The 123880-nt window shown below is 42.9% G+C and overlaps 3 protein-coding genes and 1 long non-coding RNA gene across 25 annotated transcripts; 1 reads left to right on the top strand and 3 right to left on the bottom strand.

The window, feature by feature from the left end:
- Positions 1 to 7660: 7660 nt before the first annotated feature.
- Positions 7661 to 52170, bottom strand: METTL24 (methyltransferase like 24). 2 transcript variants are annotated; one of them, XM_038132839.1, is made up of 5 exons: positions 51763 to 52170; positions 32040 to 32138; positions 28115 to 28254; positions 22319 to 22547; positions 7661 to 8093 (listed from the first exon to the last, which is right to left on the bottom strand). In XM_038132839.1, exons 1-5 carry the CDS (start codon positions 52072 to 52074, stop codon positions 7779 to 7781), a joined length of 1095 nt encoding a protein of 364 aa, XP_037988767.1. In that variant the 5' UTR covers positions 52075 to 52170; the 3' UTR covers positions 7661 to 7778. The 2 variants fall into 2 exon arrangements, with proteins under 2 accessions (XP_037988767.1, XP_037988768.1); XM_038132840.1 differs by lacking the exon at positions 51763 to 52170 and adding an exon at positions 51329 to 51468.
- On the top strand, positions 51541 to 68191 carry LOC119699411. 8 transcript variants are annotated; one of them, XR_005256408.1, is made up of 6 exons: positions 51541 to 51655; positions 53568 to 53770; positions 54192 to 56645; positions 56738 to 56856; positions 64035 to 65665; positions 66365 to 68191. It is a non-coding gene; the product is annotated as an uncharacterized LOC119699411 (long non-coding RNA). The 8 variants fall into 8 exon arrangements; XR_005256409.1 differs by having other exon boundaries at positions 66422 to 68191; XR_005256410.1 differs by having other exon boundaries at positions 67165 to 68191.
- A 52-nt stretch (positions 68192 to 68243) lies between these two features.
- DDO (D-aspartate oxidase) lies at positions 68244 to 83109 on the bottom strand. 11 transcript variants are annotated; one of them, XM_038131989.1, is made up of 7 exons: positions 78459 to 78953; positions 77202 to 77294; positions 75983 to 76084; positions 73945 to 74150; positions 73638 to 73746; positions 72649 to 72825; positions 68244 to 70148 (listed from the first exon to the last, which is right to left on the bottom strand). In XM_038131989.1, the coding sequence occupies exons 4-7, from the start codon at positions 74114 to 74116 to the stop codon at positions 69581 to 69583; spliced, it is 1026 nt and encodes a 341-aa protein (XP_037987917.1). In that variant the 5' UTR covers positions 74117 to 74150; positions 75983 to 76084; positions 77202 to 77294; positions 78459 to 78953; the 3' UTR covers positions 68244 to 69580. The 11 variants fall into 11 exon arrangements, with proteins under 11 accessions (XP_037987917.1, XP_037987914.1, XP_037987915.1 ...); XM_038131986.1 differs by having other exon boundaries at positions 75983 to 76089; XM_038131987.1 differs by having other exon boundaries at positions 78403 to 78953.
- Positions 83110 to 83260: 151 nt separating this feature from the next.
- SLC22A16 (solute carrier family 22 member 16) lies at positions 83261 to 117613 on the bottom strand. Of its 4 annotated transcripts, XM_038131983.1 has the most exons (9): positions 117144 to 117613; positions 99512 to 99988; positions 96841 to 96958; positions 94369 to 94918; positions 92372 to 92499; positions 91869 to 91978; positions 91267 to 91366; positions 89485 to 89570; positions 86089 to 86253 (listed from the first exon to the last, which is right to left on the bottom strand). In XM_038131983.1, exons 1-9 carry the CDS (start codon positions 117191 to 117193, stop codon positions 86226 to 86228), a joined length of 1647 nt encoding a protein of 548 aa, XP_037987911.1. In that variant the 5' UTR covers positions 117194 to 117613; the 3' UTR covers positions 86089 to 86225. The 4 variants fall into 4 exon arrangements, 3 of the variants coding, with proteins under 3 accessions (XP_037987910.1, XP_037987912.1, XP_037987911.1); XM_038131982.1 differs by lacking the exon at positions 89485 to 89570 and having other exon boundaries at positions 83261 to 86253; positions 117144 to 117604; XR_005256327.1 differs by lacking the exon at positions 92372 to 92499 and having other exon boundaries at positions 86230 to 86253; positions 117144 to 117610.
- Between the last annotated feature and the right edge of the window lie 6267 nt (positions 117614 to 123880).

Consider the following 123880-nt stretch of genomic DNA (forward strand, 5'->3'; position numbering starts at 1 on the left):
AGAAATAAGGAGGAGAAGAGGAATAGAACAGATAGAAAATCTTCCCACGGGAACACATACTGGCTTTCACATCAGAAACACCTTTCCCAAATGCTTTAAGCCATTTAAATCATAATACAGAAAATTCTTGGCTCTGTTGTTGGTACTGTGTTTTTCCATGTGTCACCTACCGTGCTGAAATTTGGATATATACTTGTAAAATAGTACAGGCAAAATATGAAAATAAGTGTATAAACTCTTGTATTCATATACTGGATATTGTCTTTGAAGGAAAAAAAACAAAAAGAAATGTTTCAATCAATTCTGCTGGAGTTGATGAATTGGGATTAAATGTTTGCAGCAAGCCCAGAATCAAAATTACCCTAGAAACTTTCAGATAAAATCCTTTGACCCTCAGAATTGGTCACTGCATTAATCTTTTGTGGAATTTCTCACATCTGCATTAAAGCCTGCAGGGGGAATTTTGATGAGGATAATTCCTTCTTGTTGCAAACTGCAAAGCTCACGTTGTCAGCTAGTTTGCTGCGCACAGCAATAGATGTGTGTGTGAGTGAGGTGCGAGTCCTGACTTGTTTTTCCAGCAGCCACCTGGGAGGAGATTCCTTTCTGGGCTAATCAACTCAAATCATGTCCTTCTCTTCCCAATTTCATGTTTGACCAGAAATTGGTCTGTTACAGGGGTTGGTCAGAGCAAATCTAGGCTGACACCTCTATGCTGAGCATGACCTGTGAGCAGACAGATTCAGGGAAAAGCCAGCATTGGGAGAAAAGGGAAGAGTGCATTTTGAGATCCCGGGTTAATTTTCCTTGAACATTAATGGAGAGTGCAGCTTAGTGATTCAAGCCGAACGGACATCTCGGGAGGGCTGGAAGTGAGTGTGTGGCACTGCCAGGAAGGAACACAGCAAAGCTGGACTGCAGGGCTGCCATCACAGCCTCGTTATTTGTTCCCTTGATCACGCACCTGCAGATTTCAGAAATGGCATGCCAGTATGATGCTGCTTTTATCAATACTGATTGCTTTTATAGCAGAAGTTTTGCAGATCAGTCAGCTATCTCCGTGGTTCTGTCTGGGAAAATTGATAGTTCCTCTGACCTTTTGCCAGCTTTTTCTTGGACTTTTTTTTCATATGCAAGAGGGGGAAATAGCCCACATATCCTCATGCATCTTGCTGGTAAGGAGGCTGGCTGTCTTGAAGCAGATGGTCTTGGCATCTGTCTTGCTCAGAGTTTATATTTGTCCCCAGTAAGATGGGGCTGCTCAGTCTTTGCCCTCATTACAAAGAACAAACATCAAAATTACTGTGCATTCAGAAAAGTCCAAGATTGTCTTGTAAAAATCCGATTTTTAGCAGCAGGCAGATGTTCAGTACGCTGTTTAACGCTGTGGTCTTTAACAGCTGATTTAAACAGGGAGCCTTGCAGCTCCAGCAGCCCAGTAACACGATGTACTTTCCTTCTTTCTACCAGCTGGTTATTACAAAATCCTGCTCCCATTTGCTAGCAGGACTCCATATGACAGGCAGCCTGCATGAGGGGGAACACGCCAAGAGCGGAGGAGGGAGGGGAGTTTTGCTTGGAAGACTTTATAAACAGTATAACCTATACACCAGAAAAAATCAGTTGTCAGGAAGGTTGTTCCTCTGGAGACTACTTAAGGGACTTGTTACTGTAGGTTGACTTAACTAGCATACACAGTCAAAGTTTTAAGCCTCGTATTTTGCAGGAAAATATGTCTTTGCTGTTAGGCTTGCTGATAAGCAAAACAGACACCACGGCTGTCTTGCAGCACTCAGAGAAAACTACTTGTGGCAGGGTTATGTTTACAGAAGCTGCTTGCAGAATTTAAAGCTTTCAGAAACAAGCTGCAATAACTTTCAGCGAGCCGTGGACCTGTAAATTCACCAGGCACACTGGAAGTTTGTCCTCAGACCTGTTTGTTATCTTCTGTGACAGAATATTTAAAATGTGTTAAATGCACTGAGCCTTTCTGAGCCTCCTTTTGCCCTGCCGTGCTTCACGCCACTGGGGGATTGCTCAAATGAAACATTGCTGCATTGGTCAACAGAGTAAGAGGTTCTCATTAGGCCTTGGTGGTTTTTTGGGTAATCTGGAAGATGTCAAGGCTAACTGAGCCTGCTTCTCTGGTTTGGGAAAGGAAGACAGCAACACAAATCCTCTGGGGAGTCATTTCAGTAATAGGGACTTTATGGAGCTTCAAGACCACTGACAGTTACCCAGATGCAGTTCTGGGAGCTGCAAATTTTTCCCATTCTCCCAGCGTAATTGCCCCACAGTTGGTGTCTTGCTCCTATTCCCCAGCTAAACTCTTTAATTGTGTAATAAGTCTTTCTCTTTTTTTGGTGGAGTTTAAACTCTTGCAAAACAATGTCAAGAGGAAAAAAAAAAAAAAAAAAAGGAAAATGCCCTGTCCTAGAAGAGTTGTAACGATTTCACCTCCCACCTTAGCTTGCTCCAGGCTGATTTCCCCAGGCACCCCCAGGCCTTTTCTCAGGGCCGTTGTTCATATTTTGCTTTGGCATCCCCACACACTCCTGCTCTTTCAGCTTTTCCTCACGTTCTCTCTCAAACAATAATCCCTTCCAATATTCCTTGGAGATAAAAAGGGAACTCAGACTCTGAAATCATTTGTCAGGCCAGACATCTACAGGAAAAAGAAGGAAGGCCCATTCCCTGGAGTTTCCAAAACCTTGCTGAGTTTTGTCAGAAGAGCTTCCCTGCTGCAAGCTCCTTTCTCTGCCCTGATGCTGATGATTTGGGAGTACCTTGGGGTACAGGACAAGTGGGTTTTGTTTGCTTTTAGTCATTATTCCTCCAATATTAAACAAGTGGAATAACATTATGGAATATTTCTTCAGATCTTGGATTCTCCTGATTTTCTTTCATAAAGAAGAAGTTGGAAGTCATTTCAGGGCCCCTCCTGCCTGGCAAGTCAGTTTGAGAGGTCAGCATGGGGTTGTCTGGTGAAGTCCTAGTCCCTTTGTCTTGGTTGCTCCTGGCTGGCAGCCAGTGCAGAGACACAGGTTCTCTTAGGGCACAGCTGCTACTGCTGCCTCAGAGGTCTGACACCAGTCAGGCAGCTGTCCCCTCCTCCCTGCAAGCGCAGTGGCACCCTCAGTAGTGGCTCCACTCTAGATATCTGCAGGTGGATGCAAGGGTGGTATTCATATTGTTTGTGATTGATTCAGAAATGGAATTTCTAATCTAGAGGTGGCCAAAATACCAGGTAAGACACTGAAGCATTTTCATCACTTGCAGAAGTTTTGTACTGTGTATACCACTGCACTTCCCTTCTGAAAACCGCTTAAACTCGAAGATCTATGTTGGTAATCCACCAAAAAGAGCAGGAACATGGCACTGGTGCTCACATTTGAGTCATCCCTTCTAGGCAGTGCACAGTGGGCTTCTGCTCTCCCTGTGCAAGGTGCTGCCTAAGGGATAAGGGATGTAAAATGGGCTGTCTTGGCAAAGGTCTCTTTCTGAAGCAGGTAAAACTCTTTCCATGAGGTCAAACTGCGTCGTGAACAGGGACTTTTCTTTAAGGGGAGAGATCCATTCATTACTGCAGGTGGTTCCCTTCAAGGGCCAAGCTTGCTCTGCAGATGCTGCCCCTGAAAGCCAGTGGCGGGGGGCAGGTATAAATATGTCTCTGAATGTAGGTCAGCTCTGAACTTCCACTGCCACGAAACCAGGTCTCTACTGACTGCAATTAAATGTCACATTATGTTAACAAGCAGGAAAAAATCAAGAGTGATTTCCTACTGAACAACCCTGAGTATCCTGTCAAGGACAAGGGAGCGGCTAATGAAGCTCGTGAAATCAAAGTTTTGTAATGAACCAGATGGTCTCAGCTGTTGAATTATTCACCAGAGAGAATGAGTGCCATTTCTTCAGGTGTGCTACTGGGTGATATGTCTTCTTGGCATCTGCCAAGAAAGGCCAGACATATGTTCCCTTTACGCTTTCTTTGTTCTTTCACACTTGAGAGGTGCTCGAAGAACAACCTTTCACAAGTCACAATGGCATCAAAGGCTGGGGCCAGAAGTACATGCAATAAATGACAGGTTTTGGAGTGCAGCAGGAGGTCAGACCTTTGCTTAGGCAAATTTTGGAACCTCCAAGGAAGCCAATGTGACATTCAGAAAGGGCCCAGTTTTCCTGGAGGAGTGTGTTAGTGTTCTAACAAATTCCCCTCTGTGCTTTGGAAAGCTCATTTGCAGTATCAGCTGGGATAGTTTGAGTGGCATCTGTTTCTTCTCTTCATTTTCACCAGGTTATGGACAGCACCTGTAAGTTCTGATTCACAAATGTGGTTTATAAATCACTGTGAGCCTGTCTGAAAGAGAAATGCCCTCAAACCCCCAAAAGGATTTGTGCAAGTAGAATTGCCTCTACCCCTGGGTCATCTCTGTGAGGATCCACTTTAGACCAACCTGAAACATCTCCTGGGGGAGTTGTCCAACTGATGCAATAATGGCTCCACGTCAGGAACAAGACCTGTCATCATGTCTTTGTCAGGTGGGGTTGGCACTGGCTGTGGCCACCATGAGTGGCCTGAGGGCTGGGCAGGAAGGAGGCTCCTGGGCTGGAAGCAGTGGACTGGCTGCTCTGGAGAGCTGACACACGTGCCTGCAGGAAGGGTGGAGAGATACCCAGTGCACCTGGGGACAGCAGGCCAGGAGACTGGGGGGACAGTAGAGCTGGGCAACACCTGTAATGGTGATGCTGAGCAGATCTGGGGCTGAGTCTGACTTCCTCCACGGCCACGCAGTTCCCAGCCTCCAGGCCATGTCTACAAGGGCAGAATGCCATGTCCACATTGGGTTTAATGGTGTTCTCTGTACCTAGTCCTTGGAGAAGGAGGAAGGTGTGGTGATTTCTGTGCAGGTGTGCAACACTGGCATGTGGTTACTGCATGGAGATGGATCTCTGGGCAGGTCAGGGGCAACTGTGCCTGGGTATGGCAGTGGGTAGACACAAACCCCACACAACATCCCTCAGCACCAGCCTGTCCGCTGCAACAGTCAGCCAGCACTGGCTTGAGTCCCTGGGCACGTACCCAGCAGCTCAGTCATTAGGAGACAGGAACTGAATTCATTTAAAGGTCTGTCCTTAAGGTAAAAGAGATCAATAAAAGAGAAGGGGTGAGGGCATAAAGCAAGACCTCAGAAAGGAAGGCTGTAACTCTGCTCTAAGAGATGTGAAGTAGAAAAGCACAGAGAGTGCATTAAATAAGCGCTGTTCATTTTCTCCAATAATATCACATAACTACCTCCAGAATGATAAATGGCTTTTATCTGCCCTGTATTAGAGATAAGGTTTTCTTTAAAATTACCATAGTTATTGGAATCTTTTTTGCCAAAGATGCATTTGCTGTAGCCTGAAGTGTTTCTGACACTACCTGGCAATCCCAAGCAAGAGATTACCTGAGGCTTTATTAAACTCCCTTACTAACCAAAGAACCAGGATGGACCTCTACTCCACTTCTGTAATTTGCATATCACCATATTACTTCAGGGAAATAAATGATGGAAGACGTGCTTCTGTTTTGAATTTTAACATCTGAGAGAGGTCATGTAATTTGTTTTTTAACCTCTATCTACTGGTTTCTTAAACAAATGATAATAAGTTACTAGGCTACTTAGTCTAAGACTAGTTAGGAGGAAAAACCTGCACAGTGCTAGAACCCATATTTTTATACTTCATTAATAAATCAGGACTTGCAGCTGGACTTTTGCCACCCAGTTATTTGAAAAATGGGAGTTGAGCCATTCTGTGGTGCAGTGAGCGTGGCCATTCCAACACACCAGATATTAGTTTAGGAAACCCTGGCAGCCTCCTGCATTCTGATGAATCTCCTCATGGCTCTGCATCGTTAAACAACTTCAGTACTTAACGTATGAGGGTTGTAGCAAGGCAGGCTGTCACAAAGAAGGCATTTCTGACTCGTTTTTCAGCAGTTGTGGATCTCTTGGATTGTACATTACCTGGTTCAGGGATGGCAATAGGCAGCTCAGCCCTGAGGAAAGTGCTTTGCCCAATGTCTTGGACATGCGGAATTCTACACATCTGCATCAGGTCATCTTGGTTTTGATGCAGACCCGAGGACATGGTAGGCACCCACAGTGCCCTTCCATGGGTGTCTGCAAAGCCCTGGTCCAGGTGGGATGTGCAGGAGCAGAAACAGGAGCTACTTTTATAGAATCATAGAATATCTCAAGTTGGAAGGGACCCAATAAGGATCATCAAGACCAACTCGATGCTCTTCACAGGACCTAAAACTAAACCAGGTTAGTAAGAGAGTCATGCAGAGATTGCCTGAACTCTGACAGGCTTGGTGCCATGACCACTTCCCTGGGAAGCCTGTTCCAGTGACTGACCACCTTCTGGGGTAAAGAACTTTTTCCTCATAACCCATCTGAACTTCCCCTGACACAGTTTCATTCCATTTTTTCATGTCCTGTCACTGGTCACTGGAGAGAGGAGATCAGCATCTTCCCCTCCACCACCTCCCTTGAGGAAGCTGTAGACTTGGAGGAGTCGGAAACCAAAGGCAGTTAAAAAGTCCACATACCAAAGGCATGAAAGTGGTGACATCTTGTATTTTAATGAAAAGTTTAATATCAAAATTCATCTAAAGATAAGAAAAAATCCAACCTGCTATATATATTTAGCTGCCCCCATTCCTTAGCTCTTTGGGGAATGTCAAAGGCTCGCAGGGGCACTGCAGACAACCCACATTCCAGCCTGCAGAACCCCAGCACAGCTGCAGTCCAGGGCACCTGCTTGGGCTGCCAGCATCAGTGCAGATCCAGGGTCTGGCCTCCTTACGCCAGGGATAGCAAGGTGGTGAGGCACAGCACTGGAAAAGGCACCAGTCCCCAAAACAAACAAAAAAGACCAGGTTGCACTTTTATCTCTTACATCTATCTCACTAGATCAAAACCCACTTGCTGCAGCCATTGCATGAGTAATTTCAATCAAGCTGTTCTTTGAGCAGATGAACTAGGGAAGCCCTGTCTTCTGTGGCTGAAGGCTCTTGTGGATGAGGAAGGGGAACACTGGCAGCAGCTTATCCAGCAGCTGAGTGTCTCTGTCCCACCATTTCCAGAAGTGCTGAAGTCACTTTCTGCAACCAGACTAGCTTCAAAAACCTAAGTCAGGGCATTCAGAATCTGCTCAAAGAAATAGGTAGGGACTTAGTTTGGTGGTGATTTCGGTCTTTGCCAAATTCAGCTGAAATTTGCCAGTGGGTTCAAGCACATACTGTTCTTGCCTAAAGTTTGTTTCATAGGAAACAAGGCCTAAAAAAGGTGCAAATCAAAGATGATCACTTTGCAGAGGAGTAATACTTGACACTTTCTTAAAAACACACCTCATCACAAGCACTCTCCTGCCCAAGGGCTGGTCCAGCTCAGCCAGCAGAGCTTCCCAGGGCAGCCCCAGAGGGATGCCCTCCTTGCAGGCATGTTCAGCCTGGAAAGGCCATGTTCTTGGCTCGCCCAGACAAACCTTTACAGAAACCGCTGTCCTCTGGGACAGTGTACCCACTGGCAAATACATTGCTATACAAATCTGCACCACGTGTCTTCTCCTATTGCCAGTTCTTTTGACAACATATAAATAAAAAAGCCAGTTCTTTTTGTTAGCAGTCATTGTGTGCATATTTAGCAACTTTAGCCAGTGTCACCAAAATCCTCTTTGATAACACTACAGGGCCAGATGGCTCGCAATCACACATCATAAATTCCTTTCTGCTATTTCCATCTTGTATTTACCCAGCTCAGTGTGTAACAGCTACTGGCGTTGAAGGCTTCCTTTTTCAGAAACATCTGTGGTTTTGATAAGTCTTTGTAGGTATGGAAAAGCCTGAAGTCCTTCAGCTCCAGTTCTCGGAGCAGACTGTACCAGTACCGCACCACGGTGCTGTCATTGCCACTGACCTCAAAGCCAGGCCAGTGGATGTGCACCTCAAAGACCAGCTGTCCTATCTGCTCAACAACATCTTCCAGGATCAGGTTTTCCAAAATTTTCCACTCGGCGCTCTCCACGTCTGCCTTGAGGACATCAATCTGCAACAAAAGCACCATTACTTATGTGAAAACGAGGAACTTTGCAGTTACAGTAACATCTGAGGCCAGGGTCGGCCATTTTTCAATACACAGATATTCATTTTGTATTAAAAAAATAAATCAAAAAGTCTTGGAGGAGTAACACAGCAGTAGATGGGGTTTCATGCTTGACTGTTCACAGCCCTTTCCCTCCTGCCTCGAACTCTGGGTCGAAAATCTGCGTATTCCGAACTCCTCCTATAACCAAAGCATGTTACTGGTTCCTTCACAATTCTTGGGTGGCATCACAGCTATGAAAAAAAGAAACAGAACCAAACAACAGACCCAAACCCACAAACAGGGATTTCCTGCACCATAGCTGAGTGGGGTGCTCGTGAGCCATATGCTACATGCATCACACAAGTGCAAGAGAAGTCCAAAGCGAAAAATGAACGCTGTGAGCAGCTCAGGTGATCAGCTGCCCTTGGCCAAGCTGCTGGCTGAAGCTTTTGCAGGCATCACTACAGATGCTGAGAGAAGAGGACCAAAACCAAGGATAACAATGCAGAGTCTTCAGGATTTTAAGGGCAGCTCCTCCAAAGAAAAAGGCACAGCAGAAAAAAAGGCATGAAGGTGTTTGAAAGGAGTAACAGATCTAACACAGAAGTGCTGCGTTCTAGTTTTAGACCATTATTTAATTTTGTAGTGAGATATTCAGCAATCCAACTTCCCACAGCCCAACACAACTTCTGGTTGACTTTGTTTGGAGATTAGCTGGGGAGGGCAGCTGATGCTTTAACATAAAAAGAACATTTCATCACCATTTCACACCTGGTAGAAAACAATGACCACAGTGCAGCAGTGGTCACAAGCTGCAGAGCTCAGCTTGTTTTCCAGAGCCCAGCAGGGGAAAGTCCTACACTGTGAGAGTAAGGTTTGCCCGTGCCAGTTCCACCTGAGCTGATGCTTCTGCCCATCTGCTCGCATTCAAGATGGGTTTGAAGGGAAAAACTGAAGACTTTATTTAGTCAAGAATTCCTAAAAAAAAAAAAAAAAAAAAAAAGACAAAACCCCCAAACCCAACAAAACTCCCAGATTCTAAGGCAACTGTTCTCCTAAGCTGCCCCATCCATCCCAGGGCAGCTGGCTGGTGTCATGCATGCCATGTCCCATCTGTGGGGGTACCAAACCCCTCTGTCCTGGGCACAGGGCAGGGGTTGTGCTGTGAGCACATCTCCAGTACAACCAGAGCTGTGCTTTGCATGGGCCACAGCCAAAAAACCACAGGGTCATGGCAAGGGGTGGCCACATCTACCTTCCCTTGTTCCATGGATGGCTGGCTGGGGATGCCAGGGGTGCAGACTGGAGGTGCTGGGGTGCAGAGCTCACAGCCACAGCAGCCCTCCTCAGGGGCTGTGCCCCAGCACTACGGATGGGCATGGCATGGCAGGAATCTGTAGGTGCTAGACACTTGCCCATTCTGGTCTCCATCTGTAAAACAAGGGTGGTAATCACTGAACAGGGGTTGAGCACATGAAGGGCTGCGAGACTTGCATGGAACAAGCTGTAAAACAGCTGGAAACAAAACATCACATTTTCAGAGCAGGACTTGAATGAGGCCCATGGTCACAGAGCGAATCCTAATAAGCCAAGCCACCGCTTGTCTGCTCATTAAGAAGGCATTGTGCCTCCTTCACTCTGTAGGAGGCAGGGGGCCAGTGGAAAATGACCGAAGGATTGTGGAATTAAAGCCCATATTGTGGTATGTGTGCATGGGGAGCAGAAAGGAAGGTTGCACAGACAACCTTAGTGCTGGTATTTCCTAACTTGCCTCTCTAACAAAGAGCCTGTCAGTCTTTCTGTCCGCGGGTCAGTGAAACAGTTGAACACAGCGCTCCTTTGGGTTCAAGGGGAGGCTGAATTTAAATGATGCAGCTCATGACATTTCAGCCGGTGGGTAAGCCCACTTGTTTTCCTTCCTACATTTAAATTGGTTATTTATTTTGCAAATACCAACTCATATCTCTACTTACAATGCAGTTTTGCAGGCGGTTGGTTCCACACGGGTGCAATTGCCACAGGACCACACTGCCACACTTAAGAAACCACAGATTTTTATCTCTGGCAGACTTATGTAACTTTGAAAGCAGACAAATTATTCAAACCCTTTTTTTTGGGGTGGGGGGGGAGGGGAGTGGGTGGATGGATAGGGGAAGAAATGTTTCTAGGCATTTGGTTTTGTTTTCCCATGATCTTACTTTATGGCATCAGTAGGACATCTTTTTCCCATGGTAATATTTCCAGTCCTTCAGGTTTGTTTGTTTTTCTCTTGTGACACTAACTGTTGCTCTGGCTGCTCAGCAGGCACTCTGCATGCTCTGTGCTGTATTTGCAAAACTGATCTGAAAAGTGGCTGGTAACCAGTGTTTCAGTAGGAGAAAATGAGTTACCACAATAACAGCTTGAACACATAATGAAATGACCAGAAAAGAAACACAAGGCTAGTGGAGATGTACTGCATACACAAACCAGAGGCTCTTTGTTGCTCTTAGTGCCCTGCACTGCTCAGAAACCTGAAGGGAGGAAGGTAGCAGTCTCAACCCCCCAAATTTCATGACTGCCTTGCAGGCAAGGTGTCCCTCTCTGCCCAGAGTCTCCAGTGCATGCCATGGATAGTGCAGAATGAATGGCAGAACAGCTCTGTTTAGGCATATCTGAGCAAATTACAAGCATTGTGCTCACACCAAATGCAAGTTTTGTGATGATTAGACAGCTCAGGAGATATTTACCATCGCTGATAAGCAGTGCAGTACCGATAAGAAATGCACTACCACCTTCCAGCTGCCTTGATCCAAAGTGCCAGTGAAAGGATTAGTGGACAAATCTATAAATTCAGAGCTCTAATTCACCCGGGAGCACAGCTGGAGTCTGCTGCTGTGAATAAATCCTGGAGGGCAAAGATCTACAGTGCCTGAAGGTAAAGTATGGCAGTGAGTTTCAAGCACTCACAAAGGCTGGTTCCTCTTATCTTCCACAAATCCTCTTATCCTCCATGAACTACCTAGGTTATCACAGAAAAGTTAAAAATGTGGATTTTAGAATGTTTTCTCAGTTTAGCTCCCTTGAAAAAGCACTGCAGCATTGTACCATTACACTTGGAGGGAAAAAAAAACCAAAAAAAGGGGGCCACGCTCATGCACAACCACGCATATAAAACAGCTGAAAAATTGTGTTTTACTTAGTGAAGGTCAACATATACTGTATGAAAGCTCATTTCTTCTTTATAGGGTAATGACTTGTTACAAGTGTGCATCACTTCCTAAAGCAGAGATCTGAGCTCTGTTCACCTTGACCGCTTTTGAAATACCAGGGTTAACGGGGATTTCAGGCTCCGTGCTGCCCCGTGGGCATCATTTAAAGCTCCCCATGGAGAAGAGTCAATTGAGAGCGAGTAGCTGGAGGATGCAATTTAGCTGTATTACTTCCAGCATGAGCTCAGCATGTGGAAGTGGAAGCCAGGAAAGGCAAAACCAGCAAATGCAGGTCAGGTACAGAGGATCCCTCCAGTTCTGTAGGAGCAGGTCTGCAGTGTAAGCTTGGGAGGAGGGAGAGGAGAGCTGGCTACAGCTTTCAGGCACAGGGACAGAGCTCAGAACCACCCCGGCCTTCTGAACTGCCGGGCTGCTCCCACAGTGCACAGTGTGAGAGAAAAATATTCCCCTGCTCCCTGGGATACCTGGTTACCATTCTGACATCAGCTGTACAGCAAGAAAAAGTCTGCTGGCTTGTGCATCAGTTTTTCCCCTCTGTCCCTAAGTACGACTCTCTGTTCTCAGACAACAAAACCCTAGAAAAAGTTGTTTAATTTACATTTTGATAGCATGTCTTTGCAGGTAACAGCAGGTGCTTGGGTGTGTTTTGTTTAACTGTAACTTCCCTCTCATCCTTTTCCCACATGCAGATTTTCAGCAGGATACTTCCCTCATTTTCTTTCCTCTCAAAATACATCCACAGCCTGTCCTCACCAGCAGGAGATGGCTTGTATGTAAAGTCTCTTTCATTCCCTTTTATTCTTAGTGAAGGCTGTAATTGATGGCAGCCAGGATGCCACACAGCCTAATAGCAAATTACGCTCCCAGCAGCTTGTGACTGTCTCTTCCCATGCTCCCTGTGAGCAGTGGGAGGGGGAAACATCCTGCCTCTCTCGGAGCCATCCGCAGGGGAGACCAGGACTGCTGGGGGCCTGGCCAGAGCCGCACGGTGCTGAAATCAGGGGAAAAGTCAATCACCACTGCGCAGTGATGTACAGCTCCAACCGGCAGCACTTCTCTTTCAAATTACTTCCCTTCCTTCCTGCTCACATTTACACCTCTCCTGGTGGTCTGTACAGCCAGTTTCAAATTGGCTCTGGAACAAATGTGTCATTTGAGATTATACACTCCCAGTGTGACAGATCGGGCACGTCTTCAAGAATCTGCTTAAGGCATCAAAGTCACAAAGCTGATTTGTGCAGTTGGGTGCTTACAGGGTCTTTGGTCTTTTTTTACAGTAAAGGGCAACTGTCCAGTTGAAGTTACTCATACAATATCCACATCACTGAAACAGAAAACCTGCAGCGAGTGCAGGCAAGCTTCATACCTCTGCTCTCACCACCAATTCTCTGCAGCCTCACAAGCGACAGTCTATTCTCCCAGCTCTGGTGATGTACTTCCATGAACCCATTACACAGCAGGAGCAGGATATTAAGTAATACTATGTTTACCACTTAAATCAGAGAAAATGTTTCAAAATACTATTTAAAAAACTTATTTCACTTTCTCACAGACAACTATCAATACAGCAACAGCTTGCCGGATGCAGTAATGGCCCCGGACAAATGCACCCATCCAGAAAGCCCACCCAACACATGCAGGAGGCATCAATCTCAGCTGCGTGCTCAGGAGCATTACGAGCACTTTGCCCTTGCCCATGCTCTCCCATGGGGGACTGTTCCTAGGAAAGATCCATGCTGGCACCCCAAGTGTTTCTTTTCCACAGCCTCAGAGCCCAGGTCTGGGGGCAACCTGGCATTTTAATTCCCCAGCTCTTCCCTTGGTCTCTGATGCCAAGATATTTCCCGTATACTCTGCATCTGGAAGCAATTTCTCTATGAGGACCCATTACAGAATAAAAGATACATAGACCCCATCCAGTTAACTGGACCAGTTAAGCAATGCCTTTTACTGCAGTGGACAGGCAGAGAAGAGACTTTTAGCAGGCAAAAGGCTCCTTTTAATGACACTTTACCAAAGGACAACATAATCTTTGGACAAACAACCACGGATGGTTTACAAGATCAGCATGGCCTGAAATCCTTTCTCCCTGGCTGCAATTGGTCAGAAGGTCACAGGTTTTCACCTGTAGCCTTCTGTCACCACAAACCTCATTCTTTGTCATGGGACCAGTTCTAGGCATCTTTCCTATTTTGTGCTGGGCACTGGACTAGTCAGAGACAGCAGGTCACTTTTTAATCATCTTCTGGTCCTACAATAATACAGGTAATAATAAGCCTGAATTGATTTTCAGACAGGTTTGATGAGTTTAGCCAGCTCTACACTATAATGATCTTAAAGCCAGACATCTTGTCTAGCTTGCTACCCAGCAAGACCAAGGTTCCTGTACAGTGACCCAGAGAATAGGTTCTACAAACCATGTGCATGAAGCAGGCACACACTGCACATGGACGTGGCTGCGGGAGGAGACCTTCCCCTCACAAGAAAAACTGAGCATCGAAGATCTTTGTTCCCCATTTCTTTAAACTGAGACTAGTCTCCAGAGCAGGCAACAGGAACCTCACTACTAGCTGAAGACTCAAAGTGGTGCTTCCTCAGAGGTAATGGTGAAAAGTCACCGTGAGGACATAAGCCCTCAAACAGTGACCTCCTCATCTGCTCTGAGTAGCAGCAGCTCACAAGTGTGCACCTCTGCTCAGACACACTGTGCTCCAGCTCCCATTTGCACCTGTTACCTTTTCCAGCTTGCATGGCTCTCCTGCTCTACACTAAAAGATAAAAACTACCTGGACCCCTTGCCCAGTCCTTCAATCCAATGTCTAGATTGCCCAAGTAGGAAAAATCCCACAAGGGGTTTCTGCAGAAACCCTGACTTTAAATAAATTAACAGCCTGATCAGCTGCAAAAGCTCTGCTTGCCAATGCCCATGCTGCAGACAGACATTTTAAATACTGCACGCACTCCTCCAGCAGCCAAGCTGGAAGTGCAGGCGCTCTGTGTGCAGCCCTGGCGGAGCGCAGGAGTTGCTTTGCAAAACGTGCATTCAGCCATCTAATCCTGCAGGAGATGTCCCGCTGCCCACTCCCCCCACAAAGAGGGGGAAACCCTTTCCTTTCTGCTCTTTTGATCTTCTCTGCCAGACACCGCTGGATGCCTGTGGGAACGGATATTTACTCAAAAGAATAAATGGTGTACGCTAGACCCTCAAGCCTCTTCACTAGAGGGGAACAAACATTTGCAGTCTGTTTGTGCCGTGTGGATGGTGGGGCATAGCTCCATGCTTGCATAAAGCCACATTATCTTGGTCTTGCTGAAAGTGAAAGCCAGCAGCAACAGGTCAAGCACATTGCAGCAGGACAGGGGAGCTGTCAGTGCATGAGGTTTGCAATAGAAGGCAAACAGTAAAGTAACAATTGATTCCAAAGCCCTGAGGAGCAAGACTGCAAGTGTGTGCGTGCAGTGCAAGGGACAGAGGGCTTAGGCTACCATAAAACAGTTGCTCAGAGTAAACAGCATTTTGGCTGCATTTTGGCCTTCTGAGGTTTATTAACACAGTGCCTCTGGGGGCCTTCAAAATGTAAGTAACTGAAGAAAGGAATCAGAGTCCCATCTTCAAAAAATGTCCACCACACCTTTAAGAACATCTCCTGCAGGATGAGAATCAGTAGCCCTGGTATGTCCAAGTAGTTCCAGATAAATCTGGTGGAGGACTTGGTTCCCATCTGCACTTGCCAGGGCAATAAAGTCCTTTGAGACTGCACCCCTCCATGGGGATCTATTTGTTTCATTCCATTTCTGGTCCAAGGTGCCAACCTGCTCCCTTCTATTTGCTTGCAACCATGACAGGAAGAAAGCTGCATGTACATTCCTGAAAACATGAATAAAAACCATCACAAAATGCTTGCACAACTCAGATTTCATCTGGGACGGGCATTCAGGAGGGGCAGGAAGAACTGCTAGATGGGCATTCAGGAGGGGCAGGAAGAACTGCTAAGCCTTTGACCTCTGGATTTCAAATTTTTGAGAACGGAACCTTTAACTGCTGTCCGATCAAAACAGAGACCAGAAAGGACACAGACACTGAGGTGAAAGTATTTAAAAAAGATATGGCCAATTTCAATGACAAGAACTTGTAAACTATGACAGGAGGAGGGACAAATGTGGGGAGAAAACAAAGTACATTTTTTTTGAAAGCTCCTAGAGGCTCTGAATAGGGCATTTATCTGAAGTGCTTGTTAATGTCAACACCACTGTGAAATTGTGAGAAAGGTGGGTAGTGGAGAAAAACCAGGATGCTCACAGAAAGGGGTTGCTCTCAATTCCCATTAAACCCGTGCCACACCATGGACCACCACCCTGATCAGATATTCAGTACCTCGGCCAAATTATAACTGTAAAATTCACATTACTGTGTTTAAGCCAGGGTTAGTGGTTTAAGGAGGAGCTGAGGAATGTGCATACAGGTCTGAGCTCAGCAAGTGAAGCAGGGCAGGCTCTCCAGGCTCCTACCAAGCTCCAGGTTTAGCAGGAGGAAGGGACAGGACCGACTGGTTTCCTACAGCAGCAGCACAGCTATGTGCACTGCTCCACAGTGCCTGCAGTGAGTGCCATGCTCCTCTGAATGCAACTCTTAGACACTGAAATAGTCAAATAGGAAGGTGGAATTGAGCACAGCTTGCACAGCCCCCTAGCAAAGCTGGGGGAAAGCGGATTTTTACTACCTGACTTTTTTCTGAAGGGTCTTAACAACCACCACAAAGGCAACAAAAAAAAAAAAGAAAATAAAACTCTAAAAAAATTGTCCTTCCCTTCTAATTTTTAGCAGACAATAATATGCTTTGAAAGTGCCTTTATTTCTTTTTTTGAAAGATGACCTGAATAAGTTCTGCTTCAACATTGCAATTCTTCAACGCTTTCATTGCAATTCAGGTGTTGCACTAGGCCTTTTCCTAGGGGAAGAAAAGGCTATGGATTGCACCATATTCAGCCAATGGTATCATTAAAAAGATCTTTCCTCCAGGCCTGACAATTGCATACTAAACAACACCTTCAGGTCGCTGTCTAGAAATACCAATATTCTTAACAATGTCTTGAGAAGTGCTCCTGGTGGAGAGAATTTAAATGAGGCAAAAGGAAACATAAGGGACCAAGAGAAAACCTGTAAAGGAAAGTGCATGAGGCACTTTGTGCACACAACACCAAAAGCAAGAGGTGGTGAGCAGTAAATCACAATCCAAAGATCTTTGCTTCCAGAAACATGAGGTTGTCAAGCCCATTTTTAGTTGCAGCCAAACTCTTCAATCTATCTACAATTAAAATACCTCAGGCAGCAGCAGCCCCATCTGATTAAGCAAATACAGACCTATCACCACCTTGATTTCATTATCCCTGAAATGAAAAAATACACACATGCAGGAAAGAAACATTGTGTGCCATGAGCTTGTGGATTACTCAGAGGCAACTATTACAAGGCGACAGAAGGCAGTATTTCCAACTACTGCAGGTAGAAACATCTGCACCAGCTTTACTGCCTCTGTTCAGCAAGGGGAGTAAGATTTGCCAGCTCTCTGAGAGACCCCCAAACAAAGGGTTCGCATGTGGCACCAGTTATTGCTCAAACTGCAGCAATGTCTGCCCTTGAATGAGACAAACTGCACCATAACAGTTTAGCTTGAGTCTATAAGGACCTCAACAGCTATCTCAAATGGAGAAATTTAAGTTAATGGAGGTGAGGTTTGTGCTCCTCCATCCTGTGGCAGGTCATTTATTTAGACTACAAGCTCTAAATGCTATGGTATTGCATCTGCCTAGGGCAAAAGGGTGCAGTACTAAAATGGGACTTCACTGAGCAGTTACTCCTTCTGCAAATAGGTCAAGACCAGCCATTTATACTATGAAAAAATTCAGTGCTCTGGGACAAAACTCTTTCTACAGTGCCATTCAGAAACTGATATAATAAGGAGACAGTCTGATGAGTCACAAAAAAGCAAACAAAATGATAAGCAGTAACTGCAGATACTTCCAGGGAAGGTCAGTCAGGACTTTTCCAGGAAGAAGGCAGTGACAGTCTGAGCCTTAGCAGAGACACCATTGGGACTTCTGAATAGTACTGATTGCTGATGCTCCAGCTGCAGGAGGGGCAGCACAACACAAATAAGATGTTATGGGAAATACAGGATCTCTCATGCTGGAGAAATCTTAGAAAGGCCAGTATGACAGCCCTGCAAAAGCAAAGGCTGTTCTTCACTGCTATATATAGATGGTAAATAACAGCTGCAGAAAAAGGGCCACTTAAGCTTAGAGACCATTGATTGCACAAGAAAAATTGGATGTAAAAATAATGAGGCTAAAAATCAGATGAAGGGTGGGTTTTTTCTTTCTAGAATTGAGATTTTGGAAAAGCCCCAAATAAGCATAAAAAGCAAAGAAAAAATTAAACCCTTTCAAGAATTCAGAATTCCAAACATTTACTTCAGGATTTATGATGCAACGATTCAAAAGACCTGGTCTCATTTGTTCTTTCTGACACTAAGCCACATGTAGCAGACCAGATCTGAACTTGAGCCTCCCACTCCAGCACAGTGACGGGAGCTGCTCCCCAGCAGCAGCAGCACCAGAGACAAGGACTCATGTCCCTACAAGAGCTCCTGGGCTTCTGGGCTCCTGGCTTCTCATCTTGAGCTCAGGATTCCACATCAGAACCAGTCTGCAGCTGCTCATCAGCTGGGGCTGAGGTCCTGCTGGGAGCTGAGATGAGCTGAGTGTGCAAACACTGGTGGCACCCACACACCAAGCTAAGGCACAGTGAACCTCAGTAAATGCAACTCATGCTAAGCAGCCCCCAGGCTCCCTGGGCAATACCAAAGGATAACCGAAGTTAAATGATTTTGTCTAGGCAGGGTCAAGAATTCAAAAGCTTGTTCTGGCTCCTACAGCCCTAAAGTATGCATAGTAAAGAGCAATTACACAGATTTCACTACTACAAAATTTGAACATGGGCATTTCCCAATGTGAAGAGTTTATTTTTTGTTTTGTTAATAAAATCACCAGGCACATCTAAGCTGTTACACGTTTTCTCTAGACTTTTATTTGACTTTTTATATTTATTTTTATTTGTGTGCTACCAACAGAGCTGATTTTAAGCAAAAATGGTTAATCCTTTCTTTAACACTTGTCCTTTCACATCAGCCTTCACAAAGCTGAAAGCAGCATAAAATAAATTCTATAGTATCTACTTGAGGAGAAGAGCAAGTGGTAAATTACTTGCCTGGGAGGAGATGATGTTATTAATCAAAATGACTTCAGGGTATAGTGTTTTGAAGTTGCGTTGAGTGTTAAATAACAGGTGAAAAGTTTTTTCCTTTTGAAATCCTAAATTGAAGCCTATTCAATAACATGAAGCAAAATTTTCTAAGTTGTTACAGAAAAAAAATCTTCATGAAGAGAGAGTGTAAATTAAAGCCTTCAAATCAAAATCAGGATGTAAAATTGATTTGCATATCTTTTCATAACAAACAATGACACAGTGTGGTCTCTTATACAATTTGGTTGAGATAACTTGAATGTCAGGAGTTGAACACAGCTCTGCTGTCCCCTGAAAGTTACAGCTATGAGCACTTCCTGATTAAATTAGGGTTTTACCCAGCATTCTCAGATTCTCCTTTGCAGATTGATTTGTTTTACAAGAAACAATTTCATCCACTGGTGAGCCATACTGCCAAGGAATGCAAACTCATAGCACTCACTGAGGGCACTACAAGAGACTTGTCCTGCAGAGCTCCAGAGGGAGGAAAACTACTACTGAAATAAGAATTTGCATGTGTGACCACTGTGCATTTGGGACAGAATAAACTCTTGCTTTTTTCTGCTCCTCAGGGTCTTTCTGTGGAAGGTTTTTAATTGTGCTTCACAGCAGAATCTTTGGAATACAGAATACACTTAGTAGCTTGGTTTTAATTGCTTGTTAAGGGTTAGCATGCATAGAAGCAGGACAAGAGCTAACAGACATGAAAGGAAATCAGGGATGTTCAGACTGGATATAAGAAGAAACATTTTCATGAAAAGAACAGTCCAGCATGACAACAGCTGACCCAGAGAAGCTGGAAAGTCTCTGCTCTGGAGAAAATTCAGTGTTTTTCAAGAACAGAGTAGATAAAGCCTTGAACAACCTGGTCTGACTTCACAGGCCTTGCTTTGAACAGAGGACTGAACCACGAGCCATTCAAGACCCCGTCTGACTTGAATTATCCAACAACTCTCTAGAAAGGAAGCTCTCCATACATCTATCACTAATCCATGGGAAACACCAGCACTGTAGCGTCCTCAGTCCTGTAGGTAGTTAGAGAATAGGAAAGTGAAAGCTTTCATGAAGTTGAACTCCGTTGCCATAAGAATCATGGCCCCCCAGTGGCTTTCTCCCTTTTTTCCCCACTGCTCATCAAGAGTGCTCTACAGAGTGTGCATGTTCAGCAAAAAAGTTGAGGGTGGGAGGGATGAGAAAGGAAGATGAGCAAGATCAATTTTTACATCTTTATGCTTTCCTGTGGCTGATAAAATATTGCTCTTCTCAGTAGATACACCAGTAAATTTTCAGTTTAGATCTGTATATCAGGAAATAAGGCTCCCATGACATCCTTTGGAGATTATTCCAGGGCTTAAGAGATTTCACACTCTAATGGTTCCCAAAAATACTCTGACTACGTTTCCTTTGTCAGCCACATCCTAATATATTACTAGATAAGTCCTCTGCCTCCAGGCTATTTACAATCCTCAGAGAACTGAGGGCTGTTTTGCCACATAGCCAGTTGGAAAGATCAAGTTCTTCTAATCTTTTCTCACATCTACTCTGACTCCAAAAAGTGTTTGTATTTCTTGCCAAAATATCAGAGTGGGTTTCCCTGGTGTGGATGATGTCCCACCTCATTATTGCCTGCAGAATAGCAGGTGTGCTCTCATCTGAGTCAGGGTGCAAATGAGCCCATCCAAGTTCTTTGATTCTCTTGCACACAAAACCCCCAAAATGCAAGTTTTCTTTTCAAGACTACAACAGCAAGAACTCCAGAAGATCTTGTCTGCGCAGTCTTCATCAGCCTGATTTTCTAACATTAGTGGAAGTAGTTTCAGTCACTTGTAGGGTCTTGGATCAAGTCCCAAATTGCAAAGAATAAAAGCATGGATAAAATGAGGCATTAACTTCAAATGCAGCTGCCTGGAATTCCTGCCTTGAAGTGGGAACGGAACAACGTTGAGGGTAGGCGGAAGGGTTTTTTAAATTAAAAATGGGATGAAGAGCATGTTTTAATTTTCTAATTGAAAAAAAGTGCTTCGGAAAATATTCTGTGAAACTGTTTTGAATTAACTTATTTATTCAGTCAAGGGAACATTCCACTCACATACACCAGAAGAATCGTCTCTCTACACAACATACAACTACTCAGGCTGCCTTCCTTCTAAGTTAAAGAAAACCTAAACAGAAAAATGTGAGGACAGTCAGCCCATTCAGGTATTTCACAAGTATAAAACACCAGAAAGTCTCAGAGTGTGTAACACCTTTATCCCCACTGGGAGAAGGTCAGCTCCTGATTTCACTAAGCCATAGCTTTGCACACGGGAGCTCCTCAAATGCAACCAGAGCAAGAGGCTTTATACGCTGTTCATAATGCACCAAAACACTTAACCAAATCCCGTGTCTAAGTACACAGCTAGAGGAAAGCCTGGTTGCATGTGTTATGTGTGCATTATGTTCCTTGGCTGCCATCCAGCCCACTGTTTCCAGAAAGTTACACACACAGAATTCACCCCTACATCCTTCTCTTTCACAGAAGGTGTTACAACCACTCTGTTCTACCATGATAACCTGACACTGACCTCAGCGGGTCTGGTATGTCATAAGACTTGTACACTTTTCTGGATCGGGTCATTAGTTTTTTGCTGTGTGACTCATTCTTCTAAAATTAAAACAATGCAAGGCACACATCAAAGAAAAGCCATCTCTGTCTCCCCAGATGTTTCACTAATGCACAGCTTAGTACAGTCACAGTTGGACTAGGAAGAAGGAAAAGGCTCCTTTTCTCTGCTCTTATCTTCAAAATGTTCCAATCAGTAGAGCTGAACTAAAAGAAAACATTTTAAAAAGGTAAAAAGTGAACCGAAAAGGACATCTTGCATTTTTAAATAACAAGCCAAACAAATGTTTCCCTGCTTGCTTTGTAAATCTTACAGAAGAGCACCTCCTTAGCCCAGGCTGCCTATTTCTTGAAAAACAAAAGCAAGCAGAACTAGCTGCAAGCAATGAAGTATATTAGCATTTGAATTCATGTTTGTATATCCTCTGAAGGAAAAACTCTCTTAAAAGCAACCTAAGAACTTCCTGAACTGTATTATGGCAACATTTATTTGAGATTTGAAGATTCCTGATGTCTTTATAGCCCCTTAAAAACAAACTTGGAAATGCTAAAAAAACACCCCACCGATTGCTGCCAATTTCAAAACAGGATGTTCTTGTTTTTGAGGACTGTAATTAGGAACAGTGACCTTGAAAATGTAAACAAACCATCCATTACCTCTTCTCTTCTAATTACTGTTGCAAATATTGTTTTCTCTTTATAAACTTGTCTGTGTGAGTAGTTTAGTTTTCATACTCAGGCAAAGACCAGAACTTCCACAGGACTAAATGTGCTAGCACCCAATGTCACCAGATAGTTCAAGGGAAAAGGAAGTGAGGAGGAGAGAGAAAGTATTTGCTATACAGCTAGGGATTTAAAATCATTGTGGCTGTTATCAGCACACAGAGAAAGCAAGAGAGAAAAGGCACCCCTTAAAGAAATGCATTACAAGTACTGCTGAAGAAAAATCCACTATCAGGAGAAGAGCTTGGAAAGTGCTTGTTCTCCTCAGGCAGCAAGAAGGGAGATCTGGAGCTTTCCCAACACCTAACCCTGCAGTCAGAAACCTGACACGCAAGCCCTTCCTTACCTTCTGATGTCCAAATTCATTCAATACTGTGCCCAGCTTCTTTGTGTTGCTGTGAAGTTTGTGAGCTGCAATGGCTGGGTTGGGATCCCTCCAGTCAATGGAGAGGCGATGGTGCCAGAGGTGCCGGCCCTCCTGAATGTGAGCTGACTTGATGCTGGGGTCGAAGCGATGCACCTCACATCCACTGTTGGCCATGCTGAGCTCAAACTGGTTGTCATCCTTGCCTAACCTATATTTAAAAAAAAAAAAGAAAGAAAAGTATTAGTGAGTAGGATGTTCTGAGGATGAATTAACTTAACTTGAAGAAAATTCCAACTCAATGCAATATTAGAACTTTCTAGGCAAGAACTGCACCACTTTTAGCCAGGCTGATAACTTTCCCAAAACACTTTTCCTTAACTCAGAAGTTGGAAAAATTTGTACAAAAGTAAATTAAATATTGGAATCTTTGTGCTGTCATTACTTATATTAGTATTTTATGTTTATATATATTTCTCTATTTTCAATTTGCTTTTTTCTTGAAAAGTTTACAATACTTTCCTTAGTCCCTGCTGCACAAACTTCCAATAACCAAGCCATAAGCAGAAGAGAAAATACATTTTAAATGGATGCAATACTACTTTGTAAAAATCTGGCATATTTCACACCACATCTGTCACCTGTTACAAACATGACCCACAGTGACCACCAGTATGGACAAGACACAAGAAACAAATGCGTCTCTTTCTCTGTGGACAGGAAGACACAGATTTAAAATAGCATATTTTAAAACAAGCACTTTACAACAGTAGCAGAGTTGTTCCATGAACTTGAGAGAAAGTTTGCTACTAATTTGGTGAAGACCCCAAAGAAGAAGAAAAATTAATAGCCTCCTTGTACAGCAGTATTGTCTCAGTCCCTGCCTCTGTGAGAAGGTGTGTTTTAAAAGGCTGTGCCATATTCCCACCTCCTACAGCCCACTGGTTCACACAGGGTGCACTAAAATGAAAAAAATCTGGTATTTACCATTGCAGTCACATGTCTGAACCATGGGCCTTCCCTACTCCATAAAACAGGATGTGCTCTTCATTCCTACTCCACCAAGCTTATTCCAAATGTGATTCAAATAATGCACTAAACATTAAACTTAAACAAAATTCAGCTGTTTGATATATACACGTGTTGCACTGAGAAGAGAATTAAGATTTTTTCAAATCAGTTGCACTGCAAATTGTACAGCTGAGATTATTCACTCTGTACTAAGAGCAGAGCATTTATCTGTTGTGCACAGACCATGACAGGGCAGTACTCTTAGACGTACTAGCAGAGCACCTGCTACAATACACCACAGGTATCCTAAGCAAAGATGTGGGTCTGAAATAATTTTGGCTATTTGCATCAATATGTGAAACGTGGCACATTTTAAATCACATCACACACTATGGTACAACGTTAGGCCAGCACTAAATGATCTACACAGATGACATACAGGTAAGATAAAATGAATTCAACTCATGAAACAATGTGTGGAAGAGCATTTGTTTTGGAAGCTACCAACACAGTATGACACTTGTAATCCTGGCCAAGCACGCTATAACAATACCCTAGGACACTGTCTTCTCCTCAACCATCTTCCCTTTGGGAAAACAGGAGGAGACAGGGTGTGCAAAAATAGTCCAGCATGCTTTTAAGAACAACCCTAATTCACAGGATTCCAGCCCATACAGCTGTGTGGGAGGAAAAGAGAGGAGTTTTCTTTTAATACATTCAACACACATTAGGAAAAAAGTTCAGAAGTTAACCTAGTGAATCGACATGTTTGTTTGCATGTGGCTTTCTACAGAAGGGACAGTGAGGGACAAAGAGCAGTGTAATCCCTCAGGAATGAGACACTGGCTGAAAATGAACAGCATGGGAATTGTTGAGGACAGTCACAGCATTAGTGATGAGCCCACCAGTGACTGATGGCCACATGTGTCCGTGACACACTTCTAACCATTGCAGCTGGTACAGCCCAGAGGGCCAGATGCTTTTGGTGCAGACAAACCTCAGGCTGCCTCCAAACAGATTGCTGCTCATGTGGACTGCAAAGGGAGCTTCACAGCGGTGGAAAACAGGAAAAAAAAAACAGATGAGGGTAAAGACAGGCATGATGTATCTTCTGGCAGTCTCGTTAACAGCTCAAATTTATGCCTGAAGAGACATCCAGCCAACAGCAAACACACAGGAGAGGAAATAAGGTCCTCTCCAAAGGAAATGGTTCAAAAAATGGCAGGCCCACATGAGATCATGCAAAGGGATAATGCAGCATGAAAAAGATAAAAAAATTAGGTCTCCTAACAAAGATTTAGTTACTTAAAGAAAGATGTGTTACTTAAAAAGGGATCATGAATTTAGAAGGACTGTGTGGAGGTCACGGAAGACTAGCGAGGCCTTTCCTCGTCCGTAGGTCACGGACGACTAGCGAGGCCTTTCCTTGCCCGTAGGTCACGGAAGACTAGCGAGGCCTTTCCTCGCCCGTCAGGAGAGAGCAGCTGCTGCCGCCATCAGCAGCAAAATAAACCCTGCCAAGAAACTGACCTATTTTCCCGTGAGGGAGAAGGGAGCAGGGTGACGGAGCGGTGGGGCAGAGGGGGCATTCCCGGCAGCAGCCCGGCGCAGTGTCTCCGGGCTGCGTGCGAGCGCAGGGAAGGCGCGCCGGCCCCGCTCCCCGCCGGCGGCAGGGCAGCGACGCTGACCCGGGACACAGCGCAGCACAGCGGGCAGCAGTGTCCCTTGGCTGTTCCCTGCTCCCAGGGTTCATAGAGGGTCGCGGGGCACAGAGCCTCGCACTCAGAACAGGCACCGGGCTGCAGCTTGCACTGGATGAAGCGTCACACCGGCCCCTGCATCACCCGAGTGGCACAAAAGCTGCTTTGTCCGCTCCGTCGCGGCTCTAGTGGACACCTGGAGCTGATCCAGCCTGAAAACTGCAGGTACTCCAGCTCGACCACAGGACACAGCTATAAACACATGCAAGTTAAGGTCCAGCTTTCCCTTTCTCTGTTCCCCCTCCCCCTCTCCTCTTTCAAAGGAAGATAACTGAGCTCAGCAGCTCAGGAAAAAACGACGGACCCCCTGCCTGAATCCTAAAGCTCCTACATACGCTTTAGGATGCACCTGAAATGGCATTTATGCTGTATTGCAGCGAGACTCTTTAAACCTCTGCTGGTAAATTTCTGAAATCCCATTCATTTTTGTTATCCCAGCTTGAGTGCTTGCCCGTGGTGTTTGTAACTGACTTAGTTTAATCTAAGCAGATTTAGCACTAATAACTAGAGCTCACTAATGCATATTGCAATTATGTATCACACTGGGAAATCCTGTCCCCCGAGCAAAACCATAGCTGCCTCCCAGTAGTGGAAGCAACTAATACCAATCTAAAAAGATCCCCAGATGTTCCAGGCACTGCTCGCTCCCATTCACAAGTAACTTCTTCTATGGCATTCAAGGAGGCAAAGCTTAAGCAGCACACTTTAGTCCAGTTTTAATGATATATGGATTTAATTCAGGATTCCTGGTAACGCTCCCACTGAACTTTCACATTTGTCCTCTATCCATCCATTTTCTCCGCAGTGAATGCTCTTCATTAGAAGCAGCTGCTCCCCACTTACTTCTTATGAAACATATGAGATAACCAAAATGTTTAAAGTGGATTTTTTGCCTTAGAACAAAATTACTTTTCTGTCTGTCATAAACTAAAGGAAGTGAGTCTGAGAGGAAGAATTATGTAGTAACGAGCTCCAAAGTTTCCAGAAGTAAACTGGTGGATTTTAGACTGCTTCTCCATAACCTCAAATATTTCCCTTTAATTTTTCAGGTGTTTGATGTGATGCATCCTGGTTGGTTACTTACTGCATGTGTGTATCTGTCGATTGATGGGAGAGCCAACATCAGTTTTGATCTTTGCTAAACCCTAGTGTTCCATCACTACAGAAAATCTGGCACTCGTGCCCCCAGACCATACACAGAACAGTGCCACATATAAAGCACTGGTATGCACACACTAGCTCAGTTTTGCCTAGTTTCTTTTGGGGTTTTATTTTTTCAAAACCATTAGCAAAATATCTCAGTGCTGGGCAGCTTTGTGCCTAATCTGCACTTCCTAGCACAGATTGAATCAACTCTGCGTTGTGCCTACTGGACAATTTAACAGAAATACCATTCACAATCCACATTTGATGCTTAACAACAGGGAAAATGGACATCAACAGAGGAGCTCAGGTCTAATATTAATGATCATGCAGCTTGAAGGGCAAGGTCTAGGTTAATTCCACTTAACTTTGCTAAGACATCTAAAATCAGCAGCCACCTTATCCCAGACTTCCACTATAATCAAAGAAAAGTTGTACCTGCCTCCAGAATGCTACTTAGCTTCCACCTGATTTTCCACCTGAAAGTGGTTGCCTCTCCTTACTGACTACTAGAAGGGCCCTCAGGCAATAACTCAGTAAGTGCTACAGTCAGACAGTAAGGTCTGGAACTGGGCATGCACAGCATCTCTTCTAAGTTTTATAGGAACATGAAAAGCTGAGAAGGAAAAAAAATCATATAAACCTCTATCTTGCATTAATGCCAGGTAAGTATAATTTGAAATATATTGCAAAGAACACTCAGAAAATAAAAAGCAGCAGTAGTCAAGAGAAATCTTCTCTCTGCGTATGTGATTTGTTGCTAAGGAGAATGTTCTTGTTCTGCCACAGAGCAATGCTGCTGAACAAAACATGAAAGCACCTCCCTCTCAAAGGATCTGGGTCTTTACAGCTCAAATAAACTCAGTCAAAATATAAACTCACCCAAATGAACCGAAACCACTCCCTTTGACTAGAGGGCACCCTGCCTCCCCTCCATGCTCACTGCAGGTGTTACCTGCCATGAGAAATGCCACCCCAGCATGCTATCCTTGCTATCCACCCTTTGTAAATCCACAGTAGCAAAATCACAGAAATAAACTGCACTGGTTCAAGGGAGATGAAACCTTTCAATACACCGCTAACCTAAAGCTGCCTCTCAGGACAGAAAGTACAGTTTTATTAGGCAGCTCTATGTGGTGATCTGTGTGAAATGAGCCCCAGATCCCAGCAACTGTTCTCCTAATGCATCTGTGTGCTGATGGCCTGATGCACTCTGAGGACTGACCTCCCTCATCCTCCGGGACAACAGAATGTTTTACTAGCAGGGAAACAGGCTGCATGTGGGGATTTGCTACCTGTAAAAGCACTTCTTCTGAGAAGAGTGAAAACTTCACTCTCAAGTGCTGTAAATATCATAAACACTGCAAACATTTCAAAGTAAAGCCACAGCTGCCTTTATCACTATCACTTTGGCACATGGCACCCCTGAGGTGTCGAGCAAACACCCTCTCATATGGAAATGTACTGTTTTGTCCCAGAGCTGGTTAATGAAGTTTTGTAAGCAATGCTGCTGAAATCCCTGGCAGTTGTGCAAGCCACCTCTGCTCAAGGCAGACGCTGTGGGCTTCTCAGCTTACCTCTTTGATTTTCATCTTCCTCTACGTGAACTACCCCTCACAACTCACCATCAAGCAATTTGTTTTCATACCAATATTAAAAAGGCAAAGGAAAATAAAGACCCTCATGGTGAAAGGATTTTTTCCTAAAAATGAAGTTTACAGAAGCACATCAACACATGATAAACACATCTGAACAAAGTTTGTATTTCAGAAGATAACTTTGCTGCAGCCTGTGTTGTATTTATAGGGCTTTTTGAAGCTACTTGCCATGAAACAATTTCCTTTCTTTTAATGAGATCACTTACCCAAGTGAATAGAGACGGCATTTCTTGCTTCTGATTCGATGGATGAGGCTAAACCTCTCATCAAGACAGACTGACCAGGGTTTTTTTGTGGTTTCAGAGTACCCTTTCAAGCTGCTCAGGTTCATGTGTTCACATGAAATCTGTTGAAATCAAAGGATATTTCATTTTAAGACATGACTTTTAACTTGTTTTTAATTTGCCTTCTGGGGGAGTAGTGGAAAAAAGAAAAATGTTCATTGGTTTAATTTAAGTCTTATTGTCAATCTGACACACGGCTACAAAGATCTGGTGATTTTTTTTCCTTGTTTGTCTGTTCCGCTTGGTGAAATTTAAGGCTTACATAATTCCCCAGAGAGCAATGCAGTTTGAAAAGCAAATAATTAAGCATTAGTACTATACCAAATTTTTTTTTTCATGAGGAAAAGATGTTTCAGCATTCAAATGTTTAATTTTTTTTTTCTTTTCAAACCTTGGAGTGGATTCTGCATCCTGAATAATGTTAAAATCAAGACTGTAATTACAAAGTTGCAGCATCTCTGCAATGAGCACCTTACCCAGAGTGCCCTGGATCTCAGCTCCAGAAGGGATTTAATCTTTACCCCAACTCATGCCGTCTCCAACAACAAAGGGATTTAAGCAAGTGCGTAACTAAACAGAGGAATCATAGCATGTGTGCCTATGCTGAGCTGGCTTGGACATCTAGAGACTAAAGCCAGGATAAAAGCCCTGCAAAAGAAGAGATAGAGACCCTGCAGGGAGGAACACTGTAAGTCAAAGCCCTTGTACAGACCAAGAAAGCAAAGACTGAAAATGCACTGGTTTCATCAGTGGATGTGTCAAAAATCACTGAGGGGTGAAGTCAGCTTTGCCAGCAGCTGAGCAGCAGCCTGGAACAGCCAAACTCACAGTGACTGAGCCAGCAAAGCCATGGCCCTGTGAGTGACACCCTACAGAGGAGCCCTGCCTGCAGCACCAGCTCTGCCTGTCCATCCAGTAGCTCAGGCCAGAATTTCACCCCCAGGCCACCACATTCCACTCCACCTTCTTCCTCCAAATCCACTCTGGAAAAGGCAGGCACAGCGCTGGAGAGTGCTGCACCTTTTGCAGAACGCAGGAGCCAGAGCACAGCAGTCGATGGAGAGCTGGTACAATTTGTATGGCTCTCCCGTAGCAGTGGCAAGGAGGCAAGGGGAAGCAGAAGGAAGCACCAAAGCTGTGGCTACTTCTGCCCAAAGCTGTGGCTAATTCTGCCCAGGAATGGCTGCATTGCTCTGCACTACCATCAGCATCCACAGTCTGTTCTTGAAGGGCTTCTCAAACCATGCAGCCCAGCCACCAGTCAAGGGTTGCAGGGCACAGGTTGCCACCTTGCAGAGAAGAAAGCAAAGACTGAGAAGAGCTGCAGGAACCCAGCTGGGCCATAGTGATGAAAAGTTGTTCTTTGGGCCCAGTACCAGCCCTGGCTGCAGGAATGGGAACTGGCACTGTCAGAAAGACAACAACTGAAATGGTGGAAAAGACAAAATCAGGCTAAATATCAGTCCTGAGCAGACTGTTCTCATCTTGCTCCTTTCCTTCTTCAACAGCAGACTGCAGAGGCTCAGTTCCCAGTCTTAGTCAAACTAAAAAGCACTGCTCTGGTCCCACCTGGAGCCACAGAAATGAAACAATTTTACACAGAGGTGAGAGCAAAACCTGGAACCCAGCCTTTAATGTGGCAGACACTCTCCACCACATACCTTATAATAAGTAAATAAAACTCTCATTCTGTATGCTCTGAAAGATCATTACCTGGAGCTTTACATTCAAAGAGCTCCACACTGTACCACCACCTCCCTGCTCCTGTTTGGCTCATAATTCCCATGGAAAATTCATAAAAGCAAATACAGCATCTCTTCATGCTGTTCCCAGGATTCACTAAGTTTTAAGCAATGATTTGCACTGCACCCCGCTACCCATTTCCCTTCGGTCACATAACAATCAAGGAATAAATGGCACTGCAATAATAAGCACTAATTTAAGACACAGAAGAATAATGTACTCTCTACAGAAAACTAAGATTCTGCAATGCTGCCACTTAATTGACTCATGGCATTATGAGCAATTACAACAGTCAGAGTTTGAAGCAATTTTAACAGCTCTTGCTATTGAATAGCTCTTGCTATTAAAAAAAACCAAACAAAACCCAACAACAACAAATTTTTTTTTAAAAAACCAAACAAAAATCATATCCTGAACCTGACTTTAGCACCATCATAAGTCTGTTGCATGATTTATTGATGCACTGAGCTCACATTCTGTTCTGGGCTTCTGCTCACTACTGTTGTACAAACAACAGCACAAGAAAGATGCTTCTCCTGATCATAAAATACCAGCACTGAAAATGCTTTTTCTGGCCACACCTTGACCCTGCTGACATGGCACCTTCCAGCACTTTGAGCCATTCCACACTAATGGCATGGGGCTGAACTTTGGCACAGTAATTAGTAGACACTTGCTCAGCAAACAAGGAAAATGACATCCCATGCTTATCTACATAAGTAGGATGCCATTTTCAGAAGTGCTCATACCAGTCATGGAGTTATCCCATCAGTTACTCATCTTGTAACATCTGCCAGGTCAGGAACATGGATTCCTCCCATTTTTTGTTTTCACTTATGCTTATTCCCCCAACCAGGGTCAGTTACTCTGGGAATGAAACTTCTTGCTGAGTGTGTCAAAAGCAATAAACTCTCTGTTAATTGAAGTCCTTGCAGGCTTTGACCCCACTAGTGGAATTTAGCAGCATCTGCCACTGTTTATTAAGTTGCGGAGATGAAGGATGTTTTCAAACTTAATACGTCTGCCACAGTCTAAACTTCTGTACAACAAAACAAGCAGTTCTACACACATCTCTGGCTGTCCCACATGCATCATCTTGCCTCCTGCCCTCTCAGGGCTGGCATGAGTGGCAGCAGAGATGTCATTTTATTGAGAATTTAGCCACGGGTACCCACAAGCTGGAGAACACATGAACACCCTGCTATCCTCTTTTCTAGAGGCTTTTCAAATTATCTCAGCCTCAAAAGCACTGCATTAACAAAGAATTTAATATGTGAATGACATTTCAGTGATGTTGGCACCTGGGGCTTTTTGCTGTTTTTCAGAGTAGGTAATGATGCTGTCAGCTCTGTATTCAAGGGTCAATTGCTGATAGACCTGGGTACCAAAAGCAGCTGCCCTGTTGGAATTGTGAGCATCCAGCACCTTTTCCATTTTTTTCTTACAGGAAATGCACACGCAGATGCTGTTGTGCATGTGATGACTCTGTTAAAACACGATGGCCCATGAATTTCCATATATGCTGAAGGCTGGAAGTATCTATCAGCACAATCTGGATTTGGAAATGCCCTATTTTAAAAAGTACATACACCCACCAATTTCCATGGCTGCTGTTTTTGTCCTGAAAATATAAATATTCTATTGGTATCGTTGAAACAACTTGTTCAAGTTAGGGTCTGATGCCTTGTTCTCATTTTACTGGGAACCTCAACTGCCTCCTTTTGAAGTAAAATGAGCCCGCTTATCATACTATTATTGAGAGGTGGAGAGGTTGAATACACTCTCTTGATACAGAGTGCTCTGTATTTTTCCATCTGAGAGGGAGAGGGGGAAGAGAGAGAAACATCACATCTAGAATTTCAGTCATACCATACTCCTGTCAGGACACAAACCCATTTGGAAATAAATAACATGGAAATAATGCATTCTTTCAAACCTGTGTTTTGACCTTTATATTCATGCTGACCATCAGTGCTAGGTTAAGCAACTTTAGAAATAAATCAGTTTCAAAAAGGTTTGGTGTGAGGTTAATTCCTTAGATATGAGGGAACAATCTCCACCAGGCAAAGTGTTTTCTAAATGGAGAGTGAAACAAAAAACCCACCTGAGAAGTGCTAATGTACTTTAGGAACCTTGAGGCCTCATAGTTGAGGGAAGGGGTTGGACTTGCCCATGGTTGTAGTTCAATGTGCCATCTTACAGTCTGTAAAACAAAGCAAAACAAAAAACACCTTAAAGGCAATGCAAGCATAAATTACATGGGCTAATAAACTAAGGAGATTTAATTTCAAACTAAAATCCTTTCCTGGGGGCTTGTCTACACATGAAAAAACATTTCAGAACAAAGCAGAGTTTCAACTACAGTGAAAAAGCATCTAACTATGATTCAAAATTATCAGCTTTGAAAGCAGATGTAGGTAATTCAGAAAGAAAGTGCTCCTCATTCAGGATACATGTGTTAACCCAATTATTCTAGGACACCCAAGTAAGCTGTGAGAAATGCATGAAGAAAACCAAGACTGAAATAACCAAATCCTACATCAAAACATCTGGAAACAGTAATATCATTTCAATTTCATATCTATCAGGTATCAATGTCCACTGGAAGAAGAACTTGGATTGCAAACACTAATCACCAAAGGAAACCTCTGCGAGCAACCTGTTCTCTTTCTTAAGATCTAGATTTTATTGAAATAACAAGCTCCTTGTGGGCTTTGAGAAAAGCCCTCTTCCTCTCCCACGCTTGTCTGACAGATATACCAGAATTCTTTGTTTCCCTGAAAAGATAAAAATGTGTCTGGCTGTAGCCCTACCACTCCTCATTTACATAGCCCCAAGGAAGTAGCTTTGGTGGGTGCTTCCTGCACTCGCTCAGCTCTGAACCTTGGGGATCCTGTCAGTTTTTCCAGAAACACTTTCCACATAGACAGAGTGGGACAGAAAAGGCCTTTCAGACACGTGCTTGCAGAGCAACAGGGCTCTGTGCTCCCATCTGCACCTCCTTCTCCAAATTCTGCCCGCTGTCATGCTGGGAAGTTTAGACTTGTCATCTCTTGCCCTCAAGTAGATAAAAATACAAGCAGGGTGTTAAGTTGTGCTAAATCAAGATTGATTCCTTGTGGCCTTTCATCTTCAGGCACCATAACTCACTTCTACGGTTGGGCAGGTACTATCAAGCTTCCCTTTAATCATCCTCAATTAACTGAGCTTCCATAATGGACAGGATGGGGTTTCTCTCTCAAAGGCTCATGCTGGCATTCAGTAAAATACAATCAGAAACCCCACTCGGGATTCCCACAGGACTGTATTTCAGATGAAGCCCTGGAAAACGTGTAGAAGAGAGCAATTAGCTGGAGAGGATGGAGGCAGACAGGTGAGTTGGGGCACTGAGCCCCCAGACAGGACTGGTCTGTGGCACCAGGAGAAGAGCCAGCACAGTGACAGCAGGGATCCTGTGATGCCAGAGAGGAATGAAGGAAAGAGAAGGTAAAATTAGAAAAGATTATTAGAGAGGACCACCAGACCAGATGGCGTTTGCCTTGAGCTGGTATCATCAATTGCTATTTTTGCAGCCTAAGTAAACATAGTTTACAGTGAATGTGAGCCAGGGGATCTGTATAAGGTTTGTTCCTTTAGGGGTTATTTTTCAGATTTGTTGTGGGTTTGGGGTTGTTTGGGGAGGAGGGAGGGGGAGGTTGAGTTTTTGGGGTTTTTTTTTCTTTTTTTTGTTTTGTTTTGTTGGGGTTTTTTTTTTTTTTTTGTTTTGTTGTTTTTTACCGTAAAGAGATGCTGAAAAGGATATTGAGATTTTTTTTCCCTACCCCGAAAGCAGAAAAAAGTAGCATTTCTCACCCTGAAACTTCCTGCCTGTAGCAAATTTGGACTCCTATACTCTCCACAGCATGAGCCTGGAGGCAAGCTAGCAAGCCAGCTCTGCAGCTGCATGACCTCTGCTTGCAGCAGGCAGCCTGCAAACAGCGAACAGCAGGAGGATAGGTGCACACCAGGGAGGGAAATTCGTGTAATCTTTCAGAATGAGTCACAGTTCACACGGCTGAATAACGTTTGCAATGACAGGAATGCTGCTGTTTCAACAGGCTTGAAAGCTGAAATGAAAATGAAGACTGACAATCGTTTTCAGAGGGAAAAAAAAAAAAAAGAAAAAATCAACCAACTAAACAAAAAAACCAACCAAACAACAACAAAAAAACAACCCAAACCAAATAAAACCACCAACCACCCAGATACCTACATCTGTGCCCAGTTTTTCTAAAATCTATTTGTGTGAGAAGTAGCTGAAGCAGCTCATTAAGTAGAGGAATTGCAGGGTGACCATTGTGGACTATTCAGCAAGAATTCCTTCTGCACAGAGTTGACAGGGAAGAAAAAAAAAATCCCTCTATAATGAACCACATGAATGAATTCTTTTTCAGCAGAGTGCAATGTCCAAGGGCCACTGCAGCTTACGCTCAGGTTCTTAAAACCTTCAAGACGATAAACTGCCTTCCACCGACTCCAAACTATTGATAAACACATGGAAATGAAATAAAAACCCCAGTGACTTTCTAATGCAGTTTCACTAAAAAGGTTGGGGGGGGGGGGGGGGAAGGAGGAAAAAACTGAAAGACATCAAGCTTTTATACAGTTCTTTAAATGTAGGAGCAATACATAAATGCTATTTTTGTGACAGAGATCAGACCCGAGGCTCCTGTTTGACGGCAACGCTTTTGCACGGCTTCTCAAACTTCACACTTGGTCCCTGGCTCCTTGGGAAGCAGCAGCCTACTTCCATTCACTAACGAGCACACAGGAGAGTCCTGTTCCTAGCGCCTCCTGACACCCCTACAGGGTGCCTCAATAGCTGCCTTACAATAAGAGTCACAGACAATGCATGGGGGGGAAAATCCAACACATCTCTGGGACCGGGTGAACCCTCCCCCCGAGGGTAACTCACAAATGTTGGTGGTGAGTTTTGGGTACATTCAGGAATACAAAATATCCCCCTGAAGGAGCTGTTCCATAGTACATTCGTAGCTTTTGTTTATAGTTTTCCAGGTAATTTCCAGCTTGGTTCACAGCGTTTCCATGTAAGCCTTCTCAAATAAATCTATAGATGCTTTGTGAAAATCAGGTTTATCCCTGATAAAAAACAATCCTTATTTGAGGAGTTTTCCCCCTCTCTTGACTTTGCAATTTTGTTTACTCAGAGCAAACCTTAGTGGGGCATCATGATTTGGATTTTCTCACCTGTATCATGGAAATCTCTGGAATGACTGAGAACAGGTCCCTGTGGCTGCTGAACAAACAGGCTGAGGAGCAGCTCCTTTCACAGTGGGCTTTACAGCAAGAGGAGCAGAGGAGCTATTACAGCCCAGATTATACAGCTCTGGATATGAAATTCAGACAGGCTGCCCAGGAGGAGCCAGAAAATGGGTGCAGACAATCTGCATTTTTGCCTATCACCATGGGTGTGCTCTCTTCCTAGGGTAAGGACTCATCCAACTAGACACCATGACTGTGTTTCCTAAACACCAACATATCCATACTCCACAATATAAAGACATGACAGTACCTGGAAAGTTACAATGCTACTTAAAAAAAAAATAAAAATTCATACTGAATATCTTAAAGTAACCCTCTGTATATAGCTTCACTTATAGACACATCAATTGAAATTAGCATTGTAAGAAAAATCAATCTTCAGCAGGACTTTATCACAAGCACTGGTCAGACACTGACTTCAGCTACTCCTGAAGGTAATGGATATCCAGAAACCGCTATTCAGAGTGGTGTCTAAATTTTCATCATGTGAGATAACCACAGAGAAAAGAAAATCCTAAAGTAATGCCGTTGCTTTGTTAGGAAAACTAAGATGCATTTAAAGGTCTGATTTTTCTTCCAGGTACTTCACACTTAAGGATAAGGACTGATGTTTCCTTCAAACCAATCTCACAGTAATCTGCAAAGACTTCTCTCTGGAGACCACTTTTTCCTAGAGTTTTTTTTTTCCCCCCTCATAGCCATCTGTGATAGTCATTTGATAATCCCCTAATAACCTGTAGTATATATGTGATATACTTTTAAACTGTTGTTTAAAATCTGTCCTAGAAATCTGAAATCGTAATATAAAATTTAAATCAAAATGTGCAAAGAGCTCACAAACCAGCAGGTCTAAAATTGTCTGCCAAATGTTTGGTTTTCCATCCTAAACTTGCACACAAATAATTAAATTCTTTCCAGACCAATCCTAGTTTTAGTGCACTAATTCAAAGAGCCCAACCCCTTCCTTCCCTTCTGCTTACATTTGAAAGGGAATTAGTATTAGTAAGTTTTTCATATTTCCATCTTTTTTAACTCAGTAGCTGTTTCTCCCCCCTTTTAATCTCCTTCCTTTTTAGTAGCCAATTAAAATACAGAAACATATTGGCCATTTTTGTAAACAAAAATTGGGGTATCCCATTGCCCTGCCAAGCAGTCTGTTGCTTACAAAGAAGAAACAAAAGACGTGTCAATATATACACAGATGCTTTAAGTAAATCCTCTGATTAAATCATGCAACAATTTATTTTTTTACATCTGAGGCAGAACCAAATGTGAGTGGAAATCATTTGTGGTAATAAATTCCATCAACAACCATAAATATTTGCCAGCCATAGAAACAAATGACATACACATCTTCATCTCCAATTATTCTGCCTGTAACCTGTGTGCTTCAGCAGAACAGAACCTGCTCGTGGGTGAAATTTTGCAGGGCTTTTGTCAGTTTGAAAGGCAATGCATGTGATTCAGATTCAGGCTGCAAAACTTCAGACATCCACATGGCAAATTTATTAGATTGCACTCCTTGAAGGCTTGCCCTTGCGAGAACAGATTGTCCCCAGATACGATTTACAGAGCTTGGACACAATTTTATTTGCGGTCCCTCTCAAGCACCTGTGGCCTCAAGCATATTAGTTTGTTGGGGTCTGATTGTTTGAGGCTTTTCCCTCAGTTCAAAAGCACCCTGAATAGTGAAAGCTGCATGCTGCAGCCCACGCAAGCCCTGGCTTTGCAGGACACGCCAACGCCCCGCGAGGGACACGCGACCAGCGCCGAGCCTGCTAAGGGGAGTGGGAGGGCTGCTGAGGGTGGAGGCAGCCAAACCTGGCACACTGCTCCTCTTGCTGACAGCACAGAGCAGCTCCAGCAGCAGAGAATCCCTCGTGAACACCCACGTTTAGCTTCAGAGGCAATTAGCTGGGTGACTCCCAGGGAGAGCCAGGGGGATAGAAACACTTGTGCATGCCGACAGCCGTCAACGAAGCTCCCACAGTGGGCTGGGGAGCTAAGTCATTTGACAGGACAGATGAGGCAGACAGGATCTTAAAGGGAATGATTCATCTCACTAGAGAATAGACATATAAAATATGTAAGGTGAGTCAAGCACTGGAAAAGTCCATGTCTCTCCATGACCTGCAAAGGAAGCCTGAAGGATGGGCTCAGGAACACTTACACCACAGACCCTCAACATCACAGAAGAGAAACCCTAGACCAGACATTCACACATCCCAAGATGCAGAAAAATATGCATTTTAGAGGGCTGAGCCTGTTCTTTAGCTGTAAGCCTAAAGCAACATCTAGCTGCACTTTATTCTTCAGCAGGGTTGAGTAATTCCTGTTTTATGTTTGGAGCAGCAGTATGTGGCACAAGTAAAACAAGCTCCACCTAAAAGAGGAGGTATCAGTAGGAAAGAACAAGTGTGCCTTCAGCCTTGGCACAGAACTCCTTGAGAAAGGTCAATTCATACAGCCCCCTTTAGTTAAATGTAACCAGCACCACCAGGGCTCACAAGACACACACTCGTAAAAACCTGCTACCTCACATCCTTACTGTAGGAGCAGCAGGGACACACAGGCTCAGTCAGCTGTAATTTAAAACACAGGCTTACAAAGTGACTGACTCATATTTAAAGCTCTGAGTGAATTAATTTCCAGCACAACTGGCTTCATAGATATTCCATCCCTACATGTCTGAACTGTTTCTTTCCTTTCTTTTCTCTTTCATATTACTATTGTTTTCTTTTTTTCTTTGCAATTTGTCTTTCTTAAACATACCAGGTTTTCTCTTAAGAAACCATAGTGCAAAACTCGCTAATACATTCCTCCTCTGCATGTGTGAGAAAAACAGTGGGTTCCCTCTGAGGCATCAGGCATTGAGGGAATCACAGGGAAAAGCAGCTGACATCTAGTCCTGCAGGCACATAAACTGAGTTTTCCCTCCAACAGTGAAACTTCCACGCATTGCACGAAGCCCATGATGAACTGAAGGAAAAAAAAATTAATACAGGAAATCTTTCTATTTCTCCATATTTCTACTTTTCTGAGTTTCTCTAAGGCAGAGACATCTCTGACACCACTGCACACACGCACACAGCCTTCTCCATACCCACTCAGCACCAGATCGCTCTGTCCTCTGCTGGCACCTCACTGGTGCAGTGCAACGAGCAGGCCACAAAGGGAGTCCCTCCTGCAGGCAAACTCCAGAGATAAAAAATCTGCAGTGTGTTACAGAATCACAGAATAATCTGGGTTGGAAAGGGCCTTTAAATATCCCCCAGTACAACCCACTTCCATGGGGCACACATTCCACTAGGTCAGGTTGCCCAAAATAAACAGTATTGCCCCCAGTACAGACCCTTGATGGGCACCACTCATTACTGGTTTGTCATTTAGACATTGAGCCACTGACTGCAACCAACCCCTCATCCATCTATCAGTCCATCCATCAAATCAATGTCTTCCAATTCAGATGTATCCATGTTGGCTGTGCCTAAACAACTCCCCGTCCCCAGCATGTTTTAACGTGTCTTCCAGGAGGATCCACTCCATGAGCTTATCGAAAGATCTGATGTTGGAACAACAGGCTGAGGAACAATAGCTTTGTGCCAAGATAAGCCAGCAACGTGTCACACATGCAGTCCAGCTTTCCCATGCAGGAAGGCTGCTCAGGAAAGTAAATCCTGCCTATGGAAAGCAGCCTCATGATAATAGTGCTTTCTGCATTAATGAGTGTGTGTCTTAAATTTAAATGGGTTTCCAACATGATCTGTATATAGAGACTTCTGTGTCTGGACATGTGTGTTTAATTTTGTGGAAGAGGGAATGTCTAGGATGCACTTAAGTCTCTCCTAGCTCCTCACTCTCTGTGCATAATTTTTTCCAAGTCTCTGCAGTGCAGCATACATTTGTCTGCCTGGGAGCAAGATGAGAGTGCTGCAAGAGTCAACTTAGGAAGCTCCAAACATCACCCAGAGGGCTCCATTTAAAAGCAGTTTATCAGCACTTGCTTCATAAGGCTGCAGTTTGCACCAGTAAGTAAAACTCTTAGGCTTAGCAGGGAAAAGGAAAAAAAGGCAAAGGTTTACATTGAAATGAAGAAAACTATTTTCTGACTTCAATTCTCATTAGAAAAGCTTTGAGTCACTGCATGGTAATTGAAACCAAGAGTCTTTACTCTTGTAGAGCAAATCAGTCTGAACATGAATACATAAAAACCCCTGAAAAGGCAGCAATCACCAAGCATCTCACCTCTGCTTTCCTTTTGTTAATATTGATGTTTATTTTCTGCTCCTTTTGCTTCTCATTTCCCACCTGAAGGTGTGAAATGGAGCCACATCCATACAAATTACTGCTCTGGGGGAACTGCTGCCCTTACCTGCAGACGAGCTGCACTAGCGACCCCATGCAAACAACTTCGATGCCCTGGGAGGTTCTGTGTTTCACATCAAAGCCCACACTCAAGCCCTCTCCAACTCTATTTTCAGGTTTGTGTCTTTTCCCCTAAACAAGTATCTCAAAAGAAAAGCATGCGCAGGAAAAAAAAAGGACACCCACCAGTGACTTTAAGGGACAGAATTTACATCATTTTAAGAATCAAGAATTGGATTTGGTGAAATAAAGAGCAGCTTCCAAAATTAATATGAGGAAGCCAGATCTGTAGAGGAATTTAGGTGACTAATGCTCCAATGAATTCAAATAGTAACCCTGTATTCCCCAGGAAAGGCACTGGGATATTGGGTATTGGGAACTCACTTGCCAGGTTTACTTTAGCCACTGTGGACACGCCTGTAAATTCACCATCACCCCAAGTGCAGGTTTGGGACTTACAGGAAGCAGCGTTTCAGAAAACGTGCCAAAATATTAATTTGCAAGTGCTTATGAATTCAGAAAGCATTGCATCTAATTCATAATTTACATAGCACAGCTACCACTCCTCCCTACCTCTGAGAAATAAATCCACTGCAGCCAAAGGATCTGGGGGCTGCAGGGGTAGGAAAGGGCAATGCTGCACTGGGGAACCTCTCCCCAGACATTCAAAGGTCACCAGAGACTAACAGCTCTGCCACTGGAAATCCCAGCAACATATGGGACAAATGCACATTTATTAAAAGAGAGATTGAATTTAAGAGACATAGAGCTTTGAGAATAGCCAAGTGAGATTTCTTTGCTATGGTTCTAAAATAAAATAAATAAATTGGGCAGCAGCATTGCTGCGCTATCCCGAGGCTGACAGCATGATAATGTATCTAATGGAGATAAAACCAGGAGCCAAAACAGATTGAAATTTATGGAAGTAAATTCTCAAAACTGCTTAAGCAGCTCAATCAGCTGAATTCCTTCCAGTGCCCGAATGCCTTTGCCTACACTTAAGGATAACAGCAAGAAACAGATACAGCAACTACTGGTCACTGCTTGTCAAATTCAGTTTCTTCTAAGCAGAGGCAGGACCGTGGTTTCAGCCTGTATTCATAACTGCTTTAGCTGAAGTGCACTGGCTGAGAAATATGGAGATGTCATAATCCATACAATAAAGGGAAAAAGCTATTTTCCTCTAGGTTGACTTCACTGCAAAATCTAAACCGTAGAATACTAAAAACAGAATTCATCAGTAAATACTCAGCTAGCCAGATAAGCTGAGTTTATTTTGTGCAAGTTCCAGCACTCTAACTGTGATTTACATATAGGGATGCCTCTGGCAGCCTATCCTCTGACTTCAGAGCCTCTGCCTGAGGCTAAGAACTGGGGAAAAAGAAGGTGCTTTAGAGTAAAACCAATGCTTTCACACAAATAAGAGCATTTCACACTTGTGCAGCCTTCTCTCTCATCCAAGTGGAATGCAAATGTCTAAACAGAAATGGTCCACCACACCTTCTAGACTAAAGGGAGATATGAAGCTTCAGAAAACCCCTTCCTCTTCACCTGCCCCTCCTGGGTAAGTACCAGGACAACCCTCTGTGCCCAGGGAGTGGGAGAGGGCAGTATTTGTCACTACACATCTATAATCTAATAAAACAAGTAAATATCAACTCTTATCCATGGGTAAGCCAAAACTTCTACAGGTATTTGGATTTCAGAGTGTAAAACCCTAGGGCAACATAGACAATATTTACAACAGGTACTGAGGGTACTGTTCCTTCAACTCACCATCAGTTCACTTGGTTGAACTGGGTTTTCCTGGACATCCAGGGAAGATTCAAAAAGCCAAAGTCCACTTTTTTATTCTTTAACACCTTATTTCATAAAAGCATTAGGTAATGGAGTTCCACAGAATGAAATGTATTCTAGCTTTAAACATATTCCCTTTCTTTTTAAAATATGGTTATGGATTAGTGCCCGTTGTCTAGAGCTGTGTAAAAGTCTTCCAAATAAAATAAAACTGTGTTGGGCAAGTAGTTCCCTCTGTCTAGAAAGGGAACAACAGTTGGCTTACAAATTGTTAGGATTTTAAGTACAAAATGATACATTTATTTTCCAGTCTATAAAGAAGAAAATCAAGCTCATTTCAAAGCACACAAATTTGAAATATTTTTTGTTCAAGACAAGTATAGAACCAAGCATCATAATCCCATGGAGGATGGGCTTGGGCAAACATGTACCATCCTCTTTAATCAAGGATATTTTCCAATGTTTTATCACTAATTCTGAGCATTATACAGACAAAGTACTGAAAAACTACATAGTTTGACCCTGAACTCATGATGCACCCATAATTCCCACAGATTTCATAATGAATAATAATTGCAAGATCAAACCATTAATCAAGACATCTAGTGAAGAAAAAACGCATCAGCTCAGCAGCAACCAATTGACACATAATTGCTTCTTGTTTAATTTTCTCAGAAGAGGGAGGGAAAAGGAACACAATGTTGTTGCTTTGCCCTATTCAAGATGAAAAAAGTTCACTTCTTTGAAAGTTTCAGTGATGCAGAACAACCACGAGGAAAGCCCAAAAAGAGACAGGGCACCAGTATTAAAAAATTGTGGGGTTTTTCAGACAGCTTACCCTGTGGTGTTTACCTGTTGGATAAATCTCATGCGTCCACTACTGCTGTCCACTCTGCAGGGAACAGGAAAGATTTGGAACTGATTCCTATCATTTTTAGGCTTCTAAGTGGCAGATATTTTTTAGCATTACATGCCATATCAATAGACATTGCCATCTGTTACCCCTAACATTTCAAACAGTGTCTCTTTGTAAAATATGAAAGAGGATACTAAAAAAAGGGCACTGACTTTGAAGCTCCCAGTCGATTATTCGACTTAGCTAGCTGCTAGGAGAGGAATGAGGAAGAGGGCTGGGGATGGATGAGGCCAAGAGGGGGAGGACAAAGCAGCAACAGCAACTCTGTGATGGTAATGTCTACTGGTTCTAACATCATTTTCAAATGCACAGCTTTCCCAACAAGGTCCAGCCTCTGGCACATCACTGATATTTGCTTCTCTGCAGTAATTTTGGCCAGCAGACCAACGTGCCACGGAAACACACACTCAAAAAGTTACCCTACCTCATCAAAACTAATAGCAAGAATGTATTTTTAGCAAGGTCCCTAAGACAAACAAGTTGCCTAGCAGGATCTTGTAGGTGTTTCTTTATAAACTCTCAAGGCCCACAGATTTGTCTTCCACAGGCCAAGGAGGGCAGAGGTTTCAATTCCTTCAGTTTGCAGAAGCCACAAGGTCAGTCCTGGAAAGAACCCAGAATTCTGTCTCTTCCAGAAGAACTCACACCGCTGCACCTGAAGCTGCATCTGAAACCTATCAGAAAGTGGAACCCAAAGTAAACTTCAGTGGGTCACTTGTTAAATGAACTGTTGGTTAGCCCTTTCTTCCACAAGCACGTAAACCCAGAGGTTCTCTAGACAAAATCTGAAGCAGCTGGCTTGACCTGGCTGTCCCAAGAGACTCCAAAAGCCAATGGCTCACTGCATAGTCCTCCTGGTCCTACATTGCCAGAGACAAGAGAAGCCCCCATTGCATGATGGGGAGAGGTGGAAGCAGGAATGATGTTTCTCACAAGTACCTCAGATTTGGGATTTACAAAGTCACAACAATTCTGTTCTGACTTCTGAAGAACTCTGCAAAGCCATTTTCTTCCAGTCTGCAAAGCAAATGGTGAAGGCTTTGATGAGAAGCAAGATTTCTGTCTTCTAACAGCTGCTGGAACCACCACGTTTATCATTACACAAAGACACAAGAAAAGGATTTTTTTTAGGTTTTTTTATACATGTGTCAGGGTGGACGTAAATTTCAGCAATAGCTTTTAAATGTTGCAAAAAAATCAATGAGAGAGTAAAATAATCACCAAGGTGTTCCCCCAGAACCACACCCAGGACTCGTGCTTTTCAAGGGTTAGCAACAACCCCATCCACCCATTCTCTGACAGTGCAGTTCATGAGCATTTTCAGCCAGAGCCTTTCCTCCTGGGGGCTCCTGAGCTTGATGGCACACTCAAAAACAACACTACTGACCACGGAAGAGAAGATCAGATGGGGAAACAACATGTCATTGAAAATCCAAGCCCTTCCACTTAGCATAAACATCTGGGTACCTTTCCTCCATCTCCTGCTGAAATTGACCCAGTTGTTGCCACCAGAGTGAGTTCAGAATCATGGCTTTCATCTGTTACCCCAGGCATCAGTCCATTTGTGCACATGGTTTCTATTACCCTGAGACTGGCTAACTCAAAACAGGGCAGCACATCACCCTGTCACTTTTGTAGGCAAAAACACTAAAAAACAGCATTAGGGTGAATGTATGCATACAGATTGCAAGATACATACGCTAAATACAATACAACTGAAAGGAAAATTAATCACACCTCTTTTTCCCTCTTTAAGTTGTTTAACTGAGCTGCAGGTCATTTGATCTTAGACTTACAAACACGGAAGGACTCTGGACAACATTTCATCATGCACAAAAGTATCTTGGAGCATATCTTCTAGCTACAAAAACACTCGAGTTGATTAAATGACTTACATCCACTGCACACAGCTCTCGAGCACTGAGCAGCCATCCAAGACAAACTCAGCTCTAAGTTAATATTAGAACAAGCGATAAGAGTGGGCTGTGTTGGGGATGCCATCAAAGATTAGTGGTGGTTCACACAAACTCTCTCACTTACGTGTCAAATCTTTTATCTAATCTGTGCCACGGGTGGCAGCCATCACTTGCAGGCTGCAGCACAGCCTGATCTACCACAACAAAACCAGACTGCCTGAGCAAAGGCTGGAGGTCCCTTCCTAATGCTACCTAAATCTCCAAATTCTACATCTGTTTTGTAAGAAGTGATGATGAACTCATCACGCTGTCTGCATGAATCTGTAAGGCAGCTGGGAGAGGGTTTTGTTCTTCACCACAGGATTTCAGTGCTGCACCCCTCGTCAGGGGCTGCTGGAGTTTTGCTCACACCAAAGATGCCCCAGCTGCACCTCAGTCTGAACTGTGGCCACAGCTCAGTGAAAGTGGCATGAGAGAGATATCTGGCATGCTGGCACCTACCATGCAGCCCCGAGCAGACACATGTCTGTTAACTGCCTGGCTGGCTGAGTAAATGTTGATGTGAACTGACTGAGCTAACTGGCATGAAAACCTTCCTAGCAATGAACTTAAACACTTGTCTCGAAAGAAGGCAGATAAAGGTTGGAGATGTAAAGCAAAAACCCTAGGGCTATTCAGCAGAATTTTTACCTGTCCAAATCTCTCTTTCTGGACTCTTCTCTCTCCACAGAAGGAAATTTTAGAAAAGAATGTAGAAAGATTGGCCACCTTGAGAGCTGCTTGAGCAAGGAAAGCTGTGTGTCCTCACAACTGTCCTCACTTCTTATTTCAAAACATGAAATGTGACAAAAGATCATTTTTGGCACTAATCATGCCACTGCTACTGGGCAGTTCAGGTCACTCGGCCCCCAGAGCAGTCCCATGAAACAGTTTGAGCTGAACACAGCAAACAGAAACACTTTTTTTTCTGATCTGCTGCAGCAGTTATAAAGGATTCACATTTTGTACAAGGCCTGTGAACTGTGTCTCTGGGTTCAAGGAAACGATGGCACAACTGTAATGGCCCCACAGAGCAAGGCATCCGCAGAATAAATTACCATCTCAGTCCTTGGGCCCCTTAGAAGAGAAGGCTTAAACACCTAGATTTATTTTCTTCTATGCCACAGTTACCTAGAAAAACTTCTCTTGTCTTTATATACCAAAAGAAAGCCTTAAGCTGGCATTTGAAAGATTTTTAAAGAAATCTATGCCTTTGGATATAAAGTCTCATAACACTGTAATGACTTTCTGAAGAATAATATTCCCCATCTGCTTCTCAAAAATTCATGAAGAAAGAACTATTTCAGGTAATAAAAAGTGTGTAAGAATCAAGGTTATTCTTAGTAATCATTTATCTCACAAGCTTGCAAGTGACATCATTGTCAGAAAAAACATTACCATTTCCTCTTTACGGTATACTATAAACACATTTCATCTGCAGTTAAAATACAATAAAAGCCCAGTATTGCTATTGCTTGACTACTTGGAGAAGGATTCCTGTGTTTGGGTACTTTCTGGTACCTCAGCTGCCCTTGTTTATGGGCAGAGCTGGCTGATGTTCCCCAGATTTGGTTATCAGCTGATGAAAACTGCTTTCAGTAAAAGTTTATTCTTTTCTTCCAGAGACAATAACCTCGCTCAGTCTGTGCTATTAGCCTGAATATTTGAGCAAAAACAGACCAAGGTTATTCCCCAGGTACTAAAAGATTGAAGATACAAGATCCTATCTTGTGTTAATCTTACCAGATAAGCAACTTTGGGTTGGTTTATATTTGCTAGGAGACGTTTAAGTGCTGGAGGGAAAAAAGTTGTCAACTAGTGTCCCTTCCTCTGGGGTCCACTAAGTCATCATACAGAACAATTATGGTGGGGTCTGGTCTCTCTAGTGAGGTATTAAGCCAGGGCAAAGATTGCTTATTATAGTCTTATAAGACTATAAGACTTAAAAGACCCCATTACCTCTTTTTATTCCACTGATGTTAGATCATTGTTCAGGCTAAATTCCAGTTTGGCTAATCACATTGTATCTGCCAGATTGCTTCTCTAATTGCAGAGCAGGTAAATGTAGCCGGAGGGATGTCAGGAGGTTGCCCTGAAGCACAAAGGAAAACATTCCTAGACCTTCCCTGTGTGGATACCCGCAGTTCACATTTTTCTAAGGAGTCTTTCCATTTCTTACCAGCTGCAGAGTTTAAAGATTTTCCTCATATCTTGCCTGAAAATGAAGCCAGTTACTTCTTGTCCTACTTCCAGTGGATCTGAGGAACAATCAGTCATTATGTCCTTCAAAAAATTATTTTTTTTAGTTTGAAGAGTCTTGGCACATTCCCTCAAAACCTACTTTTCCCTATTCAAAACAAATACTGGTACTTCAGCCTTCCCCTGCAGGCTGGCCTTCCTGCACCTCTTAACACCTTTTTTCCTCTGAATGAAACTCTTTTCAGTTTGTCTACCCGTTATTAAAGAAGGTGCCCAGAAGTAGCACACTCCAAGGAATAACCAATATCCAGCTCTTCAGCTCTGCACTCCTCTGCAGCAGCATCCCAAGTGCCACTCCCATCCATCAAAGCCAGCGTGCTATTCACTCCTCAACACAGCACTTAGGGAACAGCACTGCACCCTGTAAAGCTCATCAGGCTGGGACACAGGTGGAGAGGCTGGAATAATCTTTGGAGATCCAAGAGGCCGCTTTAACCCCTGTGGCTCCTCTGGTTTGGCTCAGCCAGGGCAAATCCGCCCCTGCAGACGCAGCCTGGTGGGACTCCCTGCACAGCTCCCAAAGCCCTGCCATGTCAAACTCTGCTCTAATATTAAATTGCTGCTCCAGGCACAATAAACTTATAAAAGTTAAATCCCAATCCAAAACAGACAAGCTATTACACCATGGGATGTGGAAAGACAGATGGATAAATTTAACTTCAGAAAGACAGACGGATCAATTTAACTTCAGAATAACCAAGTTTTCTCCAAGAATTTTGGCTCTTCCTCATGAAGAGTCAGAGTAACTTCTGATGAAAGCAGTACCCAAAACTTACTGTACTTTTAAAGATGTGAAGCCAGCTTGAAAACATTATGCATGCAATTAGGCAATGAAAACATGCAATAGTTTTTTTAAACCAAATTTCTAGAAGAATTAAAAAGGACTCTTAGCACAAACTCAACACATCTCTGACACCAATGTAAATGGCTTTGTCATTCTAAAGTTAAAACCCAAATGTAAATTTAAGTAAAATCTTAGCAATAGTGTAACACTAAATCAAATGAGGTTGTTATGAGCCTTCGGTATTACTAAGTGCCAAACATGTGTTATTCCACATAATTTCAAAGATATTGCTCCAAAATAATTTGCAGACAATTAAAGATGAAACTGTTATCAGTCATCACTGCAGAGGAGCAGTAACCTCTTAGAAATAGTTTCTATTTAAAGAAAACCACAACTTTCCATCCAACAGGAAACAGCAAAAGATAATTAGTCTGCATTTATAATGAACCAAAAGACAAATGTATACAAGTGTAAGGAACACCTAAAAAAAAATATAATCTCAAAAGAGTTTTTGGTTTTAGGCAATAATACATCGTGTTTCAAATTACATTATAATCCCAGGTAAAGCATACACGGGCCCAGCAGCAAACTCTTATTCTTTGCTTTAATCACTGAAGGTAAATACTTTTATATTCCTAGATATGACATGAAAGAGCATCCAAAATAACATCAGGTTAAGTTTGGCAGCATACCACACTCCCCACTTCCATGGAAATAAATCTGCCCAGAAGGCAAGGAATTCCAGCTTTTCTCAACCAGACTCTTGAAGAGGGCTCCTCCCAAATTCAGTGCGCAAGAGCCAACATAACCTTGTTATTGCAATTATTGTGACAGGAATTTGCTGTTACTTCAAATTCCAAATGCAATATTTTTTTTTCTTTTGCCATGGCACCCTAGAATAACCTTTTAAAACACACCTCACATGTCCTCCACAGCGCTCTGTGGGTGCACACCCTGCTAATACCTATTGCAGGAGCAGGTATACCCGGCAGAATCTGTGTGTTTCCAGGTAGGTGGAGTTTTTACCTGCTGCATATGTTACCAGCTCAGCGCTTAACACAACCAGATCTTAGCATCATAGTTTTAAAACATAATTTTATTAGCAACAATGCAGTTTTAAGTGGCATTATAAACTTCTGCCAAATATAAGTGGGACTATGAACTTCCATTTGCTTTACTCTCACAGTACAACAAAACTCTTCTGATTCTTTAGATGACCATCATATGCTGTCAATGCCAAATCTTGTTTGTTATTTGTCAGCAAGAGCAGCAGCATCTGCTCTTTGGTAGGCTCGACTGGGAGCAAAACAGCTGGGAGCAGCACAGCTCCCTTAAGCACCACAACGGGCGGCTCCAGCAGCTCCCAGAGATGCCAGATAGCTAAATTACTTTATTCCCTGCCCCTTTCAGTTAACATTTTTTATATATGCATCTTAAGGCACAAACAGATGCTCGGAACCTAGGTGGCCAAACCCTCCCACTGCTGCACAACCATGGTATCCACTGACAGAGCCTCACCAGTAGTCAGGAAAAGCACAGACAGTTTCCTGCAGACTTAGGGACCATTTATGGACAAGAGTCCATCTTTCCCATCCTGTGTCTTTTTTTTTTCCTCTTTTGGTGGTGTTGGTGTTGGTTGATGACTGCAGTTGTGCTTGGGAAATAAATAAAACAGCCCTGCGCAGGAAACTTTAAAGTGATTCAAAGCAGGCACCAAATAATTCCCTTGTGTGCTTTTGCAATTTATTTTTTTAATACAGCCACAAAGTAGGATATTCAACTTCATCTATGGAAACACTCTGTTCATCAGTCTTCTGCATTAATTCAGTGATGTAAGTGTGAGCAGAGCTATAACCGAGAGGCACTAGGAAAACAGAGCAAAGTCTGGCCTCACTGATTTTTCCTTGCTGCCATCCTGCTGGCTCACACATCCCAACATAGTCCAACACCATCCCCATAAACAGCAGGAGAGAAAAAGCTCCCGTACCTGAAAACCTCTGCAGGCTTAAGGAATGGACTGATAATAATTTATGGACAGACAGAAGAGACTAAAAACACATAAAAACCACAGCAAAAAGCAATCCCAACCCGATGTAGCACAGTTCTGTGCAAGGAGCCTGTCCCTCTCCTGCAGGCAGCATTTGCACTCAGTGGTACAGCACACTGGCAGCCATTGCACCCTGATGCCTTTCTCCAGAGCTGCTAGTAGAAGCCATGGACCATCAATTTAAGCAGCCTTTTTTGGCTGTCATCTTGTCATACAATAGTCTGATGTGAAATACCATGTTTCCCAATTTAAAAAAAAAAAAAAAATCACCCATTAAATTTTTTAGCTATTGTGATTCTTCTCATGTAAAAACGTCAGCGCACAGACCACTTCCACTTTATTTTACCATTGCTTTTTCCCCTATATTTTTATTTAACAACTCTATTCCATAGTTCAGTTCTGCTATCCCCCAAACCCTATCTTTAACTAGATTTTTCTTAGCCTGAAGCAACAGGTTCAAGTCAAATAGCTGAACACAGAAGGCACTTGATGGTCTCAAACCTAACCTGGCAACAACTCCACCCTCTATTATATATACTAATATTTTTCCTTTGACTTAACAAGAGGGATTCAAATGAGACCTCAGCAGCAACACGCCCAACACCACAAACCACAGCAGTGATGTTTCCTTCACACACTTCACCTGGAGGTGCACCAAAACACACTTGGGCTTTCCAGAGCCTCGAGCTCTCCAACACCGCAAGGTGCTGCCAGTTCTCAGGTAAAATCAGCAGCCTCTCCTCTACTTCCCTACTAGGATTTCCTCAAAAATCATTAACTAAATTAGGATGTGTTTTACTTTTGCCTCTTGTTTTTTGATGCCATTCTTAGCACATTTTCAAGAAACTCTCTGAATCCACAGGATTACAGGCTTTTTCCTCCATTAATGCTGAAATTCTTCCATGATTAGAATCACTTAAAAGCTGTGCTTTACGATAATGCCAAGTAACAGAGCATCAACAACAAAAGTCACAAAAACTGACACTGCAAGACCTAGCTACCTCAAACTGGTATCAATACCACAGCACAGAAGAACACCACATAGTTATTATTCTGAACAAATAGGAGGCACTGTTGTCCTCATCACTGACAGTGGCCAAGGAAGCGTGGTGAAGGATAATCTAATTTCTTCTAAACCTTTCAGGAAACCAGAGGCAGAAAGTAGCAGTTTATTTTTTACATCACAGTTTCCCACAGAAGATGAACCAAACCTAGATGTCATTCTATATATATGGAGTTCATTGTCCATCTCCTTGTGAAATAAAAAAAATAATTACTGGGGTGGAACAGGCAAGGAAAAGAAAGAAGATTTGCAGTTGACACCACATGCATGACCTGTGAGAGATCACTGGTCAGGTGGTGGTTTGGATCTTAGCAGGTAGTCTTTTCATCAAGGCAGTAAGGACAAGCTTTAACCATTCCACAGAAAACTGATTTTATTCTTGTTGGGACAAAGATCAGAAATAGTTTTTTACTTTGACCACAAAGGTGGTCTCATCTCTAGCAAAATCCCACATGCTCCTCCTCAAGATCATTCCAGTTTCCTTAAGAACCTTCACATCTTTGCATGGGCCATCACTACTGCACCCTGACAGCTGGACCCCAAAGTACATGACAAACTATTCCTTCACCATCCTCAAAGCTGGCTCTTCTCCCCCTGAAACACTGCAAAGAAAACTCCACAAAATCATTATCTGAATCTCTTAGCAGTTCCTGAGATCGCGGCATCTGCCAAAACCAAGGACGACACGGAGATCACTGAAGAAGGCAACATCCCGCTACTGGCCACACACGCAGCTCACTGGAGGGTGGAGGTAGCACAGGCACTCCTCACTCTTGCTGAACTCCAGATCCTAATGACTGTCCTCACTCCCCCAAAAGGCTTTACAGTCATTGCCGCCTAGGAACTTTGTCAATGGTTCATTTACTAGCTCGTTCACCAACTCACCAATTCTCAGGCAGACCAGGTCTTGGAACCATTTCTTGATGACCTTCTGCGAATGCAATGGCACTCGGATGCCAAGAACGCCAAGGGCCGTGGTCTTTGCCCAAGTTTGATCCTGTTGGGGACGGGTCAGTCTGCCAGCCCACCCTAACTCGGGGTCACTGTCACCTTCTCAGACCGAGCTCTCTCCTTGTCCAGCCCCGCTCCAGCACACTCGCGCTTCCCTGCAGCGGAGCAGCGCTGCTCAAAAAGTCGCTTGACCACTTTGCGAGTCGACATCTCGCCACACCATCTCGCTTCACCACCGCCCTCCCGGCCGCCTTTTCTCAGGTACTAACCCCATCTCCGCCCCGGGTGCCCGCTCGCCCTCAGCCCCTCGCAGGGAGCCGGGGTCGCCTGTCGCGACGCGGCGGCCGCTCCCCCCGAGCCCGCCCTACCTTCCTGCGGCGGCTGCCCGGGGGCTGCGGGGCGCAGCAGGCGGGCGCGGCGCTGCCCCGCCGGCCGCTCCGCACGTAGGTGACCCTCCGACGGCCACCCCCCGCCGCCGCCGCCGCCGCCGCCGCCGCCGCGCCCGGGCGCTGCTCCGCGCCGCGGGACGGGGCGGGCGCCCGCGCCGCCGCCGGGTCCCGGGACTTCTCCTCCGGACACCAGGATCGCCTCATGCCCAGCTGCAGGCAGAGGAAGAGCGCGGCGGAGAGCAGGCAGAGGCGGAAAGCGGCGCCCCGCCAGAGCGGCCGCTCCTTGGGCATGGCGTCGGGGGCTGCCCTGCCCGGCGCTGCCGCCCCCCCGCCCCGCCGCAGGGCTCATGCCGCCGGCGGGCCGGGCCCCGCGGCCCCCGCCGCCGAAACTTGGGAGTCCCCGCCCCGAGCGGGGCCGGCCGGGGAGGGGCCGGGATGCCCCTGTCCCGGCCCGGCGGGGGCTGCGGGACGCAGCGGTGCTCGCCCGCCGGCGGCCCGAGGGATGCTCCGCGCCTCGGCGGGGGCAGTGCTCGCTACGAACGTGGGGCCGCGCCGCTGTGTAGGCACAGGTGCGTGTCAGCGGGCCTGAGAGAGGACACAACCCCCCTCCATAACTATTGTATCAGCCCGTCTCTATAGAATGGAAGTGTGCTGACTTGTTAAGGTACGTGTTAGCTCAGATTATACCCTGTAATGTCACAAGGTAGTGAAATTTTACTGGAGTCTTAGGGATTGTTTATGTTGAAGTCAAACAAAAGGACAGTCCGGACCTGGAAGTAAGGACATTCCTTCTTGTAAGGTTAGAGCTGCCTGTGAAGGATAAAGGATTTTGGATAGCCAAGATAACACCAAAATCCTAGCTCCTCTGGCATGTCTTTGAAACCCTCCTTCTCCCCCCAGTTATCTCTGGCAGTACAGATAACTAACTCTAGCGAGGTTGACTCCAGGGACATCTGGATCAATAGACAAGCACCAAGAATGCTGCAAAAATAGACACGCTTTGGAAAGTTTTACTATGATTAGTAACCAGTGGTGTGGCTGTTAGTGACCTGTTAAATCATGATGGTCCTGGACTTTTGAAGGGTGTGAGAAACCTGCATGAAACATAAGTTGCAGTGCCCTAATTTGGCTGCAACACTTTGTGCTTATGAGTTACTCTTTTAAATTTATACTTCACCTCCTAGCCTCTCTCCTGGGCAGTCACACCATCCTGATGATGTTCATGACACATCCTTGGTTTCCTGTGTGAAGGAATGGATCTGCACGAGCTGAGAGGCAGTGCAGGGGACAGATCCTGCTCATCTCAGTGGGAGCACAGGAGGCCCTGCATTTGTTTTGCAATGGGGACATTATGAAGAATTGTGAAGTGCTCAGGAGGGCTTTGGTCCTAAAGCACAAGACTAACCCTTGGCTAAGGCATGAGCAGGGCGGGGTGGCTGGTGGGATTTTCTGAAGCAGGAGCACAGGTGGGGAGCAGGGTCAATGACAGGAGGCAAACTCTGCGGGAACAGGGACCGGGCAATGGCAACTAATTTGCAGCTCACTGAGTAATAAATATATTTCCAGGTGGGATATGCAGGGCTTGGATACGTGACTACTCCCTGTTTTTTTGACAATAGGGAAGAGGGGCTGTGACTCTTGTCTCCTGTTAGCAGTTCTGTGCTTCTAGTGTCCCTGCCTTGTCTGCTGGCAAGGGAGAGGCTTGCTGCACCCAGCTCCTTCTGTGTCCTCTCTTCAGCAGCAGGCTGCACTGCTCCTCTCTGACCTCTCCTGTCTCTTCACAGCCTGGAGCAGGGCAGAGCTGCCTGCTGCTGGGAGAGCAGGTCAGAGAGGAGTGCTGGCAGAAGTGGAGTGTGCCAGCAGCCGAGCAACCTGACCTGCTGGCAGCAAGATGGAGGAGCTGCATGCAGGAAGATAAGGGAGGGAGCAATGATCTGTCTGGAGAAGTGGGATTTCAGTGCGGCTCCAAGCACAGATGCACTGGCAGGTGAGGTGCATGATTCCTGCCATTTAAACATTGCTGTTCTCTATTTTTTAGGCAAACTGTCCTTCTGAATTAGGTTAAAGCAATTCCACGGTTATTTTAAAACACCACAAATGTAGGCCCCTCTCGGAAGGGTGTAAGTGTCAGTCCTACCTGGCTTTCCTGTGTCAGGAAAGGCTTCTTTGTCATCAACTAAGGATGACAGGGCCTTAGAAGGGGCCCGGCACAGATGAAAACTAACCCAAACCCCTATCTGGAGCAGTTTCCTAATAGACCTGGATACATTTGTTGATATCATCCCATCTTTTGATCAGCTTTCAGCCAACATAGGCCAGCCTCAGATGCTTGCCACAGGGAAGCCAGTTGGCTCTGGAAGTGGATCCTTCTGACAACCACACACTTTTCCTATTTCCACCCCACTTAGGTGGCTCATGAATGGATCAGACAAGTCCTGGTGCTCATGTGAGGAACGAACACATTCATGAGGGCAAAGGAAGAGTGCAACTGCACCATCATGACTGACATCAACTTAAGAGACATGTGCCTGGCTCCATTTGTGAGCATCACCTGGAGTTCATCAGCAGAACATCACCTGGGCTGTTACAGGTCTGCCTGTGCATCACTTTGCTCCTCTGTGAAATGGCAACACTCACATGGAGGACAAAAGTAATGTTGCTGTTCAGGGAAGAGAGATTTTGCCTCAGGAACATTAAATGCAGGGGTATTATGTCACAAAATTCTTAGCACAAATGTTGTTTTAAGCTATCAGCACCTAGTCAATAAATGAGGGTATGTGAAGGACCTATTAAAATATAAGTTTGTGTGTGTATGGTTATGGAGGAAGTTTTGAAGGCAGGCTGACTCCACAAGTATAAAGTGCAGAAATACATTTTAAAACTCTCTCTTGAAGTTTAATTCTTGAGAAATCAAAGCTTTCTTAAAAGCTTCAACAATGCATACTCAGATAAAAGAGGTCGACCTGAGCAGAATAGAAACTGCAAGGTCTTTCTTGGTTTTAGCGTCAGAGTTTCATTTGTTGTTCTTCTTTTTGTGTAGTTTCAGCAAAAAGCTCAAATATTTGAATCCAGCCACTCTTCTTGTCATCACTGAGCTGTAACTGTAAGTGCTGACCTTGTACAAAATATTCCCTTCCTTAGAAAGCTGATAAGCCCCAGTTTTGGGTATGCTAAGAGTGGTCCTGATAAAGAACAGTTCGCTAATTTAACTCAGCGTTTTCATTTTCCTTTTGTGTTTTAACAAATAGTTTTATTTCTTGTGCTTCCTCCCCATTCCCCTGCCCTGCAATTTCTTATGAATGTGAGTCTGCCTGTTAAAAACACAACAGAGGGTTTTTAAAGACAGAGAATAAAAGAACAATGGCAGAGAATGATCTCAGGAAATCTCAGGGACAATGAGAAATCTTATCAGGGTTGGCATGAGAATCAGTGAGAATTAAGAAAGTCCCTTAAACAGTCTCACTTCTTCATTTTAACAAGTGTATTATAAATCAATTTCTCCCCCAGGAATTGACTGCAAAGATATGTGTGTGAGCAAAGCCTGTTGAGAAGTAGAGCAAATTAAAATTTTAGCATAATGCATGAAACCTCAATCCAGCTGGAGGATGGGCCTTTTTGAGGTGATTGCTGGGAAATACAGCTTCTGCAAAGTTTCATATCTTTCGCAAAACATGCTCTCTCAGTGAGTCAGGCAGCAAATAACCTCCCCTGCTTGCTCTCCTAAAGCAAGATGGATGGTGTTAGAGGAACATTCATCAAGCTGGATCCAGCTGAGCACAAACTGCCGCAATGAAACGCAAGGAGTAACTGGAACAGTGACTCTGAATGTGAGCGTGCAATTTCTGCCGAGAACAGGGAGTTTCGTGCCCTGATAACTAAAATCAGACATTGGTCTTGCAGTCTCTATTTTTTTATGTAGGTACCACAGAGCTACAGCTCCCTCAGTTTCTCCTGGAAATGTCTTTAAACTGTTAAAATTTCTTTCTCATTTGCAAATTTGTCTGTAGTAAGAGCACAGTGCTAAACCTCTATAAGGAAAAAGTTTAACACAAATGAAATTTCATTGCTTCTGTGCTATCTTTGCTGCTTACAAATTACCTCTTGCCTGGGATATTGTTGGTAGTGAAATCTCTCCTTTGCAGCAGTTATTTAATGTTTCTCTCTCTTATGGCCATTTTCAGTTCAAACACCTTGCCTACCCCATTCATCTTCTGCCTCCACCCACGGTCAGGACTTTTGTTTATCTTCTGGTTAGTTAAAATGTCTGCCTCATTCCCTGAGCAAAATTAAACCCCAGGCAGGAAAAATGCTACTAGGATCCCCTAGGATTCTCCATGGGCAGTTAATACAAATCAAATCTTCCTCCTATAAAATGAGTAAATGAATAAAAACACTCTTTTTGACTCTGTGCTCTGGACTTGATATGAGCCACTTGCCAAAATCTACAGGACAGAGCAAAGGAAGGGGGTTTTTTCCCTCTCCTTCCAACTACACTCCTGACTAATGCTTCAAAAATCGGAGTGATGTTGTTCCATGCACTTGAAAACAGAGATGTTCTGTGTAGAAACTTCCACAAGCATGGTGTGTCCTTCCCACAGAAGACGTGTGTACCTCAGATCCTGAGTCTGCAGCTTGGTCCTGGCCCCGTTTACTGCCTTGTGCATTTATGTGCGAAAGCTCTGCCATAGCCCTGAGGAACGTGGAATTAAAAGTCTGTAGTTCCCTGGGTGACTTCTCAGTGATGGCTTTTGTGCAAGCCTGGTTTTAGTTCTGTTCCTTGAAATTGCAGCTCAAAATCCTGGAAGTTTTTCTTTATGCACCAAGTGACAGACCTCTATGGAGCCTGCACACAGCTCTGCCAGGTAGGTACAACGCTTATTCCTTCCTATGCCTTAAATCCCACTGAAAACTATGAAGTAATCTCTTTGTCTTATCTTTTAAATGTTAACAACAGAGAAGTAAATTGGCTGTATTGGTCTATTACCCACTTACCGCTGCTGAGAAATACGTGTCTGAACAGCTGTCAAGGCAAAGCTGTGTGAATCATTAAAACGGCTTTTCAGCTCGCCACTGGTAAGTTTGAAGATAACAACAAAAAAATATATGTTCATGCAGTCTCCCATTAGCTCTCATCAAGCTCGTGTGCAGTTTAGGCAGCTTAACACAAGATTGATCTTGCTGTTCAGCAGCACAGCACGAGGCACAGGCAGAAGCTGTCTTTCCCTCCAGCTACAGAGGGAATCGAACAGCACAGCCTTGCCTCGTGCTCCAAATTGACAGAAGAGATGGTTGATGATTACTGGCCTGGAGAGGGGATTATAGCTCAAGGTTTACCTGTGAGTCACACCCTTGTGTGGTTGCACCCATACATACCTGTACCTGTGCACACACATTTGCTGCAGGAAGGAGAAGAAGAGTAAGAATGAGATGGCCCTTTGGGAGGAGATCTGCAGCTCTCTGCTACTCCTGGGCTTCGACTTTATTTATTTAACCCTAATCCTTGGGGTATCTACAAAATACAACTCTTGCGTCCAGAAGCTGTGTTTCAGTCTGGGATAGGAATAACAGTGCTTTTACAGCCTGCCATTTACTAAATTGTCCAATCATTCTGAACAAGCAAAATTCTGTCTGCTTTTTAAAATAAGGGCTGCAAATTTTATTGAAGAGATATTAGTATAAAAAATCAAAAATGTATTGCCATTGTAAAAAAAAGACATTCCAGTTCACAGGAATTAAGTAGTGATGGCTCACATGCAGTTCACATACTGTTGCACAAAGATTTTTGTGATACCAGTTCATCATCTGTATTTCCCCTGCATCTATAATGTAATCCTAGGCAGATGTCCAGCTTTGCTTAGAAATTACCCTGCATTTCTATTAAAAATCCTATTTTCTGTACATTTTAAAGATTACCTCAGTGTTATTCTGACTTCAGCTCTCTGCCTTTTTTGGATGCAATAAATTTGACTTACATTTTTACACTTCTAAGCTCAAGGATGAATATCTTTCATTAAAAACTGCAATTTGGCATAGGGATTAATCTATAATTGTCCGAATTTGACAAAACACCACAGCTGGAGTAGTAATGATGGCTTTAAGAAATTATATAATCCTTTTTATTACATGTTTTTAATGGGCTTATATAGAACAGTACAAATGCCAAAGTATTTATATAGAGGATGGCAACAGCACTGGAACAATGGAGCAGATGTCACTGAGAGAAACCTTTCTTCATCTGCAAGCACTCAGGGAAAAGGGGTCTCCAACAGGGGATGAGGTGCAGACCAAAGCACTGGGACTGACAGGGAGAAGAACAAAATGTTTCAGGTAGAAGATTCACAAACAAATTAAGACCCCGCAATTAATGTATATTCACTTTTTCTGTGGTCTGTCTTTCAGTGTTGTTCAATACACTGGCATTTGTCCATACAAACATCATTTATGCATCATTAAAGGCAATAGGAAAAAATAAAAGCTGGGAGGGGCTGGCAGCATCCTTGAGACCTGATGGATGAAAAGCAGCTTTCCTAGGATAGGAGGCTTTCCAAAATGTTCAGGACCAGTATGCGGGCCAATTTAATAATATGCATCCACCTATAATAAAGGTCTCATCCACATGTCTGGAAAGCATCTCATTTTTTCAGGACGTTTTTAAATTCAGTCTTTATCTGTAACAAAAAGGTTGTTTTTCTGAGCTATTACCATGTGGTCAGCCAGTCCTCTCCTCCATCTGGTTGCATTTTAAAGTCTTAGATACCATCCTAACAAGGAGGAGAGAAATGGTCTGCCCTCAGCAGAAAAGATGCCACAGCTCCCCTGCAGCTGAGCAGCCTGTCTAGGAGCAGACGGTGAGGATAAAACTCAGTGTTCTTCCTGAAGGCTCTTTTCCAAGCAGTTTGCCCTCAATGTCATGTGGAGCAGCATCAATGATGTAGAGACACCGGCATTGATCCAAAGTGGAATAACCTCTTCAGCCAAGAGTTTGTATGTAGGTTAGGTGCTACCTTATCAGGGTTATCAGGGTTAGCATGAGAATCGGTGAGAATTAAGAAAGTCCCTTAAACAGTCTCACTTCTTCATTTTAACAAGTGTATTATAAATCAATTCCTCCCCCAGGAATTGGCTGCAAAGATAGGGAGGTTTTAATGAGCTACCACAGGGCTCATCCTTCCGGCACGTGCCTCCTTGCAGCATGTCTGCCTCCCTGCTCAGCTTTGGATGTGGGAAGCAAAGGCCAGTCGGATGTTTCGAAGATGCGCTGGGAAGGACAGAGTGAGTTTGTGACAACGCAGGCACCTCTACTGGCATTGCTTCCAGTGAGGAACGCTCAGCTGGGCTAATGCTTGTGGCTGTGCCCTAGCTCCTGGCTTGCTCACAGGCTCCTTGTTAGAAGGAGATCCCTTTGCCAGAATGTACTGAATTTCCTCAGGAACAGGGTTGTTTCTTTGTACTCTATCAGCAGATAAAGTACATGTTTCTGAAAGCATAAAGGCTTTTTTTGCAGGGCTCTCTTTGTGCCTCCTACTCTCCTGCGGGCAAGGCTGGAGGCAGAGCCACCAGCTACAGAGGAAAGCCTGCTCTGCTATCTCCCCATGGTCCACTCAGCACAGAGTGGGGAGGAGCGTCTCACAGGACACTTGTCTCTCCTGCAAGGCAAAAGTGAAGCCGTGGCTTCTCCTGAACTGTAGCTGGGTCAATGCCAGAAGCCAGGCAAGCAAAGGAACCTCCTAGCTGGAGCCCAGGACACCAAGACCTGCAGGGGAACACCCCAACCCGGTGACATGTAGAGCAGCAGCTAGAAGAGACAAATTTTCCCCTTAACTTCTCACTTCTCCCTCAGGCTTAACGTGAAGCAAAAAAGATGATCACTGATATATAGTGGCAGGAGCCTTTAGGAATCCAGGGCTTTTTACTCAATCTTTGTGCTGAAGTGCTCAGCCTTACACTGCAGAGAGAAACAGCAACAAGATTGCTCTCAGCAACCCAGACAAGAACATTTTAGTGCATAATTATGGATGAGATGCAAAAGGACGAAAAAGAGGGAAAACAGCTGTTCGCATAGAGTTTATTGCTGTTCACTTAAGAGGCCCATTAAATGCCAGAAAAAGCTATTTATCCTTCTGTTTGAGGCAATTATCCTGCTGCAAATCTCTGTGTCAATTCGTCCTGTGATTATTCCTGGAGTGCTGACACTGTGCAGATACACTCACCACACAGAAAAAAAGGTGCCCACCCAGGATTATGGAGGGATTTTCAGAAGCAGGGTAGCCAGTCTTCTCAGGGTCTTCACCTCTGTAGAGAAGTGAGTTGTTTCCTGGAGTCTTCCCCTGGAGTTCAGCTGCCTCTTCTTCTTTATTTCAAAAATATCCTTTGAACTTTTTTTTCATTGGAAGCTCACATTAAAGTGGGATTGCTCTTCTTGTAGTCTCAGCAACATGGGGTGTGAGAAGCCCAAATCCAGTTCTTCAAATGCTCAAAGGAGACCAGCTGTCCCACCGACCAAGAAATCATTTGACTCACCAGGCTGCAAGGTCTGTGCAGAGGAGAGGCTTCATCTCCTTGAAGCCAAACTATGTTCTTGTTTGGCAAGGAGGAAAGCAAATATGAGTGCATTGGTTCATCCTTCCCCCCCTCTCCTCTGGCCTGCTCAGGCCTTTCCACAAGAGATTGGTGGTGAAACATCTCTTGATCATACCGGGAACTCTTGGAAAGCGAAGGTGGGGGGCGGTACTGACCGTACCAGGAACTCCTGCTGCCTTATCAAGGTGGGAGATGACAGCAGGAATAATCAGTCACCCCTGACAGCCCTGGAATGTTCCTTATCTGAAAAGTAGCTCAATTGGAACAGTACCATCCTCACTGGAATTTCATAAATTCCAATAATAACTAACCCAGATTGCAGCCAGGATGAAAATATATCAATGGCTTAAGCCAACCATCTCATGGCCCTAAAAACAGTGGTCTTAAATCAGTGGTCTTAAATAAGAATATCATGCCTGGACGAGCTGTTTGGGTCCAATCCGGCTAGCTATGGACCCCAGCCCACAGGATCTTACATGGACAAAAGGCAAAAGACAAGAAGCACTCTGCTCCACGTGGGGACAAATATCTTAAGTTTCTTTCCAGGTGACCCCCCAGATGGAAAAGGGGATGTCGCCCCATGGCGGGAGACTTTATAACCCAGGGGAATGGGGGGCGGAATAAGAGGACCACAGCCAATGGGATACAAGTGAGGAGTGGGTGAGGGGAGGAGTAAACCTGGGACAAACCAGCACCACTGGGGTTTTTTGGGGGAAGGAAAGCCCATGTGATATAAAAGGGGAATCCCATGAGGATACAAACATACTATATTGTGCAATAATACAGAACCCAGTGCAAAACAACTAAATAACTATTTAGTGCAATACAACACCCTTTGAGCTCTTTCTGGACTGCAGTGGGCTACATCAGTATTTCCTTCTGTTTCCCTCTCAGAGTGGCCAAACTCTCAAGTTTGTGAAATTCAGAGAAGTGTCACCTGGCAACAGAACCTGGACTGATATCCCACTACTTGAGGCTCAACATCCCACCTCACCCCTGTTAAGAAATGCCAAAAAGGCATTAGATATGAGTGTTTCACTGATTCTCGAGAGAAATGTTTTAATACACATACTTTTGCACTTATACATTACATATCTGTGCCTGTGTGTGTATTGCCTTAGTACATTTGCATGCGCATATCTGTGGGTGTGTGTTCACTTGGACACCCGCTAGCAAATATAGTATGCCTGTTATTATCTTGAATCCTTAACTGCTATTACTGTTTGTAGTTGATCCTTGGTTAATCTAACATTTAAGTGCTTCTAGACCCTTCAAACATAAACAATTGACTCTCTGTGAGTCTAAGATCAGATCCAGCCATGTGTGCGCACCTCTCTGAGAAGCAGTCTAGCAAGCAAGGGAGTTCACTCTGAATCTCATGACCCACCAGAGAGTCTCCCTTAACCTTTCTCTCCATACCCCTTTTTACATCCCCGGCCTCCATATAAATCACTCTAAATTGATTCTAATTGATTATCCTTTATATGTATTATCTATGCAGTATTGGAATAAGCCTTTAATACTGCATGGATAATACATACAAAGGATACATATGTATTATATATCGGGCTTTGACTGACTTTTGCATTTGTATTGAAGTTTGTTTTTACTAATATATTTGATGGTGATCCTTGAAGCAATCTAAACCATTCATTTATGTGATAGAGAAGCTCCCTCTATGGCTCTTCTGTGTTCCCTGAGGGAAGGGTTGTTTTTCAGAACTTTGTTTTAGCCAGAATGCTGACTGAAGGCTCACACACAGGTGCTTCTGAAACACCGACATCTGGCTCAGTTGCTTAATTGTCTGATGACACAGAAAAGAAACAAACCTCCTCTCCTCTGTTTGGCTTGCAAATTGAAGGAAAGGCTAATGTCAGGCTTAGATATCCACTGGTTGACTGGGACTTTGGAGAAGTTGAATCAAAAAGCAGGAGATGCAACAACGGTGGGAGCACAGCACGTGATACACATGGTACATGCCTCTTACTGTGTGAGAAATATGGTGGGTAGTGGACATTAACAGGAGAAGAGGAAAGTGATGTGGGGCAGTGCTCCCCTAGTGCTGGCTGCTGTCAGTGGTGTAAGACAGTCTCAAAGGATGCAAGCAAAACACAGGAAAGATATTCCCTTGAAACTACTTTTACTTTTGGAAATACCATTTATATGAAGTTGTTCACTTTCAGAAAAGTTTCTTCCCCCCTTCTTTTCTCACCAGCACCTCTCTTCCTTAGTAAGCCTGGTTTTGACTCATGTCTGCTTCTCCTTCTCCAAAATATGTAATTTTTACTTCTTCAATGAGAAAAATAGACATGAGGGGGACATTCCCAGAAAGAAACCAGTCCATTTCAGATCTTGAAGCAGCAGTAATTTTTAATACCTGAGCACCCAGAATGGTGTCTGGGCTCACCAGGAGCCTGCTCAAGAGCCAGTGGACACATGGACCAGGGTGCAGCCCCATAGGGACTGCCCCACAGGATGTCCACCCCAGGCATAACTTGAGGGGCTGGGGGACCCCAAGAACCCAGAACATGAGGAACTGAGGACACTTGGCTATCCAAGACAATGGTTTTCTCTCCAGCCTTTTGGTGGGGGAAAAACCCTGGGACATGCTGCTATAGCAGCAGCTTTACCTAGGACTATTATTATTATTGGGGTTTTTTTTGTTTTTATTGGGGTTTTTTGTTAACCACTTCTGGTATGCTGCTACCTTCACATTTTATTGGACTTCTTTTAAGTGTTCTCCATAAATCCATAAAGGATCCACGATCATTTTTCAAAGCTCTACTGAAGCACCCAAATCCCCCAAGCCCTGTAGGTATGTAGGAGCCCAACAGGCACCCAGATTTCCACTGAATTAAGGATCACTCCATTTGCTCTTTGAGATGGTGTGAGGTTTTTTTCCAGCAACTGCTTGATCCAATATCTCCCTCTGGTGGAAAGTAGGGAATAGAGCAGGGTAGACTAGAGCAGCAGACAACATAACAATAGTCACTTGATTGCTGTGAAAACAATAAAAATCTCGGACCAAGCCATGATGTTATCTCTAATTGTTACATTTATTCCTAATGAATTTGCAGTTTATCTCAAATAGTCCTTGACTGGAAGAGAATGGTAATGAATGGTGAATGCCAATTTTCCTGTATTTTCCAGAAATTTGTTTTAAACAGAAGCAAAATGCCTGTATCAAGAAATATGACTTTATGGCATTGTTTCTGTGAGGAAAATCAACAAAATTCCCTGTTGCAGAAAACTATTATTTTGTGCTCAAGCTCTAAAATCCATCACACATCCCATCTGCTCTCCGGAATCGCAAGGATTTATAAAAATGTCTCAAAATATAATCGTTCTCTTTCTATACCACATTTACACCTTTGAAGTTCCATGTGAGTGTGACAGATTGGTTGCCATCTGCCAGGGGTGCCTCTTCAACATAGATCAGAAAGTGTGGATAAGGAGGAAATACTCAAGCACAGTTTGGATAACTTATGTCCAGACACGCATGGACTTAAGGAATAGCACAGGGATAAAATGCTTTGCCCAGGTGACAGCTAAGTCTTTCTTTCAGGACACCTTTTATCAGCACGGGCAGGTCAGGGAGGTTTAATGAACCTTCCACTGTTAATCCTCTCCCACGTGTGAGTGTTTCTCTGACACTTGTTCTGTGATTCCAGATGAAATCCACAGAGCTGATGCGGCAGCACAGAAAGATTTAAGATCAAAACAGAGTTTTGAAAATTCCTCAGCTGCTGGCTCAGCTTCAGCTGGTGCTGGGGAGGCAACAGAGGTCGCAACTTTGCTTCAGCTCCTGGAATGAGTCTTGGGTGAGGAGCAGAAACTCAGGGATGGCTGATGAGATATTACTGGAGACCGACACCTGGGGCTGGGCAGCTGAAGCAAGCCAGGACTCATCTCAACAAACTTCAACTGCCTGAAAGCAGTCAGTGTCAGTGAGCTGGCCTGAAGGCTCTGAAATAGTGAGATTCCCCTTTGTGGGCAGGTGTGCAGCTGGCACAGGGCAGCATGACAATGTATCTAGGATATATTTTAGATTGTTTAAATTTTCCATGCCCAAACAGAAGAATGTTCAATTATTATCAAAATATTAGGGCATATTATTGGCAAATTTAAAGCTTTTGGAACAAAAAGATGAGGTTTCTGAATAGAATGCCCAATCTTTTTGTGGCATGACTTTAACCAGGGAGAAAACGTCTGTGAGAAGGAGTAAGAATTTAAGAAGAATTTCAAGCTAGAAACTGGAGAAGTGAGGAGAAAGAGAGGAGCAGAGAATCATGATGACATTTGTTTAAAGGTGCCATTTTGACCTCTTTATAATCACAAGTCAGAAATATCAGACGTATTCCAGAAGGAAGATAATTACTGGGTCATTGTAATAGCATGATAAAAATTACATGGGAAAGAACCAAAATAGATCCCCTCCAAATTAGGAAAAGGACATGAACTCTGTCAAATTAAAAGCAGAAACGGAAAGGAAGACTAAAAAAATATTTTGAGGAAACTTGCTACTAGACAAAAAAGCCTCCTCTATCCCAGCAGGAGTAGGGAGCCTGCTGGAGGGTTCTGCAGGTGACCAGGGTGTGCAGTCAGCAGATGATCAAGGTGGCAAAGGAGTTTGAGAGGAAACACATCCTAACACAACAGCTAAACAGATTACTCGTGTCTGTGTTTAGTGCAGAAAAGCTTAGTGAAATTCCCATGGAAGAACCATTTGTTAAAGGGATAATGCAGGGAAGCTGCCTCAGATTGAAGGGTCGTTAGATGAGGCTTTAGAACAAATAAGTGCAAGGGATAGTTGCAAATTCATGAAAAGCAGATGTTACTCGCTTGTGGGTTTTTAAGGAATGCTAATGGAAATTATTGCACTATATGAGCCAGTGCATAAGCTTTTACTTAAAACAGCTGAAGAAAAGGGATGGCAATTAATACTGTTTTCTTTTAAGTGCTGAAAGGGATCTAGAGAAATGCAAGCCATTAAATCTGACACCTGTGGCAGGCAAACAGCAAAAGCCATAGTAACAGAATAGTTGCAAGGAGAGATATAGACTAAGAGGGGAGAATTGGCAGAGCTTTGCAGTGAGAGCCTATGAAGCTGTGCTCCACCACCCTCTGACAGCTTCAGAGGAAACTGTGAAGCTGCAGATGAGAGCAATCCGCTCACTGTGATCTGCTCAGCTTCTGGAAAGCCTTTAACAACATCTGTCACCAAGGACCCATTAAGAAGCTAATCTGGCACGGGGAAGATCCTCTCATGAGTCAGCAACTGCATACAGGATAGAGAGACAAGGTAAGGATAAATCATCCATTCTTCACAATGGAGAGAAGCTGCCAATTGCATCTTAGAAGGATCGTGGTAGGGTCAGTGTTCATCCGCAGACCCATGAGTCAGGCAAATGACTGATCTGCTGGTGGTACCAGTTTGTTCAAGGCAGTAAAATGCAAACTGCATAAAGGAGTTGCAAAAACCATCTCATGAGTTTGCACAAAGTAACGGCGGGTGAAAATCAGTGTAGCTAACAGCAGAGAAAAACACCTGGCTGAGCTGGGATGAAGACTGCCTCACTACCCAGCCACAGCCATGGCCTCTGAAACACCTGGTACTACTCAGGACAGGTATCTGGGTGCCACTCAAATGCTTATTAATTACTATAAAGCATTTTAATATATTATGAAGGGAAGAGGTGTCACAGAGTTATGGAATGGTTTGGGTTGAAAGGGACATTAAAGATCATCTAGTTCCACGCCTTGTCGTGGGCAGGCACACCTTCTATTAGACCAGGTTGCTTAAAGCCCCATTTAATTTGGCATTGGATCATTCCAGGTAAAAGGCACCCACATCTCTATACAACCTGTGCCAGGGCCTCACCACCCTCACAGTGAAGAATTTTTTCTAATCTAAATCCACCCTCTTTCATTTTAAAGCCGTTCCTCCTTGTCCTGTTACTACATGCCCTTGCAAAAAGTCTCTCTCCAACTCTCTTATAAGCCCCCTTTAGGTACTGGGAGGTGCTGTAAGGTCTCTCCAGAGCTGTCTCCTTTCCAGGCTGAACAACTCCAGCTCTCTCAGCCTACGTACAAAGGAGAGGTTCTCCAGCCCTCTGATCATCTTCAATTATCTCCTCTGAACTCCCTCCAGCAGGTGCATATTCTTTTTATGTTGGGGTCCCCAGAGCTGGATCCAGCACTTGAGGGGAGGTCTCACAAGAGCAGAGCAGAGGGGCAGAATCCCCCTCCTCAACCTGCTGGTCACTCTGCTTTGATGTAGACCAGGATACAGTTGGCTTCCTGGGCTGCGAGCACACATTGCCAGGTCATGTTGAGCTTCTCCTCAACCAACACCCCCAGGTCCTTCTCCTCAGGGCTGCTCTCAATCCATTCTCCACCCAACCTGTATTTGTGTTTGAGATTGCCCAATCCAGATGCAGGACCTCGCACTTGGCCTTGTTGAACACGACAAGGTTTGCACAGTCCCACCTCTCAAACCTGCTAGCGTCCCTCTGGATGACATCCCTTCCCTGCAGTGTGTCCACTGCACCACACAGCCTGGTGTTATTGGCAAACTTGATGAGGGTGCACTCAGTCCCACTGTCCATGTCACTGACTAAGATTTTTAACAGCACCAGCCCCAACACTGACCCCTGTGAAATATCTTCACTTGGGACACCAGCCCCTCCTTGTTGACAACACCAGGGTCCAGCATAGCACCTTGCCTTGTTGGCTGCTCTATCACTTGGAGAAGGAACCTCCTGGATTGCTTATGCTTTACTGTGCTGTCTTCTCCAACAGGTATGTCCCCATGAGGACCAGGGCTTGTGAAAGTGAGGCAATTATGTATTATGTAAACCAAGATTCTTCAAGGTGGGAAAGAAGAGTCTGAGAGAGAGTATGGTGGAGCTCTGTAAACTCAAATGGGCCATGGAGTCACTACCTCCCATAACATGCAAGAAAGGGGCATCAGATGATGTCTTTAGGTTCAAGACAAAGATGAAGGCAACAAGCTCTGCTCTTGGACAAAGAAGTTTGTCCCTTTACGAACCTGTTTTCACAGAATGTTGGGGAGTATAGAAGCACTGTAAATGGTTTTAGAAGCAAGTGAACAACTTTGTGGAAGATAAATCATCTGAAACACTAAGCTACCCCTCAGACGAGGAAGACCCTAGACAAGAAGTGGCTGTCCTCCCTTCTGGCCATGAGCAGAGTTAGGACACCAGATGGAAATGCTTTGCAGCCAAACCTGTTTTGACACTGTATCAACCAGACAATTTTTAGAAGTAGATTAGAAGAAACCCCCTCACCCTGCAGAAAAGAAGTGCACAAGCACAGCTTTGCTTTCTGATGGGACTATGATCACCCTATTAGCATTAGTAGCATTTCTTGCTCCAGGGTAAGTTACAGAGTTTGCTATTTTAAAGCTTAAAATAAAGATTAAGAAAAAGAGCCCATTCTTATATTCTTTTTCCATGTATTTTTTGTTTTGTGTTAGCTGAGGACAAGGCTGCAGTTTGACAAGCCCTACGCCAACACTGCTGCCAAAAGCAGCAGCTCTGCCCTCTCATACCACTGGAAAGGACAAATGGAGGGACAAAGGGGGGAGTGCAAAATTAGCTTTCAGAGCTGAGAAAATGAGGCTTCTCTTTTTCATTCTTCTTCAGCCCTGCTGAAGGCAGGGCTGGCTTAGGCTGGTCCCAGGCACTTATTGACCCATAATTTAATTTGGTGATGTTTCTTCTGACAGCTGTCCCTTGCAAATTATAACTGTCCTCATCCCCACGAGAACAGCAGGAGTTGGTAGCTGAATGTGGCCTTTCTTGGCCCTGTCAGGCCACCCCAAAATCCCTTGCTTAAGAAAGGAAACACTACAGAAGTGACCTTTGCTCCATTATTAGAACTTTATTTATCAGTTAATTTTAATCACTGGAATTATTGAAGGATTTTAATGGTTTTGTAATTCTATGGACAAAAAAACAAGACAAAAATGGATGATAACACTCTCAAGTGTGCCATTAAAGATTTAATGAGTCATTTAATCACTACGAGTCAGACCTGTACTTTGATGGTGAGATCCAGTTTTGGGGAGTGATTATCTTCAGACACATCAAAGGGCTTGAATTGCTGAGGGAAGTGTAAAGCCCAGCAGAGCCTCTGCCATGGAGTCAGCAGAGGACTCAGCTTTCTTACAGCAGAGGAGCTTGCTCATGTCCAGTTACAGACAAATTTTTTTCTTAGAGTGTTTATCTAGTCTTAAATGGCTCTTCTACAAAACCGATGCTGGTGTTAGAATCCTTGTTGGTTTGTCTCCAATTTATTCATATCAGCTGTTGCAAGGAAAGCAGACAGTGTTGTTGTGAAGTAGAAAAGGGATGCTGCATTCCCCAGCCCACTCTGAAAAATCCTCTTCAGTAGAACAAAGGCCATATCAATGTTGCTTTGTGGGGGAGGAGAGGAGGGCCTGGGGGGAAATCATTGGTGTCTGAGAGCAAAATCTGAGGGCCTTGAAGGAAAAAAACAGATTTGCAAACTAGCGTGAGAAAAGACGCACAAAACTGTAGCTCATGTGGGGCAATATTAGCAGAAACTTTGAGTTCCCTGAGGTGCAATATGAGCAAATGCAGTGATGGGTATCATAGACCTGCTCTTAAAATCACACTTGCCTGGTCACTGTGTGTGACACTGACCTAACGCTGCTTTCTATAGGAGCTGACCTGGAGCACTGTAATGCAGCACTGCATGGGGTTTTCTTTTCCTTTTAAATCATATAGACAATGATAAAATTTGTTAGCAAGGTGGCAGAAACAAAGGCAATTCTAGATTAGATTTGGTACAAGAGGAGACAACCTATTTTTACTGAATCTGAGCCTACTGCATCTGACACCCTTTAGATGCAGGGGCAGAAATGCTAAATTGGTGTTATTTGTATTATACTGCAGCAACATGATCCCTTTTATGTGAAGAGTATTTATGTATCTTGTCTTCTTCACATGAGACTAGGACAAATGCCTAGGGCAGATGGAGGAGATGATCAGCTGGGCTAATACATGGATCAACACATCATGCCTTTCCAAGGTGGTTAAAAATACCACTGAGTATGTACACTGGAACAAGATGTTGACTTAGTTCCCTTCTATACAGTAATGGACTTAAAGTCCAAGCTGCTGCTAGGAGATGCAGCACTAGCTGTAAATGGAAAAAGAGCCTCTGGGATTCAAAGTTTGGCCCTCGATGAGGAGTCTTGCAGAGCAGAAATGCACTCTTCCACCAAGTGAGCAGCCTCTTTGGCTGTGCCCCTGTGCACTGAAAAGCCACCTGCCCCATGCCCATAGTTGTGAACCACTGGGAGCTTAACTCCTCCTTGGCTCAAAACCTCTCTCTGCACTCTCACACACTGCCTGGATGGCCTCAGGCCCACCTTCACCTCAATATCCTGAGCTCCCTGCAGTGAGGGCTCAAGGGAGCAGCATCTGTCAAAGATGTCTCTAGTAGTGCCAGCATCAGGGGAGAGACTCCAGCTCCCCTTTTCCCTGGTTCCCCCCAGGGTCACCCTACGTATCCCTGGGTAGATGTAAGTTAAGCCATCTCCATCCCGGATGAATTGTGTCACCCAAGGAGCGTGAACCTTGAGTACTTGTCCCCTGACAGGGAAGAGCTGCTTGTCCCCCACCAGCTGGTGGGCTCCCATGCCTGTGCAGTTGACAACGATGTTGTATTCACTGTGCAGCTCCCACAAGTCTGCCACTTTCCTGGTGTACATCTGGGTGCCAGTTGCTTTCAACCTGCAAAAAGAAGTGAGGCAGAAAAGAAACCCCTAAACCCTTATGTAATTATTATGAACATTAAGTAAATGAGATAGATTGCCTTTGCCTTTACATACTGATCAAAACCAAACAATACCTAGGACAAAAAACAAAGAAAATGCCATGGAGGCTCTGTTTGTGATTTGTCTGATTTGATCAGAGGTATTTAGCCTGGTGGGGCTGGAAAAAGTACAGCAAGTTGAGCAGTTTTGGAGAAGGGTCTGGCATCAGACACTAGGCAAACAGTCAGGTCTTTGTGGTCCGAATAATTTCTGTAACAGTATCAAGATTTAACAGCCAAGCAAGCTGGGAAACAACAGATTTATTTACCAACTTGCTCATTCTAGTGGCAGAGCTATTGTCCTACACCCCTTTTAATAAGCCTGTTATATGCTGTCACATTCTTTCCCAACTCACGTCCTGAGCTACACAGCCATCTAGTGCCTTGTGCCAAGCCCTAAGATCTGCACTACGGCTGGGCAGATGTGGCACAGGACTCCCAGGGTGCCCATAACCTTCTGGAGCAACAGCCAGGAGTCACCCAGGATGGCACAGAGCACTATACATACATGTCTGCTCTTCAGTGAAAGTCACCTCTTCTTGAGATTCATTTTTGAGCTCAATTTCAAGCCAAATCCTTCCCTGAACTTGCCTGGATTTTGAAGCCCTTCCCTGTGGAAAATCACTGGTATGAATTGGAGTCCCTGCATGCTGTCAGCTGAATCCCATTGCAGGGGGTTTTTGGCATAAGCAAGTTAGGAGACAGGTCTGTGATGCACTAAGTGGAAAATCCCATCCTCTGCAACATCCTAACAGCTGGCAAAGTCATCAACTCTACTATGAAGGCAGTGGTTTCCCACAAAGCAGCGAGTGAGCCAAGAATCCAGGGCATAGTTGATGCTCTGGGGCCTGATGAAGCAGGACACTGAAGCTGTCTACGAAGAACAGGGGAGATCTCATGCAGCAGCTGTGGCTGGGCAACCTGCAAGAAGAGCTCCTGAGAGTTGTAACTGGGACCCTGTCACTAAGCCATAAAAAATACACCAATGAGAAAACCTGCTGAAAACTCCTGAATTCAGGCAAGTACGCAGGAAAAAATTCCTGAAGTCTATTTTTGGCCAAGCAAGGTGGGCATAACAGCAATTTTCCTTGTGGACTGCCAGGAGAATGGTCTATAAATACTGCTCAGGTCACCAGGGGCTTGAGAATTAGTTACATGTTTAATATTCTCTCACTTCTCATCACCAGGGAGAAGAGAAAAAAAAAGAGCTTGATCATCTCATTAGACTACATCCTTTGAGAAATAAGAAGACTACAGCAGGAATAAGGAGGGAGCAGAAATTACATGCAGATACTGAATGGGTTGTACAACTTAGCTGTCCTGCAGCAGAAATTTGCTTCAGTTAGGCAATGAAATGTGACAGATCATGTGTGCTGAGTAGATGGCACAGACCTCACATGGCACTGGTGCCATAGGAGAACTCCCAGCCCACTTGGCTGCTACAACAAGAAATGCTTTTTCACATTTTGCAGTGTGATGAAAGGCATCCAAGTAACCAGCTGAGCTGGCAATTTGTACCTTGGTGTCAGTACACATCTCTTTACTTAACCTCAAATCAGCTTGCAGCCTGTCTCTTTCTCCCAAGCCAATACAGCCATTTGCTCACTTTAGAGGTACTTTTTTGGATTAAATACTTATCCCAGTATGTCCCAGGGTGTCAAAGCTCTTTTAGGTCTGCATCCTGTCTCTCCTATGATTCTCCAAAATTGAGGCATGGGTGGGAAACTTAAAAATTTGGAAATTGTCAGATTTTCTAACTTTGATGTCAATCCAGACATGAACTCTGAAGCCACAACTACTCAGAGTGAGTGCATCACCCATCTTATGTAGGCAACATTTTTCAAGAAATTTGTTACAAGATGATGCTGTTTAACATTTTGGGGTTTTTTTTTCACCTAAATGGATTAAGAAATTACTCCAACCGTTGAACAAATTTTAGATTAATTGGTCCAGCTACTTCATCAGAGCAGTCTTCACAATAAGACAGCTTCCTAGATGTGTTTATTCTCACAGGGACTGGATGTATCTTCAAAAACAGAGGGATATTACTTGGGAAGTTCGGCAAATGTAGAGTGGCCAAATGTTTTCTCAGGACATGGCAGGTTCCTGATGTATCTTCAAGGTCTGGCTGGCCAAACATGGCCCCGGTGGTTATGCTGGCCCTATGCCCAGGGTCACTCACACCCCAAGCCCCACAGTACAGACACACTGGGAGAAATGAGGTCTTCCACATTTCAGAAAAGTTCTGTATTTATTTCCTGTGCTTCTCCCCAAGCAAGAGCTTGATGCATTTTCTGCAATGAGAAACAGCCTTTTCCCAGATTTGTTCAAACCTAAGGCTCTCAAGGAAACCCTGTCTTGCCTCCAGTCCCTCTGCCAGGGTGTTCCTCTGCATGTCCAACCTGCAGCAAACCCTACCTTTTCTCCAGCCACAGCAGGTAGGGTGGGCAGTCACATTTCAGGGTTGTAAAGGCCTGACCAAATCGGTGCTGAGGGAACTTTTGGAGTTCTGCTTCGGACATTGGTCGAAATCCCAGCACAATATCTGACCAGAAAGGTAACTCTTCCTTGGGAATGCTTTTAAAGATCTGCCAACTAAAAAGACAGAGAAAAATCTGGAAAACTTCACTGCTATTGCTCTGCCGTGTTATGTATCATGGCAATCTTAGAACAAACCCAGGAGCTCAGGAACCACTTTCCCCCCATGAGCATAGCTCTGCAAGGCTAACAGCAATGGGGAAAAATTGCTGCCTGTTCCTGCAAAACCTGCCTGGGCAAAAAGGCAGAAGGTCAGCACAGCTGACTGTGAGGGTGGCACGCCAGGGTAAATAAACTGCAGAGAGCCCTTCCAGTGATGGTGCATGTACAGAGTGCCCTCTCACAGTGTCCCCACCACAAATGCAGACACACCTGGCTGGACCTGGTGGGGCCACTTGCACACCTGTTCACCATTCCTTGGGTATCCATAAAGCTACAGAGTGCTCAGTCTCAATACTCCTAAGAGGCAAATTTCTCAGTACATAATAGGCAGCATAAAACACCCCCAACACACACATCCCCCAGTAGAATCCCTGTACCTAGTTGCTGAAGCTGGAGGATCCTGCAGTCCCATCCCTATGGAGATGATCCCTGATGCAAACAACTAGTGGGTGACAGTGTGGAAAACATCAGTTATTAAAAGATATTTGGTGCTGGTCAGACTTGAGTGGGTTTTCTGTGCACACCTGTTCCTAGATTTTACCTAAAAATTCATCATATGTGAACAGCTACACTGCAGTTTCTTGGGAATAAGACATAAAAGCTATTCCTTGAAGGGAATACCCCTGAATTCTAGCAAAGAAAACCTCTCTGCCTGCTCTAGAACACAGCACAAATGTACCAAAGGCTGCCCCAGGGGCTGTTCTTACCCAGAGACCAGGTGAATGCCAGCCTCTGATGCCTCAGCTGAGTTGCTGATGGCAAAAAGGTAAGTGAAGGTCTCTTGGAACCACTGCTTCTGCCTGTGGATCGGCACGTCTGTGTGTGAACAAAACCAAATGCACAGAGAGGAATAACGCAAAGAAGAGAAGCATTCAAATGAGTGTCAATGATATGGGACAGACAGGGAACACAGGTCAAGGCACTTTTTTTTTTTCTGAGCCACTATGCACTGCTGCACACCTGAACACAGCTGCATGAGGTGCCATGGGCAGTGCTGCCCTGAATTAAACAAACCTGGGTAGATGTGAGGGATGAGCATCCCAGCTGCCACATCACTCGTTGTGTTGGGGCTGAACTGGTCCGAAAGGACCGTCACAGAGCAGCTGGGACAAGTCTCTGTGATGCACAATGCTGTGGACAGGCCGATGACTCCCGCGCCCACCACTGCAACCTTGGGTGAGGCCATCTCCAGGATGCAGAGAGAGGAGAGAGGCTCCTACCTGCATTTGGAAACAACATATCACATGTCACTATCATCCAGGGCAAGTATCAGGCCATGAAATACCCTTGTGAGATGTAACATAATCCCTCCCCAACAACTAATTAATGGCTGCACACAACCAGGACTGTGGTTAGGATTTAAAAAATCAGCCATTGATATGACAAAAAAGTTTTGAAAAGTCTTTAAGCAGCCACTACCTCATCCTCAGCATAGGAGAGCGATCTGCATGTGCACCACTAGTGCTTGGGCTGGTTTGGGGAAGGTTTCCTCAATAAAATCTGAGGGAGTGAGGCACCCATCAAGTTTTCTGTCATGTCAGGTGCAAAAGGCACAGAGGTCTCGAGAAACTGGCTTTTTTAAAGCTTGTTAAGCCAAAAGGTTACTTGAGTATTGGGATCTCCGGCAGTGAGGGCTATCACTGCCTGGACAGCAGAAGCAAATCACACTGGAGGTCTCCAATCCATTCTTGGTCCTGGTACCTGCCAGCATGACTCACTACCTTGGACAGATTCATGGGCAGCCAAGGCTGCCATGCTCTCTCAGCAGCACATGGCGGTCCCCAGGTGCCAGCGAGTCCTGCTGCTCCAAGGGCCTGTATTTTTGCCTCTCTCTGCATTACTTTATAACCTGCTTTATGTCCTGGAGCGGCCCCACTTCACTCCTCATCTGCTGATTGCTGCTCCAGGAAGTGCAGTGTCTATTTTCCCCTGTCCTGGGCAAGTCTTGGAGCTGGCAGCCGTCCTGAGGAGTGGCACACAGCTCTTGGTAGACAGTCACCTGGTTGCCCATCCCAGTGAAGTGCCAGCCTGTGTTCCTGGCCATGGCCAGCTCAGGTCTCACACTGGTGAACGCACCAAGCAGAACTGAACCATGCAGCTCCGTGCACCCTGCAAACTCCCCGAAGCCAGGACTAAATGGGCCCAGAAGAGAGAGACTGGGCAACCTCAGAGGTGATAAATCCTTTAGCAGCTTTGAACAGGTGAGTAGGGGTGCTCCTGCTGGGTCAGGCACCTCTTCAATAGGTTACAGCCAAAATCTGACTAAGGATGTAGGGGGAGGATCCCTTCTGCCTATGACTAACTTTTTCCTGGAATAACCACCATATTCACTCTTGGAGAGGATGCTGAGCGAGACAGACCTTCAGTTGTGCGCCCTGATGGTTCTGGTTTCTCCTACAAGGCTTGCTTATCAGTGACTAGAAATTCAGCCTCAGTAATTGCTTTCTGAGAACTTTTACTGGAAACCAGTGCCTGCACTTACAACGACAGGCTGATTTACCACCTTCCTTTGGCTTTTGGCATCTTTGATGTAAATTTAGGCAAGACAAACAACCTGGAATTATGATAGGTCAGGTTTATTTATGAGATCCTTGTTCATAAATGTTCACACAGCTTCTCACTTACCCCTGAGGTTTTACTACTTAAAATTTGATGTGTCTGCTATGTAAGAAGGGAAAGAGCAGCAGGAGCTGTTGCCTGTCATTGCATTCCTTCTGCATCACAGCCAAGGGTTGTTACAACCCATCTTCTTCCTCTCTAGGCAACGCTTAAGTTTCTTTCTGTTAATTATCACATCTTCTTTTACAAGCTGATTACAGAAGTGCCTGCACAGCAGAGGACGCAGTATGGGGGGGAAAAATGGACCCTGGACCAGAACTGCTGGCCTGCATGGCTAACACCCAGAAACCCAGTCTGCAAAAATGCTGTGGGAAGGGAAAAGGAGAAGTAAGGAAGAATATTATCAACAAGAAATTGAGGGGCTGGGTAATAATTCTGTAATTACTGAGGAAAACTGGTTCTAAGATATCTAAATACATCTTTATGAACAAACCTTCTCACTCAGAACTGGCAGCTGTGGAAATGGCGTGTGGCTTTCAGAGAGCCCAGTGAGCCTCCCAGCAGTCCATGGACAAGCACAGCCCTGCTTTTTCAGCTGCCCTGGAAAATATGCAACGGGTACATCATCCACCTGCCAGAGATGTGCTTTCGGTTGTCCCTCACAACTCTCCTTCGCTGAAGCCCTTGGACCACGGGGGAGATTGAATTTCCTGACTGAACTCCCTGTCCCTGGGGAAGAAAGGGGAGCTGTGGCTTGGTGGAGATTCAGGTTTCACAAGTCTACCCAGTTCAGATGGGATTTTTGCAGATGAGCCAGTTCGATATCAACTGATCTCTATGCTGCAAAATCCAGCGAGGGCAGGAAGGGGCCGCTGACAGTGCTAGAGTCTGTGAGAGCAGCTCAGAAGACCATGACAAGCACCTGTTCAATGCACCACTTTTCCTGCACCTACTGCTGCAGTCCAGGAACACAACAAGCCTTCATGCCAAAAACTAACTGGGTGCAAAGCAGAGGCTACATACAGCTTGTGTGAGCAAGCACAGCTCGGGCTTTGCAGAGCTACTGACCCCGCTTTGAATGCAAGGTCCACCTGTGGCTCTGCCCTGGCAGCACGGCCTGCATCTTGCTGGGTGGAGGGCAGAGAAGAAGAAACTATTTTTAGCTGATGTGGCAGCCCAGCTTAGTCCCAGCAGGGGTGACACTTCTTATCCCCTCAGACAGGCCCAAGTGTTTTGCAAAAGTCAGCATTTAACAAGCAGATCAGTTGCAGTAGGTCTTGGGGAGGGAGGTGAATGGTGACAGGTATTGTTTAGCTCTCTGTCCCTTCATAGTGTTCGAAGAACACAGACAGAAGGACAGAAGGCAGAGAGAGTTACCTGGAGCTGTACTCCCCAGCAAGGAGGACACCAGTTCATGTCCCTGCCACCCTCATGCTTCTCCCAGGCCAGAATAAATTAGTTTTAAAAATACTGAGATACTTTGTGACGTGACTTCACCTCCCAAATCCCATAGCTCCCATAGAAGAGACAATGTCAGCCTCATGTGACACAAAGGGGTCTTTATTCTTTCTTGCCTCAAATAGCTGTATGTCACCACTAAGTGCCACTAACTTTCAGCTCTAACATCATTCTGGCAGGGGTAACATGGCCAGTATGGATAAATACACTGTTCCCCAGCACACACACACAAACACACACACACACACACTCACACAGAGGAACGTGCACATCCACTGCCAGCTGCAGCTGCAGCCCACAGTCACAGGAGGCTGGATGCTCTTAGCTTGTGTCGCAATCCGGCTGGCCTACCAAAATAAGCACATTTACACACCCAAATAAACAGTGGAAAAAGCCCAGCTGAACTGTTGACCAGAAAAGTTAGAACAGGAAGTAACTAAAGAAAACCAAAACCTGCTATATTTGAAGGGCTTAGTTTGTTGGTTTGTTGTTTTTTTTGTTTTTTTTTTTTAACTGACTCTCATCATAAGTGCTGAAAGAGTTTTGAATCATGTGAAGGCTCTGGTACTGGGGAGCAAAGGCTCGAGCTTTTCTGAGGGGCTCCTCATCCACCAGGGCAGCTGTACCCATGATCCCTGTCAGTGCATGCCATGGAATACTTTTTCCCTTCATTTTTTTTTTTCTGTTGATCACTTTTGTTTTATCACTTCCCCAGTTTACAAGCACCCTTGGTGTTACTTCCCTTCACATGACCCTAGAGAGGGGTTTTCTGGGCAAAGACTGATTCTTTCTTGAGTATTTGCTGCGGAGGAGCTCCTGATTTTGGCCTTTTGACTCTAGCCAGGTCCCCTTTCTGCTCTTTGGGCTGCCCTGTGAGATGTACATTTAGGAAGTGCTGCAGGACAAAGGCGAGGATGATCTTTCCTCACCGAACAAAGGACTCTAGAGGCTCCTCAGGATCCCCTCAGCCTTTCTGCACACACAGCACCGCTGCCAGAAAGCAGGATTCACAGGTGATCATAGAGAGCCAGGGGACCCCGGGGCTACCAGGAGGCCTCAGCTCATCCTTCGGGTGGATTGTTTGCAAGCATGGGACACACCTTCGAAGGGATGGCAGGTATACCCTTCCATCAGCCACCTGCAAGAGCACCTGGGCACCGAGCGATGCTCTTGTTTTCCTCCCAAACGGGAGAGGAAATCAATCCCCTCTGCGATCCTCGCTCCCCCAGGGCCGGCATGCCGCCGCTCAGGGCGGGGAAGAGGGGAACAGGGAGCAGCTGCGATCCCGGGCCTTGCCCCCAGCTGAGCCCTGCGGTTCACCCCTCCCGCCCCTGTGTGTGGGCTGAGCCTTCCCTGCCCTGGCTCCGGGAGATGGGATCTGCCCGCGGGAATTCCCCACGCAGCCACTGCGGGCGCTTCCCCGGCCCTCGGCAGCAAAAGGCCTCCAACGTTTACTTCTTCACCTAGAAGTACGGTCTGGAAACAACCCAAGCGGGGAGAGCAGGCGATACCTGGTGAGGAGGAGGCCCCCGGTCCCGCCTGGAAGAGCCGGCGTCCCGGGCGGCGCGGAGGCCGCCGCACCCCTGTCCCGGGGCGCTCCCGGGGCCCGGCTCCGCGCCCCGCTGGATGAAGGAGCTGTTTGTGCCCAGGCCCAGGCTCAGGCCGCCCCCGGCGCTGGCAGCGCTCCCGGAGAGCCCGGCGGCCTCTGCCAGGGCCGGACTCTCCGCCGCCTGCCAGAACTTTTCCCCCTGATATTCCCTCTGGGGGAGGCCCAGCGGGACCCGCTGTGCTGCAGGGAATACGTTGTCCTTTTCCGTCCCTCACGGGCAGTCATGTTCTGAGTGCTTTGGAGCTGCCTGAGGAGTGCCCCAGCGCTGGAGCACCCGCGCGAGCGGCCGGGAGGGGAACTCCAGCCACCGCAGGTCGGTGGGGAACGAGCGGGCTCCTGCCAGACCGCAAATCCCTAATGACCGCAGCCAGGCAGGGCTGTTTTCAGCAGGAAAACATGAGTTTGTCAAAAACAAACCTCTCTGCAGGAGCTCTAGGATGAAACTGCGTGTCGTACACCCCGGTGTATTGCCTCCGGGGCATTAGCCGTTGGCAGGATGTTTTGGCTAATATTTGACAGCCTGAGCATTCGTCCCTGAACACTCTCAGCTGGAGAATGTTTGCCGACCACTCCCCTCCAGCCCTGTCGAACAGCATTTGCAAAGGATCTTTCAAGCAGGTGCCTTTTCTCTGTAGCCATTTGAATTCAGACCAGCAGCCATGCAAAGGGTATCTGTATGAACAGCAACAGCATGAACCACACACGGTGGATTGTTCTTGCCTCCCAATCTAGCTGTGCTCTGAAAACTGAAGCCATGATACATTGCACTTCACTGATCTTTAAGATACATAATTTTTTAAAGGATTTTCCCTTCAACAGTGACAGGAATAAGGCATAATTCTCCCAAATTATAGTATGGTTTGATTTTTCTGAGTGTTCTGAAAATAGGGGATTAAGACAGGGAAGGCAGCAGAGGAGCAGAGGTTGGCTTTGCTTGTTTAGAAGTTAAATTTTTGATGGGCTTGCTGTATTGTAAAATGAACACTGGTCTTAAGTCATTGTAGGGTATCTGTAATAGGTTTGGAAAGGATCCTTCACATATGGAAATCTACAAATATAAACAGAGGTTGCAGTTCCAGCTAACATAAAAACTGCCTGCTACTTCTCCTCCTGAGATTCTACTGCTTATTGCTTAGAACTTGAATGATTTGAATGATTTGGATCAAAACATTCTGTGACAGATGTTTATGCAAGTCTGAATGTTTCAGGGAATTCTCAGTGTGTTTTTTCCTGAGAATAAGATGCAGGAAATTCAAGCTCATTTGGGATACCAATTCTAATAATAATGTTATTGAAAAGAATCTTCTATGGGCTAAAGTACTTTGCAAAGGTGAACAGACACATTGTGTTTGGTAAAGTGCAAGTCGTGATTTGTGTGTTTGGGAAGAAACTGCCAGCCTTCTGGCACAGAACAAACACAGCCTTGATTGTACTTGGAGCTCTTCCTGAACCACGACTGGTAGTGGCATCCCAGCACACCACCAACACAGCTTGAGCAGTGCTTAAGAAGTGTTTCCTTTTACCTTAGCATTCCCTTTGCTTGTGTGCTATCCTGAACAGAGCCATAACAATGGGCAGAAATGACCTCTCTGAACAACAGCAGTGCTGACCTATTTCAGATCTTGTGAATGGCATGCACCATTTATCTGCCACTTCGTTAACCAGTTCAAGTCAAGCATCAGTGTCCATGGCAAGTTACAATTTCAGCAAGGAGTTTCAGCTGTGCCTCATTTTGCTGTTGTCCCATGTTATTTACTTACGTCTGGGGGAATTCTCTCTCCGTGAGGAAGACCCCAGCAGCGATGACATTCCTATTGAAAAGCTTTGTGAAAATATTTACTGAGAGATAGCCCAACCATTTAGGATGGTTGTTTTGCCATGTTCCTGATTACCTCAGTCAAAACCACTTTTTAATCTCATCACTGGCAGTGAGACTGTGGAGACAATCTTTACAAGAATCACTCCTTGAAGCTGTTTTGTTCTTATTCCTATGCAAGTCTGTTCATCTCCATGTGGAAGATTATGAGGCAATGTTAATAACTAAATGTCTGTGAGCATTCCATAGCTGAATCCAACTTATCTGCAACAAATACCCCAGCAGTATCCATGGCTTGTATGTTAGCCAGGAATGCAGAGACAGAAGAGTGGGTTTGTCACTAAATGAGATATTCCCTATTACTTCTGATTATTTATAAATCTAGGCTAGTAATATTTTTGAAAGTGTTGTTTTGGCCAGAAACTGGAATCTGTAATCACTGTTTATATATCAGTCATACTAAAAAGGATATTTTCCCATATGAAGTATATACTTCTTAGGCTTGATTTTTCTCAGCTTGATTGAACTTAGTGCTCTTGAAATCAGTTTTTCAGGCTTGATTCAAATTTCTCAGCTTTTGCAGCAACTATTTGGAGCATTCACTCCAGTTACTCTCAGAGAGGAACGTACATCACCTGGCAAGTATGCATTAAGCCTTCAAAACGCAAATGATGAAGCAAAGCAATGAGTGTAACTTGATCAGAAAACACAAGATTAATAAAATACGCATGTAAAGTTGAATCATTTGCACTAATTAGAGATTTCAGGGAAGTGAAGAATAAATTGGTTCCCAATTCACTCTAAGGGGACAAATAACAATAGAGCTATGAATTGCTGCAATTCTTATTTTCCTTGCACTGTCAGCCCACTCCAGTTCCTGCATGGGGAAGCCATAGTTAGTCTTCACATGCACTGAACGCCACGTGCTTACAAGTACGTTGTTCTGTCATTCCTGTGGTCACCTACTTTCTCTTCTGGTAACTCATATCCATTCCTCAGTATCTGCAGCTACTTTTGTCACTACTGAACATGTCTGAGGGACTACTGCTACAGTCAGCTTACACAAACAAAGGCAAGAAAGAATCATGTTTTTCCTGCAACTGAAATGCAAAACACGTCACATTTTTAATGCACCCTTTGTCACAGTCAGCACTTAACACATTACCCAGATCTTGGTTTACACCTGCAAAGACAAACAGGGAAAAGACACACACATGATATTTGCCATCCTAAACCGTAGGATCTCCATGGAATGCCAAAACATCAGCCAGGCTTCTTTAAGGGAGTGTGAACCAAATGAAGAGTTGGTGATAGAAGTTCATTAAATCAGGTAAAGGTGTAAAGATTAAAAAATGTGTGTCTGACTTTATTCTTGCACATAATTGCAGATAATAAATACACATTTTAAAAAAACCCATTAAAATATATTGTATTAAATCCACAAATTCTGGGCAAACAAAATTTCCTATGAGTACATACTTCCCCCATGTAACCCAAAGATACACTTGATGTAGTACAGAATCTTGTACAAAATTATTGGGCTATCAGAACATAGATGTGTTTTAGTCTTTCTTCCTGTGAGAGGTAAGTAATTGTCAGCATTGACTAGAATTTTCCCTGATAGAATAAACTCAGTTTTTGTCAATGCACTATTTTCTTTTTAGTCCTTGTGTCTAATATATCCCTCAGAAATCTGTTCTAGGATTCAGACAGACATTTTTCAGATGTTTGTATAGGGTGTAGGATGAATCCAGAGCCTCCTTTTTGCAGTCACAAATGCCTTTCTGGACCAAGAGTCCATGGCACAAGTGAGCTCACCTTTTCCTAAGCCTTTCCAAAAGGCACTCACAGGCCATGCACACTGCTGAGCCCGATGCCAGAGAGGCTTCCTAAGTGACTGCACCTAAGGGGTTGGTAAAATAAACCAGTGGAAGACACAGGAGAATGCCAGTAAGTCTTTCACTCCATGCCAGAGCTGGGATGTCAGGCCATTTGTCTTTCCACAGAGCCACTACACAAAAGCCCTCAGCCTTCAGGGAGGCTTCACCCCTTGTTCAGACATTCAGGGTACCACCCAAAGCATATGACGACCCCACATGATTTGCATAGCATTTTTTTTCTACATAGTTGGTTAAATTACAGAATTTTGCACAGAGAAATTGAATGAAGCTGTTAAAGTAGAAAATACATCTTTTCATACAGCTTAAAAATACAATTTTGAAATACCAAACACATGTACTTACTATTTTTCCTTAGTTAGCATTAAACTAACAATAGTTGCTCTTATTGTTATATTTAACCCAGAAAGGTATGTTCTTAACAAATTGCAAGACTGTCTAATAAAACTGGATATCAAATTTCAGACAAAAACATTTGCCATCAGGCAATAGTGACCAGCAGTTAAGACAGATAAGGACTCTAATTCATTATCTCATAGAACCATTGTGTAACTCCAAAGACATTGACGAGCACAAAAAATTTGCACTAAGATAAGGATGACAAATACAAACATAAAAGGACTTGTGAACTGAAGTAAGAAACTATGAAAATTAATTCTTCTTATGAGCACTGAAATGAAAATATGCTCCATAGGAACAGAAGCATTTGCTCTCAAACTCAGTGCTCTCTTGCAAGAGGATTTTAAAAAACCTATGAATATTTAAGAGGAAGAAATCAACTCACCCTGATTTTCCTACATTTATAATGCATGACTAGTGTTAAACATATTTTTGCCCACAGAAAAAACAAGCAAATAGAAATGCTAGAGACATAGAGATACATGCTATTTCCTTTTTTTTTAAAGTAATATTCTTCCTCAGGTTAAAGAATAGGATACCCCAAGGCAATCTCTAAGCTATTGATGCATAAAATCACAAAAGATATACCTGTAAATCAACAAACATTTTATTTCCAAGGAAAAACAGTAACATCATTAGTTCAGGGAAATTCAGGGGTCATTGCAATTAAAGACCAAATACCAACTGACTTCAGTGACAGGAGGAAATAGCTTTTGGGGTTAAACCATCAAGCTACATTGTGGTCTAGACCCATAATTCAATTTTAGTTGTAAGCAGTATGAGTATCATTGTGTATTTAACTTTTTTTTTGTTGTTCTTTTCTTCACCTTATGTGTACTGATTACACATGACCAGATCCTGAATCCCTCAAGCCAAAGTAACACAGAATATGCTTTGGGTGTTCTTGGTGGGGTAAGACCAAAATCAGTTACTCAGCAGATAGGGAAGTAGAAAAATTAATTGTAAATATTCTTTAATACCTTGTTAGAAATAGACTGTACTGTTCCTAAAAGTTATGAGTAGTGAGTTTTAAGATAGATGGAGTTAGATGGAGTTTTGAGATATTAAAAGAGGGAGTATCAGTGTGAAAGAACCCCAAAATAAGGAAAGAATTTGGAGCTCTGTGTGTGGGGAGGGTGGTTGTAAGGCAAGACAGTACCAGTTTAATTCCTTGTTAGATGTATTGCATGATGGTGGTTTTTTAGCTTGATTAAACCCTTATTTAAGGCAGGGCAGGAAGAGTTTGGCAGTAGATCATGCAGATAAAGAGAGCTGCTCTGCTCTGCTCTGGGAAGTGGAGGGGGACCTGAAAGGAGTGGAAGAATACTGGGTTTGCTCTTCAGCAAAATAAAAACCACAGCATGTGAGTAATCTGATCTTCAGTCATCAAAGTATGTATTCAAGTCATTCTCAGAATAATGATGGGATTACTCACAGGGGGAAGGTTAAGTGCTTTTGCTGAACTCATATCTGGACAGAAGCCACAGTATTCTATGCAGGTCTTTCTGGAGGTTTTCCCTGCAAACACTGGAACACCCACAGAATTGTAAGAAGCATGAAGACTCCTTCCTGCTTTCTATGTAATTATCTCAGAGAAACTCTCTAAACTTAAATTTACTGATTTTTGCTTGCTTCAAAACATGTTAATCCTCATATAGAGCATTATTTTCTTCTAATACCAGGACCAAATTCTAGGACAGTGCAGTGGAGAATAAAATCTTTTATAAGGGGATATAAACCATTATTCTGGTTTCAGAAGTCATTGAAACGAATGAAACTGTGCAGATATAATTGAAAAATGTGGCCATTAATTTCTACAGCATATAGAATATCTACAGTAATATTGATATCTTTTGGGGTGGGTACATGGCAAAGATCAAGGAAGACTTGTTTTGATGAGACCATGCCATGAGAATAGGGGAAAACACTGATTGCAAACCAGGGAGGACTGAATTCACACAACCCAGGCAAGAGAGGGCTGTCTGAACCTCAACACACAGATGTTCCTGTGCTGCTCACCTCAAACCAAGGGTGGTCAAGAAAAGGAGATGCAGATCCTCAGACAAGAAAGAAACACCCAGGTCTAGAGATAGACGGAAAAAGTGGAGGTGGGAGAAAGCCATAAAAGAAGAATGATGCATTCCTATCTATCAGTTTTCTATTGTCCAGAGTCATAAGGCAGAACCACTGCACCAACAATAGGTGTTGATGCACACATGAGGTGTAGCAGCAGTGGGATGTTTTGACACCTTGACTAAAGCTGCTACTAGTAACTCGCCTATTGATCAGTGTCCTCCAGCTACCATCTTTTAAATTCTATTTTTCTAACTGGTTTTGTGTGATATAATAAGGAAAAAGTGAGTTACAGACAGCTGATCTATGAGAAAAATGGTGAGTAGAAACCGTTTCTACCAAAAATTAATAACTAAATCCACTTCTGTGCAGAGAGCCTGAATAAGAGCCATATGCCATTTATTCTTTTCCACTGAGGACTATGAAGACCTTGCTGGAGGCATTTGGCAATGTTGCTGGTCTAGCTCTTAGAAGTTATGAAAAATCTGATGCTAGATCTAATCGGAAATAAGTGAGAAAGGGTGCACTGAAATAATAGTCTGGAATGAATATGACTTTAAATGGGATCAGACAGTTTAGTTTTACCTAAACTAAAACAGCAGTGGATCCAGTGAACTTTTTTTTTTCCCTAAACCCCTAATAAAAATACATTTGCCATTCAACAGAATGAATATACAAACTATTTGCACATTTTGCAAACTTAGTATTATTTTTTCAGTCAGAAACTGTGCCATAAAATACTTTCCTTTTGTTAGCAATGGCACCATTTCTAGTAGAAAACTTGAAAGTAAAAGAAAAAGAATAAATTAGTTTAAAATTATTGATATGACCTGGTGTAATGATAAGGCTTCTCTCTTGAATTGTAACAGAGTTTACTGTGTTCTGAAGTCTCAAGCCAGTAACTGGCAGCTGCAACAGGAAGAGACCAGGCAGGGCACTTTGTTGTAGGTTTACAAATCTAACTGCAGAAAATGTGAAGCAAAGAATTGGCATATTTTTTTACATACATGTAATCAGGTAGGTTCCAGCATTTAGAGTAATCATTCCAGCTGGTCACAGCAAGTCAGACAGGTGTTTTAAAGTCTGGGTGAGCTTGATAAGTGATCTAGAAATCCTATCAAATTTTCTGCAGTAACTCAGTCACTTTGAAAAGGTTCCATACAATTGCTCTATTGAAAAGGGAAGACAGAATACAAAGTAAAAGGCACAGATGTTATAGAACAGTCACGTTTCTTGAATACAGAGATCATATAAATTAGATAGTGATTAAAATTGGGAGCCGCCATTTTGCTGCTGCTTTATTTGTCAGTGCTGACTCTTTCTTGACCAAACATCTCTATCTTTTCTAATGCTGCACCACTATGTGCTGGAGGAGTCTTTTCTGAACAGCTTTTCTTGTTTCTTCCCATTTCTGTAGCTTCCATCAAAGTATTAGTCAATGGTTTTCCCAGTGTTTCTGGAAGCATTATGGTTAAGATTCCACTCAGAAGAGCCATGATTCCAACAAGCAACTGGAAGAAATAAACAGTAGCTGTAAAGGTAAATAAGTCTTTCAAGCTAACCATAGTTTTTATCTTGCTTGGGAGTAAATCTAAAATAAAGTACAAGGAACTGAAAAGCAAAGATCATAAGTCTTAAATGTTGCCTGTATAAAAGATCTACCTTTTTTGTTGTATAAATAAAAAAATTATGCAGCAGAATTAATGAATGAGCAAGTGAAGTGTTTTATTCACAAGGGATCAATACAGTGCAAGCAGGAATAAATCTGTTTGAGTAAACAGCACATATTACCTTCATTCGGTATTTCAGTATCAGGAGTGTATTTAAGAAATGATTCTAGGATTGCATACTTTTTTTTTTACAGGCATGTTCACAGAGCTACAATTTCCTTGCCACCTGTAATCTCAATTCACACTCCAGCTCCTGTGTACCTGTGTTCCTTCTCTACACAGCCAGATTGGAATTTCTCAATATAGCTCAGTGGCCCAGAGCCACAGAAGTGCACATCTGTGCTCAGGAGAGCTCTTCAGCATCTGCTAGCTCTCAACAGGAATACTTTGCTAAACGCTGTTTCAAAGAACTGTCAGGAGTGCAGGCACCTACTGAATTTGCACTGGGACCACATTTTGGATTTGTCCATGGTGTACACAATTCCACAGCAACAGCATAAGTGGTGCAAGGATCAGGATAATGTGGGGTAAGTAGAGAAACACTCACTTGTTCCAGGAATATCTACTCTTTCCTGTCACATTCCCTTCACACAGACATTTCTATGTCTTGTTCAATGACACCGATTCCCACTTTGGTCCTCTGAGTATAGAACTGCATTAAACCCCTGACAGTCCTCCAACACCAGGTTATAGATGACCTAATTCTCCCCTGACAGAAAAGCTTTCACACAGAACATCATGCCTGGTCTCAGTGTTTTTCCATTCTGTGACTGTAAACTTTGATGCTCTATTATCCTTATCTTGCCCTGTGCTGATTCTGAAGTCTGTCCTTTGTTTAATGCATTCTTTCCAAGGGTGAGAGAGAACGTTTGGAATCACTGTACCTACGTCTCTCACACAGAGCTTGAGACCAGAGCTGCCCAGCTTCCATCTGCAGCTAAGCCAGACTGTAAGTCAGAAAGGTGCTTTAAAATCAGAATTCCCTACTGTGACCTTGAACAGTGCTATTTGCCTGCCCACGCACCATGCTGGTTTTTGCTTCTCTTCCCTTCCAAAAAAAAAAAAGAGGATAATTTGTTTCGTGCATTCTTTTGAGAAGCACAATGCACTGTTGCATACCCTCCTTTTTGCATTTGCAATAAATATAGAACCAGGCAAAAAAAAAAATCAAAATAATCAAAATACTGTTAAATACTACAAACTATAGCGAAAATAAAAGTCACAGTCTTACCATGAAAGTTAAAAAAAATCCTGGCAGTAACAGGACTAGAGGAAATGGCACAAACCGAGCGAGATCCTTTTAGACATGTATGTGGCAGGAGTGATACTTAAAAATATATTCCAAAATATTAAAATCTCATCTCTTGAGTTTCAAATTTCTTCTCTATTATTCAGACATGATTTTCTGCCATGGAAAGACAGGATAAATTGACACATGGCAGCTATTCCACAATATTTTCTTTTATGTACACTCTTTAGTCTGTCAGAAGTTTCTAACTGAGGATATTGGGGTCTGTAAAGGATATTGAATCTTAGGGACCCCCATAAATTTGGAGTGTATGAGAACTGGGTCACTAGTGATACTCAAAAGAACAAGCTTAAAGTAACACTGTGTGCTTTGAATATGTGTGTCTTTTTTCTTTATTCTTTTTAGACACTTGGCATTCTTCTCATGTTTTCCCTCCTCATGAACCTACCTCTCATTCCCCTGAGAACTCTCACTATTCTGTAAGTGTACACACCACCATCTTTCCTGCCTTTTCATCTCAGCTCTCATAACTCTATTTCATCCCATGTTAGTTCCCTTTCTTTTTTTCTCTATGTGAAAGCTGCTGCATGCTGAGTAATTCAGTTCATTTCCCTTCTCCCTGACCCTCAAACCCTTTTCCAGTATTTCCTACAACAGACAGAGTATGAAACAATTAAGTCACAGTGTATTAATTCAAGGACATCTACCTTTTCAAGGGCAGTAGCCACAGTTATCAATGAAGGGACTCACATTTAGTCAAAGCAACTCTTTTGCAGTCTTGGCACACTTCTTCATAAGGCATCTGACATAATTTAACCCTCGCTACAAATGTATACATTTTGTATGTATGTATTTACTATTTTAAATACACAGTTCAATATCAGAAAATGGTTTCCTGATATGGTCAAATCCTTATGTGTACAAATGAATTGTATTTATGTTATTGTACTGTTACTATTGTAAAGGTATTTAAGTATGTTTAAGTATGTTGAAGTTAATTTGACAGGCATACATGGTTAAATGCATTGTGTTTTCAGGGTGTTAATTGAAATCTGACTTTTTGCTTAGTTAAACTCTTAGAGTGTTCCCAACACTTCAGTACAACCAGCAACTTCTAACAGATACCACAGAAACCTTCAGAAAATATTTACCATAATTTTTCTTATGTCCTCTTCCCTTTCTGGAGCAACATTTTTAATGCTGCAGTGCTCTAAGACTAGGACTTGATATATATACTCCAGAACAAAAGGTAATTTGAATTAAATATCCCTACAAAATAATGCTTTTACTTCTGAGAACAAATTATTATTATAGTCTGCTATTTATATGTATATTTATGTTAACATCTGATGGCTCTGAACCAATCTAAAATGTGATCTTCTTGACAAAATCTCTACTTCAACAAAAAAGGTTATATTTCAACATGAAAAACCAATAGTATTTGACTGAGGGTTTGTATTCATTTATTAACACCAGTGTGGGCTTTTAAAAATTCTAATTTATGTTTTTTCTGTGAGAAAAATCAACCCTGTTAAAGAACTATTGCAACATAATTTTTTAAACAGCTGAGAAACAGAAATAGGTTATACAAGGAGCAGTTGTTTCACTGCACATTTTCTATAAAGTTGTCACATAAAAAACATTCTTGGCAAGTTACTCAATTTATAGACTTATTGAAGATTTATAGCCACTCAAGATGCTTGCAGTACTCGCAGGTGGCATAACTGTGCATGAGGCAGAGCGCCAAACAAACAGCAGTAGTAACTGTTCAACAGTGTGTGGTGTTTGCAATAGATCAGGGTGATGTGTATCAGTTTACTTACAAATGTAATCCATTTGATTTCACTTCCATTCCAAAACACTTACTTGACCTGAGACTTGGCACGCTATGCTCCAACTCAAGACAAGCCTATTTAATAAATTGACAAATGCTCTATAACAGGAGCTAATAATGGAAACGTGGTCACTGTGAACTACTACTCAACTCTACAAAAACTCTGGATAACTCTTGTACCCTGAGAGTTGTTCATAGCTGAAATAATTCCTGTGTTTATACTGCCATTTGCACTGCTCTCCAAAACATCTGAGCACTCCCTCATCTGTGGTTTAACTGCAGCACTTCTGCACAGATGAGTCCTATTTCAGACAGTAAAGGCAAAATGCTGACAAGAAGAAAAAAATAAGTGCTCTCCCATGACCACTCTGCTGTGCAAATGTTTCTTTGTCTTTTCTGGGATCACATCGTGGTTTGTGTAGAGACATTGTTAAGAAAGAAAACATTTTTAGGAACTTGAAGAAATAAAGTCATTTGTGGTCTCCTTCATCCTCTTAGTTTTCATCGAAAATAACCAAAAGTAATTAATTTAAATAATGAAATGAGCTCACAGGAATTCTCTGAAACAATCTATAATTGAAGATTCTTTAGTTGCCAAATCAAACGGACACAATGCCCTTGTTTAGGAAACTCCAATATGGTGGATAAAATTTGACTAAGAATCCAGGTTAAAGACACATCCCATTACACTTTGACTTTCTGACATGTATAATCTACATATAACAGCAGTGCCCTAGTCACAGTGAATTCTAAGGGGTTTTTGAAAGAATTTTAACTATTTGAAATCATTAATAAACATTTCTTTACTTAAAGCTTTAATACAAATTTTGTAATTCCATTTGGTTTTACATATATAAGCATAATTTATCCTTCAGGAGAAAAAAGGGATTGAATTGCTGCAGGATTTCTAAGCAGCAAATGCTTCATAACAGAAGTGCAATGAAGAAATGTGATTCATGTGTGAGCAGGGAGCACATAAAATATTTTGTAGTCGTGGATCTACTACATAATACCCAAAGTACACAAAAGAATGGGCCCACCTCTCTTTTCTGGGGCAACTGGTGGTAAAAGACAAAACCTAATGGTAACCTGACCTGCTTCTGTTGCTTGTCAAAGTCACCATGAAGCTGATCAATATACCATTTCCTTATCTTTTTCTAGCTCATGAAATGTTTTGTTCAGCTCTGGTGAAAAACACAGAACAGGATCTTTGGGACAGATGTGGAGACCAAATACAGTAAGCACAAAACCTTCTTGATCTTTGGGAGACTATTCCAAAGATGCAATGTCCCAAAGAAGCTGTGGAAAATATTAAGGAATAATGTAAGAAAATCCAGCTACCTATGGTGACTTCAGGAATGGAAGAACTAAATCAGGAGCATGGTCAAAAACTTCTGGGCCTGCAAAAAAGTCTGGACTACAACACTTCCTAAATGTTACATGGTAAGGGCAGAATATTTTAATCAATTTTATACTAGGATTCAGAGCATAAATATTTTTCTGTCTTCTGTCATAAAAACTTTTCTGAATATTTCAGTGTTTCAAAGTCTCTCTTTTGCTTTAGCAGCATATTTTTAACAATATGAGGCTACTAGAATTTGGGACTTGAAAATTTCAAGCTAGAATGGTTTACTCAATTTTCTTTTTGAAATAAATGTTCAGCTTTTGGTTCCTTTGTCACGGGAAAAACATACTTAGTAAGTTACTAAAGAGAAAAAAAGTGACACATACACCTTTTCAAAAAATATTCACCATTTAAATAAATACCTACCAGTGGCATGAAAATCCACACACTTCTCAGATATACACAGAAAGGAGCAACCACACTTCCTACACGGCACATCATGCTTCCACTTCCAACAGCAAGTGATCTACACAGAAAAGAATTTGAGTAAGAATTCTGGCAGTTAAAGGAAACAATTAGAAATGCACAGACACTTCAAACATCAGTAAGATTTGTGTCTTTAAGCAATTACACTAAGAAGCTGTTGCTATGCCAATGTAAATTTATATTGTAGTGAAATTCAGTTGCTTCTCTAATTAAGATTAAAAATATAATTATCATTCAGCACAGATCACGGGATTAATAACCAGGACTTACAAAAAGGCATGAAACATGTTTAAGAAAGTATTTTGTATTCTTCTAGTTCCCTAATGGAACCAATCAATGGACGTGGAATGCAAAATAAATAAAAAACTATAGTACAGCCAAACTCCAGACAGCTCTGAGGCAGCTGAGGAACTCATCCCATCCCAGGTCTTTCAGATCACCACCACTGATGCCAAGAGCTGCTGGATCTTGTGTAGAATAAAAAATTAATGAATAAAAATTAATTAATTAATGAAAAATACATAACTGGCAAAAGTTCTTACCTTACTATTGTTGGGTACAGTTCTGCTGTGTAGAGATATATAAGGCCAAATGCCACACCTATGGAAAATTTTCCAGCCATATTTGCTAAGATAATTAATATATTGAAATCCTATTGAAAGAGAGCACAAATAAATATATCACCAGAAAATTACACCCTTCCAAACATAATTTACATTCTTCAAAAGCTGTGACCCTTCTTTAAACAATAAGCAATACTCATTGCTTGCTTTTTAAAAATTGCTCAATAAATTACTAGTTTCCACATCACTTTTTACCAGTCCTGGTTCACTGAAGCCCTGGGAACGTTTTATGTGTGACTCCAGCAATGACATTGAAACTTGTGCCGAAAATACAGAAATCTATCTTAGACTGGCAGCTGCAACTTAAAACCAGCTTTTAATTAACTATTCTGTGATTTAAAAAGAGCAGCTGCATCTACCAACTTAAGAGCCTTTAAAATCAATTTCTGCTATAGGAACACTTCCAACCATACGTGACTAACCTGAGGTATGAACATAATTAAAACACAGATCAGTGCACTTAAAATAAGGAACGGAATGAGTGTGTTTCTCCTTCCCAGTTTGTCCATCGCAACGCAAGCAATGATATAGCAAGGCAACTCCACAGCACCTGTCAGTATGAAATTATCCCAGTTTAAGTCATGATTGCACATATTCATCTCATAACTGTAACTTCCTCTTTATGAGGAATTTATCTGATCTAGGGGCTAGTAAACAAGTAAAATCTAAAGATAACCAGTGCGTTGGGCTAGTTCATTTGGTTACAGAAAGTGTGACAGAAGGCAGAGAACAGCCTAAAATACGGAAGTGGGAGTGGAGAAGGACAAGAGAAACATGTTTCACAGCACAGAGCAGCTCCAGTTCTCTTTGGGGTGGAAAATTACAGAAGAGAGCAAGGCCACTGTTTCTATGACACTGACACTTCTGTCTGAAAGCTCTACATTTGCCGCTCTTCTCCTTCAGGTATTTTCACATTAGCAGCTCAAGCGTGCCCACGGGGAATATTGCTAGTGTCACACCAACACACCTCTCAGGATTTGCCAGCTTCCGCCTGAACAGGGAATGGTAGCCATAGGTGCCTCCCCCAGCATCAGCTCAAAATCATCTCAAAAGGCAAGAAAGTTCTGTCCACATCCAGTTTTCTGAGTAAGCCCCACTAATACAGAGTGCAGTTCCAGCTTTCTCCCTTCTCCATAAAAAAAGAGGGCTTACAATATCCCACTCTTCATACAGATCATCCTGTCCTAATGTTCCTTTCCAGAGAAAAACTTCTGCCGCTCTAAAGGTCCTGGCATTTGGCTAGACCTGTTTGCACTGTGTAAACATGATTTGCCCCTAGACAAATAATACTGAGCCAAAGCCAGTTTGGACATGTTTTAAGCCAATTTGCTCAGGAAGAATGCTACTATGTCCAATATAAAATCAAGGAAGAACATAAGATACAGCCCTGAACAGCCTGGATTCCTTTATTAAGTACATATAGCATGTCAATACACCTGTAATATCAGGAAACAATATTTTGGGGTCGTGTTGGAAAAAGCAGCTTGTAATTATTTGGTGTCTGTTAGTCTGCTAAAATATTTTTAGAAGAGGTGGATCCAGTGTACTCCACAATAGGAGTTTAGTTATCTGTGCAATACCAGCACCCGCTCTTCAACACATCAGCCTAACAATACACTGTAATACATGACAAAACAAACTGGAATAATGAGAGCCCCAGTCCTTCTGTGAGCCTGTGTACACAATCAGTCACATTCACTTCACTGAGAGTACTCAGCTGCACAAAGCAAAGCACATGATTTAATTCTTCACTGGCTCAGAGCTGCAAGTCTGATCTAGAGTCTTCTGAAGTCAGTGGAATATTTCCACTGATGTTAACAAACTTTGGATCAGGCCTTGAATGCACTGAGCTGCCTCTATAAACAACTTACATGCCAGAGAAAGATTACAGCCAGAATGATAAAATTAAAAGAGTATTACCACTTAATTAAAAATACACTTCTGAGAAAATGAAAATGACTCTTCCTTCTGACAATTATGACTATGTTTTCTACACAGACAAACTCAATATATCATGACAGTAAGTGATAAAAGGAATATTTTTTCTCCCATTTTCCTAGTTTGTGCCTTTAACAGAGCTGCGTAAATCTTGTGTTGTTTGTCTGTTTCCCCTGGTGTTTGTGTGGATCTGCTATAGACTTCCAAGGCAAAGAGAAGACAAGCCAGAATATGGTTTCACAAGACAGACAGAGAAGAATTCTGTGCACCAACAGATTCTAATTTTTTTTTCTCAGACACAGTGAAATTTGGAGTGAATGATACTGTGTTAGTCAACTTTATGAAAAGTTAGCAAGAAACTTTTCAAACAAGGTTCACAGTTGAATGAACAAAGTAAAAAATTGGCTGTCAAATCTATAGACATTCTTAAATGTTATGTTCCAGTTCTGTCATTAACAGAATAAGGTGCAAAAGTATTTACCTATGAGAAAGAGATTTAAATATTCATTGCCTCCTAGACTGACAGAACTGAGGGAGAAGACGTAGTACCCCAAGCTCCCAGTGAACCAGATCAGCCAGACTGTGATGGTCCTTCTTGCAATTTGCCAGTTACAAAACAGGTCTAAGATGTTGTGCTTCTTTGCTGAGGATGTATCATCATCACCCGTTCTGCCACTGGCTAGATCGTCTTGTTGGACTGAGCACAGTTCAGAAACTTTGCAGGGAGTGCTGACTTTATTCCATCTTGCCATTGTATCAATCACTTTTTGTGCATCTTCATATTTTTCCTCTGACAGCAGCCAAAAAGGTGTTTCTGGGAGCATCCAGCAGCACAAGACAAAGGGAAGAGTTGCTATGGAGAGAAATATCTGATAGACCCACCAGGTCCGAACCAAAAATCCCACGAGTGCCACAATCATAATTCCCATAGCAAAAAAAGCATGGACATGCATAGAAGCCCAGGTTCGTGCTTTAATGCCAACAAATTCAGTCACATAAACAAAAGCCACAACCAGATAGCCACTGGAAACCTGGGAGGGTGGGAGAGAGAAAAGAAAAAAAAACAGTGTCAGGTTTGTTTCTATTCTCCCTGCTGTGTACTGCTGTGCACCAGCAGTAAAAACAAACAGCTAACAATGTTCCACACCTGTGTATGCTAAATTGTCACCACGCTGGCCTGTCTCACACTGACAGAAAAAAAGGCAACCATGAAAATGAATCAGCTGGAGAAAAAATTCAAACCTTCCGACTGCGTGGACACTATTTAAAAATGTGAAGTGAATTAGGATGCTTCTCTGTAGTGGGGGACAGCCAGCAAGAGACACCTGTGAAGAAACTTAATTTGCTGATGTCATTAAGCCCGTCTCCTCCAAAAATCAGGTCCCTTAATGACATCACAAACTGGATGCTTGGGAAAGAGAGGTCCCCTGAAGTAATTGTCATTTCTGAAAATCTTGATCTCGGCTTTTAAGCAAACAATTAATACGCTGCATGTCAGAAAACTTCACAATTACAAACAATTACCTTCCACGCCCTTGTAAAATATCTCACTAAATCACAGTTTTTACAATATTGGAAGAGAATCTCATATATATACACAATTACAGGTTCTCATATGGCATCAAGTGAATGCAATTACTGGCATGTTCTGCATAATAGTATTTCTTCATTGAATATATATATATATATTATTAAATATATATATATATATTTCAATTTCTCAAATATCTCAACATCGAATTCCTGGTGTCTTAAAACATTGCAAACCACAATGACAATATAGAGAATATGGAGAATATAGAGTAGAAAATATTTCAGTATATTGTTTTGGTTAATCGATTTTCCTGTTAACAATATTCCAGTTAATAGTCTCCGATTCTGAACCCACTGATAGGAAAACTGCACTGACTGCAGTGGCACGGGGCTAGAGTTTAGGACTGCACCTTGCAAATCAGTCTCAGTGGCCAGATAAAACCTACAGCATCGGCCTGGTCAGAGCTTTTTGCTTTTCTAAACAACCACAGGAGCTGGCATCAACAGCCAAGGGAGTCAGCAGAGGGACTCCTGTAGATCTCACTGTTCAAGGCTGACGTGATGCAGTTTTTCCTGCTAGGAAATTCAGGCAAAGGGAGCTCCAGGTACAAGGTCCTGTCTTGACAAATGCACTGTCAGCAGAACAAAATAAATTATGGGAATATTTTCAAATATCTAACCCATGTTTAATAAGTCAGATGATTTTTTTTTTTGTGATGGCATTCTAATTTCTTTATGCATTATGTGGTGAAAAGCTCAAGAATGTACTTTGGGCTGTAAAATAGTTATTTAAAATTGGTTAATATGTATAAATATTGAATATGTGTCAGATATTGGATGTATACCACACACACATAAAACTGTATGTGTGGGTCTGCATAAACGCATATACTGAAATACCTCTAAGTACAGTATAAAACATCTAGGTGTTAAACATATCTGCCTATGTATTTAGTATTCCAGATACAGCTTAAAAGACCAAAGAGATGCATGGAAGAGAAAATGTGCATCTCTCCTCCATCACTCAAAATGGTAGAGATAAAAATAATACTTATTATAGATTTGCTAGTTTAAGAAAAAATAATATTCCATTTCTAACAATAAGGAGAAATGCAACAGCAGCTGCAATGCAGAATCCAGAGTTTGCTGCTCACACTTGGTATTTAATTACCAGTCCAGCAGAGGTTGGGATGGAGGAAGTACCAAACACTGCTTCATACAGACGCTTTCTATTAATTCAAAGAGGAAAACTGCTGTGGTCCAAGAACATTCAGACTCTCCCTGCTCTGCTGAAATAAGTGCAACAGACGGGGCTTTAGAATAATGAAGTAGGAGAGGAAATAATAACAAAAGGGAGGTTTTCCTGAGAAGGGGTAAGAAATGGCATGGAAAAGGGCCAAGGGTGAACGTCCTTTCTTACCATAGCGAGGAGAAAGCGCACAATCACGAAACTGTAGTAGTCAAATGTGAAGGCCACTGCAATGCCAAATACAAACTGACCGGCACTTGTGAACCATATAACACGCCGTCTTCCCAGTCTGCAAATCACAGCAGTAATAAAATCATCAATAACCACAAACATTCCATTAAAACACACCTGCAGCTCCAGAGAGCCTAGATGGAAGGTAATAACTCACCACAGATATTCTGGTTTAGTTACCTGTATTAATTTGTCAGTAATTCCTGCTTCCAAGAAAAAGGATGAATGGAACTTCCATTCCACAATTCTTGGCTGGAAGCAATGTGCAGTGAGCTTTACATATCTTCACCTCCAGTTTTAACTTCTACATAACTTGGTTGGTAATTTTACTCTTATTTATGAGGATATAAATCAGTTTTTCAGCTATTTTATATTAAGTAGCATCATGTTAATAATTTCTGACAAAAGTTAGCTGTGATAACATATGCCATCTTTTGTCAAAGTAACAACCAATTTTGATAGTAATGAAAGGTTCCTGTAACATACCTTTGTCCAGTTCTTTAAGACTGAATTCTCTAACAAATGACAATCACACAGTTCCCCATAATTTTCTAATTTCTGACAGCACATATGCATGCATATAAAAACACAGAAATGCAGGAAGAAAGTAAACTAATGGCAAAAAAATCATGTCAAACACTAGCTGCAGCAGTAGATGTACAAGACTCCATTGGGATTTCACTACATTCTATCTACAAATGCTCTGTAACACAAACTGCATGGAATTATTTTTCTTCCCCAATAATAATTCCTTGGTCTCTTATTACCTCCTCCATTGCAAACAGCTTTTCACAAATGGGGATATTACTTTTAGACAGAGAGTTTGAGGAGTTTTGACTGTGAGTATTTCATACTCCAGTAAAATTCCTCCTGTTTTTTCCCAGCCTTGACCTGAAGTCACGATTTGGTCTTTGATCCCTGCCAGGAAAGATCCCAAGAAGTCTTAGCTATCAGAGCTCTTCTGTTGGGAAATCTGTTAATTGGTAATGGGAGGGATATACAAGCTTATTTCCCATGAGCCAGGATGTGTCAGAAAATAATAACTTGCAGCTGTAAATTCTGCAGCTGTAAATCTGCAACTCAGAATGTGTGTATTATCTTAACTGGTTGTCCATGGGTTGAATTAATGGAAATGAGAACAATACAATCCTAACCTTATAAATCAAGTCCAAGTATTAATTAATAAAGTTATGAATTATTTAAAGGGACTCAAAACAGATGTTGGCATTAGATTCTGGTTTTGTATTAAATACAGTTTTACAAAGCCTGGGATTGGGAGGAAGATTGATTCCATGTGTTCGAAAAGCCAAATTAAAAAGTTCATCGTTGCTTTTGCATTCTCATGTTGTGACTGTCACACTGTAGTGTTGTGCTAATGAAGGAAAATCAGAAAACAACGCGCCTGATCTCCTTGTTCTGCTTACACTCTTAGATGCGGGATGAAACATCACTCTCCACCCAGCAGAACTGTCAGTCAACAACCTCCTTTATAGAAAGACATAAATAACTCTAAACCAGCCTTCAAAGCAAAGCACAGGTACAGAAAGTGCCCAAGACAAAGCTAAGTTCAACATAACTTGGATATTTGATTCTCATATGGACAGATGGGCATGGCTGGGTGCTCTCTGAGGCAGGAATATGCCTGTTTGCGTTGAGAGAGAAAACCAGCTGAGGCAGGAGGTCACAGATGTACACCCTGAGGCTCACTGTTGCTTCTGAGTCCAGCTCTGATGCTGGATTTCAGTGCATGGGCTGAGATAACACCCAGGGAGGAAGCGTTGGACGGGAATGAGCCTTGGAACTGTGAGCAAGAGGCCGCTCGGGTCGAGTCCCTCCAGGACTGATGCTCCTCATGCTCAAACAGAACTTTGTACATGCTGGTAAATGAGTGAAGCTACAGCACAGCTCACCCACACCCATTTTTCCTCTTATGTTCATGAGCTTTCAAGAGACTGAAGTTTAAGCTAATTTTTCAGGGAAAACCTATAATTGGACAGCAAGGAAAAGTAGTATATGGGTGTTTATTTTAAGAAGGTGGGCTTGATTAAACCCTCAAAGCCTTTGCATCAGCTCCATTGAACTGTACTCATGACAGAGATTAGGAAAGCTGACTTTCAAATACATTATATTTAACCTTCTAGTACCCCTTCAGCTGTTTGTCATATTACCAAAAAAAAAAATCTGCATTTCCATGAGTGACCTTTTCTCATGAAAAATGAGGTGAAAATCTACTCCCAGGTTTTACCATTTCTATCACAATGAGCTATTGCTATTCCTGTCAAGATAAGTAAACAAAAAAACAAATAAATAAAAATCTGAAGGCAAATACTAGCTGCACAGGGCAATTTCAGGGATTAAGGCCTAGAACAATGGATGAGAAAGTATGAAAAAGTTTTAAAAGTAAATTACTTGAGAATACATTTTAAAATTAGGACTTGTTATAGGAAAAAGAAACCAAGTTAAACAGACCTGTGAATAAAGCAATATCCAAACCTCCTGGATGTTGCATATGTAGTTATGAATATACAATGAACAGAAACAATAAAAACAGCTAGATACACATGGAGTTACTGTAGTCTAAAGCTACAATTTTCAGAGGATGGCACTTTACCTGTCAGCAATGTCACCAAAAATCACTGCTCCAATCAAGACTCCAAGCATGAATGTAGGCTGGATTAATTTTGCAAGCCATTCTCGGTCACAGACCAGATCCCACTGCGTAACAACAGTGCTCTTCCACTTTGTATCATCATAGAGAAATCCATCAGAACAAGGAAATACAGACTTGTTGCCTTTGTATTCGTATGCCAGATCCAAACTGACTTCTCTTCTGGACCTGCTGCATTGATCAAGTTCCCAAATTTCTCCATTTTCCAGCTGGACTACAATGTAGTTTTCTGTTGATGTCCATAGTGTCCAGATGTCCTCTATACTTGATGCAGAGGAGTTGTGGAAAAGAACACTACTCACATTTCCAGGGAACCCACATACAAAGTTAGGAGTAACAGCCATGAACACAGATGCTAAGTAATGGATGCCACATGACATAGCTTGAAAGACAGATGCAAAATAAACACATGCTTGAAATCTGTAAAGGGAAAGAAAACACTTTACTGAGGAAAAGCCCTCTATACATGGAAAAAATATTCAGCGTAATTGTTTGGGTAGATCAATAAATGGAGTTATCATTAACATGTCTAGTGTTTTGTTGTGTGGTGCTGCTTCAATATTAGCTAAGCTCTGCAAGAGACCAAAGATGAGAAAAAGATCCACAATTTGGAATCTATTGTTAAGAAATGAGTGCTGCTCTTAGTCATGCGTTCAGTCACAGGGAGAAGACAATTTAAAATGAAACAGTTCTGACCTTAAGCACTAATTTTGAAGCAGCCTTCCGCCTTCCAATTCTCTGCAGCACATCCCCTTAAAATAAGGCCTTAGATTACTTGCATGGTTAGAAAAAACAAAATGTTGCAACCTCAGGTTCTTAGGGATAGAGATATGTGCCTCAAATGAAACAAACCAAACACATTACGACCCTCATTCCACTTAATTGTATCTCTATAGCTGAATTCCATCTATTTTCCATCTCTCTTTACTGCAGCCAAAAGACAAAGAGAGAATACATGTAGACACACGTAGAAGATAGAATCTGAACAATGTGAAATGTTTTGTAGCAAAACAGAGCTCTGAACTGGGTTGGGTTTTGGCTTAAACAGGGTGTGCAGTTATCCATTAAAGATTGTATCATAAAGCAAACCTAGTAAGAGAATGTTTTATGCATAGCCTGAATTTTGGCATTTTAACAGCTTTTAAAATTTGCTCGAGATGCAAGTAAATCTTAGCAAAAAAATTGCACATGTGTTCAGAATTTCAAAAGACTTGCAATGAACTCTAGTGTCACTGTATGCAAATTCCAGACAGCTTCTGATAATTTAAGCATAAGGACTCGTTTTCTCAATTAAATGTTTAAATTATGCATCTAATTAGTACAACATCTGTTCAGAAAAAACAAAAAAGCTTTTGTTCTCCTCCGTTTTTTTATTTCTTGAAGGTCAATGAGTTGCAATAATTTGAAGAAGTGTTCAATGAGCTTCTATACATACATTCTTACTGCAGGATGCAGCAGGCCTTGGCAGCATGAAACAAAAAGCAGATTTTTTTTTACATGATCAGAGGCTATCTCTGCTGAAGTTACAGGAAATAATGTCTAAAACCAAATGCCTTGAAATGTCTTTTGGGAATAGTCAGAGCAATTTCAATCCCTGTAACAAATACAGACTCTAGATACTCCTCCAAAATGTATCTAATCTAGCCATGAATTCCCATAATATAGATCTCAACAGTGCATGCCCTAGGACTTTTTAATCTATTATCAAAATTTCTAAATAATTCTGAAACTATCTATAAGCAAAGTATTGAAGCAGAATTTACTGGCTACATTGCCTTAATACCCAATTAACCTTTCAAATAAAATAGTTCTCTTGTAAACCACACACCTCCATTCACCATCGTCATTCTGCGCTGCCTTTTATCTTGATTCTTATTCCATTCCTTGGTAAATGTAAACCCAGTGGCCTATCCTGTCCTTCCAAAGGCGTTTGACATTGCTGTTGTTCTGCTGCAGGGCTTTTTATCCCCCTTTCCCTTGACGAACAGCTCTATTGACTTTTCTACAGCAGTCTGAGGAGTGAGTTGAATTGCTAAACCCACCGTGGCAGCTCAAAATCTGGCACCACTTCCCTCTGGAGGATGCTGCAAGGCAATCCTCACACAGGTGCTGGGCTGCTCCTTCCCGAACAAAACCGAAAGATTCGGTCAGGAGAAACTGAACACAGCCACAGCAACCCTGCAAGTCCATCCATTCTCTCTCAAGAGAACAGCTTCTTGGGGATTAAGTATCTAGCCATAGATCAAAGCAAGGCTGAAACAGCTCTGAAAGGTGTTTGAGCTATCTTGGACCATAAAAAAAAGCAAAGGTTATTTTGAAATGTAACCCTTGGGACCTTATTGATGCAGACAAATATGGTCAACGATGTTTTTTTAGTTCCTCTTCTCCAGTTTCATTTTAAACTGTTCCCATCAAAAGACACAAATTCATTTTAAAAATAGCAGAGCACGACCAAATTCAACAACCTGGGCTACTGTTGCAGTATGTGGAACGCTAGAAAGAGATAATAGTAAATTAAACCCCTAGAAGCTGTCACTTACATCTTCTCCTAGCTAGTAAAAAGTGGCATGCTTGGAATCAGGGTCCCCAGTATTTGCAATTATCTGTCATTATGCATTAGAAAATTGCAATGTGTCAAATAATCCACTTGGTATTTCTGAGAGAGAGAGAATGAAATAATTTCAAACTCTCATACACACCTCTTGAGTTTCCTAATCAGTTCTTGCGATACAAGAAATATCAGGATATAAAAATATCATTTATCTTTATCTCAGTAAGAGTGAGTAGGAAAAATATATTTATGCCTTTTTTTTTGTCGGAGAGGGTTAAGGGAGATAACAACTTTTAAGGATGGAGTCTGAGAAGATGGCAGGAAACAATCCACTACACAAATTTTTACAAATTCAAAGCCCAACAGTATCACCAGGGCTATGAGCAGGTCTAGTTAATCTCTGCTCTCACTACTCACTTGAGAGTTTTATCTTATCTCTTCTTGAACATTTTTTGTGATCATACTTCAATGACCATTTTAACAGACTGCTCCACTGTCAAATCTTTCTGTGGGAAAGTTTCTCATTAAATCTAATATCCATGTCCCCTTTTCAAATATAAGACTATTATTAGCTTATAAAACACCCTGGTACAACCTTGAATAAATCTTCCTTTTCTTTTATCACTTCATTGTACAGAATTCTCAGTTCTCCTCCTGTTACTGCCGACAACCATACAAACTACAGTCTGTACCCTTTCCTCTTCTTTGTGCCCCTTCTTTCTTTCCACCTCTGTAAAAGGCAATAAAGGATTCATTTTAAAGAAATACCTGTCATACAACATTTCACCCATCTTTCAAGGGTTTAACCTACAATTAGATATAGCTTATTCTTGTAAAAACATCCTTCCATTTCCAATGTTATGAAAATCTTATGGAGTTTCAACAAAGAAATCCACTCTGTAGCATCATTATTTTTCTTACCTAATTTGCAGCATCAGTGCAAACACAAGAAGTCAGAATACCAGATATACATTAACAGACATAATTTATGCTGGAGATGAACTTCATTTAAGAATGGGAAAATGGGCTTTTACAGCAAAATTATCATGTTGATCAGAATTTTGCAGGCAGGATTGCACTGCAGTTTTTAACCTCTACCTGCTCAATAAAAGAGCCAAGGAGCAGGCAGGGGGAGCTGGGATAGGGAGGAAAAAGGCCTGAATGTGAAGTTAGAAAAGCATTTGGAAGCACCAGGGTCTGAAGGCACTCTGCACCACACTAACAGGCTGCTTCCCTGCCTGCAAAAACTATTTACTGCTCTCTCCAGTAAAATTCTACACTGGGCTGGCTGAGCCTCTCTCTGTATATACTTTGTATGTGCATATTTTTGTACATACAAAACACAGAAAAACTACCCTGAAAGCCCTGTTTTGCTGGGAAGGAAACCCACTGCTGACTACAGCAGTGTTTTAACAGCATTCCTACTGGTCCTAGATTGAAAAGCTCAACCTTCCAAGCTTCTGGCAATCTCCCGAGGGTAGGAAGAGCTTTTCTTCCAGAAAGACCAGTGGTGTAAACATCAGGAAATTCTTTAACCTGTATAGTTCCCAAAAAGGAATGAATCCAACCATTAGGGACAACATAGGGAAAGAATGAAAAGTGTGTAGGGAGGTCGATGTGTGGGGATGTAGGAAGATAAGTATGAGGGGATGGGAGGAGATGGGAGAGTACTACAGGTTCATGGAACTTTGCTTTCCAGAACAGCTGGAGATTGAAAAGGGACAAGGGCTCAGGTCCAGCCTCAGGGCAGACAGAGGAACCGAGACTGGGGTGGCAGAGAGTGCTGAGTGAAGAGAAGCACAGAGCTGCTGCCTCCTCTGTTGCCACCTGGGATGCCTCCCTTTGAACCCCTGGGTCCATGGGCTGTATCTCAGACCCCGTGTTGTGGCCATGTGGATACCCTGCCCCAGTCTCAGAGCCCTGGGCCAGGTCCCTGGGCCAGGTCCCATGGTCATGCCATGGCTCAGCAGCCTCCGGCCTTTGCAGGAGCCTGGAGCAGCTCCCCGGATGCTGTGCAGGCCAGGAGGTCACAGCACAACATACACAGGTCCTGCACTTCCCCGGCCCTGAGGCACAGGGTAAAGTCTAGGCTGTCCTTGCCCCCCACTGCAAATTATTAACTTTTTCCCAAATTCTTCATTTAAGAACACCAAACACATAAGAAAGTCCTTTATTACTGAGCTTAAAGCTCTCTGTTGCAGACAGATACTTACTATAATCCCTTTATAACCACACCAAACTCAATGTTTAAAGTTACATTTCCCTGAGCAAAGAAATACTGTTTTTCATGCATCAAAATGGTAAGAAAATACCATTGCAGGAACAAAAAACACTATTGAAATTCACCAAAAGAAAGCAAATTCCAGGAGTGATCTTCAAAAAGGGCAGATTTTGGCAATAGGATTTTAGATACCAGTCATCTTCACATACACACAACAGATTATAGAACAGATATTGCTGCAAATAGTCTAACCTATTTTACAGATATGTTTTCCTTTTTAAAACCCCACTTTTTGCCATTTTAAAAAAAAGTTCTGTGAACATGATGACTGTCCTGAAAGGTATGATAATTTCTCTCAGTGTTTTTCCATCTCTTCAGTGACTTGCCATGGGAGATAATTATTTGGCAAGTACATTTTGTCACTCTTGCCAGGAGTGTCAAATATAGAAGTCAAGAAGACTTCATAGGTTACTGCTCCAGTATAGAGATGCTTAATGAATGCCAGAAGTCAAATGAGCCTAAAATTGTCTTCACAAAAGCAAGACGCAACATGAAAACGTTCCAGTCCCTCTTAAAATATTTGTGATATTTCTCCACAGTAGTTTTTGTTTTTTTTTTTCACTTTGCAGCTTATAGCAAAAAAAGATTTTTGCATTTTCTATTTCCTCTGCACAAGTTCAAAGATCAGTAAGAAAAGCAACTGTAATATCATGCCAGTACCTGAATGCGAGAAATACTGTTCCATAAAAACAATGAACTAGATCTCAGACCACTGTCGCTCTGGCTGTAGTCTCATGGCACAACATCTCTGTGGCATTGTCACTGCAAGATATTTTCTCTCTTCTCTTTTGCCACTGTTTATTCCCCCCTTGAGACACAGTGCACTCTAGCCTCAGCTGTGGTGGTATTTTTTTGGAGACCATCTGTGAACTTTGTCTGGCAAACCGATCTGACTTGAATAAAAAAGTCAAAACAGATACTAAATTTTTAAAAATGAAACCCAAAACCAATAAGCTAGACTAGTTGTTCAGTCTAATTTATATTACATCCATGCAAATTATCCACACCAGTCTATTGGAAAGTCATCCATCTCGCACACAAAAAATCCTTAAAGTGCACACTGCCACGTATATGTTTGAGAATAAATCCCCAGCCTCAGAACACTTTTAGCATTGTCAGTTATTGCAGTGTATAGCAGGGACAAGACTTGCCATTGGACACTAATTTTATGTTAAATAAAATATGATTCTGATTTCCTTGTCTGCCCATCAAAAAGAGAAGAGGGGAAATTACCAGATACTCATCAAAATCTAATATAAATATTTTAAATCATTTTGGTGTAGAATAGACTCATAAAACTCTTCTGTGATTAGCAAAATGTTTGTACTATGCCACAGGCTTTACAAGAACTGCTTTTACTGCTTGTCTTGTCAACGACCTCATTTGTAAGTTGCTTAAGTCAGAAAACACAGTACATTTTTGTTGTGCAGTGTACACTCAACAGGACAGATTCAGTGGAAAGAAATGTCCAGATATTTACTATTTCTGAAATTTGTGTTCCTCACTTTAACCTCTGTATTCCATCCTGGGTTGATTGGTTTTTGGTTTGTTTTTTTTTTCATGTGAGAAAAGTCATTCAGCATTCTTTCCACTCTAAACCAAAAAGCGATGATGCACTTCCACATTTATCTTTTGAGAGGAAAGGAACTGAATGTGACTCAAGAGTATTTTTGCTATGGTTGCAGAGATACAGATTTGGAAGCAGCCTTAAATACACAACATGCCAGCCTTATTTGACTAAATGGTGTCAAGAATAAACTTCCTTCCCTCCTAAGGTCAGTTTGAACTGCTGAGGGTCTCAGCCCACATTATTCTGTTTCCCCAGAAATAAATTCTGGTTATTGCCAGAATTTGTTTTCAGAGGCAGAAGATGCTGTGTTTGAGGTCCAGTTTAAACCTATCAACAGCACAGATGAAGCAGGAATAAAGGAAACTGTGGAGATAGGAAGACCTCAGGAATGAAATATTATCATTGACAAGAATACGTGCGTCAATGTGCAATCACCAAATATCAGGCACCAAATCATCCTTACATTTAAAACTGATTCTCTGAAGAATTCACTCCTATCCCATTAAAATTATGCACATTTGCCTTTCATTAAGACAAGTCCAGCATTTCTTCACCAGAGTGAAGAAGAAAAATAGATTAGCTGCTCACTACTCTGCATTTAGTATGACAGCTTAGATGAAGGAAGTCACATCAGCATGAAAATAAAGAAACAGTGCTACAGAATTAAGGGCCATATTTAAATATATTTATATTTTTTGAAACTTAATACAACAGTTTCTACAGTTCTTCCTTTTTGACTATTTAAATCAGGCACATAAGGTTCTTGTCATCACCTGTGATAAAACAATAAATATTGCTGGGTTTCAACAGTTGAGCAGCACAGCGTTCACCTATGGACAGCCACGCACAGCCAAAAGGGAGCTGCTGCCTAAGGTGCCCCGCTGTTTCTTGCTGCCCCTCTGCCCCCCTGTCCCCCCAGGGGACAGCCAGGCAGGAAGATGGTGTGGCCATGGCTCAGCCACTCCAGCCCAGTGCCCAGCCTTCTCATTCAAATGGCAGTGAAACTGGGGAAAACACAGAGGCTGTGGATTGGCACTCAAGCAACCAAGGTACCATAAACATTCCACTCGACTTTCCTGGGAAAGCAACCTCTGATTAAGGGGGAGCACATCACTGGGGACAACAGCAATTCCAACACTGGAGTCAGTATTCTTTTATTCTAGCTACCCACTTGCTCTTTCTACTACACATGGGTTAAGGACATATACCAGGTAATTTAATTAAGAAAGAGCATGACCATGCAGTTTTAAAGTGATTTAGATTTGTTTTGGAATAATTTGGACTAGTGTTACACACAGCACAGTGGTTACACTTGAACAGTAGTAACACTTCAGGCTCTATACTTGGAAGTTTCTATTCCAGGAATGGCATTTCTATAAACATCTACCATTTAGAAAATTAGCATGTACTCTGCATGATGTATCACTAGCATTACTGTCACAGGGAAAACTCAATTCCAGTTTCTCTGGTAACACTGTTTTCTTTTGGTCAGCCTCTTCTTCGTGGACAAATCCAAATTAGGTATTTCATTCCCTTCCACACCGTACAGTTTCCATCAGCTTACACAAGCAAATAATTTCACATCATAATCTGTAAAGTGTCTAATAGAATGTCAGTGGTTTTTTTTGAGGTTCCATCTAACTATAGACATAGGCAGTACTTCATGTATAGACAGTTATATTTCATTCCTCCTTTCCCATTTAGGAAATAGGATGTTTTCTGCTGGTTATATTGCTGACACAATGGACTAACTTTGCTCAAACTAGCTTATATTTATTTTACCTTTTTTTCTGTCTATAATCCTGAAATAAAACTAACCAGTTGTGATATTTATTTACATTCTTATTCCTCTGTTATTCTATATACATATTTCTTCTGCAAAACCTTGAATCTGTTGCAGCTGGTGGTACAAACACATGAATTGAATATCTACTTCAGGGTGGTGAAAACTGCCTATGCTGAAGCAATGAGCAATCTATTTTTTAAAGATTAATTCAGAAAGTAATTAAGCCTTACCATTCTCATAGTTATATTATGCCTTTTAAGAACTCTTTTGTTGTTGTTTTTTTCCTATTTATAGTCCACACCTAAGAAGATTTGGATACAGACAGTTCATTTTCAGAAAAAATTCTACATAAATTTTCTGCACATCCTGCCACACATTTTTAAGCATGCTACCCAAAGTTTAAAATTTCTATATTTGAAATTTAATTCCTTCCTGCCTGGAAAATGATTGTAAAGTTACTCATTCTAACAGGTTTTTGAAAGTTCTCATGGAAAAATGTAAAACAAGTGAGGAGTCTGTGTAATTAATTTAAGAACACTGGACATCACTTCCCTAGGGAATGTTTGTAGCTGCTCCTGTACCTACGAGCATCTTCTGAGTTTTCAGTTAGAAATAATATGGAATATTAGCTCCATGGATCAAAGTATGTTGAAATCATTTCTGTAAATACTTGAGAGGAATGTCATGGAATTTTGAGTTGCTCCATTCTGTAAATCTTCTTTAATATAAGCAGTAATTTTATCCATAGTTTTACTTTCATGGCCTTGAATATGGTTAAGGTAATTTAGTCTATTTCTATGGGCTACATAAAGCAGTTAGTACTAGATAATGTGTCGTTTTACTCTCCCTGGCTCCATTTGCAACTCTTGCAATGTTCTCTGTTAATTCTGACATTCACCATAGTGATGCTTCGTCAAAAGCAAAACTGAAAAGCTGAAGTAGATACCTTTGCTTTATTAGCTTTTTTGAATATTTCATTTTAAAAATACCACTTAACAAGACGTTACATTAAGGGAATTAAGTGTCAGATAACTCTCTCTTCTAAAATCTGGGACAAGGTCAACATGGAAATCAAGGTATCACTTCAAAAAAATCAACTCAGTGTCAGCCACAGATTCTTTTCTGTTGAAGAGAATACTGCCAGTTGCAATCCTACTTACATGGAATCCTACCTTTCCAATTCTATATCTCTACAGCTTGAAGAAAGAGATTCAATTTAATGCATAGTCTGGTATGGTCAAATTATTTTCTTCTGCTAAGCATGCTTTAGTTTCTGGAATTAAGTACACCCGTATTTAGGGGCTATGTACGGCATGAGAAATAAAACAGACTCCACACCGACAGCTCTTCCCCCTCTCTGTAACAGAGTAGCTTTAATCTTCAACAAAGTCTTCTACAGGCTTTGTTAAAACCCAGTTAGGACAAGGAAGAGGAGTAAAATGTATCTCCTTTCTTCTTCTCTCTTCAGGACTCTACGCTGATGACCCACCAATAGTTCAGGAGCTCTTGGGAGGGCCCAGGTTAGTAGCCCTGACAGCACATCTTCCCCAAGGCAAGTTATTTCTAAAGCCACAGAAAAGATGGCTACGGATAGCAAGAGGACTTTCAGCTTCTTTAGCAGGTTTGTGGCTCATCTTCTCTCCAAACTGTTCCTCTTAACTGCAATTGCATAGCCCGTTCTTTACTTCCTCAGTACTGTCAGGTTCTTTCCTTGAGTCTTTCCCCTATGGTATCTCATCCAAGGGAATGATGTGGAATAATCCTATATTCTAACTGCACATTCATATTTACAAGCATTTTAGAGGTCCCGTTCTCCACAAAAATAAAGAAGCTGAATTCTGTTCAGACCTACCAGGATTCTTCTACATAAATCTACTTTTGTACTAACTGCCCCCTCTATTCTCAGCAAGTGAGACAGAACCAAGGTTGGCTACGCTGATCTACAAAGGATGACAGTCCTCTGAGGAGCCTAAAACACAGGTGTAAATGGATGAGGTTCCAGTTTCTCTGAACCTGGAACTAACATGTATTGTCTCTCTCAGAAGGGTGGAGCTGTAGCAACCTCATGGTGTTTCCAGCTCTGCTGACATACACCAGGTCTAAAGACACAGGGAAAAAGATCAAACAACAATTTGTTCTGGAATATGATCCCTAAATATAAATTATTTAAATGAAATGGGATATCATCAGTATAATTCTACCATGCTTACAGTTCACTTAGATGCAATACAACGTATACCGTATGCAATCCATATACATCTCTACTATTTCTCTAGATCCCTTTTCCACTTGGTGAGGAACCACACACAAACCAGGATTTACCTTGTCCTAAACCACATAGTGAAAACAAGACAGATGGGTCATGCCCTTAACGGTCCAATTCTCCCTCTGGACAAGGTGACTTAACAGGTGTCTGAAGTTTCCACTACAGGCCAGTAAAGATACCGAGGTGAGCTCTCCTGCGCTCACAGGAGCTTTCGATTTGGAGAGCTGATTCCCCACACAGCTAGAACAGACTTCTACAGATGTATCAGGTAGGAACTTAGATGCTTCCATATCTCTTTCACAACTAAGAGAGGAGAGTGAAGTCACAATACAGCTGGAAAAGTTCAGGCCATCGTGGATAGAACACATTTAAATGGCACTGAACTCCATCCAAAGTGTGGTGCTGATTGCTCTTTTTGGAGCAGCAAATTATTCCCAGTTCTTTGAAGCACCTTTTCAGCACTTCTTTTCTACTTCTACCTGCCTTATTGGCCTTTTCCATCTATCCTTCCATCTGTCCATCTGTCCTGTATTCTTGCCTCAGCACCGCTGCTGCAGCTGCATCTCTGATGCAGCTATCTAATGGTAATGCCTCCAGATAATAGGAGGAGGAAACCTAACTTCATCTCTTGAGGAAAACATTTTCCTGAGGAAAGGGTTCAGTGTATGATCCAATGGATATTGCTTCTAGATTCCTCAAATCAGATTTTCACCACATGGGATTTTCAAAGAACATTTGTTCTGCATGACCTAATCTGCTAATGTGTACCTTAATATAGTACTATATTACTATAGATTAGCTAATCTGATAATGTGTACCTTAATATGGTACATTGATGGCCAAACTACCATTATTAGGACTTGTAAATCTCTGTCTTCTACAGTTTTTCATCTCACTTTTTCCAGTCTTGCGACTGTAACCAAGATACAGCTACCTCAGCTGGTATCCTCTCTGGCTTGCTATTTTTTCCATATTTCTGAAAAGTTGAGGATCTCACGTTCTTGCTCAGCTCCTAGAGTTTTGTACCTCAAGTTATCTTAAATAAAACATCAGCAGTGTATGTATCTCAGTACCGTCCTTATTGTGTATAACAAAATGGTGGCACAGAAATTGTCACAGAATGTGCTAAAGGTTCCTGGGGCCTTCCAAAAATTCCCTAAATTTAAAGGTGTTTTCTGCTTGCATGATTTTACTTCCTGCAATAAATTCAAACTTTCCAGTAGTAAGGCCTTTAATAAAAAACGTAGAGATATCTTAGTATTGCTGAAAATCATTACTATTATAAGAAAATTACTGACACAGCTTTTATAGGAATGGTATCCCTGTCCTAGGCATTGTATTACAGGGAACACACTGTCCAGTGCCCTACATATTTCATATTCATTCACACCATAATATTTTAGGATTAAAGAGTTGATCATCAGCTCCTTGACATGTGTGATAACTGCCTTATGCTGCCATAACTATGTCTATGTTACAACTTGGTTTAGAAGCCACCCTGGGGTGTTGGCAACATTTCAGAGGTGAATCTCAGCCATCTGGTTTACAAACCATAATGGATTTACCAGCTTTAGGTTTCAGTGTTGCTCACACTGCAGGTTCTGGCCTTAGAGAAGAAATGGATAGTACAGGTGCAATTTCATCCCACTTTTTTATTCAGTCATCTTTCTATTATGGCAATCTTCTTTTTAATCTGCTTCTCTTACTATAATCTACTTTTTCAAGCCAGAAACAGGCAAGCACCTCCAGGGTGAGGATGCCAGCATGTTGTGTGGCAGAACACTTCTGTCTATGCACATCTTGCTTTAGACTGCCCCCAGCATGACCTGGATCCCAGCAAATGCTGCTAGAACCCTTTTGTCTATGCAGATCTTGCTTTAGACTGCCCCCAGCATGACCTGGATCCCAGCAAATGCTGCTAGAACCTCCTGCAGACCATGCTGCTGGTACATTGCCACCATTATCCTTGTGCACTTGCCAGTACCCAGCTTTGGTTCTGAGTCTTGAGAATATTTCCACTTTTGCCTAGTCAGGCATAGATAATAAGGCCTTTGTTTGGGCTGCTAGAGTTTGCTCTCTGAAAACACATGGGCTGTCCCGGTTCTCCAAAGCTGTTACGATGCCTTTCAACCAACAAGGTTAAGTACTATTTGCAAAATATCTCCCCCACACACACAAAAAAAAAAAAAAGGGGAAAAAAAAGAAATGCTGTCCAGTCCCCCTGTTTCATCCTATGAACATCTGAAGTGAGCACAGGCTGACTCAGATGTTAGAATATAGCATAGTTGTAAGAATGCTTATCAAACATTTCTGTCAAACACCACCCCTGACTGGGAGCCAAAGGAGGACTTAGATATGAGATTCTTCCGTCTGACAGCTGTCCACTGGTACATTTTGAAAACAGAATGACAGATATGTTGCAATAAACTTTTCCACTGTATAAGGTAGTGTATGGGGGAAAGAAGATTTTTTTTTTAAACAATCTCCAAACCATGGCACTTTGTTCATCTTCAGCAAACTACTCAGAAGTTAAGCAGAAATCCACATTATATTTTTTAAAAATATTAACTTTGTGTAGAATGTACAAAGAACTAAATGTATTAGTATTTGAGAAAATTCTTGCAATGCTTCCACTTTTTAAATTGAAACTTGACTGTTCAAATGCTGAATATGAATACAATGGCCTGCTTCTCCATAATAACTTGAAAAAGGAAAACAAATTTCTTTCCATATCTAACAAGCACACTTCTCCACTTGAAAAATATACTTTTGCTGGGAAAGAACCTTTCAAGGTATCTGTAAAACACATGAGTGTGAAAAATCACTGCTTGAAAGTGTTAATTTTTTCTTTTTGTGAAAAGAAGCAGTGAGCACGATCTATGAGGTACTCGGAACTCCTTGTTAATTGATATAAACCAAGAGTTTCTGGAAGTAAAATGTACACAGCACAATTTGCAGATGTAATCTGATCACAAGAGCTATGAGCTGTGAAACAAGAGAGAGGATAAGGGCGACAGCATGAAAAGAGGAGCCTGGAGAAGTTCCAAGACGTGAAAAGAAGACAGACTGTTTGGTGTAGAGCTTTAGGAGTGAACCAAAGCTCGGCAAAGTAGGGAGAGGAGAAACAGTTGTTAGCACAGGCCACTCAAATATTGCTACCATGGCACTGAGCAGCAGTCAGTAGAAGTCCACTACAAAGAATTTCTACAAAAGTCCAGCAAGTTTTTTAGCTAAGCAGACTCTCTCATATATTTATAAACACTAGAAAAGTGCCAGGGTAATAAAGAGATGTCGAAACTGTTGGTAAGTGTATTAATGTCTACTAAATCCCATGTTTGGCTGGAACAGGTGACTGTTCTGCCCAAACAGGCAGCCTGTCCTGCTTCCCTCCTCCTCACAATAGCCATTGCTAGTCTTGGGTTTGCTTGCTTCTAAAGTCCAAAGAGTAGCAACTCCACTGACCAGGCAAAAAGTCCATAGAAGAGAACAGTGCAAAGATGTCAAAACCTGAATAAATACATAAATATCTCAGTAAAGATAAACAGCAGTAATTTTTAATTTATTAGATAGTCTAGCTGCTAGTAAAATGTATTCTTTATAAAACCAACATTTGAAAATCTGGGTAACATACTCAACTTTGTAAAAGACAGAATATTTTAGAAGAAAAGGCAATCTTTTAAAAGATTCTGGAAATACTTCATTACAAAATGTGGAAATAGTGTCAGTGACACCCAATCTTCCTCTCCCCGACAATTTTCACCACCTGCTTTTAGCTAAAGTATAAGCCAAGATTTGAAAACTGTTAATCACAAGGAAAACGCTGCATACCGTGTAAGCTGCATCTCAGAGCTACCAGACGTTCCAGCTGGGAAATCAAATCCTTACACTCATCCACGCTTACCATAAGGGGCACTCCCAGAGCTCCCTCTAGACAGTCATTCCTGAGTAGATCATGTCTCCACTCAGCACACTGCCATGGTGCAGATGAGAGCAACAGAATACACAGCCTGTTTCTCACCAGCAAGTGAGAAACACACATGTATGTTTGGGTCCTGCTGGTAGATTAAAGTCACTGAAGTTATTAAAAGTCCTTTAGTTTACCTGGGAATCAGACGTGCAGGCAGAGTGAGCCATCTCCTAAGGCTCCCCTACCCACTATGCTACCAACCTTATGCCCACTGGTCATGTCTCCCCTATCCCAGCATGGGGCCTGCCAGTGTCTGACTGCTCATGGCTTTACCTGATGGGCCCCTGAGAGGGCTTTTGGACTTGGAGTGGATGGAGAGAGGGGCTGAGGCAGGGGGTTCAGAGGGAGAGCCCATAGGTGCAGTCTGGCAGGATCTGCTGCATGGGAGCAGGGCGCAGTTCACTGCAGGTACATTGGGAGGCTTGGAAACCCTTTAGTGGCAACCCTTTAAGGCTTGGCAACCCTTTAGTGATGATGCCATCTGAGTCAGGCAAGCACTATTTGTCTGTCACCCAATCTCTGCAATAGTGACCAGTGATCTCATGCTCCACAGACTCAAGAACAATGTTTAAAACAACCTTCTTGAATTTATAGGCCACAGATGCTGCCCATGCCCAAATTCAAACATAAAGGGGCATAAAGTCTTCCTTTCATGGCATAGGCTACATTAAATTTTTATGGTTGTTCATGCATGTCTCAAGACCCTATTAAGAACAATGGCATCACTGAGGCTTGTGAAAGAGAGCCCAAACAGAAAGCAAAATATTGCCAGAATCCATGTGAATGTCAATTCTGCAAAATTCCCAATCTTAATCAATGGCAAAGGTTTATATATTATCTGTATATTAATAACTTATATATTATCTGTAGATGAATAACTTTTATATAGCTATATATTATATATTACATGTACATAATCCCTGTATTTATATATGTATGAACAGCTGCTCATTCTCTACTGCATCTGTCAGATTTTAAGAAAATCAAAACAGTCTCAAAATACGAACAGTCATGCTTGGATTGCTCAGAATCTGACTGTGTCAAATCTATAGAATCTATATATAGTGCATAAGTTATATGGGCCTTATGGGAATTGCTTGAGCTGAAGAAATGAACCACTGATTATCTCTCAGTGCCAGGATGCTGCAAACTGAACAGAACTAACTCAATGGTTACAGCTATGAGCAACTTTTTCATATGAAATAGGATCATTTATCTAGCACTATCAAGGGATTAAAAAAAAAGTTTTTTATAATATATAGTTTTTTAACAGCTCCACCCACCATAAGCTGATATTATACTTACTGTTATACTATACCACTAGTGTGGCCTTTGAAATCTCAAACAGCCGTAAGTCTAACAGGACTATGCAAGTTTTGGTAGCCTGCATCTCATCTCAAAGCTCCTAAACTTATTGAACTGCAACTCAAATAATCTGGTCCCTAGATATCAGGTTATTGCTGCAGAATCGGTCTGCTTTTAATTGCAAGGAGTAGTTTTGAAAACTTTATCCAATGTATTGATAAATGTTCTCAAGTAGGAAAACTATTCCAGTAATTAAAAATAACCACTTTTGTGTTACTTCAGTATTCAGTGCCAAGTGCCTGCTTTCCACAAAGAGCACAAAACAAAAACAACAGCAGCAGCAAAATCAACTGATTGCTAGGATTTCTCTCCTAGTTGACACAGAACAAGGTATTTTTGCTGCTGACCCAGAATTGATAACAAATGAGATTTGTTCAGATACACACGCCTGTAAGTCACAACCTAGTCAAATATCTAATTTAAGCACAGGTGCCACTTAAGCAAGAAAATGTCCTTCCATCCGAACCACCTGAAGAGGCTATTGATACCCACCACTACTGCTTGCTGGTACATGATATTAAGAGCCTCCCCTGCTGCAGTTCAGGCACTTCAACAATTACAAGGAGCTCCCAGGCTTTGTCAAAAATGCTGCTCCTGACTGCCCCTGAGAGAAGACCAACATTGTGGGTTAGGCTGGCTCACTGGTCACCGAGTTAGAAAGCACAACACTGCAATTCAACGGCTTGAACTCCTAGCCAAATTGTGACACATGGGTCTATTCCAGCCATCTGCTCCGAGGAGCGCGAGCCTGCAAACCCCATGATGATCAGCACATCACGGATGTGCAGGAGAGAGCTCACTGTGAGGATGTGCACCCATTAGCCTTAATATTCATATCCTCTAAAACTTAATTTCCTTGCCTAACATTTCTTCTCCATTACCCACTATAAGCAGTCTCAGATACCAGCCTTGCACCCAGAGCTACAGAAACATAAACAGACACACATGCCACGTCTGTGTATCCATCCAACAAACCCAGGCCTCTGTACACACGCACTCCCCAGAGCCACAAGGCACATCAAAGGAAACTCGCCACCAGGCACACATCAATTTACCACGCAGGTAAACCCTTGCTGATAAGGATATATGCACTTACTCCTATTGCCTGCAACGCAGACAACAAACCCAGCCTCAATAAAAAACATCTCTTGCACTCAACAACCCTGTGCCCCTAAGCAGAAACAGCCTGAGTGTCACACAGTGCTCCCCTGCACACTGCTCGTGCCCTTCTGTCACCCTTGCAGTGCGCAGGCTGTTCCGCACCCTGGGGCTCTGTATGTGTGTGTGTGTATGTCTGTGTCTGTGTGTGTGTGTGTGTGTTCACACGTGCAAGAAATGTGTGAGTTTGAAGTGTCTCGGAGGGCATGGCCCTGACTGGGTGGCTGCTCGCACGTGGTGCCGGCAGCTCTGCGAGGCCATGTGGGATCGCTGCGGTGCGAGCGCGGCACACGCGGGGATGTGCGGCACGGCGTGAGCGAGCACACGCGTGGAGAAGTGCCCGGGCACGGGGTGTCGAGTGCTGCAAACACGAGCAGCAGCGCCTGTCAGTTCCGCGGGAGCTCACACAGCGCGGCGCCGTGTGTCATTTTCTGCCTGCGTGTGGCAGTCCCCGTGCACGGGTCGCTGTGTCGGAGTGAGCGCCCCGCCGCCTGCGCGATGCCGGCAGCACACGGGCGCACGGTGCCGTCCCCCCCCGGGGCAGCTGTGACCCGGCCAGCGCGGGCAGCCGTCGGTCCCCGCACGGGGATGTCCGGGTGTGACAGCCGCGGGCGCGGGGCACCCCCAGTACCTGCCGAAATGTCCCAGGGAGTCGAAGAGCCGCTCGGAGCTGAGAGCCATGGCTGCAAGCCGGGAGCCTCGGCGTCGCTGTCCCGGCGGCGCGGGGAAGAGGCACCGTCCCGTCCCGTCCCGTCCCGTCCGTCCCCAGCCCGCCCCCGGCGCCCGCCCGGCCCCGGCGCCCCGCCCGCCGCGCGGAGAATGGGCGGGCGGGAATGGCGGGCGGGAATAACGGGCGCGCCCAACGGCCGCCGCTCCCCGCTGGAACCGGGAGCCGGAGCCGGCACGGGACCCGGGAGCCGGAGCCGGCAGCTGCCTCGGCGGCGGCTCTGTCGCAGCCCCCGTGTCGCCACTGCTCCCGGGCGAGCGGTTCAACCTCCCGCACTGCCCGAGCGCCTCAGCCCGCTCATGCTTTTTAATGTAAAGCGAAATTAAAGGAGGCAGTTAAGTGCTTACATCCTCCTGTTAGAATCCAATAATCCAATATATTTAGGCTGTAGTGTATTTCACGTGGACGTTTTGAATTAAAGGAGGGTAAAACCATTTTTATTTCACGGGGCAAGATCTGAATAATTTTTAGTAGCCTTACAATCTGCACTGCAGTTTGGATACATCACCTCCCTCCTCTGCCCCCAAAGTTTTAGCACACAATGCAAAATAGAATTCTCATTTAATAAAAGGAAAATATATAACATATCCCAAATCTGCTTGACTGTCATTAGGTCTCAAATTTGTAATGAAGCCTCAATTACAGTTGGACTTACTTTTCTGCCTTGCCCGTAGTAGGCCAAGATAATCACTTTGAATTTGTTTGAGGATTAGCAAAGTGAGTTGCAACAGAAGACCTTTGTAATTAGCTTAGCAGAGGGTTTTGTTGGGACAGACACACTTTAGCAGCCCAGTCACTCTGGGCTCTGATAATCAGGCAAAATGCAAGGAAAAAAACTCCCAATACTGTTGCAGGTGCAGCTTTCATATTTAAGGCTTTTCCTCCCCAGAGAACTTAATTTCCCTTCTCAGACAGACACAAGTTGCAAGCTTTCCCTGCTCAGAGAAAGGCAGTGGACCAGATGCCCTCCAAAGTCCCCTTCCAACCTAAGTTGTTTTATGATTCTGTGATGAAAGACACATTTTCCAGCAGACTGCATGATCTCTTTCTGGGTTGCTCTATTGAAAAAACACAGAAGACCGAAACCAAATAAAAAAAATAGGCAAAAAAAAACCCCAAGTAAATTCAACCTTATTACTTGTATACTTCATTTTTTAGGAAGCACATGAAAAGCTGAGAGGTAAATCTCTGTTAAATCCCTGGAAGTAAACCTTCTGTCTCCAAAACCTGACCCTTCTGCTGTCACACTGAGGCTCTGCTGCTTCGCAGGGAAATGTGCCTTTAAGATGCTCTGGCACCAAGCAAGTACCACAACTGTTCCTCTGCACAGAGCAGATGTTGGGGCTTCAGGGTGACAATCTGTTCCAATAGACCTGGAAAAAGCAGATGTTTGTCAGGCTCTTTGGCTCTGAGCGACTGCTGACCACACCAGCAAAATGAGTAAATAGTAAGTTACACAACCAGGAACCTGAATAATGAGTTCAGCAGAGGATTGCTTCTTGCAGCTGGTGAGTTGTGAGACCCCCTCACCTCATCCACTAGCTCTGAAGGCTGTGCTGCTCCTGACAAAGCTCCACATATGTCTCTCTGCACCTGCAAAGGACATTTTAAACACTGAATCTAGACATTGTTGCAGTTTCTTTCTTAGGATACGTAAGCCAGAAAGCCCAAGGATCTGTTCTCTTTCAGTATGAATTTTTGAATTGCTTCAGTTTTACCTTAAAAATACCAGCATTAAATTTAATCATCCTGGGGTTTTGGGGGTTCTTTGAGGGGGTTTTTGGGTTTCTTTTTCCTGCAGAATGTTTTTCAGGTTTAAAATGGTATGTGCTTGAATGCAGCACAGGTACTTTAACAAGGAGTTTCTTTCTTCAAAGAGCCACACTAGCCAAATAATTATTTGCATAAACAAACACCAATGAATAGTAAACATTCTGGTTAAATATTGCATTGCTGGTCATGTGGCTGGTTTTAGTGTCTTGCTTCCTACAAGTAAATCAATCAGTTTTCAGTAGCTTTATGGTGGGTAGGGAATATCTATTTTTGGTGTAAAAGTCAAGCACGAGAGAAAATCTAATCCCTTTCAGCACCATTTTTAAGCCCCAAAAGATCCATGAGTAGTTTTTTCTCTTTGCAACAGCTTGTAGGCATTCTTGTACACATTTCTAGGCTTGTCTTTTGATAATATCAGGACTTTACTGCCCATAGCAAAGGAAAGAAATTTGCATGCACTCCTATTAAATCTGATACCAAACTCCCACATGCCTGCATTTCTAAGGGCTATTAATGTAATGCCTTTAATGTCTATGGTGTGGTGGTCAGAGATTTGCCTTGTTTCTTTCAAGCCTGTGAAGATGCACAACATGGTTCAAGCTGCCTTTTCTCCTATCCTGTTATGCCAATCCTACATGAAATAGTAACTGTGCATTTAGTCCCCATCATTCCTCACTGAGATGTTTTTTACCAGGAACCTGGAAATAGTCATAGCACTGCTCTCACACAATACACGACTCTCTTCCCAAAGGATTGTGCTCCATGATAAACTCTGGTGCAACAGAAAATACAGGGAACATCAAAGAAGGCATGATAAAGTTCTGTAATTAAAACGTGTCAGGGTGAGGCCATCCACATCTAAATTCTACTTACTGAAGAATTTTAGGGATTTTAATAGGGATTTATTCAGAAGAAACTGAAGGAAGGTTGCGATCCCTTTCCTATAATGTCTTCAGGTGGGACCATCAAGGGTGTTTACAACAGACAAACACTCTTCAGGGTATTCCAGAAGTTTAAAATGTTGATTTTTTTTTTTTAATCCTGCAAGAGGAATGTGCAATGGTTCATCACAAGAAAATTTTAGTTAACCTCATTTCTGGCACTCACAAGTAGGCTGTTGTTTAACAGAGACATTTGATACTGCACAGTCCTCGAGGAAGGAGTGAACTTTACAATGTGTAACAGGAGATGAGACAGCTTACAAAATAATCTCCTTCAGTCTGACATTACCACTAGGAAAAATCCAGCACCTACTGGTAAGGGCTGTTCATGGTCTCCCCTTTTTTCAGTCAAGTAAGAGTGTCACCAATACATGAGAGGTGTCAGAGGAACGTGCCCGTGACGTGGTTATAATACACCCGTGTATGTACACAGAGTTTCACATTGCAGCTGAACCCAAAACACCAAAGTGGTGTGGATGGCAGATAACTGGCAGTGCTGCCAACACAGTTCCATGGGCACAGATAATGACTTCTTAAACTAAGCCAATTCCTGACCCATCTGTTTCCTCACTTCCATTGGCAAGGTTTGTAGATCAGAGATGAGGAGCAGTGCAGGAACTGCAAGAAACAAGAAACACAGTTGATCTACCCACTGCCTGCTCTCCCCCAGGCTTTCAGGTAGACTCATCGATGAGTGCTCTCTTGACATCTTCTTTTATCACACTAGTGGAAAAAAACCCTTAGTGAAATCAACCACAACACATCTTGCATGTAACCTCTCACTTCCTGTTTCAAAGTTAGAAATTTCTGTTCCCTTGCAGGAAAAAATCTTCAGGACCCATGGCAAACGTATTTATCAATGAAAACACAGCTTCTAGAGAGTAAGCCCAAAACAAGCTTCACTTGCATAAATGTGTATCAGCCATTGAATTGCTGGTGTTGAAAAACACTTGCAGAAATCTTGTCTTTACGAAAGGTTAGGCAGTGGTGCAGAAGTTATTTTTATCTGCTAGAAAGTAAACAAAGGCTCTATAAACCATTTACTTTGGCAGTTTGGAAGTCTTGCAATTACACTGCGGGAGCTTGTTCATCATTTTACATTTAACAGATTTACAAACATGGTCATCAGTGTAGCAAGCAGGCTGATAAAGCAGATTAGAACAGGTACCCAGCTAAGCAAAAACTTTTGAGGTTCTTCTAAGCTACAAGGAAGGAAATCGGCAATTCCCTGATTTCTCAGGAGTCCAAGCAGTCTGGAGGAATCAGAGCTGTAGCAAAGTTGATGGGAGAGTGCTTTGTTGTCAGCTGCTGCAAATATGCTCAATATACCTTGTTTTCCTCCCTGCAGCTGCTCAAAGCAGGCCAGGCAGGCACGAGGCAGTGGCAGCAGCCCAGAGTCATTCACTATGGTTTTGGCTATATTTTTTCTTCCACTGTGTCCTGGACAGAACTCTGGAATAATCATGAGGGGCTCCCCTAGAGAACTCACTCACAATTTGCATTCAGTGCAATAAAGGCCCAGATAGGATTTTGAAAGCCCAAAGAGTGTCTCCTAGCTGTGGACACCTGGACACCCACAAGGTGGGTGGACACCTGGACACCCACAAGGATACATCTAACCATGATACTCAGTGGGCCACTTCAGCTTCACATTTTCAAGAGCTCTCCCTCCACAGTGGGCTTTTGTATTGAGTCATTGCAGCCATATAGATGTTGAATTTATATGAACAGAGTGTTTCATCACGGAAACTTTCTTTACTGGTCCAATATGAATAAATATACCCCCCTTGAATAATCTTAAAATCATACAGAAATTCCGAAAAGCAAGTTGAATGTTCAAGAAAACAATGAAATCTTTACAGGTCTTCACTCCATCTCAAGTCTCTGGGGTAACAGAAGCCTGCTAGTCTATAAGGAAGATGGCAATGACAACTTATCTGAATACTGTTTCAGTTTTGGACTGCATCTACAGGATATACACATGGAGTTTGCCTTTAAGGGAAAGTAGAAGCTAAACTCCATAATAACTTCACAACAGAGCTCTTCAGAATGTGGTATGAAAGACAGAAATCTAATGGGCATCATAAAAATACATTTTAGCAAAAGTTTAAAGATGAATTCTGAAAAGGGTTCTGTAATTAAGCAAAACGCAGCACACTCAAAATCCCATCTTTGATTTTTATTTGATTCGTAGGAAAGAGGGCAGATCTAGATTAGATATTAGGAAGAAATTTTTCCCTGTGAGGGTGGTGAGGCACTGGAACAGGTTGCCCAGGGAAGCTGTGGATACCCCATCCCTGACAGTGTTCAAGGACAGGTTGGATGGGGCTCTGAGCAACCTGGTCTAGTGGAAGGTCTAGTGAAGTGCTGTCCAGAGCAGGGGGATTGGAACCGGATGATCTTCAAGCTTCCTTCCAGCCCAAACCATTCTATGATTCCATCATTACCCCCTTAGCAGGTTTCCTCCCTTCCTGTATCACCAGTGATCCCACACTGGCCAGGACACAGCACCAGGAGGCACACCAGCACACACAGGCTCAGTGGCAAATATTCTCCCAGTTCTGTCTGCTCTAAGGCTTTCACCACAACTTCCTGGACATTGATGTGACCAGTAAAGTGACAATGTGGCCTTATGAAGTCCCTAGAGACCTCCTAAAACAGCATTGACTGCAACAGCAGTGTTAGCAGGGTTACCAAATTATTCTTTGCCTGTCTGTATTTAGATGGGGAACCAAGAAGACCTCTTTAGAGTATGTATCATTTAGAATATCCTGCATTTTATACTGGTTGTATTTGGATCTTTAGTACCTTTCTTACCAAAATATACAGGTAAGAAAATTCTTCAAAGAGGGTGAAGGGAACTCACAACTCAATTTTGTAATCTTGTTAGAAGGAAAACAAAGAAGTGACTGGAATTTATGCTGCATTAGAACCCAAATAAGGAAAAAATACAACAACCAAATGGCTCTATACACTAACAGAAACAGAGATCATATAAACTAGAAGCTGAAGGTTTAAGCCAGATTCATTAAACAAGAAAACAAGGTCCATGGCCATAGCAGATATTGTAAATAATTACTGAAACCATCAACCAAAGGAACTGATGGATTCTCCACTCCTTGAAATTTTCTAATCATCAAATTAGATGTTTTTCTCTTCTATAGATAGATATCTGTTTGCTACCTAGAGATAATCTCATATACAGAAATATTTATTAAATGAGTTATATAAAAAAAACAAGTTGAAAGTCTGTATCTTTCATTATGCAAATGATCAGACATGCAAGAAGTGCCTTCTAACTTACAAATATATTCAGTGAGAAAACTGATGAGGTGAAATTTTTGTAGCAGCTGATTAGTAAAACCACACTGGCAATTACTGAATTCCTTTCCCTGCTGCCATGCCAATGTTTGGAGCTCTTTCTGAAAACTGGACTTTCTTTGGGACCTCAAAGAAAAGCATTGTGGCTCCTTAACAGTGCAGAAAAAAACAGCAGCACATCATGTTAGCTTAAGCTCTTCAGCATGATTAACCAAGGACACAGATCTGACAGAGTTAGATGAAGTGGCTGAGGATGACACCAGTACCAGGTGTCTGCTCCATGCCCTCTGCTTGATGCCTCAGCAAATATATGGTCTGTGAAACAGCCTGGATGGGGTTCAGATTTCATATTTTTTGGCCCTCTCTGTGTTGGCAGAAACATGGGCTGGACCTCAGTGCCAGCAGTATCTTAAACCCCTGCATTTGGACTCCCAGATCCTGTCTGTTGGTGGTCTCAGCAAGGAGGAAGCGGCAGCAGAGATTTCAGAGCAGGGAGGATGCCAAGAACAAGCACCTCAGGGATCTGGAATGCATGCTGTGTGTACTGTACACTGCAAAATAACACCCTGGCTAATAAAGTAGACCACGCATCAACAGGAGCTACTC

Source organism: Motacilla alba, chromosome 3 (genome assembly GCF_015832195.1).
Source record: "Motacilla alba alba isolate MOTALB_02 chromosome 3, Motacilla_alba_V1.0_pri, whole genome shotgun sequence".
In the NCBI taxonomy this organism is placed as follows: domain Eukaryota; kingdom Metazoa; phylum Chordata; class Aves; order Passeriformes; family Motacillidae; genus Motacilla; species Motacilla alba.

What these genes read in the sequence shown, in the direction of transcription:
- SLC22A16 (XM_038131982.1), bottom strand. Translation starts at nt 117,193, where the DNA reads ATGGCTCTCAGCTCCGAGCGGCTCTTCGACTCCCTGGGACATTTCGGC. An exon ending in TGCGCTTTCTCCTCGCTATG is followed by an intron (nt 94,919 to 96,840) that starts GTAAGAAAGGAC and finishes CCACCCTCCCAG; the next exon opens with GTTTCCAGTGGCTATCTGGT. An exon ending in TTTAAATCTCTTTCTCATAG is followed by an intron (nt 92,500 to 94,368) that starts GTAAATACTTTT and finishes TCATACTGACAG; the next exon opens with GTGCTGTGGAGTTGCCTTGC.
- DDO (XM_038131995.1), bottom strand. Translation starts at nt 74,116, where the DNA reads ATGGCCTCACCCAAGGTTGCAGTGGTGGGCGCGGGAGTCATCGGCCTG. An exon ending in GGCATTCACCTGGTCTCTGG is followed by an intron (nt 72,826 to 73,637) that starts GTAAGAACAGCC and finishes CTGTCTTTTTAG; the next exon opens with TTGGCAGATCTTTAAAAGCA. An exon ending in CTGCTGTGGCTGGAGAAAAG is followed by an intron (nt 70,149 to 72,648) that starts GTAGGGTTTGCT and finishes TTCTTTTTGCAG; the next exon opens with GTTGAAAGCAACTGGCACCC.
- METTL24 (XM_038132839.1), bottom strand. Translation starts at nt 52,074, where the DNA reads ATGCCCAAGGAGCGGCCGCTCTGGCGGGGCGCCGCTTTCCGCCTCTGC. An exon ending in AGTACATTAGCACTTCTCAG is followed by an intron (nt 28,255 to 32,039) that starts GTGGGTTTTTTG and finishes TGATTTCAACAG; the next exon opens with ATTTCATGTGAACACATGAA. An exon ending in ATGAATTTGGACATCAGAAG is followed by an intron (nt 8,094 to 22,318) that starts GTAAGGAAGGGC and finishes CTTTTGTTGCAG; the next exon opens with ATTGATGTCCTCAAGGCAGA.